The 144,179-nt window shown below is 44.0% G+C and overlaps 1 protein-coding gene across 1 annotated transcript; it reads left to right on the forward strand.

Annotated features, from left to right (window-relative positions):
• Nucleotides 1-3,107: 3,107 nt before the first annotated feature.
• Nucleotides 3,108-112,433, forward strand: LOC126260354 (uncharacterized). Its single transcript, XM_049957680.1, has 6 exons — nucleotides 3,108-3,314; nucleotides 21,723-21,835; nucleotides 45,635-45,830; nucleotides 59,505-59,657; nucleotides 77,028-77,158; nucleotides 112,364-112,433. The coding sequence occupies exons 1-6, from the start codon at nucleotides 3,108-3,110 to the stop codon at nucleotides 112,431-112,433; spliced, it is 870 nt and encodes a 289-aa protein (XP_049813637.1).
• The last annotated feature ends 31,746 nt before the right edge of the window (nucleotides 112,434-144,179 follow it).

Raw genomic sequence — 144,179 nt, forward strand, 5'->3', positions numbered from 1 at the left:
TTCAATGTACTCCTTATCAGAATTAAATTGTGATCAGAGTCTATGTCTACTCCTGCGCATGCTTTACAATCTACTACCTTCTTTAGAAACTTATGTCTGACTATGATGTAATCCAAATGGAATCCTCCAGTGTCTCCGGACTTTTTCAAAGTATACCTCCTCCTCTTGTTATTTTTGAACAGTGTTTTCGCTATCACTAGCTGAAATGTATCTCAGTTCTCAATCAGTCTTTCTCCTCTCTCATTCCTACTACAAAGCCTCTATTCTCCCGTAACTCTTAGAAAAGAATCACGAAATTTTGAGTAATCGACAGCAAATAAATAAAGTTATTTCTAAATTCGGTCGCCAGTCCTGTTGCACAGACCCAGTGCATTAACCAGTTGGTTATCAGAATAGAAAATTATTGTGCAACTTATCTGAACAAACGTGTAGAAACGAAAATGTTTGTACACGAAACCAACAAAAAACACTTCATGAAACAACAAAGAGAAATGTTAGTTATTGTATCAAATTACTGAATGAAATTTAATATAATAATTTGGGAAAAGGTGCAATTAATTGACAGGTAAATTATCAGACGATGAACTACCCTTATTACAAACAAAATTGTATTACGTCTAATGTTTACCGATGAAATACCTTCCCAAATGAAAATTGCAGGCTCCCACTATTTTAAATGATTTAGATGTCTTTACATGAAATGAAAGTAATCAGAATTCAACGCAGCTGCAACGCCGAAATACGAACCACCAAGCAAGCAAGAGAAATCCCTTGTGCAAAATAAATCATGGTGTGAAAAGTTCTAGAAACTTAGTTTAAGTTTGCCAATATTATCGCATTTAAATTATTTTACTATTACTTTCATTTAAATTATAATTATTTGTATTGCCTCTGAGTGTTGTATTGAATATATTGGCTGACTTTTTGAGGCATTATTACTGAATAATTTAGATCATTTTCCAACAAAACAAAACTGGCAGAAATTTTGAAATATATTCTTCCTTTGAAACATTAACGTCCCTCGTTCTATTGCAATAGGAACGGTACAGTATGAGATCCTGGGTAGGTAACAAAGACTAAGGTTAATGACAAGATCAAGGAGCTAGAATTTTACATAACTACTGCTATTACTCCGTTCTCAATAAAATTCAATGGAAGTGCCTTACAAAACTTCTAAGCTAATCTGATGCGACCAGTCTTACGGGTATCCATGATGCTGAGACGACAGCGATGGCGTCTATGACAGCGCTCCATTTGCTCCACTTGTTATACGAACAGTGGTTAATTGCATACGATTTTGGGACAGGATCTTGAACTTACCTGGAGCTTAATTCATCCGCCCACATTCGTTGCTCCCACTGTCTCCCGTATAATAACATTTGGCCTCACACTGACCAGCTTCTCGTCTTGCATGAGGAGCACACATTCAGTTCATGTAGTCGCTATAACACTGAAAGCGCGCACTCTTACGTCACAAAGCGACACCAGAGGCGTTACTCTCTGAAAAATACACACTTAATAGACACTTAACTTCACCTAACATTTCCTTACTGACAGTGATCCAGTGTACTAATAATTTACATAAAATTACAAAGACTGTTAAAATTCGTTTTAAAAGCCGCATATCAATTGCGAAATACATGTTTGTTTCACTCAAAGGTAAAATTTCGAAAGTTATAGAAAAATAATATTTTTATAGTACAAAATTAGATAATATTTGCGAAAATATTGAAAACAGTTACATCCATGTATAGTGCTACATATTCCATGCCCTAATTTCTTATTTATAACGAATCCTACTCCCGCTATACCATTCTCTGTTGCTGTTGACATTACTCTGCACTTATCTGACCAAAAATCCTTATCTTCCTTCTCTTTCACTTCATCGACCGCCACTATATCTAGATTGCGCCTTTACATTTCACTTGCCAGATTTTCTAGCTTCCCTACCACGTTCAGACTTCTGATATTCCACGCCCCAGCTCATAGAATGTTACCCTTTCGAAGGTTATGCAGTATTTTTCTCGTTGTTGCCTCCCTTTTGCGTCTTGCCACGGAGGTCCAAATGCGGGACTAATCCGGAATTTTTTGCCAATGGAGATATCATCATGACCATGAGCGCCCGCGAATATTTATCCATTGGGAAGTGGCGGCAACACTCCAACAATTGTCAGTTTTGACATAAATGATCTGTTCAATTTTGAGATGTTTCATAGCACAAGTGATAAAAATATTATAATTATCTGACGTAATTGTTGTAAGTGGTGACCTTAAAGTATAGTGCTGTAATCTTCTTTTAGAAAACTTTATTTGCCAAGATTATTGTTGTATCCTTCCTTGCTGTCCTGACAAATAAAAAAGTTTTCCAACAGAAGACTACAACAATATAAAAAAAATGTTACATTCCGAGGAAGAAATATTAATCTAGTCGCTTTTAGAAATGTATAAAAGTTTTTGACTGAATAAAGACTCCTTGCTGCAGATTCCAGGGGGAGAAGTGAGGGTAGGCACTCCACTTGCCCTTTCTCTCCCCTCCTAATGCCTATGATCATGACACATTTTGTTTTAGGCGACGTGTCCTGTGAATACACATTGTGAAGCTTTAATGCAGTGGTTTCCACTTCAACTGAGTTCTGCATCCTTACGCCATCGATCATTATTGATTCTTCTGCCTTTTAGAAGGATTTCCCACCACAACGGCGAGAGGAAGCTCTCTTTAACAAGGGCACTAACAGTACGAAAAAGACCCATGCATAAAGCTTTCGGCCATCACAGAATATGATTTTCATTCAAAGTTTAAGCAATGGCTGTAATTGAACCTGGGACTCAGGAAATTTTGATTACTAATCAAAGACAACTTTTTTTTTTTTTTTTTTTTGCTGTAACTGTATAAGCTATAGGCTTGGGAAATAGCGTGAATCTTTTTGAAACATCATGTGTAAGGCAGTATATTGATGATGTAGGATGTAGCCGTTTTCACAACTCCTTAAGTTCTTGCTTGTACCAGACTCTTTCATCAGACTGTGTACATGATCCTTTCATAACGTGGCTCTTGACAGGGAGCGATTTTTGTGCAGGCGAGTGTACAGGTCCGTCGTGGCCTCGATATGACTACGTGCAAGCGCATCCTGTGTTGGTTCTCCTGCTGGCGGGCTCGTTCTGCTTGGTACGGCGTCTATGTGGTGCTGGCGCGGATCAGCGTGGCTGGTGTGGTCGCCTCCCAGCTGGGACTCATGCCGCACGTCTGGGGAGACCTCTACGGCACCTCGCTTTGCGTCTATCTCACACTGGCTGTCCTCAGTGCGTGGTTCAAGGTAAGGTGCCACACGATGGCAACAAGTCTCAACGTGGTCGACTCCCAACTGAGACTCGCGCCACAGTTCTTGGGATACCACTGCAGGAACTCTCTATGCGTTTAACTCTCGTTAGCTGTCCTCAACACATGGTTCAAGGTAAGCACCTACTTGGTGGCGGTATGTCCCAACTTGCTGGGTGTGGTCGCCTACATCTGGGTCTCATGCCTCACGTCTGGAGGAACATCTCGCTCTCCATCTACCTCTCTCTCGATGTCTTCAGCACATTGTTCAAGGTAAGCTGCTGCATGGTGGTTGCCTTTCTCAGCACGGAAACACTGGTTGTTCCACAGCTGGTACTCGTGCAACACATCTGAGGAGACCTTGAGAGCATCTATCTTTCTATCTTTTGCATGCTATCCTCAGTGTATGTTTCATGGTTAGCAGCTATATAATGGAAGTTCGTTTCAATATGGCAGGGTTGGTTGCCCTGCAGCTGGGACTCATGTTGCATGTCTGGGGAGACATCTACATCACCACACTCTGCAGCTACGTTCTGCTCATTGTCCTCAAGTGCATGGTCCTGCGTTAGCAGCTACGTAGTGGTAGTGCATTCCAGAATGGCAAGTGTGATGGCCTTCCAATTAGGACTCATAAAACTCACATGTGAATGCCCCTATAGCATCTTGCCCTGTGTCTCTCTCAAATTCACTGTTCTCAGCATATGTTTCGAGGTAAGCTGCTACATGGTGGCAGCACGGTCTCAGCATGACATGTGTGATGGTCTCCCAGCTGGGGCTCACTTATCTCGTATGGGAAGGTCTCGAGAACACATTGCTTTGCGTCTTTCCAAACTTACTGGCCTTAGCACATGGTTCAAGATAAGGAGCTACATGCTGGCGGCTCATCCCATTATGGCAGGTGTGATAACCTCAACTGGGGTTCATGCCACTTGTGTGAGAAGACCTCTGCAGAGAACACTGACATCGTAGCTATTTTAAGACACTGAGAAGTTTTGTTTATCAATGCGTGAAGATGAATTTTTTGAGGAAATGAACTGTATCATAAACGTATATGAAATGAAACACCATGAATTAAGAACTGTTAAACGCGTTGGTGTAAATTATTCTATCATTTTCAACTTCCTTGCATTGGAAGACATCTGCTGCACAAATTTGTAGCTCGTTATTGCATTTGTGGTTGCTCTACTTGGCACTAACGCTGCTGCAGAAAGTGTGTTCCCTTTCACAAATGCTCTAGGACTGGTGAAAAATATAGCGTGGAAACTGTTGAAGAAGTCCACTAGGACTCATTTTCAGGATACTTCTATTTGAGAATATCAAACTTCTGAATGACACACATATAACAAAAAAGATTTTTCAGAAACTACACATGGCGAAATTCCAATCTAGCTGAAAAGGAGAAATAAGTAACCTAAGTAAATTACATTCTCTGCCCTAGTTAAAGACCTGTAATATACTGTGTTTGCATGTGACAACAGTAAAACAATAAATATTTACTAGATTGGTAATGCAAGACATTTTGATGCTTTTTAGTGCGAATTTTAACAAAAAGGTACGATGACCTACGTAGTTGTTGGGTAAACTGATTTAAAAACAAATCTACTATACAGATATTGCATTAACGAAAGATTTCTTTCAACTAGGAAATCTAGCCACGCTACTATTGTAGATTTGCATGAGAAAACGGGTAAGTAAGATCATTCCTTGTAGCTAACTGGAAACCTCTGATTTATTTCATTATGAGTACTGTAAAAGAAGTAATTCTCTACATAAATCCTGTAAATAACAAGCTCTGTTTTTACTCTACTCTAGACAGTTTCTCCCCAAGCTTTATTCTTTTTATTGGGCTAACTTCATTTACCTCTTACGTATTTTTTTCTAATGTTATGTCGAATATTTGACCTTGTTACTCCAAATGTGTTCTTACTTTTCAATTCCTACTTATTGAAATAATGAATTGTGGTACTTCAAGCTGATAAAATTAAGGTAAAAAAATTGAAATGCTGAAGGGCAAGTAGGAACATTAGTTACGATATGAATGTTTCTATAGGCGAAATTTTGGACACAAGGTAGCGGGTCTTTTTACGCATACAGTTCAAATGGTACAGTTACCCACAAATGATGATACATCTTAAGTTTCTTTTACAAATTATTATATCGTTGCATTCTAAGTTTAACGCACTTTCATATAGTATAAACAGGAGGTGACTGAGTCTCATATACATGGTGGTGTCCCCACCCAGAACTGAGGTAAGTGATGAACAAAGACGAAAAAAAACTTTCTACACGATTTCTGTCTTGTCTATCACTGATAAGAAAGTCTTGCTAGCCATCTGTATCATGGAACTCCAAACCTCGAATCTCAATGCGATAAATCAAAGATTACGTGCACATTCTCTTTCAGATATCTGTCAGCGAAATTAGGCTCAAAGAGGGTAGCGGAAGTGACACACCAATATCGCTGATATACCTCTCCCTCTCTTAGGACATGCTCTGAGCTCAAACTTAATGGATCTTATCGAACAGGAGGACTTCCTCCATGCCAACCATCATGGATTCCGGAAACATCTACCACGTGAACCCCTGCTCATGATTTTCTCACTTGATATCCGAAAAGTCATCGACAATGCTAGTCTAGTTCGAAAACTGCTGCATAAATTTTCAGTCGAATCTAGATAAAATTTAAAAGTGATGCAGAGATTGACACATTGCATTAAATACTCAGAAACGCCAAATTGTGTACTCCACAATACACTCAAAACATAGTATCCTACGACTACAAAATCAATGAGACATCATCAGTCAGGTCTTACAAAATGCAACAATTTGTGAGGATATGATATGGAATCAGAAACGAAATTTTCACTCTACAGCGGAGTGTGCGGTGATATATAATTTCCTGCCATATTAAAACAGTGTGCCAGGCCGCAACTCGAACTCTGGACCTTTGCCTTTTGCAGGAAAGTACTCTACTAACAGAGCTATCCAAGCACGATTCACGACCCCTCCTCACAGCCAGATGTATCCAAGATGGCGGCGATGACGTCATGCAATGTAATGGCATGTAGACTTGGCAACACCGCATGACGTCATCCAAGATGGCAGTCATGATGTCATTCAAGATGGCGGATTTTGACAGGAAGATAGGTCAATTGGGCTACCTCCACTAACCTAACCCCCTCCCCACCGCTCCTCCTCACCCCTAATCCAAGTATGGCGGGAAGTTCAGGACAATGCAACACACCTCACTAATGTAAGGAAATGACGGGAAAATAGGTCAATTGCGCTACATCCACCTATGTAAGTCATTCGACAACCACCTCTTCCTAGGGATTGGCGGGAAGTTTGAATTTTGGAGGAAAGATAGGTCAGTTGGGCTATATCTACTAACCTAAGAAAATGGCAGGAAGAAAAGGGCAGTTGGGCTACCTCCTCTAACCTAAGTCATCTGATCACCTCCTCATCCTAGGAAATGGCGGGAAAAGGACTCAACCTGAACTGGACATAAGTCTTTATTTTGCATGCACTATTTATTTAAACAATTAGAGGCAGTACCACCATCAAGTGTAGTCGCCATGGGGTCCGGAGTCCAACTGACCTAGTACACACTACTGCCAACAGAGGGAGCTGTCATCCATTCTGTGACTAACCCGAGATGGCTGTCTGGAGGGGAAAATGACTCAGCCTGCACTGGGCTGCCAGAGAGAGGAAGGAGTGTACTTTATTTATTTTGGAACAATTTATTTAGGAATGGGTTTTAGATAGTATATTTATCACATTGATACAAAACTCATGCTCTGACAGTCTTGGGATCACGCCACACAGCCTACAGACCTTTAAACTACTCATAAATTAGTGAAATAACACTCTGCAGACAAACAAACGACTCCTAAATTACAGAAATAATTCCAGTACACAGTGCACATACGTGAAAACTCCTCCTAAATAATGCAGTACACTGATATGCAGACACAAAATCGACTCATAAACTGTCCAAATAACGCATAGCACAGTCTACAGACCTGCTCACGAAATAATGAAACATACATGCAAGCAACATGCGCGGCCACCGCCCGCTACCCCCTGTCCACTGGACCACACAGGAGGCTACCACACAGGCTCCCAGAAGTCGGGATGCACCGGCAACTGCCAAGCTACGCACAGGTGCCTGTTCAGGTACCTGAAGCACGAGGTGGCGTCATCGCTTTCATACTTGGCACCTGAGAAATTCCTCTCGAAATATGTGATTACCTAGGCACTGTTGTTGACGTGACCAGACAGGAGCGAAGACCTGTCTGCAGAGTGCAGATGCTCCAAGGGCGCGTGCATGTCAATGCCGCCACGAGCCACCGCCGGACACAGGCCAGCACGAGCCATCGCTTCCACGCCACTGCTGCCTACAGCGAGCAGGTGAAAGTTGGGTCTATTTTCGGGTATACAGTTAGAGTTCTTCAAGTGTTATACTGACGTCACAGAACTCCAAGGCGCACTCAAGCTGATCCAATACCCAATATGCCCCTTGGGCAGCACGTGTGTTTACCATTGCTGACGCGATACCTGTGGATGCTGACGTCAAACAATAGCACAGGGTGCATTGTTCCTAGCGATTCCAACAGGAGATGCGAGCTGTAGCTACCCTTGTGCACGTACCCAGCATGGCTGATGCATCATGTAAAATATTCGTCCTGCTATCAATATATGTATCAGAAGCATCAAACGTTCTCACAGCTAAAAGCCTGTGCACACTCCCAAAAACGCCGTTAATCATAAAAGCATTCTTGTTATTTGGAATGAGAGCATTCTCTAAGCACAGACAGGGGGAAATCAGAACAATTATGCAAACAGAATTCGATGCACTGTCTTACAGAAGAGAAAAAAATGGCCGGAATTTTCGGTATCCTACAGATACAGTTCTGGAGATGTCCTAATGCCACAGTGGCAGAGTGACGGCATCCCCGCCAGAGATGGATGGTCTGCTTCAACTTGTCTTTTTTTCTAATGTTATGTCGAATATTTGACCTTGTTACTCCAAATGTGTTATTACTTTTCAAGTCCTACTTATTGAAATAATGAATTGTGGTACTTCAAGCTGATAAAATTAAGATCAAAAAATTGAAATGCTGAAGGGCAAGTAGGAACATTAGTTACGATATGAATGTTTCTATAGGCGAAATTTTCGACTCAAGGTCGCGGGTCTTTTTACGCATACAGTTCAAATGGTATAGTTACCTACAAATGATGATACATCTTAAGTTTCTTTTACAAATTATTATATCGTTGCATTCTATGTTTAACGCACTTTCATATAGTATAAACAGGAGGTGATTGAGTCTCATATACATGGTGGTGTCCCCACCCAGAACTGAGGTAAGTGATGAACAAAGATGAAAAAAAAATCTTCTACACGATTTCTGTCTTGTCTATCACTGATAAGAAAGTCTTGCTAGCCATCTGTATCATGGAACTCCAAACCTCGAATCTCAATGCGATAAATCAAAGATTACGTGCACATTCTCTTTCAGATATCTGTCAGCGAAATTAGGCTCAAAGAGGGTAGCGGAAGTGACACACCAATATCACTGATATACCTCTCCCTCTCTTAGGACATGCTCTGAGCTCAAACTTAATGGATCTTATCGAACAGGAGGACTTCCTCCATGCCAACCATCATGGATTCCGGAAACATCTACCACGTGAACCCCTGCTCATGATTTTCTCACTTGATATCCGAAAAGTCATCGACAATGCTAGTCTAGTTCGAAAACTGCTGCATAAATTTTCAGTCGAATCTAGATAAAATTTAAAAGTGATGCAGAGATTGACACATTGCATTAAATACTCAGAAACGCCAAATTGTGTACTCCACAATACACTCAAAACATAGTATCCTACGACTACAAAATCAATGAGACATCATCAGTCAGGTCTTACAAAATGCAACAATTTGTGAGGATATGATATGGAATCAGAAACGAAATTTTCACTCTACAGCGGAGTGTGCGGTGATATATAATTTCCTGCCATATTAAAACAGTGTGCCAGGCCGCAACTCGAACTCTGGACCTTTGCCTTTTGCAGGAAAGTACTCTACTAACAGAGCTATCCAAGCACGATTCACGACCCCTCCTCACAGCCAGATGTATCCAAGATGGCGGCGATGACGTCATGCAATGTAATGGCATGTAGACTTGGCAACACCGCATGACGTCATCCAAGATGGCAGTCATGATGTCATTCAAGATGGCGGATTTTGACAGGAAGATAGGTCAATTGGGCTACCTCCACTAACCTAACCCCCTCCCCACCGCTCCTCCTCACCCCTAATCCAAGTATGGCGGGAAGTTCAGGACAATGCAACACACCTCACTAATGTAAGGAAATGGCGGGAAAATAGGTCAATTGCGCTACATCCACCTATGTAAGTCATTCGACAACCACCTCTTCCTAGGGATTGGCGGGAAGTTTGAATTTTGGAGGAAAGATAGGTCAGTTGGGCTATATCTACTAACCTAAGAAAATGGCAGGAAGAAAAGGGCAGTTGGGCTACCTCCTCTAACCTAAGTCATCTGATCACCTCCTCATCCTAGGAAATGGCGGGAAAAGGACTCAACCTGAACTGGACATAAGTCTTTATTTTGCATGCACTATTTATTTAAACAATTAGAGGCAGTACCACCATCAAGTGTAGTCGCCATGGGGTCCAGAGTCCAACTGACCTAGTACACACTACTGCCAACAGAGGGAGCTGTCATCCATTCTGTGACTAACCCGAGATGGCTGTCTGGAGGGGAAAATGACTCAGCCTGCACTGGGCTGCCAGAGAGAGGAAGGAGTGTACTTTATTTATTTTGGAACAATTTATTTAGGAATGGGTTTTAGATAGTATATTTATCACATTGATACAAAACTCATGCTCTGACAGTCTTGGGATCACGCCACACAGCCTACAGACCTTTAAACTACTCATAAATTAGTGAAATAACACTCTGCAGACAAACAAACGACTCCTAAATTACAGAAATAATTCCAGTACACAGTGCACATACGTGAAAACTCCTCCTAAATAATGCAGTACACTGATATGCAGACACAAAATCGACTCATAAACTGTCCAAATAACGCATAGCACAGTCTACAGACCTGCTCACGAAATAATGAAACATACATGCAAGCAACATGCGCGGCCACCGCCCGCTACCCCCTGTCCACTGGACCACACAGGAGGCTACCACACAGGCTCCCAGAAGTCGGGATGCACCGGCAACTGCCAAGCTACGCACAGGTGCCTGTTCAGGTACCTGAAGCACGAGGTGGCGTCATCGCTTTCATACTTGGCACCTGAGAAATTCCTCTCGAAATATGTGATTACCTAGGCACTGTTGTTGACGTGACCAGACAGGAGCGAAGACCTGTCTGCAGAGTGCAGATGCTCCAAGGGCGCGTGCATGTCAATGCCGCCACGAGCCACCGCCGGACACAGGCCAGCACGAGCCATCGCTTCCACGCCACTGCTGCCTACAGCGAGCAGGTGAAAGTTGGGTCTATTTTCGGGTATACAGTTAGAGTTCTTCAAGTGTTATACTGACGTCACAGAACTCCAAGGCGCACTCAAGCTGATCCAATACCCAATATGCCCCTTGGGCAGCACGTGTGTTTACCATTGCTGACGCGATACCTGTGGATGCTGACGTCAAACAATAGCACAGGGTGCATTGTTCCTAGCGATTCCAACAGGAGATGCGAGCTGTAGCTACCCTTGTGCACGTACCCAGCATGGCTGATGCATCATGTAAAATATTCGTCCTGCTATCAATATATGTATCAGAAGCATCAAACGTTCTCACAGCTAAAAGCCTGTGCACACTCCCAAAAACGCCGTTAATCATAAAAGCATTCTTGTTATTTGGAATGAGAGCATTCTCTAAGCACAGACAGGGGGAAATCAGAACAATTATGCAAACAGAATTCGATGCACTGTCTTACAGAAGAGAAAAAAATGGCCGGAATTTTCGGTATCCTACAGATACAGTTCTGGAGATGTCCTAATGCCACAGTGGCAGAGTGACGGCATCCCCGCCAGAGATGGATGGTCTGCTTCAACTTGTCTTTTTTTCTAATGTTATGTCGAATATTTGACCTTGTTACTCCAAATGTGTTATTACTTTTCAAGTCCTACTTATTGAAATAATGAATTGTGGTACTTCAAGCTGATAAAATTAAGATCAAAAAATTGAAATGCTGAAGGGCAAGTAGGAACATTAGTTACGATATGAATGTTTCTATAGGCGAAATTTTCGACACAAGGTCGCGGGTCTTTTTACGCATACAGTTCAAATGGTATAGTTACCTACAAATGATGATACATCTTAAGTTTCTTTTACAAATTATTATATCGTTGCATTCTATGTTTAACGCACTTTCATATAGTATAAACAGGAGGTGATTGAGTCTCATATACATGGTGGTGTCCCCACCCAGAACTGAGGTAAGTGATGAACAAAGATGAAAAAAAACTTTCTACACGATTTCTGTCTTGTCTATCACTGATAAGAAAGTCTTGCTAGCCATCTGTATCATGGAACTCCAAACCTCGAATCTCAATGCGATAAATCAAAGATTACGTGCACATTCTCTTTCAGATATCTGTCAACGAAATTAGGCTCAAAGAGGGTAGCGGAAGTGACACACCAATATCACTGATATACCTCTCCCTCTCTTAGGACATGCTCAGAGCTCAAACTTAATGGAGCTTATCGAACAGGAGGACTTCCTCCATGCCAACCATCATGGATTCCGGAAACATCTACCACGTGAACCCCTGCTCATGATTTTCTCACTTGATATCCGAAAAGTCATCGACAATGCTAGTCTAGTTCGAAAACTGCTGCATAAATTTTCAGTCGAATCTAGATAAAATTTAAAAGTGATGCAGAGATTGACACATTGCATTAAATACTCAGAAACGCCAAATTGTGTACTCCACAATACACTCAAAACATAGTATCCTACGACTACAAAATCAATGAGACATCATCAGTCAGGTCTTACAAAATGCAACAATTTGTGAGGATATGATATGGAATCAGAAACGAAATTTTCACTCTACAGCGGAGTGTGCGGTGATATAGAATTTCCTGCCATATTAAAACAGTGTGCCACGCCGCGACTCGAATTCTGGACCTTTGCCTTTTGCAGGAAAGTGCTCTACTAACAGAGCTACCCAAGCACGATTCACGACCCCTCCTCACAGCCAGATGTATCCAAGATGGCGGCGATGACGTCATGCAGTGTAATGGCATGTAGACTTGGCAACACCGCATGACGTCATCCAAGATGGCAGTCATGATGTCGTTCAAGATGGCGGATTTTGACAGGAAGATAGGTCAATTGGGCTACCTCCACTAACCTAACCCGCTCCCCTCCGCTCCTCCTCACCCCTAATCCAGAGTATGGCGGGAAGTTCAGGACAATGCAACACACCTCTACTAATGTAAGGAAATGGCGGGAAAATAGGTCAATTGCGCTACCTCTACCTATGTAAGTCATTCGACAACCACCTCTTCCTAGGGACTGGCTGGAAGTTTGAATTTTGGAGGAAAGATAGGTCAGTTGGGCTATATCTACTAACCTAAGAAAATGGCAGGAAGAAAAGGGCAGTTGGGCTACCTCCTCTAACCTAAGTCATCTGATCACCTCCTCATCCTAGGAAATGGCGGGAAAAGGACTCAACCTGAACTGGACATAAGTCTTTATTTTGCATGCACTATTTATTTAAACAATTAGAGGCAGTACCACCATCAAGTGTAGTCGCCATGGGGTCCGGAGTCCAACTGACCTAGTACACACTACTGCCAACAGAGGGAGCTGTCATCCATTCTGTGACTAACCCGAGATGGCTGTCTGGAGGGGAAAATGACTAAGCCTGCACTGGGCTGCCAGAGAGAGGAAGGAGTGTACTTTATTTATTTTGGAACAATTTATTTAGGAATGGGTTTTAGATAGTATATTTATCACATTGATACAAAACTCATGCTCTGACAGTCTTGGGGTCACGCCACACAGCCTACAGACCTTTAAACTACTCATAAATTAGTGAAATAACACTCTGCAGACAAACAAACGACTCCTAAATTACAGAAATAATTCCAGTACACAGTGCACATACGTGAAAACTCCTCCTAAATAATGCAGTACACTGATGTGCAGACACAAAATCAACTCATAAACTGTCCAAATAACGCATAGCACAGTCTACAGACCTGCTCACGAAATAATGAAACATACATGCAAGCAACATGCGCGGCCACCGCCCGCTACCCCCTGTCCACTGGACCACACAGGAGGCTACCACACAGGCTCCCAGAAGTTGGGATGCACCGGCAACTGCCAAGCTACGCACAGGTGCCTGTTCAGGTACCTGAAGCACGAGGTGGCGTCATCGCTTTCATACTTGGCACCTGAGAAATTCCTCTCGAAATATGTGATTACCTAGGCACTGTTGTTGACGTGACCAGACAGGAGCGAAGACCTGTCTGCAGAGTGCAGATGCTCCAAGGGCGCGTGCATGTCAATGCCGCCACGAGCCACCGTCGGACACAGGCCAGCACGAGCCATCGCTTCCACGCCACTGCTGCCTACAGCGAGCAGGTGAAAGTTGGGTCTATTTTCGGGTATACAGTTAGAGTTCTTCAAGTGTTATACTGACGTCACAGAACTCCAAGGCGCACTCAAGCTGATCCAATACCCAATATGCCCCTTGGGCAGCACGTGTGTTTACCATTGCTGACGCGATACCTGTGGATGCTGACGTCAAACAATAGCACAGGGTGCATTGTTCCTAGCGATTCCAACAGGAGATGCGAGCTGTAGCTACCCTTGTGCACGTATCCAGCATGGCTGATGCATCATGCAAAATATTCGTCCTGCTATCAATATATGTATCAGAAGCAACAAACGTTCTCACAGCTAAAAGCCTGTGCACACTCCCAAAAACGCCGTTAATCATAAAAGCATTCTTGTTGTTTGGAATGAGAGCATTCTCTAAGCACAGACAGGGGGAAATCAGAACAATTATGCAAACAGAATTCGATGCACTGTCTTACAGAAGAGAAAAAAATGGCCGGAATTTTCGGTATCCTACAGATACAGTTCTGGAGATGTCCTAATGCCACAGTGGCAGAGTGACGGCATCCCCGCCAGAGATGGATGGTCTGCTTCAACTTGTCTTTGAACACCTGCTTTCTCAGAACTTTCCGTACATACCTTGCCTCCATCTTGTTTGAATCAGTTTGTATACGCGCCTATGTCCCGGCACATAGGATGTCTTTTGAATGAATAGAGCATTATAATTGTATTTTGTACAGATCACCATATCGCACCGACAATTAAATCCTGAAAAGTGGCCTATAGATCGTCAAATACAGAAAGACTCTTACTCAATTACACTGCTCTCCCACTGAGGACAGAAGCTTGAATATTAGAGCGCAAAACAGATCTCCAACCCAACAATATATCACTGTGTACTGTGTAGACGAATTTCGTATCCTGCGCCATACAAAATCAGCCCTTTTACATCATTTGTACATATATCGCGAAGACAGACAGCACCGTATACACTCCTCGCAGCACTAGATATTTCCCTGTGAGGTTGGCGGTCAGGTGACCAGAGCGCCCTCAGCAGACCAAAGTCACTCTCAGAACTGTACTACAAATTCGTAATCGTTCCTCCTCGGCAGAAACGCGTTACTGTTTCTGGTCCGGACCTGCTTGCTTGCTTTCTTTTTCTACACCCATCTCCAGACGCTGGGATTACAAGAACACATATATTTTCGCATGATTTGCCATACGTCTTTCACTGTACTTCTCGATATCAACCACACAGCAGTATCCTACCGATCACTCGCGCAACATAATCCGAAGATACAGACTGAAAATTATTTCTCTACAAACCCGAATCTTTAGCTAGGTGGGGCGTCTGCGAAGACATTTACGTGGAAACTCGAAACAAATAGAGAAAACTGATATTTCTGCTTGTGAATACCGATGTCGGTAATGTAGCAGATTCCAAATCATCCCTATAATTTACAAAGTCAACTAAGGTGTTTCTCATGTCTAGAGAACCGTCAACCAGGTCTTCCAAATGCAAGATGCATACACCACAATCGATCTTCTCTCTACGTAATAAAGTGGCGAAATGTGCAGAAGCAGTCAACCGAACAATTTACATGGGAGGCAATAACGGTCCAGCGCAAACACACCTCCATATTCAATCTTCTCAAATTTCCACATGCTCACGAAAGCTATCCAACACATACTAAGTATTAGTTCGCTATTCGGTCGTCTAGAGGACAACACGGTTATGTCATCTACACTCCTATGCTCCAACAGGCTTCTCCATGCAGACACCTTCTACTGTTAATGGGAAACGTGAATCATCCACACACAGGTCACCAGCGCTGCACGCCAAGCATGCACAGGTAGAGTCATCATCCTAAGAAATCGGTCACATGTTTATTTTATCCCTGTACTTACAACAAAATGTCACCATCGCGGTCTATGTTGAACGACATTCGACAATGAGCGAAGTATCAGAAATACACCCAGTTGACAGCTGTGGCTCTGGTAATAAAAATATCAGTACCATTCTTATGACTTGACATACTCTTCCTTTTGCTATCACAGTACTCGACGTCAAATCCACACCTTCCTTACGAATGGACATAGTCATTTCCTTTGCACATGTCAGAACACAAACACATACTTTGTAAGATTGATGCTCAAGGCGAACCTATCACGCACCTCCAACTACTATGTATAATACTACGTTAATAACTAATCGCTGGCGATACGAAATGATACTGACCGAAAATCAACGATGGGTGGACATGTCTCATAAGTTTTTCTTGCGAGTGCTACCACTGTGTCTTAGAACGAGAGGTTTAATCGTCTTACAAACTGGCAGATGTTAAAAAAAACCGATCCCAACAACTATTGTATGTTACTGTCACAAGCGGTCTTGGTTCTACATGTTCACACAAGTATCCATGTTAGAAGCTATATCTGCTTTATAAATCCATGTATGGCATTACCTATGAATCACGTGGTTTTTCCAGACAAATACCGAAACGGTGATCGCCGGAGTGTATATTATCAGACCAGCAGTCCGGTTACACGTAGCCCACGATGCAACCTCGTCGTAAAATCGCTGAATTTTGATAGTGATTCGGCTAAGGAATGTGGTATGAAACCGGTATCTGCAACCCACTCACGCCGCCGCCACTAGATATTTCTCCAGTATTTGTAACGTATTCTGTCTCGATACCGTGCCAGAGATTCTGCAATATGTCCACTGAGTTATAGGCGATGAATGATTGAGAAGGATCACAAATAGTAGTAGATGTTGTGCTGTTTGAGGTCGTAAGAAATGTTCACTAGCTTTTTAGATCTCTAGTGCTACGCTATCCGCTAGAAATGATGCCTATGATTTGGAATCAAGTCGTTACATTCAACCACATACATGCATTGGATCCTATGGAGAAGTCTTTCCATGATTACAGCCACAAGTGAATCATATTTCAGGCACTCTCGTATCTCGAAACGAGTCACCTTTCTCGAACCTATCTGCTACAGTAAAATTTCCGCCTCGTTTTAGGTAGCCCCTAGGCATCCTTCAACTGCCCCTTCAGACTCTGCGCTACCATCCCTGCAGCTTTGCGCACGTGATCCTTCCCATGTAAGTCGGAACTGACAAGGGAACCTCCCCATCGCACCCCCCTCAGATTTAATTATAAGTTGGCACAGTGGATAGGCCTTGAAAAACTGAACACAGATCAATCGAGAAAACAGGAAGAAGTTGTGTGGAACTCTGAAAAATAAGCAAAATATACAAACTGAGTAGTCCATGTGCAACATAGGCAACAATCAAGGTGAGGCGGAGTGTAGGAGCGCCATGGTCCCGTGGTTTGCGTGAGCAGAGACGGAGCGAGAGGTCGTTGGTTCAAGTCCACCCTCGAGCGAAAAGTTTAATTTTTTATTTTCAGTTTATGTCACAAACTCTTATGTTTTCATCACTTTTTTGGGAGTGATTATCACAACCACAAGAAAACCTGAATCGGGCAAGGTAGAAGAATCTTTTTACCCATTCGCCAAGTGTACAAGTTAGGTGGGTCGACAACATATTCCTGTGACGCATATGCCGTCACCAGTGTCGTATAGAATATATCAGACTGTTTTCCTGTGGAGGAATTGGTTGACCTATGACCTTGCAATCAAATGTTGTCGGTTCCCATTGAAGAGGCACGGTTTTGCGGTGCGGTCGCAAAACACAGACACTAAACTTATTACAGTGAACAGAGACGTCAATGAACGAACGGACAGATCATAACTTTACGAAAATAAAGAAAGTAAACTTATCACTCGAGTCAAGACTTGAACCAAGGACCTCTCAGTCCGCAGCTGCTCACGCTAACCACGGGACCACGGCGCTCCTATGCTTACATTATCCTTGATGTTGCCTGTCTTGCGCATGGACTATTCAGTTTGTATATTTTGTTTATTTTTTCATAGTTCCACACTACTTCTTCCTGTTTTCTCGATTGATCTGTGTTCAGTTTTTCAAGGCCTATCCACTGTGCCAATTTATAACTAAATCTGAGGGGGGTGCGATGGGGAGGTTCCCTTGTGAGTAGGGGTCGAAGGAAACTATATCTACCACCTCCTTCCAAAAAACTCGTGCTTCCCACTCTAGAATATTGTTCAAGTGTCTGAGGCCCATTGCAGATTGGATTAACAAGGGGTGTTGAACGTGTGAAAAGAAGGGTAGCATCAATGGTCACAGCTTCTCTAGACTGAAATGATAATTAAATCGAAACCCTTAGCTGCTGACAGATGTTGATATACATCAATGGGGACAGTTGAAAATGTGTGCCCCGACCACGACTCGAACCCGGGATCTCCTGCTTACAAGGCAGACGCTCTATCCATCTGAGCCACCGAGGGCACTTGCACCTTGCACGCTTCTCGTGACACCCACATTCCCAACTGTCCACAACCTATATTCATAGTGCTGCTAATAGATATTTGCCCCTTAACTCATTACTCGCGGCAGACTAAGCTGCTGAGTCCCTGCAGTCGCACTATCCTCTGTGCCCTCGGTGGCTCACATGAATAGAGCGTCTGCAGGAGATCCTGGGTTCGAGTCCTGATTGGAGCATACATTTTTAACTGTCCCCATTGATGTATATCAACACCTGTCAGCAGCTAAGGGTTTCGACTTAATTATCATTTCACTTTATAACTTGTATGTTAGAAGTCCTGACCCTGGCTGTTGAGACACTTGTCCCACAGTGACACAAGGCGGTGAATGGCTGACTCATAAAATTCCCGGGACTGCGATGTTAACCAGAACCGCACGTACAGCTGGACGTCGTCGTCCACACGAGTGCAGGACAGGTTATGCTGACGTTCTTCTTTGAGCAAGATGGCCGCCTTCCGATTCACTTCTACAGCACGCCACAACAGTGAATGCCCAGCGTTACTCGCAAACCTTGACCACACTTCGTCAAGCGATCAAATCAAAACGACCAGGCAATCTCACCCGCGGGGTCGTTCTGCTCCACGACAATGCAAAGCCCCATACGGCCAACACAGTCGCAGCATTCCTGCAGAAATTCAAATGTGAGGTTCTCGGCCACCCACCATACAGTCCGGACCTCTCTCCCTGTGATTACGCCATTTTTGGTCCCCTTAAAAAGGCTCTGAGGGGCAAACGATTCACGTCGGACGACGACGTCCAGCTGTACGTGCAGAACTGGTTAACATCGCAGCCTCGGGAATTTTATGAGACAGCCATTCACCGCCTTGTGTCACAGTGGGACAAGTTTCTCAACAGCCAGGGTCGAGATTTCTAACATACAGGTACTGGTTTCTGTAATTATACCTCCAGCTCGTTTCTTTTTGAACGCCCCTTATATGTCTTATGAGGAGCTGCTCGATAATTTTAGCCCATTATTTTTAACTACCTAAGTACAGTCATTGTGACAGTTGAACCAATGGAAGCACCTTGGAACTCACGAGTGATTCCTTCCGCTGGTTTCATGCTATTTTTTGGAACCACCCTCCGCAATGCTCGACCGTCCATGTCCGTCAATACACGAGGTCTGCCTAGTCTTTATTCAGCTGGTGCTTCGCGATTCCACTTCACGACCACATCAGCAACAGTCGACTTGGGCAGCTTTAGAGGGCTTGAAATGTCCGTGATGGATTTGTTACTCAGGTGACATCCACGTTCGGAGTCACTGAGTTCTCCTGGCCGAGCTATTCCTTTGTTACTGCTTCTCTACTGACAGTACCCCCCGCGTGCTTTTGTACTGGCAGGTCCGCCAGGCGTGACATCTAGTGGTTAATTTTGTATTAGATAGGGACGTCCAGATACGGTTGATCAAATAGTATATCTACGAGGAGATTTCAGTGAGTAATGCAATACTTTTTTCCTGAAAGTGGCGTGGTTTTATTCAGGATTCCAATACAGCAAATTATTCCCAAGTCTTTTGTCTACAAAACCCTGTTATTCAACATAAGCTCCGTTCAACGCGACGGCCTTACGTCACCTTACTGGGGGGAGCCTGTATGCCCACATGGCCCCATCCTATTGGTCGACGTGGGAGCCAAAATTTTGCTGCATCAATTCTCTCACTGTACCTTCTTGTCGGCTTCTGGTTGATTGGTAGTGTTGGACATGCTGTGACCAAGCTTCGTGGGGTCGACCCCTGCCAACTCGCCCCATCCCTATGTACTGCTTACTGCGGGATGCATCCTTCATTGAGCCGTAAACATGGAAGTCGGAAGGTGCGAGATCCAGACTGTAGGGTGGATGAGAAGAACAGTCCAATGAAATTTTGTGAGCTCCTCTCGTTGGCATGGAAAAGGAGAAGTTCGTTTGCATTTTTGTGGCAACGAAGACGGCGAAGTCGTTTCTCCCGTTTCCTGAGGGCAGCTCTATATGCTTGAGGGTTGATCGCTGCACCACGGGAGGACATCATACAGAATAATTCCTTCAGTTCCAGAAGACCGTGGCCATTTCTTTACAGCTGATGGTGCGGCTTTGAACTTTTTCTTCGGAGGAGAGATGGTGTGGCACCACCCCATGAACTGCCGTTTTGTTTCCGGTTCGAAGTGATGAACGCATGTTTACTCGCTTCTATCCGCCCCAATAGCTGAACGGTCAGCGCGTTGGAATGCCAGACACGGGGGCCCGGGTTCAGTTCCCGGCTGGGGAGGGAGATTTTCTCCCCGCAGGGACTGGGTGTTGTGCTGTCCTCATCATCATTTCATCCCCATTGTCGACGCGCAAGTCGCCCAATGTGGCGTCGCACTCAATAAGACTTGCACTTCGCGACCGAACTTCCCGTGTGGGAACTCCCGGCCAACGACGCCATACGCTCATTTCCATTTTACTCGCCCCTGACGATGATCAACAAAAAATTGTCACAACCAGCCTCTTAACGCGCCAGCACTCCGCACGGATGGTCCTTCGTTGCTTTTTATAGTCTTCTGTTAGGCAGCGAGGAAACCAGCGGATACACACATTTGGATACTCCAACTGATGGACGAGTGTGTCAGTAATACCAACAGAAACATCTAGGAGTGCAAAAAGGTTTCTGATTGCGTTTCATCAGTCAGCTCGAATGAGAGTGTCCGCACGTTTCAATGTTCACAGCTCTGTGCGGCCGGCCACCACGCGGGAGATGGACAAGTTTGCGTGACCTCTTTGCGATGATGACAGACGTCTCCACCAACGTCTCACCGTGTTTTTGTTTACCTCCAGGTCTCCGTAGACATTCTGCAAGAGTCTATGAATATCTGCGATGCTTTGGTTATCTGTCAAAAGAAACTCAATGACAGCTCTCTACTTGGAACTCACCTCCGTTACAGAAGCCACTCTGAAGGCTACGTACAGCGCCTATCGGAACTTCATGAAATTGGAGGGGCTGAAACGGGAATATTCCACGATGTCCCAAAAAAATTCCGCATTTTTTCAACCGAAATTTTCCGAGAAAAAAAGTGTAGCTTTACTTATTGAGCACCTCTCGTAGTTAACAATGCACCGTCTATTATGACAGCGCTCCAAGCAGGTAAGATGCTGGAAACATTCTCTTTGCTAAATAGTAGGTGTGCGAATGTGTGGCCGGCCGTTGTGACCGCGCGGTTCTAGGCGCTTCAGTCTGGAACCGCGCGACTGCTACGGTCGCAGGTTCGAATCCTGCCTCGGGCATGGATGTGTGTGATGTCCTTAGGTTAGTCAGGTTTAAGTAGTTCTAAGTTCTAGGGGACTGATGACCTCAGATGTTAAGTCCCACTGTGCTCAGAGCCATTTCAACCATTTTTGCGAATATATGTGTGTTGACAGATGGTGCAATTCTACTTGGCGAGACCCAAAGTGGACGCGCTACTGCGGGAGCTGAGCGGGGAGGTGCTGCTTCACGCGGAGGACCTCAGCGAGGGCACGGAGGATGTCTTCCGGTGCGTCCCGCTGTCCGGCGCTGCGCCTCACCTCCTGCCGAGGAGTTCTTTCAAAGGAATTTCTTCGCTTTTCTTCAAATTTATAACATTTGGAGCTGTGTCGGTAGTAAATTTCCTAAAGCAGAACGACGCAATTCACAAAAAAGTCACACAAAATCGCCTTTGAAGATTAGAAGATTTCCAAATGCTGTTAAGTACGAAACAATTCGAACTAAATGACATAGTCGCTCATAGCTGTGTGACGGGGTCAAATCGTGGATCGGTCTTGGGACCCTCCTACAGAATGCACACGTGGTGATTGAAAGACCTCCACGCTACCGCGCCTATCCCTCGAATTACTTGCGCGATGTATGCCTGCCGCAGTTAGCCCGACTTCTGTAGAGGGTCACTTCTACCACTCTCTCACATTACTTGTAGCTCCTGTCTGGCGCAACGCATGCTACCGCATTGTCCTTGTTTTGCGTTTCCCCTCTCCATTACCTACTACTGCTGTGATACATGATGGAATTTCACGATTGTCACTATCTCCTTCCACGACTGTCCGTTCTTGTCGGCTTCCGATTGGAGACGCTATGGCCAGGTCTCGTGTAGTCGACCCCTGACAATTCCACCCCCCCCCCCACCCCGCCCCACGCCCCTCCCTGTCAGCAAGCCGGAGGCACCGCCCCGCATGCGTTCATCTCCCATCGTCCGCCAACAAGAAACGGTCAGTTTTCCCCATTTACATTTTCTGACGTTTTCTGCTGACTTGCTGTGTTTTTTGGAGATACAGTTTATGCTTGAGTTTTTGTATCAGAGAAGGACGTTTACATGTGGGACGGAGGGTCTGTGTTCGACTCATAGTTGCATTCTGCAGCTTTTTTATTTATATATTTTTACGTAAAGAAAGCGATCAGGAAAAAGAAGTGTCGTAAACATTCAAGCGAAAGGTAGCAGGTTCACATCTATCTAACTCCAATTATCTTTTTTCCATCCTTTGTTTTCTAAGAGATTCTGGGTCTTTGTTATTAATTTAATAAAAGTATTATCGGCAATAGTCCATGCTATTTATTATAAATAATTTATATATGCTGCAATTCTTAACATGACTGCTAGTCTATGTCAGAAAGTAGACGAAAGCCACACACTGGGAAAAAGGTGCGTAGCGTACAAGTCTTGTAATTGTATGCCAGTGGTTCGAATCTCTCCTGCAACAAACTTTTCTCACTTTTATTACAGTTCCATATTCACTAACAAATGGAAATGGAAAATAAGATATACTGAAACTTAACATTTAACAAAAAATTACATCTTTTTATTTTTGGTTACTATATATATTCTCGAGTCAGAAAGATACAAATATACAGTAGCCATACACACATATACACATACAAATTGTATTTATATTACATGTGCCGCTTGGAGTGGCTTGCAGGAGATCATTCTTCGTGCAGGATATAGGGCACAAAGGGCACTGAAACATGTGGCTTGTGGTTTGTCCTTGTCCACAATCACAGGACGTATCTTCTGTTATGAAGCCCCATCTCTTCAGGTTGTCTCTGGATCGTCCAACTCCTGATTGTGATCTGTTTACAGATTTCCACACCAGCCAGATTTCATTGTGTCCAGGTGGTAGTTCTTCAGCTTCTGGCATCCATCCGTGCAGGTGAGGCGTCGACTTCTTCCAAAACTCTCTGGTGAAATGGTGAGCTTCTCGAATTTTCTTTCGCGAGCTCAGCCGTTGCTGTGGTGGATTATGTTCCACTTTCAGTCTCTGCTTGTTGGCAGCCACTGCTCTGCATACCCATGGTGGCGCTATTCCAGCCAGGTAGTAGAGCTTATCAGTTGGGGCAGGTCTTAAGCGACCTGTGATCAACCTGCAGGTTTCGTTGAGAGCATGTCTGGCTTGAGATGACCTGTAGCAGACTGGGGAAGCATATTCGGCAGTAGAAAAGCGCAGTTCCGTTGCAGAAGAGCGAATAGTTTGTGGGTGTGAGCACCACTGCGTCCCCACTAGTTTGCGAATTAGGTTGTTTCGAGTGGAGATTTTCATTCTGGTGTTCTTGCAGCGAGTTTTGAATGTCAGAGTTCTGTCGATAGTGACTCCCAAATATTTAGGGGCGTGGTGATGCTGCAATTGGAGGCCTTACCATTCAACATGTAGCTCACGATTAGCTTCCCTGTTCCTTAAATGAAAGGCAAACACTTGAGTGTTCGAAGGGTTTGGTCTGAGTTAGTTCCGATTGTAGTGGCTTGACAGTGTTATAAGTGCAGTTGTCAGGTTTCTTTCCACTGCTTCAAAGCATGTGCTCTGCGTAGCAGGGGTTAGGTCATTTGCATATAAGAATCTCCTTGTGCCCGGGGTCAATGGCTGGTCGTTGGTATAAATGTTGAATAGAAGTGGAGCCAAGACGCTTCCCTGAGATAGACTATTTCTCTGCACTCTCCAGCTACTGCGTTGTCCTTAGTTACTGATCACATTACAAGAAACTGAAATTGCTACAAAAATACGAAACATAAAGTAGAAAATGAAATACTTTTTGTTTCCAGAGATGGAACGTATTTTTGATTTAGGCTATATAATTTTTTCATTTAACAATAAGACATATCGTATGTCTGTACTAAATTTTAATTTATTTTCGTACAACTAGTAACTAAAAATTAAAAAAATGTAAATTTTATTAAAAATTTTTGATGCAGTGTCACTTAATATTTTCAATTGATAATAAATACAGAATGTAATTGAAAAGGAAGAAAAACGCGGGAACTTGTGAGATTCGTACCGTCGATATCACGTTTCCAAGATTTTCACACTACGCGCTACCAATGAGATTGGAAGAAAGACTTTATGATTACTAGATGTTTACGTTAAGCACTCAGCTACCAGAAAATGCACTCAGCCACCGGCCAAAATATCAATTGTGTCGAAATGTTTTAAAATTAATTTTCTGATCCTGAAAGACAATCTATTTAAAGAATTGTGTAGTACTGCTTTATGTAACTGATACCCAGGCACCAAGCTTAAGATCCTATAAGTATGAAAAAACTGAAGAAGACACAGCAGCGTAAGGTGATCCGTTTAGTTTAGCTCCTTGGCTCACAATCTTGGTTTACTTTGGCTTAATTTAGTTCCAAAGTCTCTCACTGTAATACGGAACGAGTGTCTCAAAATTACAGTGCACTCTCTCATTGTAAGACATGGTTACGTAATGACCATTCTCATGACAATTTCCATACATCCATTTTCTGATCGCAACACGGACAGCAGATGTATATTTATGTGCAGCAATTGTAATACCTAAAGCTATGTATTTTAGTTTTTCCATATTTGCGAGCGGTTTCGATGATACCTTCACTATCTTCAGGGCCCTTTTACAACTCACATTTATTACATATTCAGCGGGAGAACACCGTCATACATCTAGTAAAAGGTCCCAGCCATCGGCGTTCGCGAAACTTTCGTCAGCGGTGTATACAGCTATACCATACAGTAGTTCGTACTTTAATAAGTTCACTCTCTCTTTGTCTCTCTCTCTCTCTCTCTCTCTCTCTCACACACACACACACACACACACACACACACACCATTTCATTATACATTCAGGAATTCTATGAAGTAACAGGAGTTGTCACGCAGACATGATTTCAGTTCGTGTTTTTTTAGTTAATTATTAGTTAAAGTTAATTTTATTATCTGTTAAGTTACTTCTTCACTTCTTTCTGTGCTAGGCTAAGACTGAGTGCTGAATAATTACGTTCTTTCTTCTCCCTTAATCATATTTAAGAATGACACGGTTGTTTTAGAAGCTGTGATTATTCGTTGATAAACTACATAGTGGAGTAAATGTACTGTTTAAAGACCAATTTGGAATGGATTTCATAGTGAACACTATATATTATCCTTATTACTGTTTGCTCGGTGACGACTTACCTCAGTACGGTACCCACATTAGAGAATGAAAAGTGGAAAAGCAAGTCAACGTTTTCATATTTTCATGTAACATAATGTAATATTGTTTGTAATGCAAGAGATGCAGAGTTTTTGCCGGCCGGGGTGGCCGAGCGGTTATAGGCGCTACAGTCTGGAACCGCGCGACCGCTACGGTTGTAGGTTCGAATCCTGCCTCGGGCATGGATGTGTGTGATGTCCTTAGGTTAGTTAGGTTTAAGTAGTTCTAAGTTCTAGGGGACTGATGAGCTTAGAAGTTAAGTCCAATAGTGCCCAGAGCCATTTGAACCATTTTTTGCACAGTTTAGACGTTTAAGAAAATATCTAACGCCTGACTTCAAGTTCCTATCAATATACACACCGAAGAATTTAGAGACGCGCAGGGTAGTGGCGGGTTCCAAGGCGCCTTGTCACGGTTCGCGCGCCTCCTCCCGTCGGTGGTTCGAGTCCGCCCTCGTGCATGGGTGTGTGTGTTGTCCTTAGCGTAAGTTAGTTTAAGTTAGATTAAGTAGTTTGGTCCCATAGTACCTTACCACAAGAATTTAGAATGTTCTGTTTCATTTACTGATTTATACTCAAGTTTCTTTTGTAGTAGTGTGGTTAGGCATTGTGCGCACACAGCTAATAACCGGCAAAATGTCCATACTTTTCTCCAGCACATACATACAATGATATTTTGAATAGCGGAGACAAACTACAGAATGAGATCACTAAAAATGACCAAAACAAACGGAAGATCAGCTGTGGAAGAACCATTCAGTGAATCTTATCTGCTGAGTTGGCAGAAGAGCTTCAGTGCAATGTACGAAGGTGTGCTGAAAAGTAATGCCCCCAAATATGTTAAAACTCTTAAAGTTTTTTAAATAAAAGAAAACATTATTAATATTCTGCATCTATATTCTTCATGTTTACATTTTTATTTCTCAACATAGGCGTCCTGGCGACGCATGCACCCCAAGTAGTGGCCATTTATTGATATTGTCACTGTTGAATGTTTGACAGAGTCACAACATCACCTTTGCTTGCACTGCTTCATCACTATCAAAGTGAAGTCCTCGAAAGTGTCCTATTAGTTTTGGAAACTGATCGATGACAGTGAACTCAAGGCGTCGGATTGTCGGAGATGTCGTAGCGCTCGTGTGTCGTATGGCATTGTCAAGCTGAAGGGAAGGTTACGTTATGTTAACCGGGAACCTAGAAACGACGGAGAGGCTCTGTCCCTGCCGCAGCCGCAGTGGTCCACAATCCCACGACGACTACCGCAGTACACTTCACCCCTCCGCCGCCCCACACCGAACCCCGGTTTATTGTGCGGTTCGGCCCCCGGTGGACCCCCCTTGCAAGGTTCGCAGGAGAGCTTCTGTAAAGTTTGGAAGGTAGGAGACTAGATACTGGCAGAAGTAAAGCTGTGAGGACCGGCCGTGAGTCGTGCTTCAGTAGCTCAGATGGTAGAGCACTTGCCCGCGAAAGGCAAAGGTCCCGAGTTCGAGTCTCGGTCGGGCACACAGTTTTAATTTGAGAACTTGTTTGCGCAGCAATCACCGACATAGCGTAGCTGAGGTGGAATAAGGGGAACCAGCCCGCATTTGCCGAGGCAGATGGAGAACCGCCTAAAAACCATCCACAGACTGGCCGGCTCACCGACCCTCGACACAAATCCGCCGGGCGGATTCGTGCCAGGGACCGGCGCTCCTTCCCGCCCGGAAAGCCGTGCGTTAGACCGCACGGCCAACCGGGCGGGCGTAGGGGAGGTTACTCGGTGTGTGGTCGAATTCTTCGAATTCGAAACTTGATCACAGCACACTGTTTCTCACGCACTCAGTTACGTTACACACCGCCATGTCAGAGACTCTCTAGCGGCAGGCAGCTGCAGATATGTAGGCATGAAGAATAAAGACGTAGAATGTTAATATCGTTTGTTTTATTTAAAATACCTTAATAACTTTCACTTGAAAAATTTGGAGGCATTAGTTTTTAGCGGGACTCATAAAATCGGTAAATGGAACTATGTTGTCTGTTCAGATTTTCATTGAACGAGAAGACAGATAAAATTGAGACCGAAGTGCTACATCATGTATTCCGAAACTACTTCATTAAAAAGAATCACCAGTAGTAGCGACTTATACCGTCGTTTGAAAGCAAAATTTACATATATAAAAACATGTCAGAGTAGAACTAAAAATCCACTCGAATTACTTGACAGAGAAAAGGCCGCAGACACTCCAGCAATGCCCATTACATTTTTGTAAATTAAGTAGGTATATGGAGGAACTGGCCGCTTGTATGCTTCAGCATACCGAATGTCGCTGAAAGAAGTCATGTGACTAGAAAATGGAGCGTATTTGTAGTGCAAGAGATGCAGAGTTTTTGCCGGCCGGGGTGGCCGAGCGGTTCTAGGCGCTACAGTCTGGAACCGCGCGACCGATATGGTCGCAGGTTCGAATCCTGCCGCGGGCATAGATGTGTGCGATGTCCTTAGGCTAGTTAGGTTTAAGTAGTTCTAAGTTCTAGGCGACCGATGACCTCAGAAGCTAAGTCTCATAGTGCTCACAGCCTTTCGAACCATTTGAAAAACTCGCATGTAGGAATCAACTAGGTTTCCGATAAAACCGATCGTGTGAAACCCAACTTGCTCACTTTCGCACTGTTGTCTAGTAAACCAAATTCATGCGGATACGAAAAGACAAGCGACTGGATTGAAGACTTCCTAACTAAAACAACTTAGTGTGCCATTCTCAACAGAGAGGCGTCATGTGAAGCGAAGGTAACATCCAGTGTATCTCAAGAAATATCGTAAGTCCGCTGTTGCAACTCTCCACTTTTTTCTTATATAGTATTTTTAACTGCCCTTAATAGTAAAATTCATTGGCCAGTCATATGACTACCCTCTCAATTGTCCGCTGTTGTTCGCGAATGAATTGATTTAAAAATGTTTTCACCACACTCGTGACTTCCATAGTTCGTCCTTTCTGGATCGCAAGCCGTTTTTTGCTAAGTAAGCTTCTTCTACACTGCTGAAAGTACACTACTGGCCATCAAAATAGCTACACCACGAAGATGACGTGCTACAGACGCGAAATTTAACTGACAGGAAGAAGATGCTGTGATATGCAAATGATTAGCTTTTCAGAGCATTCACACAAGGTTGGCGCCGGTGGCGACACCTACAACGTGCTGACGTGAGGAATGTTTCCAACCGATTTCTCATACACAAACAGCAGTTGACCGGCGTAGCCTGGCGAAACGTTGTTGTGATGCCTCGTGTAAGAGGAGAAATGCGTACCATCGCGTTTCCGACTTTGATAAAGGTCGGATTCTAGCCTATCGCGATTGTGGTTTATCGTATCGCGACATTGCTGCTCGCGTTGGTCGAGTTCCAATGACTGTTAGCAGAATATGGAATCTGTGGGTTCAAGAGGGTAATACGGAACGCCGTGCTGGATCCCAAAGGCCTCGTATCACTAGCAGTCCAGATGACAGGCATCTTACCCGTATGGCTGTAACGGATCGTGCAGCCACGTCTCGATCCCTGAGTCAACAGATGGGGACGTTTGCAAGACAACAACCATCTGCACGAACAGTTCGACGACGTTCGCAGCAGCATGGACTATCAGCTCGGAGACCATGGCTGCGGTTACCCTTGATGCTGCATCACAGACAGGAGCGCCTGAGATAGTGTACTCACCGACGAACCTGGGTGCACGAATGACAAAACGTTATTTTTTCGGATGAATCCAGGTTCTGTTTACAGCATCATGATGGTCGCATCCGTTTTTGGCGACATCGCGGTGAACGCACACTGGAAGCGTGTATTCGTCATCGCCATACCGGCGTATCACCCGGCGTGATGGTACGGGGTGCCATTGGTTACACGTCTCGGTCACCTCTTGTTCGCATTGACGGCACTTTGAACAGTGGACGTTACATTTTAGGTGTGTTACGACCCGTGGCTCTACCCTTCATTCGATCCCTGCTAAACCCTACAGTTCAGCAGGATAATGCACGACCGCATGTTGCAGGTCCTGTACGGGCCTTTCTGGATACAGAAAATGTTCGACTGCTGCCCTGGCCAGCACATTCTCCACATCTCTCACCACTGTAAAAGTCTGGTCAATGGTAGCCGAGCAACTGGCTCGTCACAATACGCCAGTCACTACTCTTGATGAACTGTGGTATCGTGTTGAAGCTGCATGGGCAGCTGTATATGTACACGCCATTCAAGCTCTGTTTGACTCAATGTCCAGGCGTATCAAGGCCGTTATTACGGCCAGAGGTGGATGTTCTGGGTACTGATTTCTCAGGATCTATGCACCCAAATTGCGTGAAAATGTAATCACATGTCAGTTATAGTGTAATATATTTGTCCAATGAATACCCATTTATCATCTGTATTTCTTCTTGGTGTAGCAATTTTTATGGCCAGTAGTGTAGTTTTCATGATACGAGGTCCCCTTGTCTGATTCCTGTATCAAATTAGAAATTCCTGGTAATCTAGCAAATTTTGTTCACGAGAAATGCCTTTGGTACAGTTTTTGTAGAAACTGAGTCAAGAGCCTTCCAGAAATCTATGAATCTTAGGCAAAATAAAATTTATGTTCAATACCCATTGCAAGTGGTCCATGTGTTCCATACACTTATAAAGAAAGCTCGTCCCTTTGCCTGGTTGAATTCGAAAGTTTTTTCCCCTTATCGTACCCTACATTTACTGGATTAAGCCCTGAATATCTTCGCACTGTATCACACAGGATGTGGTACAGCTGATGGCTTCAATGGGGGACATTACGCTCGATGGTCCCCTTGGTGCCAGGAAGGAAGGATTTCATTTTTACTTTTAAGGGCTTCCCCATTCGTCAGCAGTTGTCCTGTATTCCCATTCGCCAGCCTTCACGATCATGGCAGTCTTTCTCTTTCAGATCTTTCTTCCTTATCAGTGTAATTACTCCCGTTTTCCATATTAATCTCGACTGTCCACACATCCTCCTTCCTGGTGACGACCATTCCAGGATTGCTTTTGGCCATAGTCCTTGCTCCATACTCCGTACCCAAGGCTATACCACTGGAGAGCTCTACTCTCAATTTTCTGCACGACTGATTGTTCCATATCCATTGTCAGCCTAAATTACTGATTTCTTCTCTACCCTGTTCTACATATCCTGGCTGCTCTCCATCCATCTCGGCTGCCTGTACTCTGCTTCTTTGCCGCTCCCCCAGGGTCCATCCTTCTGCACCGTATGTAAGTATACTTTCCACTATTGTTTGCAGAATCCTCTTCTTTGTTTCTTTTGATACTTCCTGGCTTTACAGAACTCCATTTAGCATTTTAATTGCTTCTCTTGGCTGCTGGATCCTGCACTCCGCATTGCTTCATACCTTCCCGAGGAATGGACCATCGATCCTAAGTATTTAAACTGCTTTACAGCTTTAATAGTTCCTTATGGCAGCACTATATCCCTTCCATCTCTTCCCACTATCAGATGTTACTGTTTTGATCATATTTATTCTAAGCCTGCCTAGTTCAAGTGCTCCCATTAACTTCTTTTTCATAAATTTGACATCCTCTCTACTTCGTGGTATCAGTACTTGATCATCGGCAAATAGTAATGAGAGTATCACGGTGGAAGGGAATTCCCATACATTCGCAAAACTGATTCCACTGTTCCAATATATACTGCATATATATTTTAAACAGGGTCGGCGACATACTGCAGCCCAATCTAAGTCATTTCGATGTTTGGAGTGTCTCACTCAGCTTTCTCCCTGCTATAACTGCTGCGTACGATTGGTGGTATATTCTACGAATCAGGGATATTTGCTGTGCTTCTACAACTGTATACTCCATCGCTCCGCATGGTGCTGTGATGGGAGCGGAATCATATGCTTTTCTAAATCTACAAATATTAAGTGTGCTCGCTGAGCTATAGAATAAGAGCACTCCGTCTTCAGGCCACAACTGGTCCATCCGACCGCCGTGTCATCCTCAGCTGAGGATGAGGATAGGAGGGACATGTGGTTAGCACACCGCTCTCACGGTCGTTATGATGGTTTTCTGTGATCGGAGCCTTTACTATTCGATTGAGTAGTTCCTCAATTGGCATCACGAGGCTGAGTGCACCCCGAAAAATGACAACAGCGCATGGCGGCCCGGACGGTCACCCTTCCAACTGCCGGCCACGCACGATAGCGCTTAACTGCGGTGATGTGACGGAAAGAGGTGTATCCACTGCGGCAAGGTCGTTGCCCCCTTGTAATGAGCTCAAAAATGGTTCAAATGGCTCTGAGCACTATGGGACTCAACTGCTGAGGTCATTAGTCCCCTAGAACTTAGAACTAGTTAAACCTAACTAACCTAAGGACATCACAAACATCCATGCCCGAGGCAGGATTCGAACCTGCGACCGTAGCGGTCTTGCGGTTCTAGACTGCAGCGCCTTTAACCGCACGGCCACTTTGGCCGGCTCCTTGGAATAAGCCTTCTCACTTATTTGTCTAAGGCTAAACATATCATCCCTACAAGATCATTCAACTGTGAAACCTGCTTGTCCCTCTCGTATCTTTCCCTTGATCTCAGTGTTTTGTGTCGGCTACTGTGGGAGTCAGCACCGACGCAAACAAGGAAGGAGAGAAGTTTCAATAGCCGGTGGCAGGAATCTAAAGTGATATGTTCATAACATTTTCAAATTATTAGAATTCCTTATTTCTAACAAGGGAACCTCCCCATCGCACCCCCCTCAGATTTAGTTATAAGTTAGCACAGTGGATAGGCCTTGAAAAACTAAACACAGATCAACAGAGAAAACAGGAAGAAGTTGTGTGGACCTATGAAAAAATAAGCAAAATATACAAACTGAGTAGTCTGTGTGCAAGATAGGCAACATCAAGGAGAGTGTGAGCTCAGGAACGCCGTGGTCCCGTGGTTAGCGTGAGCAGCTGCGGAATGAGAGGTCCTTGGTTCAAGTCTTCCCTCGGGTGAAAGGTTAATTTTCTTTATTTTTGCAAAGTTATGATCTGTCCCTTCGTTCATTGACGTCTCTGTTCACTGTAATAAGTTTAGTGTCTGTGTTTTGCGACCGCACCGCAAAACTGTGCGATTAGTAGACGAAAGGACGTGCCTCTCCAATGGGAACCGAAAACATTTGGTCGCAAGGTCATAGGTCAACCAATTCCTCCACAGGAAAACACGTCTGATATATTCTATACAACACTGGTGACGGCATGTGCGTCACATGACAGGAATATGTTGTCAACCCACCTAACGTGTACACTTGGCGAATGGGTAAAAAGATTCTTCTACCTTGCCCGATTTAGGTTTTCTTGTGGATGTGATAATCACTCCCAAAAAACTGATGGAAACATAAGCGTTTGTCACATAAACTGAAAAAAGTTAAAATTTTCAGCCAAGGGAAGGCTTGAACCTGGGACCCCTCGCTTCGCAGCGGCTCACGCTAACCACCGGACCACGGCACTCCTGAACATGCTCGTTCCTTGTTGTTGTATCTTTTACACATGGACTACTCAGTTTATTATATTTTGCTTATTTTTTCATAGTTCCACACAACTTCTTGCTGTTTTCTCGATTGATCTGTGTTCAGTTTTACAAGGCCTATCCACTGTGCCAACTTATAACTAAATCTGAGGGGGGTGCGATTGGGAGGTTCCCTTGTAAGAAGGAAAGAAACATAACTTCTCGTTATGATGTGGCTTGAGATGCTTCTTGTGTCTCCTAGGTGCAATTACTATACACGGTATTACTACTCGCTGGTTAAGTCAGCGTTGACAGGGGGCGCTGATCTCTGTCTTCCTAGAGAGTGGAGCTGCCCGCTCCATCCATTGGCGCGGAGTCAGCGCTTTCTTGATGCCGTTTCGCGGCGCTGCGATGGTTGCCGTGCAGTCGATCCTTTAGGACTGCACATATTCTCCAACTAATTTATCAGTATAGCGCTGTAAAGGCTGCTGATAAACGCCATAACACCAATCCCCCTATAATATTTGGGTGCTTCTTGTTTCCTTTTTTATAGATAGCAGTTATGTATGATACACACCAGTGTCTTGGTATTTCCTCTCGCTCACAATCTGATTGAACAATTTACATAGGAGTCTCCCCATCTGAAGGAAGGATGGAAGGTAAAATCGACGATGAGCTCATTAGAGCCACAGCACAAGCCCAGAGGACCACATGATGCCGTTTTATGTTCAACTTTTCTCATGTGCCTGACACTTTGAGCACCACAAGGAAGGCTTGTTTGGGGGGAGACGAAGAAAAGAACTAGCCCAGAAAATATGTCATCCATCTTAAGATAGAAAAACCAACTCATATCATCCATGCCTGCGACAGATGATGTAATCTGGGTTGCCTAACTTCAGGTGCATGAGAAATTTTCCAGGCCACTTTTATTTTGATCAACTGTAGTTCACGCATACTTGCTTTTTTTTGTAACGAAAATGTATGACAGTGTCCAAATCTGCAGCTTCCCGTCTCCGGTGGTAATTACATACACAGTTTAACCGATTAGAGCTCAGCTCCAGCAGCCTGTTTACGAAGTGGACTTGTATTTCGTAGTGTACTGTGGTGTATTTCTGTCAGCGTTATCTATCGGCTGTAAAGTAATCAAGCCACGGGTGCAGGTCTTAGATGGATGCAGAAGGCAAGGAGAAACGAAATGAAACGTCACAGACTGAGGAAGTATGTGATGTTATTTCAGTGGTTACAAAATCTAGAGTAGCCATAACTACAAAGAACTTACCAGTATGAACTCACTTATCGGTACGACATTCCGCTTCCTCTGGCCTGGTTCTCAAGGGTGGTATAAAACCATTGTATCATTTCATGAGAGAAGCTAGTACACAACTGTTGTAACTTACATGGATATGCTGTCTGTTCTTTCGGACATGTCCGAAAGAACAGACACCATTGATGACCTACAGCAGTCTAGAACGAGTCAAATTCATGAGATTATGTATTATTTGCCCACAAACTAAGACATCTAAAGTCTCTCAAAGTGAGAAAGGTGTATAAACAGAACTTTCTATGTAATATCTTTAACACAATTTCGTTTCCGTGCAGAAAGCCGTCTACGAAATTTCAGAACATTTTGCATACACCAAATACTTACGTGATGACAGTGAGTATTATCCAGGATGCTCTCCTCCAACTACAAATTCTGGGAAAGGAGGTGTCTTTCTGCTGGGTACCTGGGGACATCGGTACTGTGGGGAACGAAAGGGCGATCTAGCAGCCAGGGAGGCGTATGGTGATCCTCAGATTTTTCAGTGTGCCATCCCCTCACTGTTGAGGTACACAGTCATGCTTCGATGGGAAGACGAGAGGCTGGAAGTGACCTACAATAACCTTCAGTGTGTGGTGCTTCTGCCGTGCAGATCACCGTGCACCACATTTCATTGTACTGTGCTTTTTTTCGACCAGCGGGCCGCGGCGGACGTGATTCGAGTTTTATAGTTGTGTGAATTGTCCAATATTTTTTCCAAGATTTTAAGGGGATGGTTTTAATGTGTTCACAGGGTGACTGACTGACCCATGTTTTTTGTGTGTGGTCAGTCAGGTACATTCCCTGGGCATTTCTTTTAGCTCTTCTGTAGTTTTACTTGTGTTTCAATCTTCTGTAAAGCACAAAAAAAAAAAATGGTTCAAATGGCTCTGAGCACTATGCGACTTAACTTCTGAGGTCATCAGTCGCCTAGAACTTAGAACTCATTAAACCTAACTAACCTAAGGACATCACACACATCCACGCCCGAGGCAGGATTCGAACCTGCGACCGTTGCGGTCGCTCGGTTCCAGACTGTAGCGCCCAGAACCGCACGGCCACTCCGGCCGTGTAAAGCACATTTTAGTATTTCTCCGTTGTCTCAGCGCGTATGTTAACATTCCACTATATTATCCACATTTGTTTCTTTTATTGTGTGTACGGGCGCTGATAACCTCGTCGTTGGGCTCCCGTAAGTGTCCCCCCCCCCCTCCCGCACCCCCGCACCCACGCACCCACCCATCCACACACACACACACACACACACACACACGACATTTAACAGCTTTTTACAATTATAATTTCCCTTGATGAAGGAACAAAATGTAGGCCTAAACTTGAAAGAGGGTGATAGTAATAAAAATACTGTTGTGCATCAAGTTACTTACTTTTAATTGGGTCTTAATTTCCATAAGCAGAATAAATTTACGCAATTTACGCGATACTAGTAATAAATGGTGGAACATGAGCACGGCCTCACATTCAGAATTTCTTTCATCACAATTACTAAGAATTTTCCATGTGTATTTTGAGGTCCGAAGAGCAATCACACGTTTTATTTACAACAATGGAATTAACAGCTCAGTCCTGGATATACACTCCTGGAAATTGAAATAAGAACACCGTGAATTCATTGTCCCAGGAAGGGGAAACTTTATTGACACATTCCTGGGGTCAGATACATCACATGATCACACTGACAGAACCACAGGCACATAGACACAGGCAACAGAGCATGCACAATGTCGGCACTAGTACAGTGTATATCCACCTTTCGCAGCAATGCAGGCTGCTATTCTCCCATGGAGACGATCGTAGAGATGCTGGATGTAGTCCTGTGGAACGGCTTGCCATGCCATTTCCACCTGGCGCCGCAGTTGGACCAGCGTTCGTGCCGGACGTGCAGACCGCGTGAGACGACGCTTCATCCAGTCCCAAACATGCTCAATGGGGGACAGATCCGGAGATCTTGCTGGCCAGGGTAGTTGACTTACACCTTCTAGAGCACGTTGGGTGGCACGGGATACATGCGGACGTGCATTGTCCTGTTGGAACAGCAAGTTCCCTTGCCGGTCTAGGAATGGTAGAACGATGGGTTCGATGACGGTTTGGATGTACCGTGCACTATTCAGTGTCCCCTCGACGATCACCAGTGGTGTACGGCCAGTGTAGGAGATCGCTCCCCACACCATGATGCCGGGTGTTGGCGCTGTGTGCCTCGGTCGTATGCAGTCCTGATTGTGGCGCTCACCTGCACGGCGCCAAACACGCATACGACCATCATTGGCACCAAGGCAGAAGCGACTCTCATCGCTGAAGACGACACGTCTCCATTCGTCCCTCCATTCACGCCTGTCGCGACACCACTGGAGGCGGGCTGCACGATGTTGGGGCGTGAGCGGAAGACGGCCTAACGGTGTGCGGGACCGTAGCCCAGCTTCATGGAGACGGTTGCGAATGGTCCTCGCCGATACCCCAGGAGCAACAGTGTCCCTAATTTTCTGGGAAGTGGCGGTGCGGTCCCCTACGGCACTGCGTAGGATCCTACGGTCTTGGCGTTCATCCGTGCGTCGCTGCGGTCCGGTCCCAGGTCGACGGGCACGTGCACCTTCCGCCGACCACTGGCGACAACATCGATGTACTGTGGAGACCTCACGCCCCACGTGTTGAGCAATTCGGCGGTACGTCCACCCGGCCTCCCGCATGCCCACTATACGCCCTCGCTCAAAGTCCGTCAACTGCACATACGGTTCACGTCCACGCTGTCGCGGCATGCTACCAGTGTTAAAGACTGCGATGGAGCTCCGTATGCCACGGCAAACTGGCTGACACTGACGGCGGCGGTGCACAAATGCTGCGCAGCTAGCGCCATTCGACGGCCAACACCGCGGTTCCTGGTGTGTCCGTTGTGCCGTGCGTGTGATCATTGCTTGTACAGCCCTCTCGCAGTGTCCGGAGCAAGTATGGTGGGTCTGACACACCGGTGTCAATGTGTTCTGTTTTCCATTTCCAGGAGTGTAGTAACTCACATTTCACATAATGATATATTTAGTATGTTCCATTTTAGCTGGAGCTAAGGTTGTGTTTGTAAAATACTACGAGGGGTGTTCAATAAGTAATGCAACATATTTTTTTCGGTACCTTTCTAATTGAAAAAATGCAGAATTTCTAGTGGGAATCGAGGAATATTCCCGCTTCAGTTCCTGTAGTAATATACACTACTGGCCATTAAAATTGCTACACCACGAAGATGACGTGCTACAGACACGAAATTTAACCTACTGGTAGAAGATGCTGTGATTAGCTTTTCAGAGCATTCACATAAGGTTGGCGCCGGTGGCGACACCTACAACGTGCTGACATGAGGAAAGTTGCCAACCAATTTCTCATACACAAACAGCAGTTGAGCGGCGTTGCCTGGTGAAACGTTGTTCTGATGCCTCGTGTAAGGAGCAGAAATGCGTACCATTGCGTTTCCGACTTTGATAAAGGTCGGATTCTAGCCTATCGCGATTGCGGTTTATCGTATCGCGACATTGCTGCTCGCGTTGGTCGAGATCCAATGACTGTTAGCAGAATATGGAATCGGTGGGTTCAGGAGGGTAATACGGAACGCCGTGCTGGATCCCAACGGCCTCGTATCACTAGCAGTCGAGATGACAGATATCTTATCCGCATGGCTGTAACGTCTCGATCCCTGAGTCAAAAGGTGGGGACGTTTGCAAGACAACAACCATCTGCACGAACAGTTCGACGACGTTTGCAGCAGCATGGACTATCAGCTAGGAGACCATGGCTGCGGTTACCCTTGATGCTGCATCACAGACAGGAGCGCCTGCGATGGTGTACTCAACGACGAACCTGGGCGCACGAATGGCAAACCTTCATTTTTTCGGATGAATTCAGGTTCTGTTTACAGCATCATGATGGTCGCATCCGAGTTTGGCAACATAGCGGTGAACGCACATTGGAAGCGTGTATTCGTCATCGCCATACTGGCGTATCACCCGGCGTGATGGTATGGGGTGCGACTGGTTACACGTCTCGGTCACCTTGTTCGCATTGACGGCACTTTGAACAGTGGACGGAACATTTAAGATGTGTTACGACCCGTCACTCTACCCTTCATTCGATCCCTGCGAAACCCTACATTTTAGCAGGACCGCATGTTGCAGGTCCTGTACGGGCCTTTCTGGATACAGAAAATGTTCGACTGCTGCCCTGGCCAGATCTCTCACCAACTGAAAACGTCTGGTCAATGGTGGCCGAGCAACTGGCTCGTCACAATACGCCAGTCACTACTCCTGATGAACTGTGGTATCGTGTTGAAGCTGCATCGGCAGGTGTAGCTGTACACGCTATCAAAAAATTTTCAAATGTGTGTGAAATCGTATGGGAATTAACTGATAAGGTCTTCAGTACCTACGCTTACACACTACTTAACCTAAATTATCCTAAGGACAAACACACACACCCATGCCCGAGGGAGGATTCGAACCTCCGCCGGGACCAGCCTTACAGTACACGCCATCCAAGCTCTGTTTGATTCAATGCCCAGGCGTATCAAGGCCGTTATTACGGCCAGAGATAGTTGTTCTGGGTACTGATTTCTCAGGATCTATGCATCCAAATTGCGTGAAAATGTAATCACATGTCAGTTCTAGTATAATATATTTGTCCAATGAATGAATACTCGTTTATCATTTGCGTTTCTTCTTGGTGTAGCAATTATAATGGCCATTAGTGTAGATTTCAGACAGGTGGTGTCGCTATACGTAGCCTTCAAATTGATGTCTGTAACGGAGGTGAGCTCCAAGTGGAGAGCTGAGTTTCTTTTGGTGGAAAACGAGAGTATCTTAGATATTCATAGGCGATCACAGACTGTCTAGGGAGACATGGCAGTGAACAAACCCACAGTCAGTGGGGCGAGGTGTTGTCATCATACCAACGAAGTCGCACAAACCTGTCCGACCTCCTGCGTACTGGCCGGCCGCAAACAGCTGTGACTCCTGCAGAGCTGGACTGTGCGGACACTCTCGTTCGAGGTGATCGACGGATCACAATCAGACTCCTCGCTACTCAACTGGATGTCTCTATTGGTCGCGCCGAGACTCTTCCATCAGCTGGGGTACTCAAAAGTTTGTGCTCGCTGGGTTCCTCGCCACCTAACAAAACACCATAACGAGCAACGATGGACCATCTGTGCTGAACTGCTTGCGGGTTATGAAGCTGAGCGTGATAATTTTTTGTTAGACATTGTCACAGGTAGTGAAAAATACTTTCATCACTTTGAACCGGAAACAAAACAGCAGTCCATGGAGTGGCGCGACACCACCTCTCCTCCGAAGAAAAAGTTCAAAGCTGCACTCTGAGCTGGTCAAGACATGGTGACGGTTGAAAAATGGTTCAAATGGCTCTAAGTACTATGGGGCTTTACATCTGAGGTCATCAGTCCCCTACACTTAGAACTACCTAAACCTAACTAACCTAAGGACATCACACACATCCATGCCCGAGGCAGGATTCGAACCTGCGACTGTCGCAGCAGCGTGGTTTCGGACTGAAACGCCTAGAACCTCTTGACCACAGCGGCCGGTCATGGCGACGGTCTGGTATTATGTTTGATGTCCTCTACCATGACGCAACGAAGTACTCTAAAGCGTATAGTGCTACCCTCAGGAAATTAAGAAAACAACTTCAGCGCGTTCATCGCCACAAAAAGCCAACGAACTTCTCCTTCCCCATGACAACGTAAGGCCTCACACAAGGCTGCACACCCAAGAGGGGTTACAAAACTTCATTGGGCTGTTCTTCCTCATCCACATTACGGCGCGGATCTCGCGCCTTCCGACTTCCATCTGTTTGGCCCAATGAAGGATGCACTCAGCGGGAAGCTGTACGTGGATGATGATGCGATAAGAGGTTGGTTCCAACGTCGATCAGCAGACTGGTATCATGCGGGCATGCAAACCCTGATAGTAAGATGGTGTAAGGCTGTCGCGCTGAACGGAGATTATTTTGAACAATAAGGTCGCGCTGAACGGAGATTATTTTGAACAATAGGATTTTGTAGCTAAAAGACTGAGGAATAACATGTTGTATTGGAATCCTGAATAAAATCAACCTGCTTTCAGAAAAAAGTAAAATTTCACTCACCACATAAAATTGTGATAAGGTCGCAGGTTGTATGATGAGTTTCGAAAGCAGTTTCTCATCTTCAGGTAAAATGTACATAAATCTTTAAAATAATGTAATTCTTTAACAGTGTGAACAAACATTAAAATTCTCAGAGTAAATAGCCTCTGTCTTACTTTACATTCAGTGTTCTAATATGTTATGGTGGCTCCACTGCTTCTTCTCATCTTGTTTCTTTCTGCTTGTTGTATTGTCCCCTCAATTGACGCAACAGTCTTGTATCTCTTGCCATGCTATCAGCTTAAAAAACAGTTACCTTGTGACATTACTATTGTATATTTTATGCCTCTATTTAGTGGTTAGTCCGCAGCTCGTGGTCTCGCGGTCGCGTTCTCGCTTCCCGAGCACGGGGTCCCGTGTTCGATTCCCGGCGGGGTCAGGGATTTTCCCCTGACTCGAGATGACTGGGTGTATGTGTTGTACTCATCATTTCATCATCATTCATGAATGTGGCGAGTTTGGACTGAGCAAACGTTAGGAATTTGTACGGGCACTGATAACCGCGCATTTGAGCGTCCCACAAACGAAACATCATCATCATTTAGTGGTTATTTTATTGAGATTACAGTATGTGAGAGCTTGAGAGGAAGGCTCGCGCTTTCTCTTGGAAAGAACACTCCCAGTGTGGTTTCAGGGTCCTGTTGTAAGTAGAAAGCAGTCCGTGAATTTCATTAGGAGAGACGATCCTCCCAGAGAGACATACAGTTTCTGAGGAAGTGAGCCTGCGTCATGCTTCGTTCTTTTGTGGGCAGAGCTGGTGCCTGACCTAGCTGAGGGCAGGGGACGCAATTCCACCACTATAGATCTCAGGGAATAAAGGAGTGTGATATTTTGCCTTTTCTGCATGAACATCAAAGGTTAAGACGTTGTGGGACCACCTGGTCAGTGTGAGAAACAGTTTCTTTCGCTCCAAAATTTTGGTAATGCAAACGAATTGAGTAGCCCTGTCACTGTGACTGGCATAAAGAGGCCGACCAATCGGGGGGACAGTACAGTGTTTCTTAAGATGCGTTCTGTACAGCAAGAGTGGGAAGTTCCTGTTGTGTTCCCATCTTTTTTCATGGAATAAGCGATATTCGTGTCCATGTCAAAGCCGATGTGTGGTGCTAATGGGTGCACACTCTGCTGATTTTGAAGGAATTTAAGTTTCACAACGTGCGGTAGTGCGATTTATTCTCTGTGCAGCTAGCTACTTAATTGTTCTGGTATGCAACTTTAGTCTTCCATCTGATTATAATTTGTGATTTTGTCTCCTCAACATTGAATTCGTGAGTTGTCCATACAGTGATAAGCTCTTGCGTTTTCCCCATGCAGTTTTCCATATAATTTAGTACCTCCCCACAATGTTAGCGTCCTTCTTTGTAAATTCAATGAAGATATTTAGAAAACATTGTTTTGTGTTAACTACTTGTTTACCCAGTCCAACAATTAGAGGAAATTAAAGCCTGGCGTCCTCACACTTCATGTACATTACAAGATGCTTTAAACTATCTTACAATTTTTCCAGGGTCAGGCGATCCTTACACACCTAAGCTTGTTATTCTCAGTGTGCTGGTGTTATGGTGCACGGTAGCCGAACTCTACGATCACTCTTTTATTATTCAGTGAAGGTAGCGTGCACTGCACTTGCTAGTCTTGTCTGTCTATTGACCAGCGAAAGTTGTGTCGGTTTTGGTCGAGGATTATCAGTTTGCTGTGCAGTGTTTCATGACTATTTGGCTAACGACCTTGCAGTATTCAGACGTAATAACCAACAACATTTTGTAAGAACGTCGTAGCATAATGCAAATCGGAGTCACTGCACGCGCAAAAAGCTCACAAACTTTCACTTTTATCTCTTCGTGGACTGTGCTTGTTATATCCTCCAGAGTCGAGAGGGAGTTTATTGTACACATCCTAGCATAGCTTCTGCAGAAAATATTCGAGCCAGTTATGGCTTGGCCATTTTAAATATTCTCTCCCTTACTATTATGCAGAAATATTTCCAGTTCATAAAGTAAGTTCAGTTTCTTCCCTTTTTGCAGTGTAACGTCAAGATTTTGATCCATTTCGCTTAGTGAATGGCTAGTGTCATGAAGATGGTTGGCTATCGATGACACATCGCAGTTGTTCAGTTTTATTTTGAAATTATACGTCGTACTTTTTTTTTTTTTTTTGAGAGGAGGGAATAATAAACTCCTTCACGGCCTGGGACAGTATAACAAGCAGAAATGCAGTCCAGGAACAAATAAAGGTGACAGGCGTATAAACGTGTAGTTCAGTCGCCACCAACAGATGGTAATTGATATCCCATAAGCCATCGATCGAGTTAAACGAACATGTATATGGGATTCATATTTTTATACCGCTGTCACAATAACAGCAATCCGCCCAGTGAACAGGTGACTGGTGCCAACATAACATTTCCCAGGAATCACGCCGCACACACTCGTTGTGTCAGCAGATGAAAGAAGAAAATACGCCGGAAGGCCGGCCGAAGTGGCCGTGCGGTTAAAGGCGCTGCAGTCTGGAACCGCAAGACCGCTACGGTCGCAGGTTCGAATCCTGCCTCGGGCATGGATGTTTGTGATGTCCTTAGGTTAGTTAGGTTTAACTAGTTCTAAGTTCTAGGGGACTAATGACCTCAGCAGTTGAGTCCCATAGTGCTCAGAGCCATTTGAACCATTTTGAACCATTTGAACGCCGGAAGAAACTAGTGCGTGGGTTCAGCGTTGCCAGCAGGAGATTAGGAGGACTTGATGAAAGGTAAGATAGAGACTGTTTACGCCGACTGTTTTGCTGTTCTTTTAGGCCATTAAAGTATTAACCCTTTTTTTTCTGAAGATGAGTCTGTTCTGGAATTGCGTCATGTGACGTGTAAACTTATCATGAACTTTATTTGGCTAAGGCAAATTTTACTATTGTACTAATGATATCTTGCCTAGAGATGCTCCTCAATTGGAACCAGTTGACTGACAGAGAAAATTAATCCGAAAACGAATATACGGGTTTCAGTAGCTCGTTTCAGTAGCTCCTCATCGATCGCATATTTGGGCATCGCTACTACAGTTATAGTTGAATTCTTTTATCTTGGCGGCTCGGGCATGCCCGCCCAGACGCGGGAGATTGCTGCGTTGCCAGTTGCAAACGACGCACGCGCCAAGAGAAGCAGCGCCATAGTATAGTATAGTTCGCAAACTTAACGTTTGGGGGGAGCGCGCAGTTTATGAAGTAAAGCCTCCATGGCCGCATTAACCCTTTCGCTGCTACAGAGACGTGCTCCCTGCAGTCCGCGCTGTGCGCGATTTTGTCACTGCACTGCTCGCCTGTGCTCACACATGGTGTTCCGACTGCTTTGACAAACTTATCATTCGATTTCACAAAAACTATTTGGCCCAAAAATTTGATTTTTACACATCTTCTTGACTGATACCTTCCCCCCATAAATGACTTAATTTTGTTTCGATGTTCAACGCAGTTATTGGGCAGCATTAAATGTAGTAAACCATTGCACGAAATTTTGAAGAGTTTGCAGAGGTAGAAGTCCATAGCGTATACTTTTTGTATGGTCGATTTTAGTTGCCTCAATGTTGAGAATGAAATGTGGACAAGATACCTAAATTTCATTTAAAATTTACTGTATAACAATATCTCATTTAATTTAAGTACCAGATAGGTGTCGTATGTAATATTGAGAAATATTCCGTCTTTCGCGACTGTAATAAAAGGTTTTATTTATACCAGAGTCATTTCGCTTTTTTCTGAAAAGTTCTGATTAAAACAAAATCGGCGAAGTACACAAAACTGAATTGTGGACGTAATAAAACATAGAAACTAAAATATATTGTCAGTGAGGCGCAGCAAATACTTGCCAAAACATAGATCAGTTGACGAAAACATTGAATATGATGATATTGCCAAAGCAGCAAAGCAAAGAATTGCTTCAGACAATCAAGTAGCTCGGCAACGTACGAGCCGAAATCCTGCTCTAGATAATACTTTTAATATACTGTGGAAGAGAAGATATACAAACAAAACATATAACATGAATATTGTATGTTTGCTTTTTCATTGTTTTTAATTGCTGTGAAAAGAAATATTAGAGGACAAAATTAGAAAAACCGAAAACTTATTATGATTAAAATGAAGAGACAAAGCACTAGAAATTTCAAAAAATTACATTCAAACGAATAAAATTCATGAAGTAAGACACTTCGATATTGTTATATTAAGCACCGAACAAGGTTTGAACTCAAAACTTTTCATGTAGCAACTGAACACCTTAAGCGTTACGCTAATGCAGCTCCTCATTCAAACGAATTCCTGGAGGACTTTAAAACATCACGCAAAATACCGACAAATGCTGTTGGTATGACTATGAATTATTCACGTTTCGTCGAAGTACAATAGAAAATAAACAATTACCACTGTTCTTTATTGCGAAAAAGCGGTTCGTGAGAATGATACCAACACCTTTCCTTGCTATCGCCTGAATTAGGAGGCTTATTGCTTGTTTGGTTAATTAATTAATAGAATATGAAGCAATTGGTATAAAGAATGCTTTTTCAAAACTTTCTATAAAAGAAGGTCTGCTATCAAGACATTGCTTTTGTTCAATTACTTTATTTATGACTGAACGTTTCTAAAACTGAAGACACACGTCCATGTTCTGCACCGCAGTCAAGCTCTGGCAACGTCGTTCTCTGTTCATTGGCTGACTGTGTTTTGTGACGTCAGATGCGCAGAACGAACCTAAACTCGGCCGCCGTACTAATGACGCGCACTATAGTAAACCTGCACTGAAGACTCTTAGACAACAGCGTAGACATGTTGAAGTGGTACGCAGAACAGATCGCAGTACCTGACTAACTGCGCTCCACAGATGACTTTGTTAGCATCCAGCCATGTGACCCGCAGCACGATGTCGCGTTCCAGGCGGTTCCAGAAGCGGTCGGGCATGTTCCGGCGGGCGTTCCTGGTGGTGGGCCACCTCACCATCCTGTCGTGGGCCGCAAAGCCGTTCCTGGACCGCCTGCTGGGCTCGGGTGGGCCGCTGTCTCTGCCGCAGGACGCCTGGTATCCTTTCGACACGACGCGCAGCCCGTACTACGAAATCGCCTACCTGCACCAGGCGAGTATTTTCATTGTCTTTCCGAGTGTCTACGATGCTCTTGCTGTCGAAGACTCGACATTTTGCATGCAATTACCAATCAACTACGCCCCATATTTGGGAGGTGGGGCAGCAGTTTTGTTGTTAGACACAAGTTGAACAGCTAGTTAAATAATAACACTTTTGTTACGTCCGGCCTGGAAATTAACTTGTGTAGAGATGGATACATTATAACATTCAATTTGAGAAGATACGAGTGTGAGTCAAATGAAAACCTTAAATTTGTAATAAAAAATCGAAATTTCGCGCCGTTATCCTGTAAGTTGGTAAGCGTGCCACAAACAGCGTGCAGAATGGCCTGTAGGTGGCAGCATGGTGCAGATGCATACATACCGTCGCAGTATCAGTATAAAGATGGCCGCCCCACTTGCGACTTGCACCAGGGAAGAACAGCGTACTGTTATTCGGTTTTTGCATAGTGAAGGTGTGAAGCATATTGAAATTCATCGACGAATGAATGTTCAGTACGGTGATGCATGTTTGTCACAGCAGCAAGTCTACGAATGGAGTAGGAAGTTCGCAAATGGTGTGACTTCAGTGGAAGATGCTCCTCGTCCAGGTCAGGCACAACGAGTTGCGACTCCACAGGACATTGCAGCAATTGAAGCCATAGTGAAGGAAAACCGCCGAGTGATACTGAATGACATTGCAGCATGTTTACAGATTAGTCAGTAGTCAGTACACCACATTGTGCATGATGTGCTCCAGTTTCCACAAAGAGTCTGCAAGATGGGTGCCACGGCAGCTGACTCCTGAAATGAGAGAACGACGTGTTGATGCTTGTGAAGAACTTTTTTGGCACTTTGAATGAGAAGGTGATGGCTTCCTTGCAAGAATCGTCACTGGGGACGAAACCTGGGTTCACTTCCACCAACCACATCCTCATCCACCATACTCACCAGACTTTGCCCCAAGTGATTTCCATATGTTTGGACCACTCAAAGACGAAATGGGAAGAAAGAAGTTCCGTTCTGATGAAGAGGTACGCCACGAGGTGCATGAGTGGTTGCGCGGACTACCAAAATAATTTTTTTCTAACGGAATTTATGCACTTTGTAAGCGCTGGAGGGCTTGCATTGAGCGTGGGGGAGATTATGTTGAAAAGTGATACAGCTTTGTACCACTCCTGTCAATAAATAATATTTAAAAAATATTTAAGGTTTTCATTTGAGTCACCCTCATAATTTATGTTACTCACGTTTCTTCTTCTTGCACTCAGACCTACGATTTTTAACTCTTTATTGTTACTTCCTTTTCTTCCAGTATTCCCTCATTGTTTCACTATTCTTCTTTTTCATGCCTTCAGACGACTTCATGCCAGTTTTCACTTCTCTCCTGCTTTGGAATCCTTCCAGTTGTAAAATATTTTCCATAAAGATCTCTCTCTTATACTTCCTCCTACCGGACGTTATTCCATTTCATGTCTTTCCTAACCTCTTAAACTCAGGTGGCTGTTAATTTCCTTTCCCTAATATACCTGAAATTCTGCTTGGTGAGTTTGTTGCCACCCTTTCTGTAAATATGTCCAAAAACAGTAATTATCCTCTTCCTTATTTTTTCTGATATGACTTCTATGTTTTGATAAATTTAACTGCTACTTCTTAGTTTCCAAAATTATTCTGTGGACCTAATATTTGCCCTATAATTCTTCCAGTTTCTAATTTATGAAGACAAGACTAAGCATTCTTTAACATGTAGGTATTCTGGTCTCTCTTCTGTCTTTAAACCGTTTAGATAAGTCCTTTTTTAACTTTTCTATTTGGCCAGTGTGTATTATTAAATATTCTGGAGCACTTTTTATATTTGTAATAAATTTTGTTTTCTCCGCAGAGATTTTTAACCCTGTCATGTTGTCTGTCTCGTCAAGACGACTGACTCGCACTGCTGTACTTGTCAAGCCTTTAGAAAGTGTGGCAAAATCATCCACAACTGTTAGGCAATTTATTGCAATACCTTTGTTCTCTCCCCCTAGCACGGGTGACGATGTTTTCATTCCTTCAGTTTTCCACTCTCCACTACGCACTTGAAGAGGAGTGGACATAAACCACCATCTTGCCGAATATCTGTATTTATTTTGTTAGGCCGAGATTTCTCACCCATAGATTTTGCTTTTGAGTTTGTGTCTGACAGAGTCTGACGAGTTAGGTTTACCAACTTGGTTTTGACTCAAAATCTACAGATTACTTTACACACAGTTTATTTAACAACAGAGATCAAACTTTTTTAAAACCGATAAATGTTACAACTAGCCTTTCAAGTTTATTAATCTGTAACGAATTACCGATTTCAGATTGAAAATCTATTTTCAGCAGCATCTTCCCTTTCTAAATGCACCTTGATATTCATCCAATTGACGATCAAGTGTAGGTTGTATTCTGTTAAGTTGTTTAGAATATCTTACAAACAGTTGGTGAAAGTGATGTATCTCTATAACTGTGAACATATTACTTGTTACTCCTTTGGTGCCATCAGTGTATTCGGACAACTCTTTTTTCCTCTGGGATTTTTTTCTGCTTTCCAAACTTCTTCGGAGGTTATTTATAGGGCATCTACGGTTTCTGATGCAGATGATTTCATAAGCTTAGTTTCCCCACTATCTTCTATTTTTCCTAGAGTTTTTATTATTCCTTGTCCTGTTACGTAGTTGAGTGGTCAGTTGGGTTGAGAGCCATGTGGGGGACGCAGGTTCGATTCCGGTACTGCCAAAGATTTTTCTTTGGTGGGAGGAATGGTACTGGTTGCATTACTTTTTTCTTAATATCTTCAGCACTAGGTGGTGAACTAACTTGTAGGATTTCTGAAATCTACGGAAATTCTAATTTATGGTTTGGCTCTGGGCGTTTCAAAACATGTTTATGTTTATTAATTATAAAATTTTGTATCTGAGCGCACCATTTGAGTAATTAACAAGTAAAAGGATTAGCTGCAAAAGTTTTTAACTTCATAATGTTTATCTGTTTTGGACCATGTGTAAATGAATTACAGCTACCCTATAAAAAGTTACTGTCTGACAGTTGACATATTTCCATCACAATTACGATTAAAAGTGGAGACAGTATTATAGTCATTATGTTAATGAAAATTTCTGAGTTGCTTACCTGGTATTAGATACCACTTTGAGACAAATGATACATTAGTGTACAGACTTTTACTGGAGTGGCTACCAGAGGTGAATGCAGGGTGGGGAGGGAGGGGTTATGAGGTTACAGCCTCCCCCTCCCCCCTCCCCCAGAATTACACCTGATTATTCTAAACTTTTAAAAATTCTCGCTAATGAAGGTAATCTGATATGCAATACACTGCCGAAAGAAAGTTATTACATCTGGAAAGATGGCATCGATTTTGTTCCAGCGAGGGCATGTTCCAACTGGGGGATAGTTGTTGTACTGGTAATGGTTTCAACGTCGTCCACCAGCAGATAGAATAGTGGCATAGTTATCAGAGCGTCATCTGTGTCTACCCTTCAATAGGGAATGCTCACAGCCAGAAGGCTCGGTGCGGTGCAAAGGTGTGGAGCAAGTAAGCAACCATGCCGCAGAGACATATTCGTGCTTCCTACAGCCAACTGAGCGAGTTTGAAAGGGGGTCAAATTGTGGCCTTCTCGGTGGTGGGCTGGTCCTTTCGGAGAACTAACCCACGAGTTGGACGCGCTGCGTCAATTCTGCACCAGTGCTGGTATCAGTGATCACTTGAACATTCTCACACCCTTAGATGAAGTTCTGGATGTCCACGCAGTACAGACACCCGCAAGGATCGTCGTATTGAAAGGGTAGCACTGGCAGGTTGAACAGCTACCACAGCACAAATAAGTGTCAACATGAACGGTTGTGAACCAGAACGAAACTTTCACCGTGTGGTGGAGTGTATGCTGATATGAAACTCACCTGGCAGATTAAAACTATGTGCTGGACAGAGACTCGAATTCTGGATCTTTTGCCTTTCGCAGGCAAGTGCTCTGCCGACTGGGCTACCGAAGCACTTCTCACGACCCCCCCCCCCCCCCGCAGCTTAATTCCGCCAGTACCTCGTCTCCTACCTTCCAAACTTCACAGAAGCTCTCCTTTGAAACTTGTAAGAATAGCACTCCTGAAAGAAAGGATATTGCAGAGACATTTCTTAGCCACGCCTGAAGGATGTTTCCAGAATGAAATTTTCACTACGCAGCGGAATGTGCGCTGATATGGAAGACAGGACACGAGGTACTGGCGGAAGTAAATTGAGAAGGTGGGTTGCGAGTCACGTATGGGTAGCTCAGTCGGTAGAGCACTTGCCCATAAAAGGTCACGAGTTCGAGTCTTAGCCCAGCACAGAGTTTTAATCTGTCAGGAATGTTGTGAACCAGTTATTAACAGTGGGACTACGGGCACGCACACCTCTAGCCTGTCTTCCACTAACGCCACAGCATCGATTGCACGGCACGACTGGTGCCGTCAGAGGATCAACTGTAAGTGGGAATGGCGGACCGTGGTCTTCAGCGATGAAAGCAGATTCTGCCTGCACGCAAGTGATGGTCGTTTGTGTGTCTGACGTAGACCTGGTGAGCGCTCTCGTAAAGTGCATTCGTCCAAGACACTGTCCCCACCCCACGCCTTATGTTTTGGGGTGCAATAAATTACAATTGTCGTTCACCTTTGATGTTTCTGGAGGGAACACTAACCAGCGCTCGGTATGTGCAGACTGTTGTTAGACCCTTTCTTTTGCCGTTCTTGCAACAGGAAGCTGATGTGTTGTGCCAACAGGATAACGTTTGCCCACACACTGCCCATCAAACTCAAATTGCTCTGCAAAACGTGCGGCAACTTCTCTGTCCAGCAAGATTTTTGGACTTATCTCCAATCGAGTACATGTGGGGTATGATGGGATGTGCATCTCGTCAGTCAACAACTTGTGCAGAACTACGTGTACAGGTTGGACAGGTGTGAAATGGCATATCCCGGGACAATATTCGCCATCTGCACGATCAACTGCGTGTCAGTCAGTACCTGCATTGTGGCCCATAGACGATACACCACATATTAATGTGAGTATTTCAGCATGCGTACCTCAGAACCACTTGTGCAATTGATCTATAAATGAAATGAATTTCAATAATAAATCTTGAGTGAAATGGAAACTTGTAAAAGGATGTACTAATTTTTCCCGGCAGAGTAGATTAACAAAACACCTCCTTCTATAGAGAATTTGGAGATACAAAATTTCTGTGAGGTCACCCTGCCCCCCTATACAAAAGTCCTGGATTTGGCTCTTGTAGTGATCAGTCTGTAGAATGTGTCGGCTATTGTGTGATGTGTATGCTGCGTCCCAGAGACTAGCAGCCTCTGGAACCTGTGCTGGGCAATTAAGTGTGCATGCATGCGTTCTGTGTCTATTAGCAATATGACTTTGGCTGGCGATCATTACTTACACCTGTGACAAAGGTCTCTAGTAGCCTTCCAGCAGATGTTTAAGTGCCTCGCAACACTCCAAGCAGCGAAGTCTTTTACGATAGGATGATCTCTCGCCTAGCACCCTGCACAAAACTCATATTCTTTGCTTCTTCATGCGAATTATTTGTTAGGAACCTTCATTACTGTTTTTAATGCTGTCCTTCTCTATGCTAAAATATATATTTGCCAAAAATATTTATTTCTGATTTCTGTAACATTCAATATCTTATTTACTATGTACACTACTGGCCATTAAAATTGCTACACCAAGAAGAAATGCACATGATAAACGGGTATTCATTGGACAAATATATTATACTAGAACTGACATGTGATTACATTTTCAAGCAGTTTGGGTGCATAGATCCTGAGAAATCAGTACCCAGAACATCCACCTATGACCGTAATAACGGCCTTCATACGCCTGGGCATTCAGTCAAACAGGGCTTGGATGGCGTGTACAGCTTCAACACGATACCACAGTTCATCAAGAGTAGTGACTGGCGTATTGTGACGAGCCAGTTGCTCGGCCACCATTGACCAGACGTTTTCAGTCGGCGAGAGATCTGGAGAATGTGCTGGCCAGGGCAGCAGTCGAACATTTTCTGTATACAGAAAGGCCCGTACAGGACCTGCAACATGCGGTCGTGCATTATCCTGCTGAAATGTAGGGTTTCGCAGGGATCGAATGAAGGGTAGAGCCACGGGTCGTAACATATATGAAACGTAACGTCCACTGTTCAGAGTGCCGTCAATGCGAACAAGAGGCGACCGAGACGTGTAACCAATGGCACCCCATACCATCACGTTGGGTAATGCGCCAGTATGACGATGACGAATACACGCTTCCAATGTGTGTTCACCGCGATGTCGCCAAACACGGATGCGACCACCATGATGCTGTAAACAGAACCTGGATTCATCCGAAAAAATGACGTTTTGACATTCGTGCACCCAGGTTCGTCGTTCAGTACACCATCGCAGGCGCTCCTCTCTGTGATGCAGCGTCAAGGGTAACCGCAGCCACGGTCTCCGAGCTGATAGTCCATGCTGCTGCAAACGTCGTCGAACTGTTCGTGCAGATGGTTGTTGTCTTGCAAACGTCCCCATCTGTTGACTCAGGGATCGAGACGTGGCTGCACGATCCGTTACAACCACGCGGATGAGATGCCTGTCATCTCGACTGCTAGTGATACGAGGCCGTTGGGATCCAGCACAGCGTTCCGTATTACCCTCCTGAACCCACCGATTCCATATTCTGATAACAGTCATTAGATCTCGACCAACGCGAGCAGCAATGTCGCGATACGATAAACCGCAATCGCGATAGGCTACAATCCGACATTTATCAAAGTCGGAAACGTGATGGTACGCATTTCTCCTCCTTACACGAGGCATCACAACAACGTTTCACCAGGCAACGCCGGTCAACTGTTGTTTGTGTATGAGAAATCGGTAGGAAACTTTCCTCATGTCAGCACGTTGTAGGTGTCGCCACTGGCGCCAACCTTGTGTAAATGCTCTGAAAAGCTAATCATTTGCATATCACAGCATCTTCTTCCTGTCGGTTAAATTTCGCGTCTGTAGCACGTCATCTTCGTGGTGTAACAATTTTAATGGCCGGTAGTGTAGTTAACATACATGAAACAAAATTAAATCTTTAATTTCACAAACAGTATCAAAAATTCACAAAGGAGCATATAAAAGTTAAAAAAGAAAACAAACGTAGAATAAAGTGTCATGATTATACGCATGTGAGACAAATATCTACAAGAAATGTGAAGACAGTTATATGCTAATACGATGATCAAGACAGGACTACGACAAGCAGGTCCAAATGGTTGTAGGTAACTATAGTTACATAGAGATGAAGGGGAATACACATGATAGATCTTACACAGGACAGACTAGTGAGGACAGCTTCATCAAAACAGTCTTCGGACTGAAGATTATAACAACAACATGATCACACTTTTCCATGGGCCAAAATCTATGTACAATTAAATCAAAATAATGAGATTTTATTCATACTTCTTTCGGTACGGTTTCTCCGCAGATATTTTATAAATCGAACGAAAAGGTATCAATGCGCTAAAAAAAACGGAAAGAAAGGACAAAGACGCGTAATAAAACCAATAAACAATATCACTGGTCTTTATTGTGGAATTGTAAGAATAAGTTTCTGATACCGTTCTTTCACTGCTACCAGCGTATACAAATGCCTTTTTGCACTCAAAAGGGCTTTTTGCACTATTTACTCACTTAAATTGTTTATCAGAACAAAGTGGCAACGATAAATACGATAAATGATGAATGGGTAGCTTTGAGAGATGAAATAGTGAAAGGTGAAGAGGTTGAATTAAGCAAAAGAAACAAGACCCAAAAGAAAGAATCCTGGGTTTACGTTTCAGCAAGATAATGCCCGTCCGCAGACGGCGAGAATTCCGCTGCTTGTCTTCGTGCTTTCCAAACACTATCTTGTCCAGCAAGATCGCCGGATCTCCCCCCAATTAAGAAGATGTGGAGCATTATGGGCAGGGCCCTACAACCGTCTCGGGATTTTGACGATCTACTCGGCAGTTGGACAGAATTCGGCACGATATCTCGCTGGAGGACGTACAACTTTGTCAGTCAATGCCAAGCCGAATAACTGGTCGCATAAGGCAGGAGGTGAAACAACGAGTTGTAGACTTGCTCAATTTGTGAAGCTCTTTCTCTTGAATAAATCACCCAATTTATCTGAGACTGTAATCTCTCATTAGACTATACATCTATCGATTTCCGTCCCATTCGGATAATTCCGTCGTCGTGCGTCGCTTTTTTTGTCTTAAGAGTGCATTTTATTCCGTTTGCAACCTCAGTATGGAGTGTGCAAATTCTTCCTGAGGAAAACAATCTAGACCTCCTGGACAGTTTTAAAGTAAATGAACTTGTCTTTTAAACGGGAATTACACTACAGATCAATCCGTTCCATCTGTACATGCGCAGGGGCGCTTTCAACTGAAACGACGAACGGTCTCGAAAACAGGTCGAAATCTTACGTAAGATTGACTATGTCCTGAAAACGTTTAGAAAACTGTCCTTGTAATTCTTTTAAGGCCACAATGATTTCTTCAAAACTCGAGTCTCCTTTTGACGACAGTGAGCATTTTGTAATTTCCACAAGACGTTTTTCTTGTTAAATGCATCCCTATCAAATTAGAAAAAAATTTTTCATTTTTGGACCTATCAAATTAGAAATATGTTTTATGCCATCTGAGGCTTTCCCAGCGCATACGATGCTTCCAAAGTTCTCGTGTGTACTGCCAGATGAATTCATCTAAGGTCTACGATATTTTGGCGAACAACCATTCCGCCATCATCAGGTGGAACTGATGGAAACCTGATGATGGCGGAGCAGCTGTTCGCCGAAATGTCGGGGACCTTCGGCGACTTCATCCGGCACCTATAACCTTGGAATAGAAATATGTTGTTTCTCACCTTGCAGAGTCTTACTGTCTGCAGTATGCAATCAAATCCAAATAAAACGTAAGGTGCGCAATCCAGTTCATTCCATCTTCCCTTCTTACTTCCTAAAGTCAACTGGAAAAATCGATCCATGCGTAGCCCTTGAGTTAACCAATGTAGTTTGCAGTAGTATGTAAAGTCTCCACACTCTTCGTTCAGTTCCATCGAAAATCCTTTAACTAACAGTGTAATAATACGTGCGACTTCAGAAAATTTACCATTCGTACTACCTGTTTTATCACATGAAAATTTAGCAAAAGTACTTGTTGATGTACAGAACAATGAATCACATCTGTCGATATGTGTAATACTTCTCCTTTTAATCTCCAATTAAGTATTCAGATTCTTCCTGCATGATGTTTGAATGTCGTTCCATAGCAAATTTGCAGTATCCATCGATTATGCGACTACATAATATATATTGAGAATTTCTCCTTTCTTTCATTCCCTTTAACTTGTGACAATAGAGCGCTAGGCTGATTCTTTTTGTGCAAACAGCCACTGGACCTACGAATTTCCATTATACAACGAACAAACAGGGGAGGGCAACCAGCGCTGACACCACCATTCTTCTGAGCTGAAGAGTGTCATGCTGACCGCAGCATGCCACATCGCAATACTAAACGAAATGTCGCGTTGCTACTGAGTACTTGCGGGGAGTACCGAGCAAAGCCGAGGCAGGCCGAGCCTCGGCTCTCACACTGCCCGCACCTCGTGCTCGGCTGAAGTTTCGCACACCTTTTCCGACCCTACTCTATGTGTTGTTTCGAAATTTTCTGAGGTATAAATACAAAAACGTGTTTGATTTGTAAGATGGCAAGAACTATGCCCCTTACATGAAGTCAGTAAAGATCACCTAACTCGCGTTCAGCGAACAGTAGGGCTGAAAAAAATGACTGACAAGGCACAATGCATCTTGTAGAGGGTATAGTATGGACGTATTGGAATAATTAATGTCGGGTGATGGTTTTAAAGTAATTCACACGACATGAAAACTTTGTGGAAATGCGTCGATTTACTGGAGGCTAGTTTATCCTAGGGCAGTATTCAGAATTGACCATGGCCGGCGGGGGAGCGGAGAAGGGAACCGACAATAGGCAGCTTAGGGTGGCTCAAACTCTGAGAAAGCGGTAGTGGGGTGCGGCCTCCAGCTGCCTTAAGATGAGTGACAGTGAGTGGGTGGTTGATCCCATGCTTGTGTACCGGGAAGCAGACAGAGAACTTGTATGCCTGATGATAAATGTCCACCGTCCCGTTTTCAGTGAAACATTCGAGAAAGCCACGCAAAGCTATAGTGGAGCGGTCAATAGAGGTCAAAATATGCGTGTTTGTGACTATAGCAACTTCACGCTGAATTCACGGTCCACAGAGTCTGAAGTAAATCAGGTGAAGAGCGACAGAATGAAATGTGCTGGCCTCCGATGGGAACGTAGGACCAAGGAATTTCAAGTACTCTCCTGGGAGTCAGAATTCCGGAAAAATTGGTGCTTGTGCAGACACTAACCTTGACGGGTGGCTTGGGAGGATCTAGATAGCAGAAGTTGAGAGGAAGGGAAATTTTGTGGCAATTTGTTCACTTCTCAGAGCAGGCATTGGTCGGCGCTGGTAAGCGATGCATAATTAATGCGACTTGCGCTGCAATTGGCGTAAGTGATTTTGCTGGAGGGGAAACCGAGGCAAAGAGTGGACTGGGAGAAGTCTCCATAGTGGTCTTCTGTTCCCAGCTTGCCTAGAGTGCGGACATGGCGTTCTTTACTCAGCTTGCCTGAGAAAGAGTGAGCATCTCTGCAGTTTAGGACTTAGCACATGGAACGATTGAGCTTGGAGATAGAAGTTTTGGTTCAGCTATGTACTGAGCAAGATAGCTAGGAGTGAGTAGACGAGCGCAGCCTTGCAGCACCACGAGGTCGGCCGACGTCCACACAACGACGCCGCTCCGCTACGCTGTATTCGGTGATATTGCGCCCGCTCCGGCCACTGAATAAATTGTTGGATCATGTCGGCAAAATTTCCATGAGGGTTTCATGGGCCGTGTATTGTAGAATTCTTCTCGCACTTCGCATTACGCCTGGGTCAGTCAATAGGAATTAATTTTAAGTTATCATGCTTTACTCCACGCAAACGCAATTTATTACCACTGCCTGGTAGGAGAGTCTTGTAATGTGATGACTGAAGGTCGGCAGTAAAAATAAATTTGGCTAATCGACTGCATCTGTTTTCAATCAAGTAGTTGAAATCCCAAGTCACTTTATTAATTAATTTTATGTTCAACATTTGCATCTGGTGTTCAAAAGCTGTATATAACATCAATGTGCACCCCTTTTTAATTAAAAGGGATCAATTCTGAATCAATTAATGTCAACACTGCCACCGCAGTTCAATCAGGAGTCACAGGGCCTTATTACTTTCTTTGCGTTATCCGACATTGCGGCAGTTTTGCACTCTCTGTTGATCTGTTAGTCAATTATCTGGGGTGAACACACACCAAAACCAGATAAGTGACGGGTGGGGAGTTACAGATTATGGTTTAGTAAAGACAACGAACATTAAAAAAATTATTTCTATTATCACTCTTTGGGTAAACTGTTTGCCTGTCAGCTAATTAACATATAACATGAACAACAAGGTTCCAAGTAGACTTCCCTCGGCCTCAATTGAAGTTCTTCCTCTTTCAGGATGCATCTTCCTTACCGACAAATCCATAGTCAATTCATAAATTTCGTTTGACACCCCATAGGGCCGTAATTCTGTTAGTAAGCTTCGGTCTGGTTTTGAGTTGACAATTCTAATATCACTACGTGGGAGTAGCGGGTAGCATTCATCTCACGCTAGGTGAGGAGAGCCCTATGTCATAGTGACGTAACGTAATGTGATCGTGAGGTAAATAAACCTAAATTGACTTCATGAGTACGTACATCAATCTTTGCGGTTGCACCACAGAGGTTGCACGATAATGCTTAGTTGAAGTCGCGGAGCAGAGGTATAGGATCCCTGTTCGGGCGCAACCACTTTAGCCGCAGTGTGAATGAATTAGGTCCTGCGACTCTGCCATGCTGTTAGTAAAACAACTACGTTGCGCGACAAAATGCCCACCAGACTGCCATTCTCCCATCGGCCTACAGTGCATCTAGTGAGCATTTTGGCGCGCAGTGTAGCTGTTTTACTAAAGGCATGGCACAGTCGCAGGACCTATTTCATTTACATTATGGCTAAACTTCCATTGATCGCCCGGCAGCCATCGGTTTTTAAATGGTTTTCGCATTCGGAGTCCTTGTCACTGCCGTAAGTCAAAACTGGTATTACACACTGTCACATACCCTTTCCACGTACGATGGACGCTTCAATTTTGACTTTGCGTAGTTTACCATAAACAATCTATGTAAATTTTACTCTTAATAAGACACTGCAGTGCCTGTGTTGATAAGAAGAATGTTAAGAAGAATGAAAAATATGAAATGTATTCACAGTTGCGAATACAAACAACCATCAGCTGTATAAGGGAATGACGAATGACAGTGGCGATCTGTGTCGGACCGGGGCTCGGATATCCCGCTTTATGCCAGGGGTAGCCTTAACCGCTCTGATTATCCGCTAACGACGCACGGCCAGACCGACAGTTTCCATATGTCGTCGTTCCTGCGTCACAGCCTGTACTCGCACACACAATATGGAACTTCCGTACTGGGGAGGACATTATAATTGAACATCGCTGCCTGGTATCTGGGGATAAATACGATACTGCAGTGAGTATGTTGTCAAGAAGAATGATGCCATTTTCGTTTGGAAATACAACCATGAATGACGACATATGAAAGTTTGTGTTGGGCCGTGACTTGTGCACAGATAGCCAAAGCAGTGAAGGCGACCACTCATCTAAAGCGGGAAATACGGGTTCGAATTCCAGTCCGGCACAAATTTTCACTGTCGTCATTACCTTGTACAGCTGATGTTTGTTGGTATACGCAACTGCGAATACATTACAAGCATTTTACTCTTAGCTGGCCGAAGTAGCCGCGCGGTTCTAGGCGCTGCAGTCTCGAACCGTGAGACCGCTACGGTCGCAGGTTCGAATCCTGCCTCGGGCATGGATGTGTATGATGTCCTTAGGTTAGTTAGGTTTATCTAGTTCTAAGTTCTAGGGGACTAATGACCTCAGAAGTTGAGTCCCATAGTGATCAGAGCCATTTGAACCATTTTACTCTTAAGTTAATTTCTTTTGCTGTCTATTCTGGTTAGCAGTTCTTATGGATGAGTAAATTCTTTTAGCAGCTATGTTCCTGATGTGGAATATCGACAAGTAAATCACTGCTCTCTTAGTACATGTTCAACCACTGAAGGAATATTTTCAGTCAATAAAATTCGAGCAAAGTAAAATTTTTTGGAATGTGAGAAGACAACGCAATAGAAATAGATTTTCATAAAACAGGTGACATATAGATGGAAGCTTTGTGGCGGGCATTGGTTATTATCGCGAAAAGCCTCGAGTGTACCATTTGCTACACCATGCAGGTGGGGAAGTAGATTTCCGACTGTGGCAGCTATGGAAGTGAATGAACAGAACAGTATGAAAATGGATACAACCATGGATATCTACATCCGCGCAGGCCTCTGCTTATCTCGTTCAGGGTAACAGTTTCAGAAAGGCTAGTATGGACTAGGATAGAGGAATGAACCAGTAAGTGAACTGTGGTGCCTCGGCAGGTACTGTCGCTGTACGTGGCCGCGACGTGCGTGGTGACAGTGGACGTGTTCTTCACGACGCTCGTCATGTACCTCGCGGCGCAGCTGCAGGTCCTTAACCTGCACCTGCAGGCCATGGACTGCCGACCCCGTTTGACAGCAGCCACCGACGACGTAAGTCGCTTCTGCACGCTAGGCCGCTGCATGCGCTTGCCCCATCCAGATGACGTTTGACCGGTTGCTGCTTGCTGCGTTGTCAGAGAGAGAGAGAGAGAGAGAGTTTGTGCGTACGAGGTCTATGAGAAAAGTAATGAGACTGGCAACACTGCAACCGATCTGGCAACGCTGTGTTGCTCTACAGACCAGTGTGTTCATTCCTTACAGATACTCAGTCAGAGTTTCAGCTCCGTACAGTCATCACCTTATTTATGAGAGCGCCATCAGTGAGGCTGTGTTTTTGTTTTGTGTTACGAGAATGGAACAGCGGAATTTATAGCAACGTTATGCAATCAAGTTTTGTGTTAAATTTGGAGAATCCGTGAGTGTGAACTTTGAAAACTTGAAACAGGTCCACGGGGAAAATTACTTGTCATGAACACAAGTTTTTCCCTTGCACAAATCATTTTTGGAAGTTCGAGAACACATTGGAGATGAACCTCGCTCAGAGAGATCTTCAACTTAAAAAGCCGACGAAAACGTCGAATGTGTGCGTGATCTTGTGAGGTCAGACTCATATTTACCAATAAGGATGATGGGTGACCCGCTAAACTTTAGCACTTTCACCGTACATGAAATTTTGACCGACGTTTTGCACATGCAAAAGGTTAGTGCTAAAATTGTGCCGTAAAACCTCACAACTGAGCAGAAGGACACACGAAGAAATGTGTGCGTTGATCTTCTTCAGACTATTGCCAGTTACCACGAATGGCTCAGTCGTGTGTTCACAGGTGATGAATCTTGGATCTTTTAGTACGATCCTGAGACAAATCAGCAGAGTGAGGAGTGGCACATTGAGAGGTCTCCTCGACCAAAAAAAGATGGAATGCACAAATTAAAGATCGAAACAATACTGATTTACTTTTTTGATAGTAGGGGTGTCTCACATACAGAATTTGTTCCTCCAGGACATGCTGATATTCTTGTGTTTTAGAAAGAGGTCCTTCAAAGGCTCCCGAAAAGGGTGAACTGGGTAAGTCCGGACATTGCATACAGTGGAATCTGCGTCACGACAACGCACCATAACACACAGCCACTTCCATCACCTAATTTTTGACCTCAAAAGGCATTCCTGTTTTTCCTCAGCGCCCTGTTCACGTGGTCTGAGTCCTTGCGACATTTTTCTCTTTCCAGAAATTGAAAAAGTCTTAAAAGGACTTTGTTTTGGGACACTGGAGAACATTACAAAGAATGTGACCGACATGTTAAAGGCGCTACCTGTTGAAGCTTTTCAGCGCTGCTAACAAGACTGGGAACGACGACTCTGTCAGTGTACAGCTGCCGAAGGGAACTACTTTGAAGGGGACAATATTGTTCTTTGAAAAAAAAAAATAAAAAGTTGGTTAATAAAAAATCAGTCTCATTATTTTTCTCACACACTTCGTAAGCCATAAAAGCTGCAGTGTGCACAGGCTAGATGCTCATCCTCAGCGCCTCTCATTGCGCTGTGACACAAAAACCACAACATCTTTTTTTTTTTTTTTTAAAAAAAAGGAATTTGGCTTACGTATATTGAACCATACTACCAACAGCTTTGTATAAATATAAAATATTACATACAGAGAAATCATCATATAAATGGTTTTAACGACAATTAAAATTATTTTTTCAGATTACACATAGCTTTAATAATTATAGTTACGGAATCTCAACGTGTCAATTACAGACAAAATAGAATATAAAAAAGAGAACTCCGCTGAGATTGAGAAGTATAAACTTGAAACTCTGAGTGTTTATGCATCCACAGACAGAACACCAAATTTCATATGTACACGTTAACATCTCGTATGAAACAAAAATAGGGCTTTATTCCAATAGAACTACTGACAGCCTTGGGAGAGCCAGTCCTGACAAAACTCTACCATCTAGTGAGCAAGATGTATGAGGCAGGCGAAATACCCTCAGACTTCAAGAAGAATAGAATAATTCCAATCCCAAAGAAAGCAGGTGTTGACAGATGTGAAATTTCCGAACTATCAGTTTAATAAGTCACAGCTGCAAAATACTAATTCTTTACAGACGAATGGAAAAACTGACAGAAGCCGACCTCGGGGAAGATCAGTTTGGATTCCGTAGAAATGTTGGAACGTGTGAGGCAATACTGACCTTACGACTTATCTTAGAAGAGAGATTAAGGAAAGGCAAACCTACGTTTCTAGCATTTGTAGACATAGGGAAAGCTTTTGAAAATGTTGATTAGAATACTCTCTTTCAAATTATGAAGGTGGCAAGGGTAAAATACAGGGAGCGAAAGGCTATTTACAATTTGTACAGAAAGCAGATGCAGTTATAAGAGTCGAGAGGTATGAAAGGGAAGCAGTGGTTGGGAAGGGAATGAGACAGGGTTGTAGCCTATCCCCGATGTTATTCAATCTGTATATTGAGCAAGCAATAAAGGAAACGAAAGAAAAGTTCGGAGTAGGTATTAAAATCCATGGAGAAGAAATTAAATCTTCGAGGTTCACCGATGACATTGTAATTCTGTCAGAGACAGCAAAGGACTTAGAAGAGCAGTTGAACAGAATGGACAGTGTCTTGAAAGGAGGGTATAAGATGAACATTAACAAAAGCAAAATGAGGATAATGGAATGTAGTCGAATTAAGTCGGGTGATGCTGAGGGAATTAGATTAGGAAATGAGACACTTAAAGTAGTAAAGGAGTTTTGCTATTTAGGGAGTAAAATAACTAATGATGGTCGAAGTAGAGAGGATATAAAATGTAGACTGGCAATGGCAAGGAAAGCGTTTCTCAAGAAGAGAAATTTGTTAACATCAAGTATAGATTTAAGTGTCAGGAAGTCATTTCTGAAAGTATTTGTATGGAGTGTAGCCATGTATGGAAGTGAAACATGGACGATAACTAGTTTGGACAAGAAGAGAATAGAAGCTTTCGAAATGTGGTGCTACAGAAGAATGCTGAAGATAAGATGGGTAGATCACGTAACTAATGAGGCGGTATTGAATAGGATTGGGGAGAAGAGAAGTTTGTGGCACAACTTGACTAGAAGAAGGGATCGGTTGGTAGGACATGTTTTGAGGCATCAAGGGATCACAAATTTAGCATTGGAGTGCAGCGTGGAGGGTAAAAATCGTAGAGGGAGACCAAGAGATGAATACACTAAGCAGATTCAGAAGGATGTAGGTTGCAGCAGGTACTGGGAGATGAAGAAGCTTGCACAGGATAGAGCAGCATGGAGAGCTGCATCAAACCAGTCTCAGGACTGAAGACCACAACAACAACATATTTGAGGAGCAATACTTGGAAGGGGCATCTTTAATTTCGCAAGATTTACCAGTAAACGGTTTTCCTGTGCTTCGAAGAAACTGCATTTAAACAACAAGTCATTTACATCTCCTTCTTTCTTCTGACAGTCGCAGGAATGTTTATACTTGATTCAGGCAGAGTGTAAGACAGGGCTGATCACTCTCTCCTGTCTTGTACAATGGAACCATTCATAGGGCAATAGTTGAAGTTAGAGAGAAGCTGAGAGACATAGGAGGAATTAAAATTCATGGAAAGAAAATACACATGCTGAGATTTGCTGACGATACCGCAGTGTTCAGTGAAGATGCAGAACAACTAGAAGCGATGTGGCCCAGGCGGAAATCACCCTCACCTCTCCAAATAATACGAAAATTAATAAAGGTAAAACAAAAATCTTAGCGGCGAACAGACAAAACATCGTTGCTCAACGCTCGCTCAAACATACAGCATCGTAGACAACTATCTTAGAAGGAACTTCATAAAGACGTTTGTTTGGAGTGTGCTGCTGTACAGAAGTGAAACATGGACACTTCGAGAACCAGAAAAACATAAAATAACAGCCTTCGAGATGTGGTGCTACCGCAGAATGCTCAAGATTTCCTCGATAGACAAAATATGAACCGAAGAGGTTCTCCACGGAATGGAGGAAGAGAAGCCTTGTCTCTTGAAGCTAATTTTGCACAGAAGGGATGCATGGGTCGGTCATCTGCTGAGGCATGATGGTATCATTAGAGGTGTCGTTGAAGGGACAGTAGAAGAGACAAATACAAGAGGCAGAACGAGTCTAGAATACAAGAACCAGATCATGGAGGATACAGCTGCACAACCTATACCAGTCTCAAGAGGTAGGTCGAAGACAGAAATGAACGACGAACTGCTGCTAACGAACCTAATGGTTGAAGGCCTAAGAAGAAGAAGACGCTTATCCAATATAATTGGGACAGAACTGAACTATGGTTGGTACACACATTCATACCAGGGAAGATATCAGCGTCCTGCTCGCCTGAAATTTTCGAAACCAGAGGGAGCTACAAATTGGTAGCTGGATCGCTGCGTAGACCGCCTTTAGGGCAGATTGAAAGGCGCCAATTCCTGTCAATTTTTCCTTGGTCAGTTTCCGCTTCCTTAACTTGAAATTGGAGGATGGCAGACTGCCGTTCATTGCAGGACCAGAAACAATGACCTCCTCCGTCCGAATAGGACTCGTTCTTCTCCCATCTCTTTGTGAAAATGCAAACACCTCCCTTACAGAAGTCAGTACGAAAAGCCTTTTGGTGACCTCGGGAATCAAAGTGACAATCCATCCTCTACAAAAAAAGATCGTTGATGGAAAAGTGTGTAAGTACGATGGTGTAAACTGGGTGAATGAGGGGAAATGAAATACAATTTTGAAGCTACAGGAGTGTGCTTCGAGATGGGAAACGTGTCGGTTGTGGAATGGAACCTGTCTTGAAGAAAATGGACACTGTTACGTATTTATTCATCACGTTCCCTGGGTCAACGTAAGCCAAAGCTACTTGGCCAGGGAACAAGTCAGTAGATAGTTTATAGAACGCTGATCAGAAAATTTGTAAACGAAAGATGCTAAAGAATTAGTAAAGCGTGAAAAATAAAAAGTAGGTGACCATACGAATAAATAACACATTACGGAGAAAATTTCACAACTACTGCGATGAGCTCCAGTCCAAAATAAACGGAACGTGACGTAAGGAAACCTATCAACATAGATTTGAAGAAATGATTTTTTGTTATGCTGGAAGGCCACTGAAAATTAAATCTGCTTAATGACACACACCTTTCTGTACAACGATTAAAAGAAGTGTTATGCAAACGTGAATATTTTTCTCGTCTAGTGTTCACTGAACGAATGTGTAGTGTCGGCAGACTTGCCAACACTACGTACACTAATTGAAAGAGGCGGCCAAGATGCACGCGCTAACTCACGAAGGATGGAGGGAGGTCTGAAACAGGATACGTAATGAATGTTATAAAGAAAAGTACGTAGCTCCTTGAATACTTAACTTTTAATACATCCTTGTATACATCGTTCTTGATGAGACATCTGGAGATTGTGGCGATACAAGTGAGACTCTTTAGATACAAGCTATCTAAGGCTAATGGCGCCTTGCTAGGTCGTAGACATGGACTTAGCTGAAGGCTATTCTAACTGTCTCTCGGCAATTGAGAGAAAGGCTTCGTCAGTGTAGTCGCTAGCAACGTCGTCGTACAACTGGGGCGAGTGCTAGTAAGTCTCTCGAGACCTGCCGTGTGGTGGCGCTCGATCTGCGATCACTGCCAGTGGCGACACGCGGGTCCGACATGTACTAATGGACCGCGGCCGATTTAAGCTACCACCTAGCAAGTGTGGTGTCTGGCGGTGACACTACAGAATGTTTCACCATTTTTCTGTTTTGGTCTCCTTTTGACGGAAGATTGGTTTGATGCGGCTCTTCATGCTACTCTATCCTGTGCAAGCCTCTTCATCTTCGAATAACTGGCGCAACGTATCCTTCCGAACCTGCTTACTGTCTTCATCTCTTGGTCCCCTTTACAATTTTTACTCCCCAAACTTCACTCTAATATTACGCTGACAATACCTTGATGTCTCAGATTGTGTTCTATCAACCGATTCCTTCTTTTAGTCAAGTTCTGCGACAAATTTTTTGTCTCAGTGTGGGTTACATATAGTTGTCACTGCTAACAGACATGCAACACAGCGTGAAATAACCGCAGAAATCTATGTGGGACGTACGACGAACGTACACGTTAGGACAGTACAGCGAAATTTGGCGTTAATGGGCTATGGCAGCAGACGAACATAGCGAGTGCCTTTGCTAAGAGCACTGCATCACCTGCAGCGCCTCTCTTGGGCTCGTGACCATATCGGTTGGACCCTAGAAGACTGGAAAACCGTGGCCTGTACACATCATGACCGATTTCAGTTTGTAAGAGCTCATGGAAGGGTTCGAGTGTGGCGCAGACCCCCGAAGCCATGGCCCCAAGTTTTCGAGACACTCTGCAGCCTGGTGGTGGCTCCATAATGGTGTGGCCTGTGTTGCATGGAATGGACTTCGTCCTCTGGTCCAACTGAACTGATCATTGACTGGAAATGGTTATGTTCGGCTACTTGGAGAACATTTACAGCTATTCAACGATGGAAATTTTATGGATGACAATGCACCGTGTCACCGGACCACAATTGTCTGCGATTAGTTTGAAGAACTTTCTGGACAATTCGAGCGAATGATTTGGCCACCCAGAGCGCCCGACATGAATCCCGTCGAACAATTGTGGGACATAATCGAGAAGTCAGTTGGTGCTAAAATCCTGCAACGACAACACTTTCGCAAATATGGACAGTTATAGAGGCAATATTTCTGAAAGGGACTTCACCGACTTGTTGAGTTCATGCCGTGTCGAGATTAGCACACTGGACTCGCATTCGGGAGGACGACGGTTGAATCCCGCGTCCGGCCATCCTGGTTTAGGTTTTCCGTGATTTCCCTAAATCGCTCCAGGCAAATGCCGGGATGGTTCCTTTGAAAGGGCACGGCCGACTTCCTTCCCCGTCCTTCCCTAATCCCATGAGACCGATGACCTCGCTGTCTGGTCTCTTTCCCCAAACAAACCAACCCAACCCCATGTCGAGATGCAGCACTACTCCGGGAAAAATGAGGTTCGAAACGATATTAGGAGGTATCATATGACTATTGTCACCTCAGTGTACTTACCGTAATATTTAATTACAGCAACTTTCATAGCATCATGGCACTATCCATATATACAACACTTTTCCTACTCGTAGTCCGGGCGGGGACTACTCAAGAGGACGTCGTTATCAGGAGAAAGAAAACTGGCATTCTACGGATCGGAGCGTGGAATGTCAGATCCCTTAATCGGGCAGGTAGGTTAGAAAATTTAAAAAGGGAAATGGATAGGTTAAAGTTAGATATAGTGGGAATTAGTGAAGTTCAGTGGCAGGAGGAACAAGACTTTTGGTCAGGTGATTACAGGGTTATAAATACAAAATCAAATAGGGGTAATGCAGGAGTAGGTTTAATAATGAATAAAAAAATAGGAGTGCGGGTTAGCTACTACAAACAGCATAGTGAACGCATTATTGTGGCCAAGATAGACACAAAGCCCATGCCTACTACAGTAGTACAAGTTTATATGCCAACTAGCTCTGCAGATGATGAAGAAATTGATGAAATGTATGACGAGATAAAAGCAATTATTCAGGTAGTGAAGGGAGACGAAAATTTAATAGTCATGGGTGACTGGAATTCGTCAGTAGGAAAAGGGACAGAAGGAAACATAGTAGGTGAATATGGATTTGGGGGAAGAAATGAAAGAGGAAGCCGCCTTGTAGAATTTTGCACAGAGCATAACTTAATCATAGCTAACACTTGGTTCAAGAATCATAAAAGAAGGTTGTATACCTGGAAGAATCCTGGAGATACTAAAAGGTATCAGATAGATTATATAACGGTAAGACAGAGATTTAGGAACCAGGTTTTAAATTGTAAGACATTTCCAGGGCAGATGTGGATTCTGACCACAATCTATTGGTTATGAACTGCAGATTGAAACTGAAGAAACTGCAAAAAGGTGGGAATTTAAGGAGATGGGACCTGAATAAACTGACTAAACCAGAGGTTTCAGGGAGAGCATAAGGGAACAATTGACAGCAATGGGGGAAAGAAGTACAGTAGAAGAAGAATGGGTAGCTCTGAGGGATGAAGTAGTGAAGGTAGCAGAGGATCAAGTAGGTAAAAAGACGAGGGCTAGTAGAAATCTATGGGTAACAGAAGAAATATTCAATTTAATTGATGAAAGGAGAAAATATAAAAATGCAGTAAATGAAGCAGGCAAAAAGGAATACAAACGTCTCAAAAATGAGATCGCCAGGAAGTGCAAAATGGCTAAGCAGGCATGGCTAGAGGACAAATGTAAGGATGTAGAGGCTTGTCTCACTTGGGGTAAGATAGATACTGCCTACAGGAAAATTAAAGAGACCTTTGGAGAGAAGAGAACCACTTGTTGAATATCAAGAGCTCAGATGGCAACCCAGTTCTAAGCAAAGAAGGGAAGGCAGAAAGGTGGAAGGAGTATATAGAGGGTTTATACAAGGTCGATGTACTTGAGGACAATATTATGGAAATGGAAGAGGATGTAGATGAAGATGAAATGGGAGATAAGATACTGCGTGAAGAGTTTGACAGAGCACTGAAAGACCTGAGTCGAAACAAGGCCCCGGGAGTAGACAACATTCCATTAGAACTACTGATGGCCTTGGGAGAGCCAGTCATGACAAAACTCTACCATCTGGTGAGCAAGATGTATGAGACAGGCGAAATACCCACAGACTTCAAGAAGAATATAATAATTCCTATCCCAAAGAAAGCAGGTGTTGACAGATGTGAAAATTACCGAACTATCAGTTTAATAAGTCACAGCTGCAAAATACTAACGCGAATTCTTTACAGACGAATGGAAAAACTGGTAGAAGCGGACCTCGGGGAAGATCAGTTTGGATTCCGTAGAAATGTTGGAACACGTGAGGCAATATTAACCTTACGACTTATCTTAGAAGAAAGATTAAGGAAAGGCAAACCTACGTTTCTAGCATTTGTAGACATAGGGAAAGCTTTTGACAACGTTAACTGGAATACTCTCTTTCAAATTCTGAAGGTGGCAGGGGTAAAATACAAGGAGCGAAAGGCTATTTACAATTTGTACAGAAACCAGATGGCAGTTATAAGAGTCGAGGGGCATGAAAGGGAAGCAGTGGTTGGGAAAGGAGTGAGACAGGGATGTAGCCTCTCCCCTATGTTATTCAATCTGTATATTGAGCAAGCAGTAAAGGAAACAAAAGAAAAATTCGGAGTAGGTATTAAAATTCATGGAGAAGAAGTAAAAACTTTGAGGTTCGCCGATGACATTGTAATTCTGTCAGAGACAGCAAAGGACTTAGAAGAGCAGTTGAACGGAATGGACAGTGTCTTGAAAGGAGGATATAAGATGAACATTAACAAAAGCAAAACGAGGATAATGGAATGTAGTCAAATTAAATCGGGTGATGCTGAGGGGATTAGATTAGGAAATGAGACACTTAAAGTAGTAAAGGAGTTTTGCTGTTTAGGGAGTAAAATAACTGATGATGGTCGAAGTAGAGAGGATATAAAATGTAGACTGGCAATGGCAAGGTAATCGTTTCTGAAGAAGAGAAATTTGTTAACATCGAGTATAGATTTAAGTGTCAGGAAGTCGTTTCTGAAAGTATTTGTATGGAGTGTAGCCATGTATGGAAGTGAAACATGGACGATAACCAGTTTGGACAAGAAGAGAATAGAAGCTTTCGAAATGTGGTGCTACAGAAGAATGCTGAAGATAAGGTGGGTAGATCTCGTAACTAATGAGGAGGTATTGAATAGGATTGGGGAGAAGAGAAGTTTGTGGCACAACTTGACTAGAAGAAGGGATCGGTTGGTAGGACATGTTTTGAGGCATCAAGGGATCACAAATTTAGCACTGGAGGGCAACGTGGAGGGTAAAAATCGTAGAGGGAGACCAAGATATCAATACACTAAGCAGATTCAGAAGGATGTAGGTTGCAGTAGGTACTGGGAGATGAAGAAGCTTGCACAGGATAGAGTAGCATGGAGAGCTGCATCAAACCAGTATCAGGACTGAGGACCACAACAACAACAACAACAGTTAATAGTTGTGTTAAATACAATATAAACTGCTCACTGAAGTGGGATTGAGCTGCACGTCTACACACTACCGAAGCACAAGACGAAAGTTTTGTCACGGAAGCTACAAGCTTGCCAACAGAAAAAAGAAATAACGCATAGATGATAAACTGGAAATATCGATTGTTGATTTGTTAACGAAATACTTTGAAAGATACGGAAATGTTAGAATAAATCAATAAATATAACTTCAGGAAACACGAGGAGAAACATTATCAAGTGCGTCAAATGCGTGAGATGGGCCAAATACGGGAAAATCCGAAAAATACGGAAGACCTGCCGAAAATACGGGCGGCAGGAGAAATTGTGGGTGAAATATGGGAGATCCCATTAAATTTCGCAGACGTGGAAACTCTGGGTACACGTCTTTGACAACAACTATTGCTATCAATTGAAGACAAAGTCTGTATAAGAGCCCGCGATCATTTTATTTATAGCACTTTTATTATTACAAGTCCGTCTTGATCACATAGATTTCTTTTCACTTTATGATCTTAGGAGAGAATATTTTGTGATTATTTATTTTTTGTTTTATACTTTTTATACTGGCATTCGTAAAATGGTTCAAATGGCTCTGAGCACTATGGGACTCAACTGCTGTGGTCATAAGTCCCCTAGAACTTAGAACTACTTAAACCTAACTAACCTAAGGACAGCACACAACACCCAGCCATCACGAGGCAGAGAAAATCCCTGACCCCGCCGGGAATCGAACCCGGGAACCCGGGCGTGGGAAGCGAGAACGCTACCGCACGACCGCGAGATGCGGGCATTCGTAAAAGTTGTATGTTACCTAACCAGGCTAAAGGCTGTATTGTATATTATTTGTACTTTTTATGGATTTCAAGTATGGGTCAAATTTCACATATAGTATATCAGTATGTGATTTTATGACAGCCGCTCGTTTAGCCGAGGGGGATTAATTTTTAACTAAAGACAATGCATCCCGCATTTTAATCTTTATATTGGCGACACTGATTTACTATGTACTCTGATAAAGTGCCCTCTGCTGGTTTAGGTTTCTGTATAAATAATGACGCAATCTGAGTATTAGCACGCACATGTTTAACTTGACGATGCTCTATATCAGAATATTTTAACGGTATGTATGACTGCCATATGTGGCTGTAAATATTTTATATTTCATGCATCACTAAGATTTGTATAGATTTAATCTTAATTAATTGAACCTGGTCGCTTCCACAATATTTATACTTACAACAGATCTGAAGATGGCGATAAACCGAAACCGGTCATAAAGTGTAAAGAAATCTATGTGATCAAGACGGACTTGTGAAAATAAAAGTGCTAATAACTATTGTATCATGTGCAAAGAGCAATAATTTGAATCATCAGTTGTGTTTAGTGGCAGATCGTTGATTACATCAAGGAAAGCAATGCCGGCGCCCCCCCCCCCCCCCCCGAACAGAAATCAAATCCCATGAAACATTAAACATGAAACATCATGGGATTAGCAGTAAAGCTCAACAATGATTCACTTCATATCTGGAAAACAGAAAGAAGAAGGTAGTCCTTCAGTGTCAAAAACAGGTTGAATCAGAAAGGTTTCCTGCGAAGTGAGAGGTGCCAAGGCTTTCTGTTTGGGGAGTGGGGGGGGGGCGTTGCATTAATTGATTTATATCAACGACCTTGCATTGAACACGACACATTATTCAATTTTTTTCTTTGCATATGATACAGTTTTTACTGTGAAAGACAGATGTATTGCGTGGTTCACACCATCAAGTGCTTCTGTGAAACTAAAGAAAATGCCTGATGTCCTCATCCTCTCGTTGAGCCTTGCTAGTTCCTTTCACACAAAAGAATAAGTAGCATTTCCTGAGGACACACCTTTGCTGGAACCAAACTGCAAGTCTGACAGCAAATTGCGTGCACTAGATGTGTCACAACTCTCAGAGTTTTCTCAAAAACTTTCTGAAACACTAGTTACAAAGAAATTGGCCAGTAATTGTCTATATTATCTCTGCCTGCCTTTTAATAAAGTGCCTTCCCTAACGAGTATTTCTATCAGTAAGAAAACTGAGGTGACTACAGATGTTATAATTATATTGAGCATTTAACTTCATGATCCTACTTCATATATCTTCAAATGCGGAATAGCAGCTTGTGATACACTCTAAGACAAAAAAAAAAAAAAAAAAAAAAAACGGCGCATCACATATGATTTATCCGAACTGAACGGAAATCAGTAGATGTGTGTACATGTACGGACAAATAAATCATTACAGTTTCAGAAGAATTGAATGGTTTATTCAATAGGAGGAGCTTCACAAATTGAGCAAGTCCATAACGTGTTGGTCCACCTCTGGCCCTTATGCAAGTAATTATTCGGCCTGTCATTGATTGATGGAGTTATTATATTATTGTGCCAAATTCTGTCCAATTGGCGCGATGGATTGTCAAAAACCGAACTGGTTGGAAGGCTCTACCCATAACGCCCGTAATTCTCCACACGTTCTCAGCTGGGGAGCGATCCGGCAACCTTGCTGGCCAAGGTAGGGTTTGGCAAGCATGAAGACAAGCAGTATAAATTCTCACTTTGTGCGGGCGGGCGTTATCTTGCTGAAATGTAAGCACAAGATGGCTTGCTATGAATGGCAACAAAACGGCACGTAGAATATGGCCGACGTACCGCTGTGCTTTGAAGGTGCCGCGGATGAGAATCACAGGGGTCTTCTACATCTACATCTACATGGTTACTCTGCAATTCACAGTTAAGTGCCTGGCAGAGGCTTCATCGAACCATTTTCATACTACTTCTCTACCATTCCACTCTCGAATGGCGCTTGGGAAAAAGGAACACCTAAATCCATTCGAGCTCTGATATCTCTTATTTTATTATGATGATCATTTCTTCCTACGTAGATGGGCGTCAACAAAATATTTTCGCGTTCGGAAGAGAAAGTTGGTGATTGAAATTTCGTAAATAGATCTCGCCGCAAAGAAGACCGCCTTTGTTTCAGTGACTGCCACCCCAACTCGCGTATCATATCCGTGACACTCTCACCCCTATTGCGTGATAACACGAAACGAGCTGCCCTTCTTTGCACTTTTTCGATGTCCTCCGTCAATCCTATCTGGTAAGGAGCCCACACCGCGCAGCAATATTCCAGCAGAGGACGGACAAGTGTAATGTAGGCTGTCTCTTTAGAGGGTTTGTCGCATCTGCTAAGTGTTCTGCCAACAAAGCGCAGTCTTTGTTTCGCCTTCCCCACAATATTATCTATGTGGTATTTCCAATTTAAGTTGCTCGTAATTGTAATTCCTAGGTATTTAGTCGAAATGACATATGTGCGATTTATCGTATGTCCAAAATCTATCGGATTCCTTTTAGTACCCATGTGGATGACCTCGCACTTTTCTTTGTTTAGAGCCAAATGCCACTTTTCGCGCCATACAGAAATTCTCCCTAGATCATTTTGTAATTGGAATTGATCGTCTGATGATTTTACTAGACGGTAAATTACAGCGTCATCTGCACACAGTCTAAGGTGGCTGCTCAGATTATCACCTAGATCATTTATGTAAATCAGGAGCAGCAGAGGGCCTAAGACACTATCTTGCGGAACGCCAGATATCACTTCTGTTCTATTCGATGATTTACCGTCTATCGCTACGAACTGTGACCTCTCTGAGAGGAAATCACGAATCCAGTCACACAACTGAGACGAAACTCCATATGAACGCAATTTGATTAATAGTCGCTTGTGAGACACGGTATCGAAAGCCTTCTGGATCTGAGATCATTTGTCGACAGCACTCATTACTTCATGGAATAAAGAGCTAGCTGCTTTGCACAAGAACGATATTTTCTGAATCCGTGTTGGTCATGTATCAATAAGTCATTTTCTTCAAGGTGATTCATAAAGTTCGAGTACAGTATATGCTCCAAAATCCTACTGCAAATTGAGGTCAGTGATATGGGTCTGCAATTCAATGCGTTACTCTTATTTCCTTTCTCGAATATTGGTGTGACCTGTGCTACTTTTCAGTCTTCAGGGACATTTCGTCAAGTGAGCGATTGTATATGTTTGCTAAGAAAGGCGCTACTGTGTCTGCATACTCTGAAAGGAACCTGATTGGTATACCATCTGGACCGGAAGACTTGCCTTTCTTAAGTGATTTGAGTTTTTTCGCAACACCTAAGATATATACTTTTATGTCACTCATGCTAGTAGCTGTTCTGGTTTCGAATTCTGAAATATTCACTTCGTCTTCTTTCGTGAAGGAATTTCGGAAAACTGTATTTAGTAACACCGCTTTAGTGGCACCATCGGTAACATTTCCATGGCTATCGCGCGGTGATGGTATTGACTGCTTTTTGCCACTGGTGTACTTTACATACGAGCAGAATCTCTTTGTACTTATATGGGTATGGGATGGGACACTACGAATGTAGTGTGTGGACATACAAGGTGAGAATGTGGATCTCACGGGAGGCGTGCGTGAAATAGTCCCTGCAGTGGCACTATCCTCTGTGCCCTCGTTGGCTCAGATGGATAGAGCGCCTGCCATGTAAGCAGGAGATTCCGGGTTCGTGTCCCGGTCGGGGCACACATGTTCACCTGTTCCCGTTGACATATATCAACGCCCGTCAGCAGCTGGAGGTATATAATTCTAATTTCAAGAATATCTTTGGGTTTTCTACTGTAATGTTTGATTGTGGAAACTATTAAAAGCATCTCGCATTGACGTCCGCACTAAATTTCAAGCTTCCGTGAAACTTAGCCAGTATTGGGGATTTTGCGTTCTTCTGAATTTGGCATGCTTTTTTTTCGTTGCTTCTGCAGCAGTGTTCTGACGTGTTTGGTATACCATGGTGGATCAGTCCCGTCCCTTATTAACTTACGCGGTATGAATCTATCTATTGCTGTCGATATTGTATCTTTGAGTTTGAGCCATATCTGGTCTACACTTACATAATTAGCTTGGATGGAATGAAGACTCTCTCTTAGGAATACATCAAGCGAATTTTTATCTACTGTTTTAAATAGATATATTTTGCGTTTATTTTTGGTGGTTTTGGTTGATACGGTTTTGAAAAAAAAAGGTGTATGAAATCTTATGGGACTTAACTGCTTAGGCCATCAGTCCCTAAGCTTACACACTACTTAACCTAAATTATCCTAAGGACGAACACATACACCCATGCCCGAGGGAGGACTCGAACCTCCGCCGTGACCAGCCGCACAGTCCATGACTGCAGCCCCCCCAGACCGCTCGGCTAATCCCGCGCGGCTATGGTTTTGAGCCTCGCTACAATGACCTTGTGTTCGCTAATCCCTGTATCCGTCATGACGCGCTCTATTAGATCAGGATTATTTGTGGCCAAGAGGTCAAGTGTGTTTTCGCAACCATTCACAATTCGTGTGGGCTCATGAACTAATTGTTCAAAGTAATTCTTAGAGAAAGCATTTAGTACAATTTCGGAAGATGTTTTCTGCGTACCACCGGCTTTGAACATGTGTTTTCGCCAACAAATCGAGGGTAGATTGAAGTCTCCACCAATTATAACTGTATGAGTGGCGTGCTTATTTGTAATGAGATTCAAGTTTTCTTTGAAGCGTGCAGATATTGCATCTTCTGAGTCGGTAGAAGGAGGCAATTATTATTTTGGTACGGCTGTTTAGTATAACCTCTACCCGTAGTAATTCGCAGGAACTATCTATTTCAACTTCACTACAAGATAAACTACTACCAACAGACACAAACACACCACCACCTACTTTATTTAATCTATCCTTTCTGAACACGGTTTGCGCCTCTGTACAAATTTCGGCAGAATTTATCTCCGGCCTTAGCCAGCTTTCTGTTCCTATAACAATTTCAGCTACAGTGCTTTCTATCAGCGCTTGAAGCTCTGGTACTTTTCCAACACAACTACGACAATTTACTGTGAAAAGAAATGGCGCCCCACACCAACACTCCTGGTTGTCGTGCCCTATGGCGGACGACAGTCAGATTGGTATGCCACAACTGTCCAGGGTGCCTCCAGACACATCTTCTGCCTGGAATCTCATTGACTGAAGTAGAATTGTCTTCAGTGATGGGTCCCGCTTCGAAATGAGCCCCGATGATTAGCGAAGAGAAAGAAATAATTGTGTCGGAACACCAGCTCTAAAGAGTTTATTTTTTATTTGTTTATTGCTATACACTTTTCAAGCTGCATAATGTGCTTTACATAGTTGTATTCGTATAATGTGTTGTAACTGTTTAAATACAGGTTGTGTTCGTTAACACATAATTGCGTAGTTACTTACTGACACAGGTAAAGACGTTTTTGAATTAAAAAACAAAAATCCCTGTCAGAAACTGTTTACTTTGCGTTATGTAGCAGTATGTTCTCCGAAACTAGATACTGATGTCACCGATTACCTTATTACCGTCTGGTGAGCATGTCCCACGGTTGCGGGGCAGTAGAGCCTGTAATGCAGCGGATATGAAACAACTGATTGATGATGTAAATTTTATATTCTACAAAACATAATCGATAGTAAAGCTTGTTATCTCTAAAATTTAATTCATTACGGGAGAAATAGCATCATACTAGAGATTGTATATTGGTATAACTTGTTTCGCGTCAAACTAATTGGTAGTTACTCTTATTTATTTTATTTATTTATTTATGCATTTATTTTACCTGGCAAGATTAGGGCCTTCAGGCCCTCTCTTACACCTAACCAGGCATACTCAGATTCAACAAATTTCAGTTTCTACAGAACATTAAGGACATATTACATGTTATACAGTATTAATGTTAAGAAAAAAAATAGAGATTATAAACGTAGTACAATGATAATTATAACAATCAAAAATTAATTATAACAATCAAGAATAATAATAATAGTAATAATAATAATAATAATGACTATGTATATGAAAGTAAACATATTTTTCTTTTATGAATGTCAGTCCTATTGCTAGTTGGGAATTTTCTCGTTATATTCTTGCAGCTTGTGAGTTATTCTCATCAAGCAGAGACATAAGACGATAGAATGGGGTGAAAGAGATATAGAAGAGGTAGATAGGTTAGAGGAAGAGAAATAGAATGGTAAAATTCGAAGCTATGATGGAGAGGAGAAAGAAAGAGATGAGAGGGGCCCAACAATGGTGGCTATACCGTCCCTAATATGTAAGTCTTGAGTTCACTCTTGAATGTTGAGTGGTTCCGGATAAGACGCAGATCACAGGGGACGTTGTGGAAACATAACCACATCAAATTATTAATGGTATAAACATCGCCGAACCTTGTGCACTGACCGCACTTTTCGTTTTTGATACCAGACGATGGACGCCTGCAACAACCCAGTCGTCGCCAAGAAGTCAGAGGAAGCAGACGAACTTCCGTCAGCTAACCCTCGCGACGCCCACGCGCAGTTGGTTCGAAATGTGCTGCACCACCAGGTTATCATAAGGTACGTCAGCACAGCAGCACATTCAGATATACTTTTTGGTTTGTCAGCGGTTGTCGCTGAACATCTTACTTTACTTTTGACTGATTATAAGACGTACACTGCCTTACAAAAAAGTGAAGCACCCAGATGACGTGGTCAGATGCCACTGTAACTTCGTACACATACACACCATCAGCAGGTATGTAAATGATTAGGGTTCCAATTCTGTGTGATAGGTAGAACGGCCACCAGAGTGCATTAGTGTTGTTCGTGTTTACTGTTGTTACCGAGCTTTAGGATGTGTAAGAGGCATGAACAGCATCAGATGCTGAATGAACACTGTGATGGACAGGTAGACCAAACAGTGAGGTCATCGGTCCCATCGGATTAGGGAAGCAGGGGGAAGGACGTCGGCCGTGCCATTCCACAGGAACCATCCCGGATTTACATTAAGTGATTTAGAGAAATCACGGAAAAACTAAATCAGGATGGCCGAACATGGGTTTGAACCGTCCTCCTCCTGTATGCCAGTGTGCCAACCACTGCGCCATCTCGCTCTGTCCACCTACTCATCGGAGACAGCGTTATCCGCTGACAGAGTTTGGAAGGGTCCTGTTGTGGGCCTTCATTTGGCTGGTTGATTGAATAGTTCAGTATCATGAATTATTGAGCAGTCGGACGTGAAGCTGGACCGATGTTGAACAGCATGAGAACGTAAGGGCAAGCACATTCATCGTCAAAATCCGGTCGACTATGTCTGACCACACCAAGCGAGGCGGTGTTGTGGGTAGCACACTGGAATCGCGGTCGGGGGGACGACAGTTCACATCCACGTCCAACCATCCAGATTTAGGTTTTCCGTTAATTCCCCGAATCACTCCAGGCAAATTCCAGGTTGGTTCCTTTGAAAGGATACGACCAATTTCCTTCTCTATTCTTGAAACAGACCGAGCTTGTGCTCCGTCTATAATGACCTCGATGTCGACGGGATGTAAACGCTAATCTTTCTTTCTTCATTATGTCTAACCACCATAAGGGAGAATCGCCATATTCTGCACCGAGCACACTGTAACCCCTCCACATCTGCGCCTGCCATTCTGTGTAATCAGCACCATTGGTCGGAGACTAGCAGCAGGTGGACTGTGGAAAAACACTCATATTCAGAAAAGAAAATACCGTGAACGACTAGAGATAGGACTTTCATATTCACAGGACAAGTACATTAGTATTTTCTGCAGAAATGTTACCATTTCAGTCATCTCGGTTCAGCATGTGCCCTGTTGCATACAGGCACAGGGTATAAGGCGCAAATGGCGTCCTGTGGTATAGCCATCCATGTTGCATTCACCTGTTTCCAAAGTTCACCTGTGGTGGTTGCCATTGGCTCACAGTGCTGCACCCATTGTTTCACCATATCCCACAGATTTTCGATTGGCGACAAGTATGGAGATCTGCCTGGCCAGGGGAAAAGGCTGACGTCCTGTGACACCAAGAAGGCACGTGTTCGTGCAGCAACATGTGATCGTGCAGTGTCTTGCTGAAAAATGGCGTCTGGGGTGTTGTGCAGAAAGGGTATAATTGTGGGTCGCAGGATGTCATTCACGTAGGTCTCACTGTTCACAGTCCCCTGGACATGCACCAGATGTGATTTGTGGTTCTACCCAGTAGCACCCCACACCATAACGCCTTGGATTTCCGCTCCCCCTTCTGTGGCGAAACAAAATGCAGCCATAATTTTCAAACAAACAGAATCTAAATTCGTCTGAAAACAGTATCTGATGCCATTCCTGTCCCCAGTGACGCTGTTCCACGCACAATTGCCGTTTAGCATGTTCCTGCACGTTCTTCGAAGGTAGTTGGAGAAAAGGACGAAGCGCACGTAACTCATGGCATAATAAACGGCGATGGCCTGTCACCTCTGATAGTATACGATGTGGGAACGAAGTATTTCGCGACATGTAAAACATCCTCGGTTTTCTTGCCGCGTCAATTCGGGATAAAATCTCAAGCTTTCGACGATATCCTCCATCGTCATCGTCAGGAGCAACTGACTGTCTTCACTGCTGCTGTGGTAGCCTTTTTTATAGCCCGTGGGCGGCTTCTGATTGGTCAGCTTGTGTTTGGTCGGCGATTACGTAATGCTGTCGCAGACGATGTCACTGTGTGCGCCGGTGGCGCAACCACTTCCGTTGGAACGTAAACCTTGGAAGGAACGTCTCTGCTGCCTCTCTGCATCAAGCGCTCGTTTCCATGCACAGCTCAGATGGTTTCCGCTATCGCGGTTAAAGTTCTTTTGGCTCATTCTTATTTCAACAGCCTCGTTAGTAACAGAATCCCAGTACGTGGAGGCATGGGACAGAATTTTTGTTTCATCGTACAATATGTTATGTTTGTTCGTGAGGCTGCGCTCCGCAATTGTCGATTTCTTCAGTCCTGTATTTTTAATATGGTGTTGGTGTTCTGCTCAGCGGTCGAAAACGGTACGAATGGTCTGACCTATATAACTGCTTCCACACCCACAGGGGATATTATAAAATCCAGCGACCCTGAGGCCGAGATTGTCCTTATCAGGGCGCATCATCTCCTTAATTTTCTTAGGAGGACGAAAAATCGGTCTTATACCCCGTCTACGAAGGACTCTTCCTATTTTGCTGGAAATCGCGCCACAAAAAGGAAGAACCGCAATGGGTGTTTCAACGTGTGAGTGTGCAGCATTTTCACGTTTCCTTTTTTCGGAGAACGCTGCCTTTATATCGCGTGCACCATATACATTCTTTTGGAACACGTACTTCAGATGGTTAATCTCGGACCTTAAGTGGTCCTCGTCAGAAACAGTTTTTGCTCTATACACCAACGTGTTCAAAACGGCTCTCTTCTGAGCAGGATGATGGAAACTGTGCATTCAGGTAAAAATCGGTATCCGTCGGCTTACGGTATACAGAGTGGCCAAGAAGCCCGTCCGCCTGTCGTTGTAGTAAAACGTCTAAGAAAGGCAGTCTCCCTTCCTTCTCCATCTCGACAGTGGACTGGATGTTCGAATGTATGCTGTTCATGTGTTCCATGAATTGTTCGAAAGTTTCTGCGCCGTGTGGCCAGATCATAAATGTATCGTCAACATAACGATAAAATAAGGATGGACGGAGGGGATTTGAATTTAATGCAGTTAGCCAGTGATGGAGACAACGGAGAGCCCATCGCCATACCGTCCGTCATTTCATAAAATTTGTTACCATACAAGAAGTTGGTGGTCGTCATCACAAGCCGGAACAACTTTATAGTTTCAGGAGGAAAAAGATTCGCCAGCATTCTCAAAGTGTCCTCCACCGGAACTTTTGTGAACAGCGATACCACATCCAGACTGACTAAAATGTCATTTGGACCAACTCTAATCTGTTTGATTTTCTCAGTGAACATCTGGGAGTTTTTGATGTGATGTTCACACCGGCCGGCTATAGGAGTCATCAACTTTGTTAGATATTTTGCCAGCTTGTAAGTAAGAGAGCCAACTGCACTGACAATAGGTCTCATAGGAACATTATCCTTGTGGATCTTCGGTAGTCCGCACAACCTGGGCGGTCTAGGAGCTCGGACTCTGAGATTTTTTTGTAACATCGTCTGGCAGCCCGCAATTCTTCAGTAACTTCATGGTTTTTCTGCTGTACGCCAAAGTTAGGTCCCGTTTAAGACATTTATACGTACTGTCCTCCAACAGTAATGTCACTTTACTATGATATTCGGTAGTATTAAGCACCACAGTGGCATTTCCTTTGTCAACTGGTAATATGGCAAGATCTTCATCCTTTCCAGCAAAATAGGAAGAGTCCTGCGATTTTTCGTCCTCCTAAGAAAATTAAGGAGATGATGCGCCCTGTTAAGGACTATCTCGGCCTCAGGGTCCCTGGAGTTTATAATATCCCCTGTGGGTGTGGAAGCAGTTATATAGGTCAGAACATTCGTACCGTTTTCGACCGCTGAGCAGAACAGAATACAGAACTGAAGAAATCGGCAATTGCGGAGCGCAGCCTGACGAACAAACATAACATATTGTTCGATGAAACAAAAATTCTGTCCCATGCCTCCACGTACTGGGATTCTGTTACTAACGAGGCTGTTGAAATAAGAATGAGCCAAAAGAACTTTAATCGCGATAGCGGAAACCATCTGAGCTGTGCATGGAAACGAGCGCTTGATGCAGAGAAGCAGCAGAGACGTTCCTTCCAAGGTTTACGTTCCAACGGAAGTGGTTGCGCCACCGGCGCACACAGTGACATCGTCTGCGACAGCATTACGTAATTGCCGACCAATCACAAGCTGACCAATCAGAAGCCGCACACGGGCTATAAAAAAGGCTACCACAGCAGCAGTGAAGACAGTCAGTTGCTCCTGACGATGACGATGGAGGATATCGTCGAAAGCTTGAGATTTTATCCCGAATTGAAGCGGCAAGACAACTGAGAATGTTTTACATATAGTGTACGATGTGTTACACTGCTCCACTGTTGCGCCAGAGCTGAGGAGGACGCGGATCTATCCTGCAATGCCTTTCCGATGAGGTGTCGGTCTTCTTGGTGGGGTAGTCTGGCTGGTGTGAACTGACCCGTCTTGTCGTGCTCTGCGGCCTTCCATGAACCATTCTGCACGCACCCATTGCACTGCTGAAACACTTTATCCCACAGCAATTTCCTGGGTAAATGCATCACTCTCCCTCATGCCAAAAATGTGTCCTGTTTCAAATTCACTGATTTGGCGGTAGGGGTGGCGCATCCGTCTACGAGACATCGTGCATGTCTGTTCAAGTGACACTCATCCATTACCTTCTGTTTACAGAGACAACGAGAGCTACAGGCACATTTTAGCGCTAGGTGGTATCACGCCGCTATATTGATGTTGACCTTGAATCCATGGGCTGACATGTTTCAAATGCTAATCATTTCTGCAGAACATATTAATGTGCATGTCCTGTGAATATAAGCATCCTGTCTCTGGTCGTTCAAGGTGTTCTGCTTTTTTACCATGTGGACATATACGCCCTCCCAGTAAGTTAGCATAAGGCCATCACATTGAACGGAGATTATGTTGAAAAATAGGATTGTCTAGCCAAAAGAGTGGGGAATAATATGGTGTAATGAAATCCTGAATAAAACCAACATGATTTCAGAAAAAAGTGTAGCATTGAAAAAATGTTCTCGGGTTTCCAACCGCGTCAATTGCTTAAAACTACACGAGCTTTCGGCCAAGCACTCCTTGTCCATTGTCAAATGTTATGACTGCCAGCGGGCTGTTGGTGCGCCCTTATATACGCTAGCTGCCGGCTATGACGTCACTGGTGCTCGTGACATTGCCATATATGGGCATGTTTTGAGTCGGCGTTCGATGTGCCCACTTCAACCGCGAGATCGCTGGATCCCACGCAGCGCTGAGCTGCAAGCCACTGTCTTTATTCAGGGTGTCTGCGGTAATTTTTATTTCAATTCTGTCCCAGAAGCCGTTAGCGCGAGGCACGACAGAGTTATCGTCAAATTCCATGTGGTGACCGTTTTATAACGCATGCTCAGCTAACGCAGAGTTCTCTGGATAGCGTAGGCGATAATACCTCTCATGTTCTTTCCTGCGTTGTTCCATAGTGCGCACTGTTTGTCCGATGTACGACTGGCCACACTCACAAGGTAGTTCGTAGACTCCAGGTGTTCTGAGACCTACTGCGTCTTTAACTGGTCCCAGTAATTGACAGATTTTCGTTGGAGGCCTCAAGATTGATTTGATCTTGTGTCTTATCAATAGGCGGCTTATCAGAACTTCTTAAGCGATCTTCAGTGGAAGACTGGAAAAGAAAGACAGCAGGAAAAGAAACTTGCTTTGCTACCATCCTGTGGCTCTGTGTCGGGAAAGATAAGCCGCATTCATACAAGTGTAGCATTACTTATTGAACAACCCTCGTACATACTTGGATATGCAGTTAGTTACCATTTCAGCGTAACTGTACAATGTGGTCTATTATGCATATATGGAAAGAGTAAGCAGCTGGTTTCTCATTAAGAAATCGCATTCGGGTGTCGGTTATTTGTGAGGAGATTGTGTTAGGCCTCGGCTAAAAAGGAGAAACGCGTCGGACTTCTACAGCGGCAGGTCCGTGCTCTATCGATTACTTTTGCGTCGTACTACTGCTCACGTTGGACCGAATCCCATGACTGTCATATGAATATTGAATTGATGGGGTCAGTATGCCATACTCAACGCATTGCAGCATCTCATCGGCCACATGACTCATGCCCGAGAGGATCGATATATTGTGGACTCGCCAGCAGCGGTAGCAGAAGCAGCAGGTGTCTGATACACGTGCTTCTACAAAGAAGTGAACTATACTTGTGTGTTTGACTGTGCAGACTAGTGATTGGCAAATTACTCTAAGTTTTTGTTTTTGCGTAAATCTTGGTGCATGTCCTTGTGTAAGGGGATTCCCAGTGTAATTTTCCCACCGCCAGAAGCTCCACGTCATACCACTAACTTTAAATCTCGTGCTGATCCCCGGCAAATAGTTTAAACCAGTGCATTCTAGTTTGCACACTTATATCGTGCAGTAGCGTTTGGGTAAGCCGAATTTTTAGTCACAGGTGAGTGTAGTTACATCCACTTTATAAGAGAAATTTATTTCTGTTTAAGAGCTGGCCGTCTCAGGGTATAGTGACAAATCCCCAGGGCAGTTTTTAGTGTTTCTTTATTCTCCTCATTATACACTCCTGGAAATGGAAAAAAGAACACATTGACACCGGTGTGTCAGACCCACCATACTTGCTCCGGACACTGCGAGAGGGCTGTACAAGCAATGATCACACGCACGGCACAGCGGACACACCAGGAACCGCGGTGTTGGCCGTCGAATGGCGCTAGCTGCGCAGCATTTGTGCACCGCCGCCGTCAGTGTCAGCCAGTTTGCCGTGGTATACGGAGCTCCATCGCAGTCTTTAACACTGGTAGCATGCCGCGACAGCGTGGACGTGAACCGTATGTGCAGTTGACGGACTTTGAGCGAGGGCGTATAGTGGGCATGCGGGAGGCCGGGTGGACGTACCGCCGAATTGCTCAACACGTGGGGCGTGAGGTCTCCACAGTACATCGATGTTGTCGCCAGTGGTCGGCGGAAGGTGCACGTGCCCGTCGACCTGGGACCGGACCGCAGCGACGCACGGATGCACGCCAAGACCGTAGGATCCTACGCAGTGCCGTAGGGGACCGCACCGCCACTTCCCAGCAAATTAGGGACACTGTTGCTCCTGGGGTATCGGCGAGGACCATTCGCAACCGTCTCCATGAAGCTGGGCTACGGTCCCGCACACCCTTAGGCCGTCTTCCGCTCACGCCCCAACATCGTGCAGCCCGCCTCCAGTGGTGTCGCGACAGGCGTGAATGGAGGGACGAATGGAGACGTGTCGTCTTCAGCGATGAGAGTCGCTTCTGCCTTGGTGCCAATGATGGTCGTATGCGTGTTTGGCGCCGTGCAGGTGAGCGCCACAATCAGGACTGCATACGACCGAGGCACACAGGGCCAACACCCGGCATCATGGTGTGGGGAGCGATCTCCTACACTGGCCGTACACCACTGGTGATCGTCGAGGGGACACTGAATAGTGCACGGTACATCCAAACCGTCATCGAACCCATCGTTCTACCATTCCTAGACCGGCAAGGGAACTTGCTGTTCCAACAGGACAATGCACGTCCGCATGTATCCCGTGCCACCCAACGTGCTGTAGAAGGTGTAAGTCAACTATCCTGGCCAGCAAGATCTCCGGATCTGTCCCCCATTGAGCATGTTTGGGACTGGATGAAGCGTCGTCTCACGCGGTCTGCACGTCCAGCACGAACGCTGGTCCAACTGAGGCGCCAGGTGGAAATGGCATGGCAAGCCGTTCCACAGGACTACATCCAGCATATCTACGATCGTCTCCATGGGAGAATAGCAGCCTGCATTGCCGCGAAAGGTGGATATACACTGTACTAGTGCCGACATTGTGCATGCTCTGTTGCCTGTGTCTATGTGCCTGTGGTTCTGTCAGTGTGATCATGTGATGTATCTGACCCCAGGAATGTGTCAATAAAGTTTCCCCTTCCTGGGACAATGAATTCACGGTGTTCTTATTTCAATTTCCAGGAGTGTATTTCGCGTACATTTCAAACTCAGTAGCACCATTTGAGATCTCATATCTATTTTTTACACACTGCGATATGGCTAGGGACATTGCTTGTTGTGAGCAGACACAAGCAGAATTGGCTGCCGTCCGTAAACAGCTGTAAACTGCGTTGACTATCGTCGACATGCTTCTGGCTAATGGTCAAATTTGCGGCGACACTGGGGCGCTAGTGACGAGACCTGCGATACCTTTCGTACCGTTGGAATCTGCACCGTGAATTTACTTTCATAACTTTTTCTTAAGAATTTACGTTATTTACTAGCGATTCATCTAGAATATTAACACATTTAATCACACTATGTGAGCGTGGAAGTAGTTGCCAGGGAGTAACTGATGAAATCATAATCAAATTACTTTTAACAAATGGGAATTTTATTCATAAAAGCGTTTTTTTTAAAGAAACAGACTTAAAATTATAAGCAGAAAGAACCCTCTAAATATCAAGTTACAATTTATTCAGAGGCAGAAAGAAACAAATTTTTGAGTGTATGAGCTTTCGGGCTGAGAACCTTGCCGCTCCCTTTTGACAAGGCCGTAGTCACGACCGCTCACAACAACTTCTGAAAGACTACCCTGGTGCAAATCTGCAACACACCAGATTACTTTAAACTAAAAGTTTTAACAATTCACACAAGCACACAAACTATGCACCCCGTAGGAGGGATAAAAATGGTACAAAACACTAAAATTAAAATGGCTCTGAGCACTGTGGGACTCAACTGCTGTGGTCATGAGTCCCCTAGAACTTAGAACTACTTAAACCTAACTAACCTAAGGACATCACACACACCCATGCCCGAGGCAGGATTCGAACCTGCGACCGTAGCAGCAGCGCGGCTCCGGACTGGAGCGCCTAGAACCGCACGGTCACCGCGGCCGGCACTAAAATTAAAAGATTAACTTGCCACCGAATGTGCAACTTGATTTTAACCTCTAAGAAAGTCTTACGGTGAAAGGGTGGCAACTTTATATACTAAAGTGATCAGTTAAATAAAATCCCATGAAATACAATCTTATATAAAATTCTACAGCGTTGGCCAAACAAGTTACGATGCTCTACAGTACACTTATACCGCCTCTCAAGATGAGAGGCAAGATCGAAACATGTTTCAGGAATTAGGCCGTTACACTCCAAGCAATAAATTTGTTAACACACTAAATCCGGCAATCATGACAGAGGCAGCTCCGAACGACAGACAGACACTAACTGCCTAACAAATTCGGACGAGAGACAGACGAGCAAGCTGGGGACGAGAGACTGACCAAGAAAACAAGTAGAATTTAACAAGAGTAAATCACACAACATATCACAATCACTTAACTTCTGATAAACTGCGATTTCTCGAGAAGACCTGGCGCAGCACCCTCAAATCGCTCTCTCGAACCGTCCGCTGCCAGCCGCTTCAACGGACGCAGGAAGGCGCTCCGATCTCCCGTCTTTCCTGGTCCGCACCAAACGACCGACTGCCCGCTGCTCCGTCCGAGACTGATGCTCCGTTGCGACTGCACTGTTAGTGCGCCTCCCACTCACTTCCAGACACACGACGGCGGAAATACTGGATCGGACCCAACCACGCAGAGGAAACACGCCCACTGGCAAAACGACATCCCTGCACCAGGGAAGGACATAGTCAAGCTCCACAAGATGGTAACTGAAGGGGCCCAGAAGCGCTCGGAGAACCAGTTACACCACGGCGTCACAGCTCGCACCGGCCAGACTTTGTCGTGGGTTGACTCCTGTTGCTCTCGTGTCGACCGCGAAGCCACTATCCCTCGCTATGCGGCGCGGCCCACTGGACTCACGTGGCGACCTCACATGCGCCGACGCTCAAGACGGACAAGTCATCTTCTGTCTCAGTGCGCGACCGACCAACCGATCGATCCAACCGGCTTTAAAGGTTGATCCGAAAGACAGACATACTAGCACTCCGAACGACAGACACTAACTGGCTAACAAATGCGGACGAGAGACAAACTAGGGAACTGGGGACGAGAGACTGACCCAGACTGACTTGGCTGACCAACAGATCGACTGGCGAGCTCATAGCGCCCCTTAAATGCACGTGAAAAAGCAACCTTTCCCCTTTCCTACCAGAGGGAGACACCAAAGCTGCGATTGCCACAGCGGCGCCACCGACAGAAACGGAGGGCGACTGCTTCACACTACGCGCTGCGGCGCGGACAGCAATTTTTACCACGGCTCAGAATCCCCTGGTGACCCGGGTGCCGCTGCATCTTCTGATGCGCAACATCTGACTGGTCCATCCTCATTCGAGAGTGGGTGGCACACAGTGGTGGGTTGAGTGTCTCTGGGCGGAAGGCGAAAGAGGAAGCAGGTCGCGCGGCTGGTTACCTGCGCCTTACAAGGGAACCTCCCCATCGCACCCCCCTCAGATTTAGTTATAAGTTGGCCCTGTGGATAGGCCTTGAAAAACTGTACACAGATCAATCGAGAAAACAGGAAGAAGTTGTGTGGAACTATAAAGAAATAAGCAAAATATACAAACTGAGTAGTTCACTCGCAAGATATGCAACATCAAGGACAATGTGACCTCACGAGCGCCGTGGTCCTGTGGTTAGCGTGAGGAGCTGGGGAACGAGAGGTCATGGGTTCAAGTCTTCCCTCGAGTGAAAAATTTAGTTTTTTTATTTTCGCAAAGTTATGATCTGTCTGTTCGTTCATTGACGTCTCTGTTCACTGTAATAAGTTTAGTGTCTGTGTTTTGCGACCGCACCGCAAAACCGTGCGACTAGTAGACGAAAGGACGTGCCTCTCCAATGGGAACCGAAAACATCTGATCGGAAGGTCATAGGTCAACCGATTCCTCCACAGGAAAACACGTCTGATATATTCTATACGACACTGGTGATGGCATGTGCGTCACATGACAGGAATATGTTGTTGACCCACCTAACTTGTACACTTGGCGAATGGGTAAAACAATTCTTATACCTTGCCCGATTTAGATTTTCTTGTGGATGTAATAATCACTCCCAAAAAAGTGATGAAAACATAAGAGTTTGTCATATAAACTGCAACAAATGAATGCAACAGTTTCACAGTCGCACAATTTTCCCTGTCCTCTGTCAAAACATATGTTTTTCATACAACGTCCCCATACTACGGCGCAGTTACCTCGCATCGGACGAACAGATAATAATTGTCTGAAAATAAAAAATTAAACTTTTCACTCGAGGGGAGACTTGAACCAAGGACCTCTCGTTCCCCAGCTCCTCACGCTAACCACGGGACCACGACGCTCTGTGCTTCGGATTCCCCTAGATGTTGCCTATGTTGCGCATGCACTACTCAGTTTGTATATTTTGCTTATTTTTTTCATAGTTCCACGCAACTTCTTCCTGTTTTCTCGATTGATCTGTGTTAAGTTTTTCAAGGCCTATCCACTGTGCCAACTTATAACTAAATCTGAGGGGGGTGCGATGGGTAGGTTCCCTTGTTAGAAACAGGCACGATGTGCTACCCAGTGTTGCTCATAACTCTGAGACAGCACTGGATGCGTCTCCTGTTGGGCCAGCGGCAGATTTTCTTAGTCAATGTGGAGAAATTCAGAGGGTGGGTACGCTTGTCATTGAGATCTTCAATGTTAGGTGGGTGATGGAGCCCCACGGGGAAATAGCATGCAACGCGGGAAAGAATTCTAGTGTGCACTCGGTATGTTGGCAGGCGGATCTCGTCCGTGATGTGAAGGAGGCCCTGCCGGCGGCTATCGAGCGCACTGGATGCAACCTGCTTCATACAGTGGCACATGTGGCACATGAATGACGCCTGTCGCTTGGGTTCTGAGGGCATCCTCGGTGTCTTTCGTCGGACGGCTGATTTGGTGAAGGCAACTAGCATCGTACAAGACATACAGGCTAAGTTGTCTCTAGCATCGCACCCAGGTTTAGGACTGGGCAAACGATACTCGTTTTCGAACGGGCTCGAGAGTTCTCGATACGCAGCAGCGTTCGATACATTATCGAGCTTGTTCGAACAATAACGTAACATTTGACGCACGCATCGCCAGTATGAGGCATACGCACGAGACTACGAACTAGCAACAATAAGCTACGGTTCTACATACATTTGACAATTTCATGAGACAGCAGAGGAAACAGCGTTAAATCCTACCACGGCAAAAACGCCTGCTGTATTTGACCAAATTTCCGGGTTCTCAAACGGTATGTATGGCTACATAAACATTTACACCGACTTTCAAGTAAAGGCAATGCACAAAGACGAAAATGTTGTCCTCCAAAAATATTGTTTGACTGAACCCCGTATAACATTTTATTTGACTATGAAAGGCAGTAATGATTTACCGAGTACTTTTCAAATGAGCAGTTCAATACCTGTTCAGATATTAGAACTTTACCAGATTATTATCGAAATTACGAGAGAGCACATTCCGGGAAGAGATGGGCAACATATTACTACCGCCCACATATATCTCGCGTAATGATCACAACGAAAAGATCCGAGAAATTAGAGCAAATACGGAGACTTACAAGCAGTCGTTCTTCCCACGCACAATTCGTGAATGGAACAGGGAAGGGGGGATCAGATAGTGGTACAATAAGTACCCTCCGCCACACACCGTAAGGTGGCTCGCGGAGTATAGATGTAGATGTAGATGTAATCAGTTTGAAAACAAGACGGCATCATTCAGATGAAACAAATAACTAACCAAGAATTAAATCCAGAACATTGACACTTAACTTCAACCAGATTAATTCACAATCGGAATCCGTGATAACCTCGCTAGATTTTATCGAATTCTTTACTGCAATAAACACGCCGCCGTCATTGGCTACTACCCTATCCCGACGATAAATATTCCAGTCTGAACTTAGGATTTCGTTGTCATTAACGTCCGGTTCCAACCAAGTTTCTGTTCCTAATACTATCTGTGCATTTTAGCCTTCATTAAGCGATTCTAATTCTGGAACCTTTTCTTGTATGCTAACTAAAATTATATTAACCTTTACTATCGCTGATCTGCGACGACGGGCATTCTCTGAGAACATTGTAGCTAACTGATCAGGCAAATTATCTTTGATCCCAAGGAATTGTTCGTCTAACCTAAAAAAATCCCCATGTGCACCCCACACGTACTCCGCTACCCTAGTAGCCGCTTTCTGCGTGTGATGCGCGCCTGGTCTATTAAGGGAAACTCTATAATTCTGCACCGATAACGGAGATCGAGAAATTCACATCTGATACGGTCGCAGAGTCATCTGGGCCTCCGGTTTAGACCTTCCACTCTGCTCCAAACCGGAGCACCGCGATCAACCCTGGGTAGGGCTGTGTTTGAACACGTATGGAACTGCTCGAACAGTTCACGCCACTGTTCAGAAAATCTCGCGTTCTGTTCGATCTTTTGATCGGCCTGCGGTGTGGCAACTTTTGTTTGTATTCTCACAACGACCTTGCTTGACGTTTTTAATGCACTGTGGGTTTTAGCAATAAAAATAACTGTGAAACACGGACTGAAATATGTTGTAGGGTGCAGGTCACTCGTAACAACGGCCACTAGTAAATAAACAGAAGGTTTCAGTCATGACTGTGTAATTCTCGAGCTCTCGCTCGTCCCGCCATCTAGTGATTTTATACAATATGAGGTCATGGTTTATATATTTTAACAATGTTGTTTTCCTTCTCCAGACAATTTTTTATGCTGTTGGTAGAACCTATATTTTTAGAAAGTCACATTTGACCTTACCATATGAGCATTCTACACTCCTGGAAATTGAAATAAGAACACCGTGAATTCATTGTCACAGGAAGGGGAAACTTTATTGACACATTCCTGGGGTCAGATACATCACATGATCACACTGACAGAACCACAGGCACATAGACACAGGCAACAGAGCATGCACAATGTCGGCACTAGTACAGTGTATATCCACCTTTCGCAGCAATGCAGGCTGCTATTCTCCCATGGAGACGATCGTAGAGATGCTGGATGTAGTCCTGTGGAACGGCTTGCCATGCCATTTCCACCTGGCGCCTCAGTTGGACCAGCGTTCGTGCTGGACGTGCAGACCGCGTGAGACGACGCTTCATCCAGTCCCAAACATGCTCAATGGGGGACAGATCCGGAGATCTTGCTGGCCAGGGTAGTTGACTTACACCTTCTAGAGCACGTTGGGTGGCACGGGATACATGCGGACGTGCATTGTCCTGTTGGAACAGCAAGTTCCCTTGCCGGTCTAGGAATGGTAGAACGATGGGTTCGATGACGGTTTGGATGTACCGTGCACTATTCAGTGTCCCCTCGACGATCACCAGTGGTGTACGGCCAGTGTAGGAGATCGCTCCCCACACCATGATGCCGGGTGTTGGCCCTGTGTGCCTCGGTCGTATGCAGTCCTGATTGTGGCGCTCACCTGCACGGCGCCAAACACGCATACGACCATCATTGGCACCAAGGCAGAAGCGACTCTCATCGCTGAAGACGACACGTCTCCATTCGTCCCTCCATTCACGCCTGTCGCGACACCACTGGAGGCGGGCTGCACGATGTTGGGGCGTGAGCGGAAGACGGCCTAACGGTGTGCGGGACCGTAGCCCAGCTTCATGGAGACGGTTGCGAATGGTCCTCGCCGATAGCCCAGGAGCAACAGTGTCCCTAATTTGCTGGGAAGTGGCGGTGCGGTCCCCTACGGCACTGCTTAGGATCCTACGGTCTTGGCGTGCATCCGTGCGTCGCTGCGGTCCGGTCCCAGGTCGACGGGCACGTGCACCTTCCGCCGACCACTGGCGACAACATCGATGTACTGTGGAGACCTCACGCCCCACGTGTTGAGCAATTCGGCGGTACGTCCACCCGGCCTCCCGCATGCCCACTATACGCCCTCGCTCAAAGTCCGTCAACTGCACATACGGTTCACGTCCACGCTGTCGCGGCATGCTACCAGTGTTAAAGACTGCGATGGAGCTCCGTATGCCACGGCAAACTGGCTGACACTGACGGCGGCGGTGCACAAATGCTGCGCAGCTAGCGCCATTCGACGGCCAACACCGCGGTTCCTGGTGTGTCCGCTGTGCCGTGCGTGTGATCATTGCTTGTACAGCCCTCTCGCAGTGTCCGGAGCAAGTATGGTGGGTCTGACACACCGGTGTCAATGTGTTCTTTTTTCCATTTCCAGGAGTGTATTTTATTACCATTATTGGCTTGTAGTGTATTACTACGTTACTGTAAACCTTCACAAGGTAGGCTTTCGCCTGTTTCTCTTCTATTGCGAATAATTTTGCATATGACCTAATGTCGTTCTTGTTTTAAGGTACACATGTAGTCCATCGGCATTGTTCCGTATTCATGCACTTGGCCCATTCTTTCCTGGGTGTAATTTTGTGCGTTTGACTCCATATTTCATAAGATGATTATTTACCCATACTTCAGTAAGTGTTAAATTTTATATTTCATCTACGGGAGCTAGTACACTCTTTAGTTGCCATCCCCTCCCTCCTAAACAATTTAGGACCTATAACCTTTATGTTGTACGGTTAAAAAATAGTTACGTGCTTTTGTTGTTTTAGAATTTTTGTATATGACCACTATATCTGTACTGGGTTTTGTAATTCTCCTAGATTGTCTGAAAATGCCTTTCAATACAGGCGAAACGCGTCGTCGCAAATTAAGAACTAATAACTCTGTCTTTATTGCAACCACGACTGAATTCTCTCTATAACATTACCACGGTTGCTGTACCAGTGCCACAGAGTTTGGGAAAGGAATGGAATGACTTAGGTGTTTCTGGATGATTTTAGTTTCAGTGTAACGCCTTTCAGTTTATTTTTCAAGTTATAGCTACTAACTATTACGTCAATGGCGGTGGCCACTATGTAAATGTAAATATCGTGTGACATTGTTGGCTCGAATGTCACCAAGGGAGCCGCAGGTTTTAACGTCCCCATACGACGGACGGATCGCCACCAACAGTTTCACAAGCCCTCACTGCGAAGTGGTTTGGATTTTAATCCAGAACATTGCTGCAAAGACTAGTGATTAGGAACTTTCGTCACCACCTCTTTCCCCTTGCCGGTAAAATATTGGCTGTGAAAATGTAATCCATCACCAAGATACGAAACCACTTACCCCAGAGTTGAGCGTCACCGCACAGGCGTGCGTTAGCGGGCTCGGTTACGGAAGCGGGTGAGCATGAGGCTCTCGTTAGGAAAGAGGGCACCACGGTTGCAGGGATACCGCTTGCGGGGAGATGGTTGACGGCCAGGACCAGACAGATAATGGCAACCTAACAAGTCTGCAGGGTTCCCTCAGCCTAGTTATTTTAGAAATTATGCGTCTAGCATGGCAATAGGAAATAATGCCAACTGCGGAAGTTCGAGTTTCCCATGTTGGAACAGAGTCGTAAGGTAAGACGCAGCTGAATCACTTGGCCTCTGCAGCAGCTAACAAGTCTGGCAGTTAGTGTCCACCACAAAGGACCTCGTACCTGGCGCCATGTTGGTCAGAGTCTTCTGCCGAGAGATTGTGCCATCAAATATAGATCGTGACATTTACCGTTCGCGGGACGCAAATTATCTTCATAGGTTATGCAGTCGGGCACTCTAGGTAACAAGCGGTCATGTTCCTCTGTCTTTATTCATTGCTCTCTCTTTCTCTCTCTCTCTCTCTCTCTCTCTCTCTCTCCTTCCCTCACCCTCTCTCTCTCTCTCTCTATCTCTCTCTATCTCTCTCTCTCTCTCTCTTCGTCGACACAATGGTGCTTTTCCGTCAGAAGATATTCATTTTGTAACTCTTGTAGACTGGTTTATTTGCTAACCTATGAAAACTCATGATAAACAGAGTCTTTTGGCTTAAGTTGTTATTTGGTTCACAATGTATTTTCAGTTATCAAGACACATTTCTGTTCTTCTTGTTACTATTACTGTGGTGGTTCCCTCCCAGTTCACCCACATCCCCATGATTAATACTGATCAATAAATGTAACGGTTCACTACTTGATACACGCGTTAGATTGGGAACATTATGACGCTTTCGAGATTAACGTGAACGGCGTTTGCTTGGGTCCCACTTGTTAGATGAATCATCATCATCAGTTATCTGCTATACTAGCAGGTCCTTTGCCTCTCCATTTTCTGCGATCCTTTGCTTCCTTCTTAAGGGTGCTGTATGTTGTACCGTCCATCATGTCATCCAGTATCTGGAATCTCCTCCTTCCTCGCTTCCTTTTCCCTTCTATATAACCTTCTAAAACTGTTTTTATCAGTCCGTCATTCTTTCTTAATATATGCCCAATCCAATTTCTTTTTCTTCTCTTTATTACATTTAGTAACTGTCTTTTCTCTCCCACTCTTCTCAGTACCACTTCCTTTTTTACTCTGTCCATCCAGCTTATTCTTTCCATCCTCCACCATGTCCAGATCTCAAAAGCCTCCAGTCTTTCTCTGTCTTTCTTCCTCATAGTCCATGTTTCAGCGCCACATAGAAGAACCCTCCATACAAGACCTTTTATGAGCCTCTTCCTGAGTTCTCTGTCCAGACCGCTGCAGAAGATTCTCCTTTTCTTATAAAACGCCTCTTTTGCCATTGCTATCCTTGTTTTAATTTCTGTGGTGCACTTCCAAGATACTTAAAATTTTGCACCTGTTCTAGTATTTCTCCATTCAGCATAATTTTTATTTCCTTATTTCCTCCTAGTGCCAATACTTTTGTTTTATTTGTGTTAATTTTCATTCCATATTTTTTCCGTTAGTTTCAATGGTGTCCACCAAATCCTGTAAGTCTTTTTCCCCTGTGGCTAGAAGGACCATGTCATCAGCAAACCTCAAACACCCTACTCTTCTTCCTCCAATTTCTACTCCTTTCTCATCTAATGAGCATTTGTCAATCATATTTTCCAAGTAGACATTGAAAAGATTAGGTGATAGACAGCATCCTTGTCTTACTCCATTTCCTAGTCCGATACAGTTTGTACTTTCTCCTCTCACTATAACTGAGGCTTTTTGATTATGATATAATGAATTTACAAGTCTTCTGGCTTTCCAGTCCACTCTCTTTTCCCCCATTATAGTCGCCAGCTTGTCCCAAACCACACTGTCAAATGCCTTTTCTAGATCGATGAAGCACATATATAGGTCTCTTGCTTTTTGAATAAACCTTTCTCCCAAGATTCGTAAGAGCCCTATTGCATCTCTGGTGCCCGTGTTCCGTCTAAAGCCAAACTGCTCCTCGCCAAGATTCTCCTCCATTATTTTTCAAGTCTTATAGTAATTATTCTTAACATCACTATGGCTGCAAGTGAAATGAGGCTGATTGCTCGCTGCATTTCTTGGTTCCTTGTTTTTTCGGTAATGGAATCATTACTGTTGTCAGAAAGTCCTCAGGCCATTCACCACTGTCATATATTTTATTACATAACCTCAATATTTCTCTTATTCCATCTTGGTTCAAGCATTTTAATATTTCTCCCGGTATCGTATCTGTACCTACCGCTTTGCCATTTTTCGTTGCAGCTATGGTAGACTTTACTTCTTCCATTATGATGGTTGGTCCTTTCTCGTCATCACTTACACTGTTGTGTGATTCAAGTTCAGAGTTTCTCGTTTGCTATTTGTGTCATATAGCTCTTTTACATATTCTTCCCATCTCTGGAGGACATCGTCACGATCTTTGTACACTACCTCTTCGTCTTTACCCAAAATTTCCATAGTAGCACTTCCTGCTCTGTTTTGTTAGATGAATGGCGGGTATGTTAGAAGTGCTGAAGGAGGAGGAGATTAGTGTTTAACGTCCCATCGGTAAAACGTCGTTAGAGACGGAGCACATACTCGGATTAGGGAAGGATGGGGAGGGAAATCGGCTGTGCACTTTCAAAGGAACCATCCCGGCATTTGCCTGAAGCGATTTAGGGAAATCACAGAAAGCCTAAATCAGGACGGCCGGGCGCGGTTTTGGACCGTCATCCTGCCAAATGCGAGTCCGGAGTGCTAACCACTGCGCCACCTCGCTCGGTGTTAGAAGTACTGTCAAAGCTTAATAGCCAGGTCGTTGCTTTTCGACAAAGAGAAGCCATCGGACTTCGCTTTCTCCTTTGCCCCACCTCTACCAATAGATCACTGTACTCTAACAGTGCTTGAATCTTCTGCTCCAATGAGCAACGCCCAAGTCTCATGACACAGTGCATCTCTATTCAGCCAGGTGAACAGTCGCAACTGACACCATATAACCATGCCAATACCAACCGACCTCTTGTAACATTCTACTACCCTTGTTAGGGTGCCTCATCTTTCACCATAATAAATGCATTTTGACTGATTACCGAGACTACGTTCAGCGTGGTGTTGGAGACAACTACACAAACAAACAATCCAAGTATCAAAAATATATTTATTAGAACACTCAAACCAAACACAGAACTCTGCTATAAATGAACACAAATAATTTCATACAACAAGTGATTTCCAATAGTTAAGTCCGTAATTTGACACTGCAATCCTAGTCTGATTGTTCCCCTCACAAGTACGTATGTACGTCGCTGTATTCCGTGATGTCTTCCTGGAGGTCCACTGCACTGCCGGTGGTACCGCTAATTAATGACTGCTGCAGCAGGCAGCTCGATGGCTTCTTGGTGAGGACTGCAATGGTGAACTTCTTTGAACTCACTGTAATCACTGTGGGCTGAGCGAATACTAACACGAGAGTCCAGGAGGCGCTGATTATACACTACTGGACATTAAAATTGCTACATCACAAATAAGACGTGCTACAGACGCGAAATTTAACCGACAGCAAGAAGATACTGTGATATGCAAATGATTAGCTTTTCAGAGCATTCACACAAGGCTGGCACCGGTGGCGAAACCTACAACGTGCGGACCTGAGGAAAGTTTCCAACCGATTTCTCATACACAAACAGCAGTTGACCGGCGTTGCCTGGTAAAACGTTGTTGTGATGCCTCGTGTAAGGAGGAGAAATGCGTACCATCACGTTTCCGACTTTGATAAAGGTCGGATTCTAGCCTATCGCGATTGCGGTTTATCGTATCGCGACATTGCTGCTCGCGTTGGTCGAGATCCAATGACTGTTAGCAGAATATGGAATCGGTGGGTTCAGGAGGGTAATACGGAACGCCGTGCAGGATCCTAACGGCCTCGTATCACTAGTAGTCGAGATGACAGGCATCCTATCCGCATAGCTGTAACGGATCGTGCAGCCACGTCTGGGCCCCTGAGTCAACAGTTGGGGACGTTTGCAAGACAACAACCATCTACACGAACAGCTCGACGACGTTAGCAGCAGCATGGACTATCAGCTCGGAGACCATGGCTGCGGTTACCCTTGACGCTGCATCACAGACAGGGGCGCCTGCGATCGTGTACTCAACGACGAACCTGGGTGCACAAATGGCAAAACGTCATTTTTTCGGGTGAATCCATGTTCTTTTTACAGCATCATGATGGTCGCATCCGTGTTTGGCGACATCGCGGTAAACGCACATTGGAAGCGTGTATTCGTCATCGCCATACTGGCATATCTCCCGGCGTGATGGTATGGGGCGCCATTGGTTACTCGTCTCGGTCACCTCTTGTTCGCACTGACGGCACTTTGAACAGTGGACGTTAGATTTCAGGTGTGTTACGACCCGTGGCTCTGCCCTTCATTCGATCCCTGCGAAATCCTACATTTCAGCAGGATAATGCACGACCGCACGTTGCAGGTCCTGTACAGACCTTTCTGGATACAGAAAATGTTCGTCTGCTGCTCTGGCCAGCACATTCTCCAGATCCCTCACCAATTGAAAACGTCTGGTCAATGGTGGCCGAGCAACTGGCTCGTCACAATACGCCAGTCAGTACTCTTGATGAACTGTGGTATCGTGTTGAAGCTGCATGGGCAACTGTACCTGTACACGCCATCCAAGCTCTGTTTGACTCAATGCCCAGGGGTATCAAGGCCGTTATTACGGCCAGAGGTGGTTGTTGTGGATACTGATTTCTCAGGATCTATGCATCCAAATTGCGTGAAAATGTAATCACATGTCAGTTCTAGTATAATATATTTGTCCAATGAATACCCGTTTATGATCTGAATTTCTTCTTGGTGTAGCAATTTTAATGTACAGTAGTGTAGCTGCCAGCCACGATGACAGTCTGCCTGCTCATTTGCTCTTTGCCCAACGAGACGTCATCCGGCAGATGATTCGCATCTATGGAAAGCATGGCAATGTACAGGCTAGTTACAAATAGCTTTCGCTACTTGGGCCAGTGTAAAGGGAAAACTATTTACCTTATGGGTACCCGACTATATAGCTACGGCAACGTATGATTGAAACGCAAACATCAGTGTGCATTACAGATGCAGACAGTCAACGTGGGTCTGGACATGGTGAGCAGGGCTTTAATCATAATGCTGTTTCATCAAAACAACAGCACTAGCGCTGCTGCTCTTAGCGAGTATCGACGCATTAAAGGCGTACGAAGAGGTCCTCTCTCCACACTGGGGTTGAGGAACATGATTAGGAAGTTTCAGTCAACTGGCCATTTGGGAATTGCTCCTGGCGGCGGCCAATTGCGCAATGAATTGTTGAAGAAGTAACTGTTGCCATGGCTGAGAATGCTGGAAGCAATGTGTGATATCCAAGCAGTGGATGGGCTGTGTCACGGCAACTGAACATTCCATGGGCCACTGTTCGAAAATTGTTGCAAACAATTGTGAAATGGTATATCTACAAACTTCACACTCCTGGCTGTGGGGTTACCTGAAGGACAGGTTTTATCACAACCTGCACACAATGGAAGATGAAGATGAGCAGAATGAGTCAGGTAACCGACATCCCACCTGAGCTGTTATAGCAATCTATTGTGCCGTTCCAGGCTGTTGTGGATGCAAATGGTCGTCACATTGAGCAGCGTTTGTAACCTGAAATGTAAACATGATACGCAATTTACAAATGTTAGACTCTAGTGTTGTTGTTGTTGTGGTCTTCAGTCCTGAGACTGGTTTGATGCAGCTCTCCATGCTACTCTATCCTGTGCGAGCTTCTTCATCTCCCAGTACCTACTGCAACCTACATCCTTCTGAATCTTCTTAGTGTATTCATCTCTTGGTCTCCCTCTACGATTTTTACCCTTCAAGTTGCCCTCCAATACTAAATTTGTGATTCCTTGATGCCTCAGAACATGTCCTACCAACCGGTCCCTTCTTCTTGTCAAGTTATGCCACAAACTCCTCTTCTCCCCAATTCTATTCAATATCTCCTCATTAGTTATGTGATCCACCCATCTAATCTTCAGCATTCTTCTGTAGCACCACATTTCGAAAGCTTCTATTCTCTTCTTGTCCAAACTATTTATCGTCCATGTTTCACTTCCATACATGGCTACACTCCATACGAATACTTTCAGAAACGACTTCCTGACGCTTAAATCTATACTCGATGTTAACAAATTCCTCTTCTTCAGAAACGCTTTCCTTGCTATTGCCAGTCTACATTTTATATTCTCTCTACTTCGACCATCATCAGGTATTTTCCTCCCCAAATAGCAAAACTCCTTTACTACTTTAAGTGTCTCATTTCCTAATCTAATACCCCCAGCATCACCCGACTTAATTCGACTACATTCCATTATCCTCTTTTTGCTTTTGTTGATGTTCATCTTATATCCTCCCTTCAAGACACTGTCCATTCCGTTCAACTGCTCTTCCAAGTCCTTTGCTGTCTCTGACAGAATTACAATGTTATCGGCGAACCTCAAAGTTTTTACTTCTTCTCCATGGATTTTAATACCTACTCCGAATTTTCCTTTTGTTTCCTTTACTGCTCGCTCAATATACAGATTGAATAACATCGGGGAGACGCTACAACCCTGTCTCACTCCCCTCCCAACCGCTGCTTCCCTTTCATTCCCATCGGCTCTTATAACTGCCATCTGGTTTCTGTACAAATTGTAAATAGCCTTTCGCTCCCTGTATTTTACCCCTGCCACTTTTAGAATTTTAGACTCTAATATGGAAATTAAAATGTGTTTCTATCGACGGTTTAGTTGTTATTCTTTTCCGCATGTCCTTACAAAAGTTTCCACGAAGTTTAGTTGTCCTTCGATCACTCGGTTTTCACGGGGGTCCTCTCAAATAGCGGAAGTTTAATTACAGCCGCCTTGTAGGCCCATCGGCTGCGGCACCTTCTTGAAGCGGCGGTCGCTTTCAGTCTTGCCGAACGGTCACGCCTGCAGTTTATGCAATCGGTGACACTGCGCAATTCAACGGGATGTCGTTAGGTGGTCGCCAGAGGATGTAACAGATTTTTATGATGAAAGGTATGCATATTTTATCTCTTTGATGTAATCATAAATCGCACCTTTTGATACTTATACTTTTCTGTAGTATGTAGTACTACCATGCAGTTGTGTAACTATACTTCTAAACGTATCTGCTAGACTCTTCTGGAGAGGTAAGTCATCCATTTGACTTTTGGGAAGACTCAAAATTAATTCGCTGAATGTGAATTCTTTGACATCAGCTGTATTAGGAATAGAGCTACTGCCCAATAGTGACATATGAAAATCTTTGCCCAGACAGGGACTTGAACCCAGTGTGGTGGTGCCGAGCGGATACACCTCTACGTTGTCAGGATGGTGTTGTGGAACCTGTACAGAGTCTTTATGCGCAATATTTTTTTTTGGGTCATCGGTCTTCTGGTTGGTCTGATGCAGCCCGCCACCAATTCCTCTGCTGTGCTAGCCTCTTCATCTCAGAGTAACACTTCCGTCTTCCTCTACAGTTTTTGCCCACTACAGCTCCCTCTAGTACCACGGAAGTCATTCCCTCATGTCTTAGCAGATGTCCTATCATCTTGTCCCTTCTCCGTATCAGTTCTTTTCCACACATTCCTTTCCTCTCCGATTCTGTCCAGAACCTCCTCATTCCTTATCTTATCAGTCCACCTAATTTTCGACATTCGTCAGTAGCACCACATCTCAAATGGTTCGATTCTCTACTGTTCCGATTTTCCCACAGTCCATGTTTCACTACCATATAATGGTGTACTCAAGAAGTATGTTCTCAGAAATTTCTTCCTCAAATTAAGGCCTGTGTTTGATACTAGTGGACTCCTCTTGACCAGCAGGAATGCCCTTCTTACCATTGCTCGTCTGCTTTTGATGTCCTCCTTGCTCCGTCCGCCATTGGTTATTTTACTGCCAAGGTAGCAGAGTTCCTTTACTTCATCTACTTCGTGACCACTATCATGATGTGAAATTTCTAGCTGTTCTTATTTCTGCTACTACTCTTTACTTTCGTCCTTCTTCAATTTACTCTCAGTCCATATTCTGTACTCATTATATTGCTCATACCATTCAGCAGATAATTTAATTCTTCTTCACTTTCACTCAGAATAGCAATGCCATCAGCGAATCGTATCATTGATATCCTTTCTCCCTGAATTTTAAATCCTCTCCTGAAACTTTCTTTTATTTCCATAATTGCTTCTTCGATGTACAGATTGAACAGTAGTGGCGAAAGACTTCATCCATGCCTTACACCCTTTTTAATCTGAGCACTTTGTTCTTCGTCCTCCACTCTTATTATTCCCTCTTGGTTCTTGTACATATTGTGTATTACCCGTCTCTCCCTATAGCTTACCCGTATATTTCTCAGAACTTCGTACATCTTGCACCATTTTACATTGTCGAACTCTTTTTCCAGGTCTACAGATCCTATGAACGGGTCTTGAGTTTGCTTTAGTCTTGTTTCAATTATCAACGGCAACGTCACAATTGCCTCTCTTGTACCTTTACCTTTTCTAAAGCCAAACTGGTCGTCATCTAGCATATCCTCAATTTTCTTTTCCGTTCTTCTGTGTATTATTCTTGTCAGCAAATTGGATGAATGAGCTCTTAAGCTGATTGTGCGATAATTCTCGCACTTGTCAGCTCTTAGTCTTCGGAATGGTGTGGATGGTGTTTTTCCGAAAGTCAGTTGATACGTCGCCAGATTCACATTATACACACCAACGTGAATAGTCGTTTTGTTGCCATTTCTCCCAATGATTTTAGAAATTCTGATGGAATGTTATCCATCCCTTCTGCCTTATTTGATCTTAGTCCTCCAAAGCTCTTTTAAATTCTGATTCTAATACTGGATCCGCTGTCTCTTGTAAATCGGGCCGGCCGGAGTGGCCGTGCGGTTCTAGGCGCTACAGTCTGGAGCCGGGCGACCGCTACGGTCGCAGGTTCGAATCCTGCCTCGGGCATGTGTGATGTCCTTAGGTTAGTTAGGTTTAATTAGTTCTAAGTTCTAGGCGACTGATGACCTCAGAAGTTAAGTCGCATAGTGCTCAGAGCCATTTGAACGTTCTTTTTTTTTTTTTTAATCGGCTTCTGTTTCTTCTTCTATCACATCAGACAAATCTTCCCCTTCATAGAGGCTCTCTGCATTTAACAGTGCAATTCGCGCTGCACTCTTAATGTTACTATCCTTGCTTTTAATGTCAGCGAACGTTGTTTTTGACTTTCCCCTATGCTGAGTCTGTGCTTTCTGCAATCATTTCATTTCGATTTCTTCACATTTTTCATGCAGCCATCTCGTCTTAGCGTACCTGCATATCCTATTTATTTCATTCCTCTGCGACCCGTATTTATGTGTTCCTGAGTTTCCCGTAACATCTGTGATGGCCCTTTTTAGAGATATCCATTCCTCTTCAATTGTACTGCCTACTGAGCTATTCCATATTGTCGTATCTATAGCCTCAGAGAACTTGAAGCGTATCTCGTCATTCTTTAGTACTTCCGCATCCCACTTCTTTGCATATTGATTCTTCCTGACTAATCTCTTGAACTTCAGCCAACTCTCCATCATTACTATATTGTGATCTGAGTCTATATCTGCTCCTGGGTACGCCTTACAATCCTGTATCTGATTTCGGAATCTCTGTCTGACCAATGTGTAATCCTCCGGCCTCCTCTTGTGATTCTTGAACGGAGTATTCGTTATTACTAGGTGAAACTGAGAACTCAATTAGTCTTTCTCCTCTCTCATTCCTTGTCCAAAGCCCATATTCTTCTGTAACCTTTTCTTCCTCTTGGTCCCCTACAACTGCATTCCAGTCCGCCATGACTATTAGATTTTCATCTCCCTTTACGTACTATATTACCCTTTCAGTATCCTCATATTCTTTCTCTGTCTCTTCATCTTCAGCTTGCGACGTCGGCATGTATAAATGGACTATCTTTGTCGGTTTTGGTTTGCTATCGATTCTGATAAGAACAGCCGTATCACTGAAATCTTCGCAGTACCACACTCTTTGCCCTACCTTACTATTCATAACGAAACATACTCCCGTTATACCATTTTCTGTTGCTGTTGATATTATCCTGTACTCATCTGATCAGAAATTTCAAATACAGGCTACATGACCTATGGTCACACGTTATGAATCTTTAATGCAGTGCTTTCCATTGTGTACCGCATCCTCATGCCGTTGATCATTGTTGATTCTTCAGCCTTTAGGGGCAGTTTCCCACTCCTAGGACAAGGGAGTGCCTTGAACGTCTGCCCACTCCTCCGCCCTCTTTGACAAGGCCGTTGGCAGACTGAGGGTGATTTCTTATGCTGGAAGTCTAGACCATGGGTTCCTCAACATTTGTTAGCAAGTTAATACTTATTCATTCGTATTTACAGTATTGTGTCTTCTCGTCAGCCTCGAATGCTGACGTGTGCCAGTGACACACTGAAATTCTGATGACTCCTGTTGTTGATTTGGCTGGCAAGACTTGCTGTTCCAGCCAAAGTCTAGGAGGCTGACGTCTGCAGTCTGCTGGCGAAACCGTAGTGTGAGAGGAGCTGCAGGCACTTTCACGTCTCAGTGTGGGGACACTGGGACCTGAAAGTGCCTGCAACTGTGATCAGGAACAAAGGCACCGGATGGCCCTCTCACCCAGCAGTGATGATCACGCTAGTGCGATAGGCAGCGTGAGATGTACTGGTGTTGGAACACCCTCAGTCTCCCCATCAGCAAATGGTAGGTGGCCTATTTGGAGTCAAATGTGTGGCACGTTACGGTTAATTGGAGGCTGTCATCTCGGGAACGGCAAGCAGCGCGTTCACGAGAAATGCTGGAACATATAAAACACAGATAGAACTATACCACAACAATCACTGAATTCATTGCTTTGATACAAACGCTATTGTGGTAATGACCAACGGAATTCAGAGCTGGATAACCACAGTACTTATGGAGATGAGAGGGAGGCAATGAAGTGACGCTCTGTTCATTATGAGCAAATGTGGCCTGCTTCTTTACCATCGGTCAGCGCTCCTCCTTTCATTGCTTGTTTGACAATTTGTTGAACGCTCTTAACTGCACTGTCAAGTATGTGGTAGGCATTATTTCTTCCGAGGTACAGCTTGTTGCTCCATGTAACAACACATCTCTGTCTCTCTCTTTCTCAGTCTGTCTCTCAGTGGACATGTCGCTGCCCGTGTAACTTGTGCCTGGCAACTGGCGCCAATGTAGCAACGTGTGCTCGTGTCCACGATCGACTTACAGTGTTCATTGTTTCTTTCTGCTGCATAGCTATGTCACCACCTCTGCCTGGTATTGCCTGTGGCAGTGCTAGCAAGGACTTCAGAAAAAAAATTATGTCTTCCCATTTTCTACTCTATCGTGTTATACCACATTTCCTGGGAAATTTTGTAGACCTGCATGTAAGTACTTACAAGATGTTTACAGTTATTTGAGAATACAACGCACACACTTCAGCTTGAAGTGTTGTCAGAGCATAATGCAAAATAACTGTAATAGCTTTGACTACACGCACCACCTGATGTTAGTGATACCTACCATACTCTTAATTTTTGAACTTCTTTTTATTTTTGATAGGATCACATTTTATGATACATTCGTAATCGGATTTGGCATATACTGCTCATCTTCACACACTACAATAGGAAAAAAGAGAAAATATTTTACTAACTCTACTTGGGAGTTAAGCAAAGGAAAACTGAAATCTATGTGGTTCATAGCAGATGGTCATAGACGGCATTTGATAAACAAAATTTTCGTTACATTTGTTGTCAAACTAAACTTAGGAACAAAAATTCTGGAAGTTGTAGAGTGCCTACTCTTCACACTTAGATGTGCACATCCTCTAGACAACAAATTTTGAAATGTAAAACTAAATTGTATCCAAGTCACAATAAAACTTCTGAGAGTGATTCGTTATACATAAATATTTAGTGTCGATAAGGTAGTAAGTCCATATAAAATCAGGATAAAAGGTTTATAATAAAAGGAAGGTAGGAGCAATCCGACTACAACACATATTTACGACGGCTGATAGCGCTGAACTTTGGGTTGCTAATTGTTTACTTCATTGGCAATAAAGCCCATTTCACACGATCGACTTGATGGTCAAAAACGACTAATCGTTGTGAGTGTGTGTCACAGGCTTGCGTGTAAATATGCCGCCAAAGACTCCACGAATGGGACAGTGATGTCAGCCATGAACTGACAGTACCGAGTGTGGAGTTGTAAAATCTCGAGTGCGCTACAGGCTACATATGCGTAGGATCAGGGGCCTGCGGTATCACCTGCTGAAATCGGAAGTAAAGCTGTTCTCGCCGAGCTCACTCAATTTATAGCAATTGATTTGGTGCTTTTGCGTCTTCTTAATACTGTATTTATTTTTTTGTTTATTTCGTTCTCCTGACAAACTGCAAACGCCCAAGCAATACCCTACCATATATTTGCAGAGAAGAGTTCTTGAAAATATGTCTGCACAAGGGCAAGTGGTTTTTCATTGTACCACCGACGTGAGATACGAGTATTATTGGAACTGTCGCGACTGGAAGTGGCTTGGTCGGTTAACAGTATTAACGGGATTACTCGGTAACTTTCAGTTAGACTACGACAAAAGGCCAATCCTTTGCCGTCATATCCTTCTCAAGGGTGTTCACTCTACTGTAAATAATACAGATGGAGGCCATGCATTCGCAATGTCGCCATATTCTTGCATGAGGAACACATACTTGTATGAGGAACACAGATACGTGTAGAAATTTTACGTTTCCTTGTGGAAGGACAGCGTTCTACCAACAGAGTAATATACGAGCGGCGTTCAACAAGTAATGCAAAACATTTTTTTTCTCGGCCAGTTTCCGTTGAAAAAATGCGGTATTTTTTGGGGAACGTCGTGGAATTATCGCTTCAGCCGCTATAGTTTCATGAAGTACAGATAGGTGCCAGCGCTAATGTAGCCTTCAAAATGGCGTTTGTAACAGAGATGCAGTCCAAGCAGAGAGCAGTCATTAAGTTTCTTTTGGCAGAGGACCAGGGCATTTCAGATATTCATAGGCCCTTGCAGAATGTCTACAGAGACATGGCAGTGAACAAAAGTATGGTCGGCCTGTCAGCATCGCAATAAGGTCGGGAAAACTTGTGTGACCACCCACGTGCCGGCTGGCGTACACAGCTGTGACACTTGCGATGTTGGAACATGTGGACGCCCTCATTTGAGATGATCAACGGATTACAATTAAACACCTCGCTGCACCACTGTTGGTACTGCTGACACACTCCTCCAACAGTTGGGGTACTCAATGGTGTGCCCCCACAGGGCTACTCGCCACCTGAAAGAAGATCATAAGGAGCAACAGAGGACCCTCCTTGCGCGCCACCAGACTGATCGTGACAATTTTTTATCGAATATCGTCACAGGCGAAGAATCATGGGTTTCTCATTTCGAACCACAAATAAAATGCCAATTCATGGTGTGGCGCCACACCATTCCTCCCCTGAAGAAAAAGTTCCAAGCCCAACCATCAGCCGGTGAAGCCATAGGGACTCTGAAGGTGTTATTCTGTTTGATGTTCTCCATAATGGTGTAATGGTCAACTCTATAGTGTATTGTGCTACCCTCATGAAACTGAAGAAACAACTTCATTGTGTTCGTCGCCACAGAATTGCAAATTAACTTTTCCTCCTCCACGACAACGCAAGACCTCACGTGAGTCTGCGCACCAGAGAGGAGCTCACAAAACCTCATTGGACTTCCTCATCCACTCTACAGCCCGGATCCCGCACTTTTCGACTCTCGTCTGTTTGATCCGGCCCGCCGCTGTGGCCGAGCGGTTCTGGGCACTCTAGTCCGGAACCGCGCTGCTGCTACGGTCACAGGTTCGAATCCTGCCTCGGGCATGCATGTCCTTAGGTTAGTTAGGTTTAAATAGTTCTAAGTCTAGGGGACTGATGACCTCAGATGTTAAGTCTCATAGAGCATTGATCTGACGAAGGATGCACTCCACTGGGAGCAGTTAAGTGGGTGATGGGAAAGTTGTTGATGCCACAAGACGTCGGTTCCGACGTCGACCCATAGAGAGCGGACATACGGGCTCTCCCAGTAAGATGCACTGAACGGAGATTATGTTGGAAAATATAGTTTTGTAGTCAAAAGAGTGTGGAATAATATGATGCACTGGAATCGTGAATAAAACCAACCCGCTCTCTGAAAAAAATATGTAGCATTACGTATTGAATGTCTGTCATATCTTCTACTTCATACACACACTGATCATTTGCACGTTCAAATAAAATGTGACATAAGGGCACTGAACCCCTCTCACCCATTTCAGTGAAAACACGAAAAACATTCTTGAATCGGTTACTCTGCGGTTAGCAAATCGTCTGTCCGTATTATCTTCAAGCAGCATCGAGTCCATTAAAGATCCCTTACACGTATACCATATCGGCACAGGCCAACAAATTACGATCGAAATCATGGTTGAAATATTCAGTTGTGTAAACTCAAGCACAACTTCAGAAGTTGAACTTCTAAAGAATAAAAACAGTCGATGAAAAAGCCCAAAGTAACTGGAGTGTCAGCATGTGAAATGAAAACTTATATCACCAGCTGTTCCTCTGCAATCAATGAATGGTTCAAATGGCTCTGAGCACTATGGGACTTAACATCTGAGGTCATCAGTCCCCTAGAACTTAGAACTACTTAAACCTAACTAACCTAAGGACATCACACACATCCATGCCCGAGGCAGGATTCGAACCTGCGACCGTAGCGATCGCGCGATTCCGGACTGAAGCACCTAGAACCGCTCGGCCACTCCGGCCGTCTCCTATCAATGAAAACTGGCGCATATTATACGGAATGTTTTATTAGTATAAGTGCATACTATCACCTCCTAAAATTTTTACTGTTTCTCCTGAAACACCCTACATGTTTTCTCGATCATCAATCATTCCGTCTAGGGAGGGGAAAAAAATATCGTCACACGCAGAAAGCTGATTAACTGGCACCCACGGAAAATTGACTTTTACCATTTGTACCAGTATACTTGTATACTCAATATTTCCCTGCATTGCTATGTGATGATGTTATTTATAAGTTTGATATAATCTAATAGTTATCGAGTAACATAATGGGGAATCACCTTATTATTTTCCCAGGTCCGTGAGGATTATGGAAGAAGCAATGGGACCATGTGTTTTCGTGCAGTTTCTTTTCAACGTGATAGTAATGTGCATCTACGCCTTCGTATTGGCCGGGGTAAGTCGAGAAAAGCATCATTGTACAATAGATTATAGGATATTGAAACTTTTGCACATGCTTACTTTTCCGGGTTAGTGATAAATGTAAGTGATTTGATAGTGTTAAAACGATGTGAATTTATTCGTCATTTTGTTTAAGGTTCGCAATATGAACGTAGGAAGCCTCGCGATATGTTTAACAAACCTAATTTCCACTTGCGTCGAGAACTTCGGCTACTGCTGGTTTGGGAATGAAGTAATGTCACAGGTGGGTTCTGTTTTATTTATTTATCAATCTTCAGACAATAAATATTATATAGATGTTATCCAAATGTAAATGCAAATTCATCCCAAAAATTACATATCTAAGAGATACCACTCAAAAGTTCCCAAAATTTGTATGACTTACGCATATAAACAATAACACAACGAAACACTTCTAGGAGCAGCGTAATACATTTTTCGTGCGTCAGTATGCCTAGCGGCTTCGACCTAAGGCACTATTCCATTGTAACGTTTGCTAGTGTTTGCGATTTTGTAATGACTGACTTGGGAGAATAGTGTTGCTGCATCCAGTTCTCTTTTGAACTTGGTAAAACAGCCGCTGGAACCCACAAAATGTTAGTGCAAGTATTCGTTAATGACGTTTTTGGACATACGCAAACGTATGACTGGTTTAAACGCTTTGAAAATGGCCGGACATTTGTTGATGATATTGATGAATGTTCAGAACGACTTTCTACCGGAATTACAACAGAAAATATCAGTGCTGTTCGGAAAGCGATTGTGAAAGATCGTAGACATACCATCTATGAAATCTGGTGATGTCATAGGGCGACTAAGGAAGAATGTGAGCAGGAGACGTCCGGAGAAGTGGCGCAGGAATCACTGGGTCCTTAACCACGACAGTGTGGAGCCAGGGGCGAAGTTGGTTAATGTGTTTGCGGATCCTACATTGAACTTGGAGAAGAATTTCCACTATGGACCAGCCAGGACACAGACGACTGATGTCGCAACCATCGGACGCTTTACTCTCGTAAATAGTGTTCCCAAAAGTCCTCGTGCAGCCTATAACGATGGGGATGAGCCGCAGACGGTGGATCGTTGTGGGCGACTGGTTTCACTATCGATAGTTTTGTTCTCTCAGTGTGAGCATGTAGTTTTTCCGCTGGACTCTCCCCTTCTTGAGGAGTGGTCCTGTATGACGCGAGGAACAGTGTGAGCACATTGTCTATGTTGTATTTTTGCTGTAGCTTTGCAGTTTGTGATTTTAAATGTGCGTACAAAATGTTAAGTCCTGACGTTAGAAGCAGAATGAAAAGCAGCAGTCCACACATGTTGAATGCCCTTGGTCTCACAAAACTGTTGGAAATCCCTAGAGGCAGCCCGACTACAATTGTCCATGACGACCATAGTTGGGAGACCCCAGTGGAAGAAATTCGGGCCAGAGTTTGCAAAGTCTCGGTTGTAGTTATTGACTGACACAAAAGACACAAGGAAACATGTTATAGGCAGCCTCAAAAATGAGCTACTTTCTGTCCCCAGGAATGACTCTGAAAATTCCAAATGAATTTTGGACCATGACTTTGTTGGCTGAGACCACAAGAAGTACTTACGCACAGGAGCTATTTGGTTTTGTTGGCACAGTCACCAGTGGGCGTGAGTGCACTCAATATCTTTGTCGTTGCCTCGCCGGTATGTGTGTTCTCTGACCAATAGTTTCGTCAAGTCTACAATCCAGTGTATCAAGTCCAGGACTTCTGGAGTGATTACAGTTGTTTTTCCGCTGTCCCTCTGTAGGAGGACCCCCCCCCCCCCCTTAAATGGTGGGTGGAGGGACAACCGGTTCGCAGTGGTGGAGAGCTCGCGGTGGTGGGAACAGTATGCCACATCTGGATTGCTGATTACTTACATGGTTCACCCGAAATCGACTTGGCAATAGATTTGGCGTGAATCGGAAACTATGTGAACAATTCTGTAAATCTGAAATCCGTATAGAAACAGCCCTATGGCGCCGTGTCAAACCTTGAGCCCTGATATGCCGAAGGGTGGGAGAGTACATCCGCGTTTGTGTGTTGTGAAATGATCGGTACCGAATTTTATATGTACACTCCTGGAAATGGAAAAAAGAACACATTGACACCGGTGTGTCAGACCCACCATACTTGCTCCGGACACTGCGAGAGGGCTGTACAAGCAATGATCACACGCACGGCACAGCGGACACACCAGGAACCGCGGTGTTGGCCGTCGAATGGCGCTAGCTGCGCAGCATTTGTGCACCGCCGCCGTCAGTGTCAGCCAGTTTGCCGTGGCATACGGAGCTCCATCGCAGTCTTTAACACTGGTAGCATGCCGCGACAGCGTGGACGTGAACCGTATGTGCAGTTGACGGACTTTGAGCGAGGGCGTATAGTGGGCATGCGGGAGGCCGGGTGGACGTACCGCCGAATTGCTCAACACGTGGGGCGTGAGGTCTCCACAGTACATCGATGTTGTCGCCAGTGGTCGGCGGAAGGTGCACGTGCCCGTCGACCTGGGACCGGACCGCAGCGACGCACGGATGCACGCCAAGACCGTAGGATCCTACGCAGTGCCGTAGGGGTCCGCACCGCCACTTCCCAGCAAATTAGGGACACTGTTGCTCCTGGGGTATCGGCGAGGACCATTCGCAACCGTCTCCATGAAGCTGGGCTACGGTCCCGCACACCGTTAGGCCGTCTTCCGCTCACGCCCCAACATCGTGCAGCCCGCCTCCAGTGGTGTCGCGACAGGCGTGAATGGAGGGACGAATGGAGACGTGTCGTCTTCAGCGATGAGAGTCGCTTCTGCCTTGGTGCCAATGATGGTCGTATGCGTGTTTGGCGCCGTGCAGGTGAGCGCCACAATCAGGACTGCATACGACCGAGGCACACAGGGCCAACACCCGGCATCATGGTGTGGGGAGCGATCTCCTACACTGGCCGTACACCACTGGTGATCGTCGAGGGGACACTGAATAGTGCACGGTACATCCAAACCGTCATCGAACCCATCGTTCTACCATTCCTAGACCGGCAAGGGAACTTGCTGTTCCAACAGGACAATGCACGTCCGCATGTATCCCGTGCCACCCAACGTGCTCTAGAAGGTGTAAGTCAACTACCCTGGCCAGCAAGATCTCCGGATCTGTCCCCCATTGAGCATGTTTGGGACTGGATGAAGCGTCGTCTCACGCGGTCTGCACGTCCAGCACGAACGCTGGTCCAACTGAGGCGCCAGGTGGAAATGGCATGGCAAGCCGTTCCACAGGACTACATCCAGCATCTCTACGATCGTCTCCATGGGAGAATAGCAGCCTGCATTGCTGCGAAAGGTGGATATACACTGTACTAGTGCCGACATTGTGCATGCTCTGTTGCCTGTGTCTATGTGCCTGTGGTTCTGTCAGTGTGATCATGTGATGTATCTGACCCCAGGAATGTGTCAATAAAGTTTCCCCTTCCTGGGACAATGAATTCACGGTGTTCTTATTTCAATTTCCAGGAGTGTATATGTAGACTCAGTGTTGGAGGCGTCGTGCCGTTTTCTAAGGGATACCTACGCTCGAATTTAAAGCGGGCAGCAACAGTTTGTGATCAGTCAAGAGTACATACTGTTGGCCGTAGATATAACCACGAAATTTCTTGGCAGCAAAAATTACTCTTCCTCAATCTGGCCGTAACTGCACTGCACCTGCATCATAGTTTTGACGCCAAGGCGATGGTGTATTCTACCTCGTTTATGTTGCGGGATAGAACTGCTCTAATAGTAAGCCCGTAATACGACGTATCTGTCGCTCCTATGAGCAATATTTGTGGTTTATAAGCTATCAGACAAGCAGATTGAAGGAGGGCCTGCTTATGGTCTGGAAGGGTTTTTGGCATGTAGGTGACGAATGCCGCTTAACGTCTTTCTTCGGGTGCTGGAATGGCTCCACAATGGCTGAGAAATGTGGAATAAATTTCTGGTAACGGATGAGTTGTCCTTGGACTGACTTCAATTACTTGTGCCAGTGGGTGTTGGCAACTTTTTTTATGGCTTCCCCATGTCGAGATGTTGGGCAGATCCCTGAAGTGCTAAATTTGTGTCCCAGGTATTCGACCTGTTAGAGAAAGAGAAGCATTTTTCTTTGTTGTATTTGAGGCTAGCCTGTCTCCAAATTTTTCGAAATATCTCTTAGCTATCACACAATGGCCATAAGTACTTTGCTGTTCCTGCAAACTCCTGGCTCAGTTGTTTCAGGTAGCATTGGAATACGGTGGGTGCATTTGAAACCCCAAATGGCAAGCGATTCATCTAGTGGCAATTACAGGTAAGCCTCACAGAGGTTCATTTTCGCAAAAATCGTATCGTCTACCTGTTTAGACATAATGTCTTCCATCATAGGGATAGGTTACGTATCCAGGACTGCCTGGGCATTCACAGTTGACTTAAAATCAGCACAAATCAGTAGGGATCTGTCCACTTTTTCATCCAAGACGATTGGAGTGGCCCACAAACTATTAGCTATTGGCAAGAGGATCTCTTCACCATGTAGCTGTTGGAGTTCTAAACATAATACTGTCCCTTAAGGCAAATGGAACGTTCTTTGCTTTGAAAACTTGGGACTCACAGACGGTAGTATGTGATGTTGGCCTCGTTGTTGCAAACACAAGTTGTCTGGGCATTACAAATGAAGACGTATTGTGTACTGAGCCGGCCGCGGTAGTCTAGCGGTTCTAGGCGCTCAGTCCGGAACCGCGCGACTGCTACGGTCGCAGGTTCGAATCCTGCCTCGGGCATGGATGTGTGTGATGTCCTTAGGTTAGTTAGGTTTAAGTAGTTCTAAGTTATAGGGGACTGATGACCACAGATGTTGAGTCCCATAGTGCTCAGAGCCATTTGAACAATTTGAACCATTGTGTACTGAGCTCGGGGAGATACGTGCTAAACAAGAAGATCCTTATGAGCTTGGTGAAGTCTTTCACCTCAAGGCCCCGTTTGTCAAAAAGACCCAGCCCCAGAATGCTAATGGTCCTGTTTGTCTGAACAACCAATAATTTGGCCGCTAAACTTGACCCTTTATAGCGGACGGTAGGACTGAATTGGCCCATCACTGCAATGCCGTTATTGCTGTAACTCTTCATTTGCTTCGGAAAAAGCCAACGTGTTTGTGACCAAAGCCACTGGTCTGTGAGCAAGTTGATGATCATTGTGGAGGAGCCCGTATCTATCTGGAACATTTCTAGTGTTAACGTGTGGGTCGAAGGGGACAATACTGCATGAACTTGGAGCACGTCCGGGCCTACATCTTGAATGTCTTTCTCACTATTTAAGTTCATGTCCAGAATGCGCATGCTGTCTACATTAATTTTGTTTTCAGAGACTCAGCCTTGTGGCCTGACTTTCTAATTAACATACATATCACGTTTTTGAAGTGACACTGCGTCTTTGATGAGTAATTAGCACATCGTGGAGGGACGTCTACCTAAAGTCTCCTAAGGGTGAGTGACTGATTCGTTATGAGCTAAATCCATAGAATGGCAGGAAGCAACCTGCTTCCTGCAATATGATCAAGAGGAGTCTTGCAGAGGCGCTGATGACCACATAATTTGATCGAATGCTCGAATGAGAGGGAAACATGCTGCCAATAAGAACATCGTTTGGTGAATGCACAAGGGTCATGTCGCGCACCAAGGAATCTGCATACGATTGTTTAGACTTAAAATTTACAAGTTGGAACCTATAGTCTTAGTAAGACCGTGTAATGTGCTATCCAATCGCGATAGCTTTGACCATTCATTTTGCGACAACTAAAGAACATGTGGCAAGCAACGGCCGCTTGGATCTGGAGTCGATATAGTCCGCCGATTTAGTCTTGAATTGCTAATAAGTCAGGTCATGGAATTTCATCTCAGGATTTAACTGTTGGAACAGTCAGTAAACCTCAGCAATAGAGTAAGTTAATAAAAATGGCCGTTTATGGGTAACTTCTGTGATGTACTGGATGATACAATGCTACTCCAGGCATGCCATGTAGTTCTCCTAACATCCCTCTTTCTTGCCGACAGCGAGAAGAGCGGTCGCATTGGCCACATACTTTTAACCACAGCGTCATCCGTGAGAGGCAATGGAACACTTCGGGCTTTGTGGTGATGCTGACCATCTTCCGCCAACAGTAGGACCTATGGTGCTGTAGATTAGATTAGACTGGATTAGGTTAATACTTGTTCCATATGTCATGAATACGACACTTCGTAATGATGTGGAATGTATCAGCTTAACAAAATGTTTCTTTACATGCCCTAATTCAAGTTTTATAATTTTTTTTACTTGTAAAATTACTAATTTATATCTAAAAATTCATCTGTTGACTAGAAGGAGCTGTCATTCAGAAATTCTTTTGATTTGTTTTTAAATGTTGATTGGCTATTTGTCAGATGTTTCATGCTATTTGGTAAGCGACGAAAGATTTTTATGGCAGCATAATTCACTCCTTTCTGTGCCAAAGATAAAGTTATCCCAAAAGTAGTGAAGATCAGGCTTTCTCCTTGTGTTGTAGCCATGTACATTGGTATTGCTTTTGAATTGGGATGCATATTTTGCAGCCATAACAGTACTATGGTGGACATGTCTGCACTGGATGTGGCTATACTAAAATGAGAACGACGTATTAGTACAATGGCCAATGGGCACGAAAATGCTAAAGAGTGTCTTGGTAAGTATCAACTACACTGGGAATGTCAGTAAGTTCTGAATTTTTAGAACCTCATCGCCATTAACTTTTGCAAGTTTGTGGTAAGTTCCTATGGTACCAAACTGCTGAGGTCATCGGTCACTAGACTTACACACTACTTAATCTAACTTAAAGTAACTGACACTAAGGATAACAGACACACACACATGCCCGAGGGAGGACTCGAACCTCGGACGGGGAGAGCCGCGCGAACCGTGTCAAGCCGCCATAGATCGTGCGGCTACCCCGCGCGACGCCATTAACTGTGAACGAGTCTGCACATTCTGTAACAATATTCCCAGCCCATACATGTTATAAAAATTGATGTATGTTTGTGTGTGGGTGTGCATATTTCAGATCTCCTCCTAAACCAGTGGACCCTTTTCAAGTAAACTTACTGTAAGGCAACAATCACTGTGGGGGTAAGAACTACCTACCTATGAAAGGGAGGGGGTTTAAAAAGAAGCCTAGCCTGCGACGTGTGAATTCTCAGACTTTATACAGAAAGTACGAGGTGTGGCTAGAAAAAAACCGGACTAGTACTGGTGAAACAATAAAACGAATGCAATAAGGCTGAAAGTCGCGTGGCCTGTCACGTGACTCTCGCTCCGCCTACTGCTCGAGTTTCATCTGCCTCCTGCACTCAGTCTGCCCGTGGCGTCTGTTTTAAGTAGTTGACGTTTTGTCTGTGCGTCGGAAAATGTTGAGTGTACAGAAAGAACAGCGTGTTAACATCAAATTTTGTTTCAAACTAGGAAAATCTGCAAGTGAAACGTTTGTAATGTTACAACAAGTGTACGGCGATGATTGTTTATCGCGAACACAAGTGTTTGAGTGGTTTAAACGATTTAAAGATGGCCGCGAAGACACCAGTGATGACACTCGCACTGGCAGACCATTGTCAGCAAAAACTGATGCAAACATTGAAAAAATCGGTAAACTTGTTCGACAAGATCGCCGTTTAACAATCAGAGCAGTGTCTGAGTTAACAGGAGTTGACAAGGAAAGTGTCGAACAAGTTTACCGATTTTTTCAATGTTTGCATCAGTTTTTGCTGACAATGGTCTGCCAGTGCGAGTGTCATCACTGGTGTCTTCGCGGCCATCTTTAAATCGTTTAAACCACTCAAACACTTGTGTTCGCGATAAACAATCATCGCCGTACACTTGTTGTAACATTACAAACGTTTCACTTGCAGATTTTCCTAGTTTGAAACAAAATTTGATGTTAACACGCTGTTCTTTCTGTACACTCAACATTTTCCGACGCACAGACAAAACGTCAACTACTTAAAACAGACGCCACGGGCAGACTGAGTGCAGGAGGCAGATGAAACTCGAGCAGTAGGCGGAGCGAGAGTCACGTGACAGGCCACGCGACTTTCAGCCTTATTGCATTCGTTTTATTGTTTCACCAGTACTAGTCCGGTTTTTTTCTAGCCTCACCTCGTATCTGAAAATGAGAGCACTTACCGACTTGCAAAAAACTTTAAATATAATTTCAAAGGTTTAAGAATTTTTTGATTGCTGACAGACCCTACTATACTGATGAAAGGAAAAAAGTTTATCGCTTACTACTTTTCCGCTAGTCATGCAGTAAAAGTACCACGTGAGACATTATTACTTCTTTACTATTTACTGTATTGGCGTCATATTTTGCAGACAGTATGCAGATATTCCGCTGAATGTACCTAAAAAATTATATCATTGTACGACACATAGTTCAGGAGATTTGATGTCAGAAACATTAAGCGCAAGGCCAGACACTGCGTTGTATGGGCATGGATGCACAACTACACATAAATACCTGGACAACGCCAAGCTTCTATTGTAGTTAGTGATGCAATAAAACGTTTTCTTCCGACAACACATAAAATGAAAAGATTCACAAAACAATGTCCTTTGTGGTGCACCGTAATTAATTTTGACGTCATATGGCTCAAATGGCTCTGAGCACTATGGGACTCAACTGCTGAGGTTATTAGTCCCCTAGAACTTAGAACTAGTTAAACCTAACTAACCTAAGGACATCACAAACATCCATGCCCGAGGCAGGATTCGAACCTGCGACCGTAGCGGTCTTGCGGTTCCAGACTGCAGCGCCTTGAACCGCACGGCCACTTCGGCCGGCTTGACGTCATACAAATAATAGTCTTCCTGATTTGAATGTATATGAGGAATAATGGTCTCTGACATGATTAATTCGTTGGCAGAGAACACCAACACTTGGAGTTTTTTTAAATAAGTCTGGTCGATTTTAATCACTGCCGTCAGTTAACTGAAACAATACTATGTAAAGTCGGACGCCTGCCACTGACTTTAGTTAATCGGCCGCTACGGTCGCAGGTTCGAATCCTGCCTCGGACATGGATGTGTGTGATGTCCTTAGGTTAGTTAGCTTTAAGTAGTTCTACGTTCTAGGGGACTGATGACCTTACAAGGGAACCTCCCCATCGCACCCCCCTCAGATTTAGTTATAAATTGACACAGTGGATAGGCCTTGAAAAACTGAACACAGATCAATCGAGAAAACAGGAAGAAGTTGTGTAGAACTATGAAAAAATAAACAAAATATACAAACTGAGTAGTCCAAGTGTAATATATCCAACATCTAGGACTATATAACACGAAGAGCGCCGTGGTCTCGTGGTTAGAATGAGCAATTGCGAAACGAGAGGTCCTTGGTTCGAGTCCTCCCTCGAGCAAAAATTTTACTTTATTTTCGCAAAGTTACGATCTGACCGTTCATTCATTGACATCTCTGTTCACTGTAATAAGTTTAGTGTCTGTGTTTTGCGACCGCACCACAAAACCGTGCGATTAGTAGACGAAAGGACGTGCCTCTCCAATAGGAACCGAAAACATTTGATCGCAAATTCATAGGTCAACCGATTCCTCCACAGGAAAACACGTCTGAAATATTCTATACGACACTGGTGACGGCATGTGCGTCACATTACAGGAATATGTTGTCGACCCACCTAACTTGCACACTTGGCGAATGGGTAAAAAGATTCTTCTACCTTGCCCGATTTAGGTTTTCTTGTGGATGTGATAATCACTCCCAAAAAAGTGATGAAAACATTGAGTTTGTCGCATAAACGGCAACAAATGAATGCAACCGTTTCACAGTCGCACAGTTTTCCCTGTGCTCTGTCAAAACAAACGTTTTTAACGTTTTCAAGTTTTTCCGTGTGTAGACCGTCAAATCCTGCATGTGTCCAAGCAAATCTGAACATGTCCTGGAATTTTGGAGAGCAAAGTTGATCATGTCTGAGTGCATGAACTTTGATAATTGTCTGAAAATAAAAAATTAAAACTTTTCACTCGAGGGAGGGTTGAACCAGGGACCTTCCGTTCTTTTTTTTTTAAACGTATATAGACTTTTATTTACAAAATAACAATTTCGTTTTACAAATACAGTTTAAATTTTACTTGTAAGGACGAGACAATCCATTCTTTGCTTTTATTTTTCTGTTACTGTACTGTCCAGGTAATTATTTCATTTGGTGTTTTTTTTAAATATTTTTTTCGAGAGTCTGTTAGAGTTTTTTAGTTGTTTCTTGCACCGTTTATTGTTGTAGTTTAGCAATTTAGCTTTTCTGAGTCTTTGTACGCTACATTTGTACGTATGGCAGAGTGAATTTGGAATAAGCATTGATTGTACGATCTAGTTATTTACAGAGAATAATTAGTATATAAGAAAAAAAAGAAAAGTTATTCTATGTTATTTTACTTATTACTTGTTATGGTATTATTTTGTAGATATTTTGAGTTGTGGATGTGCTCTATTCATTTTAAAATAATGTTAGGTTATTACTATTTTCTTATTAAATCTTGTGTTAGAAAACAAGGGGCAGGCATTTTACGTTGGGTCTTGAAAACGAGACCTTAGTGGGACATGCACTAGGCATGAAATCAGTTTGATAGAAATATTAACGAGTGTATCAGTTGTCAGCTCTTGTTTGATGAGTTAAGTGGTATCCCAAGGGGAAACACTCATGAAGAACTATCTTAACATATTAAACAATCCATGACAAAAGAAAAAGGACATTACTATTTTAGCGAATAATTAAACCTATTGTTTTCGATTGAGCAAAGAGCAATACACTAGGAAGCATTATATAGTGCAATTTTAGAGCTAGTTTATTATAGGTGGTGCGTGAGAGTAAGGAAGACTGAAAGGAGGAAACTATTTGTGGTGGAAAGACAGACTTCTATAGGCATGTGAGTCACTAGTTTGTTGTACTGATAGACCTGTAATAGTTTTGTGGTACTCACAGTTACGCACACCTCTGGATTGCACACGATGGAAGGTAGAAAACAAAAAAAGCACAAAAAAAACACAAAAGACAAAGGGTCACTCGGAGCTATGGTTATATTGACACTATATTGGAAACTTTTACGTGTTCAATCACTTTTCACTGTTACATTTTAAAAAAAAGAAACACTTTAGCACTTTAACACACGTCTCACTGTTGGTGCTTTTGGGATGTGGGAGGACATCTGCGACTGCGACAAGGGCGTGGGGAGTTTGTGGCGGTGGGTGGCGGCGGCGGCGGCGACGGCGACGGCAACGGCGGTGGCGGTGGCGGATACGTCACGTGGCGGCAGACAGGGAGTCCCTGAAGGCGGCGGTCAGCGGAATCTCCAGGAAGTTGTGGAAAGTCTGACGATATGTAGCGCGTTGTTTTGCTCTCTTGTGCTCTTCCCACAAGTCCGCGAGGAACTGCACGCTGTCTGACTGCTTTTTGGCAATGACTGCGTGTGCAGTCATGGCGAGTATCCACATCGTGGCCGTTCGTTTTGGCCTAGGGAACGGTTTCGCGTCAGGGACGGTGAGAGCCGTGACTTGGATGTTTCTTGGGTCGCTTCTGTTCATGTGGGCTATTATCTTCTTGCTTGTCTCCCATATGTTGCTGGTTGCCCTGCATAGGAAACGGTGCTCTACAGTGTCCTTTTCGTTGCACGTTTCACAATTGGGCGATTCTTTTATCCGGATTCGCGCCAGTCTCTCGTTGGTCTGTACGGTGTTGTGCACTACTTTGTACCACGTAGATCTGGCGTGCTCCGGTATTGCTTTTTCGGAGATATTTCTCCAGACGACTGGCCAGTCGTGGTCTGGAGATTTTATCTCGATTCTTGTTCTGTGTGTTTGCCCTCTTAGTGCGCCGTTGATGTTTTTCGCCGTCCTTAGCTGCGGGTTTGTTACGGTGGGCAGTGCGTAACTTTTATCGAGGATCAGTTGCCTGATGTGTCGCATTTTAAACGGTATGTGACTGGTGTCTACCGGCGCTTCTTCTGATCGTGGCCTGTAGATGTTTATTAGGCAGGCCGTGAGGCTGTCTTTGTTTTTGCCCTCCATTTGGATTGCTCTGTGGAGCAGCAGCGCAGCACACTTTGTCCTGACGTCCACCAGCCCCAGCCCTCCTTCCTCCTTCTTCAGTGAGCACGTCGCCTGCGATACTTTGAATATTTCCCGTCTCCACAGCAGGTAGTAGACGGCTCCTTGTATCGCTCGAGCGATTTCTGTTGGTGCACTCAATATCTGTGCCACGTACCAGGCTTTCGACAGGATCGTTGTGTTGATCAATTCTGCTTTTTGTCCTAATGTTAGATGTCTACTCGAGTGAGTCCTGGCGAGCCCTCGTATTGTATGTAGGGTTGTTCGCCAGTTCTGTGTCGCCATCTTTAGTGGGCATCTTTGGATGAGTATCCCTAGTGTTTTGTGGGTCTCGGTTACTCGATACCACTCCCTGTTGACGGTCAGACTTCCGTTGCCAATGGGGAGCAGCACGGTTTTTCTGGGATTGACCCTTGCTCCCGATGCGTTTTGAAATGTTTTGATTATCGGTTCTATTTCGTCTATCTCCTGCTCGTTGTTGACAAAGATTCCCACATCGTCGGCGTAGGCCATGCATGTGACCTTCTGCTGCCCGATTTGGTAACCGTGCAGGCTTGCAGCCAGTTTACGTAGCAGTGGATCAAGCGCTGCCGCGAAGAGGGCCATGGACAACGGGCAGCCTTGCCTTACTGACTTGCCTAGTTTTAACCTTTTTGTTGTCCATCCATTTACGGTTATTATCGATGTGGCGTTCTTTAGAAAGTTTCTTATAATGTCGGTGAATTTTTGTCCGAATCCGAGTTTGGTTAACGTTTGCAGGAGATATCGGTGGCCGATCCTGTCGAAAGCCTTGTGGAAGTCAACAGAAATTATTGCTGCGGTCGTTCTGCTGGTGGCGGCGTGCGCAGTTACGTCTCTGTATGCGCAGGCGGCGTCGAATATGCTCCCGCCGAGCACTGCACACGTTTGCCACGGGCTGATCGCCTTCATTAACGCAGTCTTGATGTTATTTGCGAGGCATTTCGCGGCAATCTTGTAATCTGCATTCAGCAAAGTTATGGGCCTGAACTCTTCGATGTGTTTCGCTGCCTGTGTTTTTGGGAGAAGGATTACCGTCCCTTCCAGAAAGGAGGCCGGTACTGCTGTCCCGTTTAGGATTTCGTTCACCATTTCTGTCAGATGTCTTCCTACTTGGTCCCAGAGCTGGCTGTAGAATTCCTTGGGGATGCCGTCGGCTCCTGGTGCTCTGCCGTTTGCGCTGACTTTGAGGATGGCTCTCACCTCATCCTCCGTCACGTTTTCGGTCAGTAGCGCCCGATCTTGATTGGTCAAGAGCCGACGTGTCTCCAGCAGGATGTATGCCGTTTCGGCAACGTCCGTCTCTTCGCTTCCGAAGAGCTTTTCGAAGTGGTTTTCCACGTAGTCCACAATTTCCCGCTTTGTGGACAGCTTGTTTCCGTCCTTATCGAGGAGTTCGGAGATAACCTTGCTGTTTGCCCTTTGCCTTTCCCTGACTAAGTGGTGCAGTGTGGCAGGCTCATCCTCGATGACGCCGAGCGTTTGACTGCGAGCGATGACGCCTTCCATTCGCCTCCGTTTCATGTTGAGCAGACGTGCTTTTAATCTTCTCACGCGCGTCAGGTACTGTAGGTCGTCAGCAGGGGCGTTAAGTGCGTCCTTAAGACAGAGTGCGTAGAAGTCTGCTGTGCTTTTCTTCCAGTATGCTTTTTCCGCGCTGTATCTGATCAGTGCTCTTCTGATCGCTGGCTTGGCAAGTTCTGTCCACCACTCTATAGTGGAGTTGTATGCGTGACGTCTTTCTGAGCATTTCCCTACTGTGTCGGAGATTTCCGACCGTAGTTTCTCGTCTTTGAGGTGTTTGACGTTTAGTTTCCATCTCGCCTTTTGTCCAGCGGTCTTTCTTTTCGGCAGGTGGATTTTGGTTTCGTATGCGCAGTGATCAGAGAAAATCACTGGGCAGACCTCTACGTGCGATACAGAGGCGGCCAACTCTCTGCTCACGTACACCCTGTCTAATCTGCTTTTCCCCCTGTTGTAATGAAAGGTGAACTCTGTGTTCTCTTTGTTGAGCAGACGCCACGAGTCGTCAAGTTTTAGACGCCTTATGAGCTCTTGCAGCTCCATGCATAGATTCGGTACCGGGATCTGATCTGGTGCAGCTACGCAGTTAAAATCTCCTCCTAGCACAATGTTGGTGTCATTGTGCGGGAGGAGTTCGCAAATGCGTTCGTTGAAATATTGTCCTCTCGCCCTCTTCTTTTCTGACCCCGACGGTGCGTATATGTTTATGAACACCGTTCCTGATATTTCTACTGCGATCCCGCTTCCATCTACCATCAGTTTTGGCTCCCCTGTCTCTATTTCTTCTCTTATCATAATCGCTGTCCCTCGTCGGGTTTCGGGGTCTATGTTACTGATAACTTTGTATCCGGGTACCTCTTCTATTTGTGTCGTTACCACCTCCTGCAAGAGAACTACGTCTGCGGTTCTATGCTGCAAGAATTCTGATAGGGCGTCTAATTTAACTGAAGAGCTCATTCTATTGACATTGCATGAGATGATCGTGTGCGTTGTTTTACTGTGCATTTAGAACGAGGGTCGTCGGGTGCTTTGCTGGGGCGGGTCGGGTGTGTGCTGTGGCCGGTCAGGCCTTAGGACGACGTCCTCGGGTTTGCGGGTGTGCGTTACGGTTTTTGCGGGTGGTGCGTCTGATGATTCTCCATCAGATGTCTCCATCCGTTCTGCGTTATCGTGGTTCCTCCTGGCGCCTTTCCTTTTCGGTTTTGTCGGCTTTTGCCGCTCTGTGTTGGTGTCCTTCCTCTCGTCGTCCGACTCTTTGAGTATGCGCGCAATTTTGTTAACAGATTTCTTGATGTTGGCCTCGCGCATTTCACTAAACGTTTGTGGCGTGTTGCTGCTGGGTCTGGCCGTCTGGCTGGCCACAGCTGCTTCCTGGACGGGGGCGTCGACCTCCGCTACCTTCTGCCGTCGGACTGCTGGGGAGGGGGCGGGGGCTGCGGCCACCTCGCACTCCATTGTGCCTTCGCCCTCCGAGTCGGAGCTGAGCTGGCGTTTCTCTCCCGCGCTACCTGCGCTGGCCACGGCCGGGGCCGGGACGGCGGCAGGGGGTGGGGGAGCCGCTGGGCTTTCCGTGGCGGCGGCTGTCGGGGCTGCCGCTTCCGCTGTCGCTTCTGTGGCTGCTACGGCTACGACCGGCTCTTCGTTTAAACGTGGCGCTTCTCCAGCTACAGCTCCGGCGTAGTTGCCGGTAATGTTCTGCTGCTCGGCATTCGTATTCGGTTGCCGTGGCAGTTGCGCCGGTCGTTTGTTTCTTGGGCAGTTTGCGCGCATATGCTCTGTGGAGTTGCATATGGAGCACGTCTGGGGCTGGCCATTGTACTGCACCACTCCCCTGTGCCCTCCAATCATCACGAATGATGGCACGTGTTTCTTTAATACCATCGTCACAGCCCTGACGCCCGAGTCGACCTTGTATCTGTGTCCCGTTCCCCAGAACTCGCGGTTCACCGACAGAACTTCTCCGTACAGCCTGATACATCGTGCAACTTCCTCGTCCGGCACTTCGAAAGGCAGATTGTAAACCTTCAAGTGCCTCACACCGTAGCCAGCGTACGAGATCTTTACGTCACTCACGGCACCGTCCCTGTGCGTGAATTTCCGTATACCACCGTGGGTGGTCACCAAGGTTTCACATCGTACGAGTGTTTTTAATTTAATGAAAAGACTGTATACTGTGAAGTCCAGCATCAGTCCCTCAAGTTCATCCTCCTCTATCCTCAGTTCACTAAACATCCAATCCTCAATTTCAAAGGACGTTGGCCTAACGAATTCCCGGTCAAATTGCAACTGCAGCGTCGTATTAGATCGGTTGTAAGTAGTCATTTTGACTCACCAAATCGTTGGAGCTCACGTTAAGGCGACGAAACAGCTACGGCTGGCGCGGCGCGGCGCGGCGCGGGAGCCAGCAGGCGGCGCGGCGCGGGAGCCAGCAGGCGGCGGGCGCGGGCGCGGCGCGGTAGAATGTCGGGCGGCGACGGCTCGGCGGCCGGTAATCCTCGGCTACCTGGGACGCACAATAGCGAGCGGAACACGTGTTGCCAGGCGTAGCTGCTCACGGTAACCACGGGACCACGGTGCTCCTCAGTTAACAGGTACCTTTTGTGACATATCTTGCACACGGACTACTCAGTTTGTATATTTTGCTTATTTTTTTCATAGTTCCATACAACTTCTTCCTGTTTTCTCGATTGATCTGTGTTCAGTTTTTCATGGCCTATCCCTGTGCCAACTTATAACTAAATCTGAGGGGGGTGCGATGGGGAGGTTCCCTTGTTAGAAGTTAAGTCCCGTAGTGCTCAGAGCCATTTGAACCAAGTTAATCGGCAAGCTCACAGTATTCAAGTCAGCCAGTGTATATGGTACCAATCCTGGAGCACAGAGCTCTCGTGGAGGGCTGCTTTGGTGAACATCCGTAGTTGGTGCTGCAACTGGAACTCTGGGTGGGTGGGGTGGGGGTAGGAATGGTGGGGGAGGAACCGTATGTTGTGGTCGGCCATAATGTTTACACACAATCCTGCCTATGTAGAATCGCCGATGGGGGCCGGATCTTCGGCTACCCGCCGGTCACGTCTGTGTTGCTGGTACATGGATTTGTCCAGTACAGCACACAATTCTGAACATTTAAAGCAAGACACTAATCTTCCCACCGTTTTTTTAATCTTATCAAACACTGAATGTGTACGAGGTGTGTGAGTAAAGTAATGAGACTGACAGCACTGTGAGTGATCTGGGAACGCTGTGTTGTTCTGCTTGTGTAGAGTGATGTGTTCATCCCTTCCAGATGCTAAGTCCGAGTTTCAGCTCCGTACAACCATCATGTGATTTTTGAGAGCGCCATCAGTGAAGTAGCGTTTTCGTTGTGTGTTACGAATATGGAACAGCGGAATTTAGAGCAACATTATGCCATCAGGTTTTGTGTTAAACTTGGAGAATCTGCAAGTGTGACGTTTGAAAAGTTGAAACAGGCTATTGGGAACATTTGTTACCAAGAGCACAAGTTTTGCCCTGGCATAAATCATTTTTGGAAGGTCGATAACACGTTGAAGATGAACTTAGCTTGAAGGTTCAACTTCAAAAATCGACGAAAACGTCGAAGGGGTGCGTGCTCTTGTGAGATCAGACCAACGTTTGACAACAAGGATGATCGGTGACCGGTTAAACACTATCACCGTCCATTAAGTTTTAACTGAAGTTTTGCACATGTGAAAGGTTTTCACCAAAAGGGTGCCGAAAAACCTCACAACAGAGCAGAAGGACAATCTGGAGAGGACTACCAATGACCTCAAATGGTTCAGTCGTGTGTGACGAATCCTGGATTTTTTAGTACGATCCCGAGACAAAGCAGTAAAGAGAGGAGTGACACACTGAGACATCTCCTCGAACGAAAAAAGTTCGAATGAGCGAATCAAAGATCAAAACAATGCTGATTCGCTTTTTTCACAGTAGGGCAGCGTGCATTCAGAATTTGATCTTTCAGGACAAACTGTCAACCAAGTGTTTTACAAAGCTGTCCTTGAAAGGCTCAGGAGAAGGGTGAATTGAGTGAAACTGGACACAGTAGACAAGTGGATACTGCATCATGACAATATCCAATGTCACATGACCACATCCATCACGGAATTTTTTTACCTCAAAAGGCATACCTGTTGTTCACAGCTCCCCTATTCACCTGATCTCATTCTCTGTTAGATTTTTCTTTCCCGAAATTAAAAAAAAATCTTAAAAGGACGTAATTTTGCGACTCGGGAAAACATTGAAAAGAATATGATCAACATGTTGAAGGCCCTACATTTGAAGCGTTTCAGCGCTGCTACCTAAACAGTGAACGACGACTCCGGCGGTGCATAGCTGCCGAAGGGAACTGCATTGAAGCGGACAATATCGTGGTTCGGGAAAAAAAAAAAAAAAAAAAAAATCTGGTAGGTACTTTTCTCACAACCTTCGTATTTCTACAAACATTTCCAGATAGTACTTAATTATAGTTTATTGCATAATTTGTAAAATGTTTGAAATTATTATTAATGTTGTCTGCTGGGTCATTAATACAGAACATGAACAGCTAGGGTCCCAGTGCACTTCTCCTGGACACGCCTGAAGTTACTGCTATTTGTGTCAGTTACTTTGCATCCAAGAAAACGTACTATGTCGCCTCTAACTGGCAATACTATATGTAATCATAAATTTTGTTTGATAGTCCTTTTGATCATACGAAGGTAATCCCAAAAGTAAGGTCTCCTATATTTTTTATAAGTACAGAACTCTGTGTGGCAGTTGGTCACACTGTTATGGAGAGTGCTTGACGCGCTGTGAGTAAACATGCGCAGGCCGCGCTGACGCGCTCAGTCTTGGCTTGGCAGCCGTTGAGAACGGAGCTCCCGTTGGATGTTGAACGCCAAGTGGGCATTGCGCGCAGTTATTCGGTTTTTGAACGCAAAGGGCAGTGCGCCGATTGAAATCCATCGCTAATTGACGGAAGTGTATGGTGAGTCGTGCATGGATGTCAAGAATGTTCGTAAGTGGTGTAAAGAGTTTGCAGCTGGTCGGAACGAAATTCGCGACGAACAAAGGAGCGGGAGACCGTCAATTTCTGAGGAGACAGTGTTGAAGGTTGAGCCACTGGGACCACAGTTAACGCTGACAGGTGCTGTGAGACTCTGAAAAAACTCAAACGGGCAATTCAGAACCAGAGAAGAGGAATGTTGAGCAAGGGCGTACACGTTCTCCATGACAACGTTCGCCCACACATCGCTCGGCAAACCGTTGCTCTCCTGCCACAGTTTCAGTGGAACATAAGTACCCACCTACCCTATAGTCCTGACTTAGCGCCCAGTGACTATCAACTGTTCCCTAGGTTAAAAGAACATGTGGCCGGAAAGCGATTCAGCTCTGATGGTGAGGTGAAAGAAGAGGTTCATAACTTTCTGAACAGCGTGGCGGCGAGATGGTATGACATAGACATACAAAAACTGTCCCAGCGTCTACAAAAATGCATCGACAGAAACGTTGATTATGTCGAAAAATAGCTAAACATTCAAGCTGCAAACTGATGTAAACCATTGTAGAAATAAACAGGTCTATGTACTTATAAAAAATAGGAGACCTTATTTTTGGGATTACCTCGTACATTAGATTACAAGTATTGCTGTTATCTTGAGTCAAATGCTTTTGGGAGGTCAAGAAACACTGTATCCTCCTGACTGCATTGATCCTTGTATTGTGAGGAAGTCATATGACTGAAGCTCATTGATTTCCTCATGAGCTATGTTTTTTGAAACCACAGTATTTGGTATGGAGGAGGTCATCCTTTTCGACATACCTCATTACGTTTGAGATTAGTGTATTTTATACGATTCTAAAACAGCTGGACGTCCAGCTAAACTTGGGAGATCCCATCACGTTTCACGAAACCGAAGATTGTTACTTTCATCACAAATAAAAACAGTGGTTGCCTGGTAGCGCCACACTAAATGAAGTGTGAGGCTAAAGTGTTTACATGTGGTGGTGTGCTACAGAGCGAGCAGCTGGCCTTCTCGGCGTACAGCAGCGGTTGGGTGGGCAGCAGCAGCCACTACCAGAAGTCCCTGATGGTACTGACGATGCGAGCCCAGCGCCCGCTGTGCCTCACCGTGGGTAGCCTCTACACACTCTCCAGGGAGACTTTCCTCACGGTAAGCCCAAAGCTGCCCGCACCTGACAGAGCATTAGCCACCCTCAGGGTGCACCACACTAATACTGTGTCACACCACCTCATGTCTTGATAATGGTCTCACTTCCACGAGAAGTCAATCTACAATTTTGTTCAGGTATGCCATGTCCATCTGAAGCCACTCATTGACTATTAGGTCCTCTAGAGCTGCCAAATTGAGGGGATGCTGAAGGCTAAGTTTCACATGCTGATCCAGAAATAGCTAGACACTGTCTATCTGGTGAAGGTCGTGTGATTTCACCATCCAGTCGTGTTGCGAAATGGTGCTCGAGGGGTCGTCAAGCCAGGATATACGTGGGGAGCACTGTGAATGCAACTACTGTCATTCTGGAAGATGGGAGAGTTTGTAGCATACCAGCATAGCATACATATGGCCAACACTTGGTTAGCGATATCTCTATATATAAAAGGCAATGTCCCGACTGACTCACACGTTCACTGACTCATCATCGCCCAAACCAAACTGCTGAGGATATGAACTTGAAATTTGCATATGGTGTTGATCTTATACTGTAGGCATAGTTTAAGAAAGGATGTTTCGATATTCCACCCATAAGAGAGTGAAATAGGGGATGAAAGGTTTTTTGAAAATATGTCGCTATTAAGGAAATTTTGAAGATAAACCAGCGAAAATTGCTACTTGGTTTCTCGATCAGAAATAAAGAAACAAATGTTTCACCATTTCTATGAATTTAACAACCCCCATGGGGGTGGAAAGAGGGTGAAAGTTCTTTTGAAAATAAATCGTTATTAAAGGACCATAAGGCATTTTTAAAGCTACATTATGAAAATTAGTATTTGATTTATCACTTACAAATAAAAAATACATGTTTCAATGATTTTGGAAATTCAATCCCTAAGGAGTGAAATGTTGTTGTTGTTGTTGTGGTCTTCAGTCCTGAGACTGGTTTGATGCAGCTCTCCATGCTACTCTATCCTGTGCAAGCTTCTTCATCTCCCAGTACCTACTGCAACCTACATCCTTCTGAATCTGCTTAGTGTATTCATCTCTTGGTCTCCCTCTACGATTTTTACCCTCCAAGTTGCCCTCCAATGCTAAATTTGTGATCCCTTGATGCCTCAAAACATGTCCTTCCAACCGATCCCTTCTTCTAGTCAAGTTGTGCCACAAACTTCTCTTCTCCCCAATCCTATTCAATACCTCCTCATTAGTTACGTGATCTACCCACTTTATCTTCAGCATTCTTCTGTAGCACCACATTTCGAAAGCTTCTATTCTCTTCTTGTCCAAACTAGTTATCGTCCATGTCTCACTTCCATACAAATACTTTCAGAAACGACTTCCTGACACCTAAATCTATACTCGATGTTAACAAATTTCTCTTCTTGAGAAACGCTTTCCTTGCCATTGCCAGTCTACATTTTATATCCTCTCTACTTCGACCATCATCAGTTATTTTACTCCCTAAATAGCGAAACTCCTTTACTACTTTAAGTGTCTCATTTCCTAGTCTAATTCCCTCAGCATCACCCGACTTAATTTGACTACATTCCATTATCCTCGTTTTGCTTTTGTTGATGTTCATCTTATATCCTCCCTTCAAGACACTGTCCATTCCCTTCAACTGCTCTTCCAAGTCCTTTGCTGTCTCTGACAGAATTACAATGTCATCGGCGAACCTCAAAGTTTTTACTTCTTCTCCATGAATTTTAATACCTACTCCGAATTTTTCTTTTGTTTCCTTTACTGCTTGCTCAATATACAGATTGAATAACATCGGGGAGAGGCTACAACCCTGTCTCACTCCTTTCCCAACCACTGCTTCCCTTTCATGCCCCTCGACTCTTATAACTGCCATCTGGTTTCTGTACAAATTGTAAATAGCCTTTCGCTCCCTGTATTTTACCCCTGCCACCTTCAGAATTTGAAAGAGAGTATTCCAGTCAACATTGTCAAAAGCTTTCTCTAAGTCTACAAATGCTAGAAACGTAGGTTTGCCTTTTCTTAATCTTTCTTGCAAGATAAGTCGTAAGATCAGTATTGCCTCACGTGTTCCAACATTTCTACGGAATCCAAACTGATCTTCCCCGAGGTCGGCTTCTACCAGTTTTTCCATTCGTCTGTAAAGAATTCGCGTTAGTATTTTGCAGCTGTGACTTATTAAACTGATAGTTCGGTAATTTTCACATCTGTCAACACCTGCTTTCTTTGGGATTGGAATTATTATATTCTTCTTGAAGTCTGTGGGTATTTCGCCTGCCTCATACATCGTGCTCACCAGATGGTAGAGTTTTGTCATGACTGGCTCTCCCGAGGCCATCAGTAGTTCTAATGGAATGTTGTCTACTCCCGGGGCCTTGTTTCGACTCAGGTCTTTCAGTGCTCTGTCAAACTCTTCACGCAGTATCTTATCTCCCATTTCGTCTTCATCTACATCCTCTTCCATTTCCATAATATTGTCCTCAAGTACATCTCCCTTGTATAAACCCTCTATATACTCCTTCCACCTTTCTGCCTTCCCTTCTTTGCTTAGAACTGGGTTGCCATCTGAGCTCTTGATATTCATACAAGTGGTTCTCTTATCTACAAAGGTCTCTTTAATTTTCCTGTAGGCAGTATCTATCTTACCCCTAGTGAGACAAGCCCCTACATCCTTACATTTGTCCTCTAGCCATCCCTGCTTAGCCATTTTGCACTTCCTGTCGATTTCATTTTTGAGACGTTTGTATTCCTTTTTGCCTGCTTCATTTACTGCATTTTTATATTTTCTCCTTTCATCAATTAAATTCAATATTTCTTCTGTTACCCAAGGATTTCTATTAGCCCTCGTCTTTTTACCTACTTGATCGTCTGCTGCCTTCACCACTTCATCCCTCAGAGCTACCCATTCTTCTTCTACTGTATTTCTTTCCCCCATTCCTGTCAATTGTTCCCTTATGCTCTCCCTTAAACTCTCTACAACCTCTGGTTCTTTCAGTTTATCCAGGTCCCATCTCCTTAAATTCCCACCTTTTTGCAGTTTCTTCAGTTTCAATCTGCAGTTCATAACCAATAGATTGTGGTCAGAATCCACATCTGCCCCAGGAAATGTCTTACAATTTAAAACCTGGTTCTTAAATCTCTGTCTTACCATTATATAATCTATCTGAAATCTGTTAGTATCTCCAGGCTTCTTCCATGTATACAGCCTCCTTTCATGATTCTTGAACCAAGTGTTAGCTATGATTAAGTTATGCTCTGTGCAAAATTCTACAAGGCGGCTTCCTCTTTCATTCCTTCCCCCCAATCCATATTCACCTACTATGTTTCCTTCTCTCCCTTTTCCTACTGACGAATTCCAGTCACCCATGACTATTAAATTTTCGTTTCCCTTCACTACCTGAATAATTTCTTTTATCTCGTCATACATTTCATCAATTTCTTCATCATCTGCAGAGCTAGTTGGCATATAAACTTGTACTACTGTAGTAGGCATGGGCTTTGTGTCTATCTTGGCCACAATAATGCGTTCACTATGCTGTTTTTAGTAGCTAACCCGCACTCCTATTTTTTTTATTCATTATTAAACCTACTCCTGCATTACCCCTATTTGATTTTGTATTTATAACCCTGTAATCACCTGACCAAAAGTCTTGTTCCTCCTGCCACCGAACTTCACTAATTCCCGCTATATCTAACTTTAACCTATCCATTTCCCTTTTTAAATTTTCTAACCTACCTGCCCGATTAAGTGATCTGACATTCCACGCTCCGATCCGTAGAACGCCAGTTTTCTTTCTCCTGATAACGACGTCCTCTTGAGTAGTGTCCGCCCGGAGATCCGAATGGGGGACTATTTTACCTCCGGAATATTTTACCCAAGAGGACGCCATCATCATTTAATCATACAGTAGAGCTGCATGTACTCGGGAAAAATTACGGCTGTAGTTTCCCCTTGCTTTCAGCCGTTCGCAGTACCAGCACAGCAAGGCCGTTTTGGTTAATGTTACAAGGCCAGATCAGTCAATCATCCAGACTGTTGCCCCTGCAACTACTGAAAAGGCTGCTGCCCCTCTTCAGGAACCACATGTTTGTCTGGCCTCTCAACAGATACCCCTCCGTTGTGGTTGCACCTACGGTACGGCCATCTGTATCGCTGAGGCACGCAAGCCTCCCCACCAACATTCAGTAGCTTTAAAACTACTTTTGTAATGAAATATTTTCATAAAGTATTTCAGGAGTGAAATAAGGACTGAAATACTTTATGAAAATATTTCATTACAAAAGTAGTTTTAAAGCTACTGAATGTAGCCTGTTGGCTGTAAATAAAAATACGTGTTTCAGTGTTTTGAAAATTCGACCCTTATGGGGTAGAAATAGGGGATGAAAGTTTTTATGGAAATATTTCATTATGCGAGCCTTTTAGAAGCTAAATAAATAAAAATTTATATTTGGCTTCTCTGTTAGAAATAAAAAAAATCGCATTACACTGTTTTTGGAAATTCAACCCCTTAGGAGGTGAAATAGTGGTGATATATTTTCTGAATATATTTCGTTGTGAAAGTATTTCTAAAGCCAAATTTTTTAAAACTGGTATTTGGTGTCTCAGTTAGAAATGAAAACAGTACAAATTTCGCTGTTTAGAAAGAGCATGCGGTGGTGTACCTCTCGCACCCTCTCGCAAACTGTGTCACTGCCCAGGGCAGCAGATTTTTGGGGGCGCCAAAATATTAAATATTAAATTTTAATGTGATCCAAACGGATATATTAAACAAGTCAATGAAAGTTTTGCATAAATGAAAAAGTGTGAGAAGCACACATCATTCGTAAAATCTAGCATCCTGGGATTTATCGCGAAACAAGTGACAAATGAAGCACTGAAGTTGATCACCTTGGGTGCTTAAAAATTTCCATGCCCTATTTCACCTCCTTATGGGTCGATTTTCTGTCACGTTCCCACGTCGTCCTGGCATTGACTTTAGCAGTGTGTTTAAGGAAAAAGAACAAGAAAACAAGACTCTGGTCCAGGGAATGGCTGAAAGTGAGAGATTTGCCCTTGAATGTCTGCTAAAGGGAATATTACCCACAGAACCCAATGATTACACCAAATTTCTTCGAATGTATAATATTTTTTTAAAAAACTTGTTAAGGCCCTCCTAAATGAGCAAATTTGTCTGTCGAGTTCGCTCTTATCCAGCCGCGGATGTGTCAAACAAACTTTTACACGTACCAAATTGGTGCAAATGGCTCTAAGCACTATGGGACTTAACATCTGAGGTCATCAGTCATCAGGACATCACACACATCCATGCCCGAGGCAAGATTCGAACCTGCGACCGTAGTAGCAGCGCGGTTCCGTACAGAAGCGCCTAGAACCGCTCGGCCACAGCGGCCGGCGTGCACGTACCGAGAAAGCTTATCAGTTTAACCTTACTTTTGAAGCAGAGGCTTTTCGCATGTGCTATATTTTAGCACTAGTGGGGATGGCTACAAATGTAGATAAAGCATTTTTAGTAGCATGGAAAGCTGCGTGAAACCACTCTTTGGACTGAAGACCACAAAAACAACAACACTGACTCTGGCACTGCGTTTAAAGAAGACGAAAACAAGACGCTGGTCCGATTTCAAATGAGAGATAAATATACAACTGAAAACCTGTTAATAGAAATGTTACATTCAGAAACTGATGACTACATCAACTTTTAGTGGATGGACAGTGAAACGTTCAATAACTTGTTTAGCGCTACTTCGCCTTCGCATTGAACAAGAAGACACAAGTATGCGAAAATTTATTCTCTTCTAGTTACTCCTTGACTGACAGTTCATTAAAATATCACGACGTAGGAACATATAGCCCACATCATCCATGGAAGAAACGGAGAACTTCGATTTCTTTTATTTCATTCCCCTTCCGCTTTTAAGTGATTGTAGGTGTAAAATATTGATTTTGTTCATAACCTTTTCATGCGTAATATCTTATATATGGCTATACCTCTACCACTTTGGCAATTGTCAGTGCTATTTTGTTTTTATACTTGACTGTAGTTTCCATGGTTATGGAAACTCACAATATAATGAGATAAATTGTAAGAAAACAATTTTTCACCAAACGTATGTGGTTAAACATAGTCACAAATAACGTCCGGCATCTTCTCTAGCTTTCCGTCAATTAAAATTTCTGGCAAACACGTCAAACACGATCCATGCTTGTCAAACATGTCAAACAGACCGCACATGGTCAAATATTTGGTAAGCAGAGTTAAGTTTGACAAAATGTTTGATCATTTACAGGGGGTTGTTAAGGGTCCCATGACCGCCTGGTACAGTTCTTGACTATATACAACCCGCCAATGCGACCAGTGAGCCCTTTTAAGGGGACTGACTAATATTTTTACCAGTGAGCTTACTATCTGCACCGCTTCCATTTAATGAAAACTGCAAGACTATGCTTGGTAGACTCAATTTTCGTACCATATTGTTGTTAGTGTGTTATAAGGAGCCATTTCATCTTTCCCTGTCAACGCAAGCATCCAGCAGGTACGTATGCTATTGTTTATTCACATCATGCCTGCTCCGCAATAGTTGCAATGATAAAAAAAAACATTACTTTGGACGATGACATTTGTAAATAAAACACAGAAGTGTATATGATTTGATGTACAGTAATGGAGAGTCCTTTTGAATGAAAACGGCATGCAGCTTGGCACAAAGAAGACAGAGATGACGACCAATGGGGTCCTGCTATGAAAAGAAATGGCACCCCAGACCATCAGTCATGGCTGTCACAGACACGTCTTCGGCCTGAGAGCTCATTGACTGGAAAAGAATTATCTTCAGCGATGAGTTCCGCGTTGAAATGAGGCCCCATGACCAGCACAAAAGTGTCTGGAGATGCCCCAAACGATGGTGAATACCAAACTGACTATCACCTGCCATGCCGGGCGTTATGGGCGAGCGGTTCTAGGCGCTTCATTCCGGAACTGCGCTGCTGCTACTGTCGCAGGTTCGAATCCTGCCTCAGGCATGGATGTGTGTGATATCCTAAGGTTAGTTAGGTTTAAGTAGTTCTAAGTCTAGCGGACTGATGACCTCAGATGTTAAGTCCAATAGTGCTCAGGGTCATTTGAACCATTTGAACCCCACCGACAGAAAAGCAGTACTACGCTATAGTCATACAAACATTCTTTTGGCAAAGTCAGATTATGACAAAAGTGAAGCAGAACAGTTTGCAAACAATCAAACGTATTAGTCAGACACTATATTGTGGCAGTCGCCTGCCAGTGTAAACAAAGGAGGGCACGGCAGTGGAGGGGAGAAGAGAAGTGAGAGGGCACATGCCCCGCCTCCCTCTCGCAGGGCAGGCAGCCTACACCCGTGTTTTGCCTTTCAGTGAAAGTAAATGTGAAGCTTCGTGACAGTGAATGCCGAAACCAGTGAAGATATCTGTCGCTACATAGTGCATTACAGTTATCAGAAATGATATACAGTGTCTCACAAAAGTATTCAGCCATCAGTGTTATGTTTTATTTTTACTTCATTATATACAGCCATCACAATTACAGGAGTAGTCTCAGCACAAAATGGTATAGGACTGTATAATAAATAACAGAACAGCATTTTCTTATTTGCAGACTTAACGTAAACAACATAAACAATAATACATAAAGAAACTTGCCCACTATCACAGCCACAAAAGTTTTCAGGCGGCAAGTATAACAACCACAACCTTGTACCTTTCAGTACCCTGTATACAGTTCTTTTTGCTTAATCAATTGTTCTAAGCGTTTAGGCATGCTGTGAACGAGCTTTCGTGTATAATCAGGACTTATTTGTTGCCATTCTTCCAGTATTCGTTCCTTTGAAGTTTGTTTTGATGTCACTGGCGTTTGTCGTACTTTTTGCTTCAATTCACTCCAAAGTTTTTCTATTGGGTTCAAGTCTGGACTCTGAGGATGGGTATCCAAAACCTTAGGGCAATTATACAGCGTCCATAGTCTCACAATATCCGCTTTATGCTTCGGATCATTGTCTTGATACAGAATGAACATCTTTGAAAGCGCACAACTTGTAGCACTTTGCGGTACATTCTCTTTTAGGATGTTCAGATACAAACACAGTACCTTCACTGAATGCTAATTCACCTGCCCCAGATGACGACATGGAAGCCCGAATCATGACACCTCCACCATCGTGTTTAGCTGTGGGTTGCAGGTGCTTCAGTTGAAATCGTGGTTTTCTCCAAGTCATAGGTCTTCCGTTTGAGGAGAACATCTGCACTTGAAAAAAAAATTACTTCGTCCCACCAACTGACACTTTTATTTACATGCTGCTTCGCGAAGTCCATTCGTTTCTTTCTATTCTTCCCATTTATCATAGGATTCTTCCTGCTTACTCGACTATTATAGCCCTCTCGTCTAATAATTCGTCAGAGTCTTTCAGGGTGCACACCCTTTCCATATTCCAGCTGCACTGCGGCAGCAATTTTCGTTGCCGACAGCCTTGGATTTGTTTTAATTTTTCTTATTACTCTGGTTTCTTCTCGTCTAGTCAGCTTCTTTGGTCGCTCTGTTTTTGGTTTATCTTCAATTCCATCTTCTCTGATGAAGCTTCGTATGTCACCTACAGTACTCGTACTGATTTGTAACAGTGCGGCAATCTGTCTTTTGGAATTTCCTTTAGCGTGATGGAAAATAACAAGTTGTCTCTTTTCAAATGACGTATTGTTCCCTTTCTGCCCCATCGTACTGTGCACCATGCATGTTAACAACACGGAAACGCAGCACAGAATGTGGCACTGATACATGGAGAGCTGAACTGGCTGCTTCTGTCATAGGACTGTTTTACTGCTTTAGATGGTATGTCGAATCTTTGTGGCAGTTTCCTCTTCATCGTCAGTTGAGGTGGCTTATTTGGGATGTCAAACAGTGTGGATACTGCATTCCACACGAGTTTATTATTGTCTGCGTTCATGAACTGGTTTTGTTCGAAATGTAGTGAACAAAACCTAATATTATTATACAGTTAAACTGGATCTTCTTTCATAAGGCCTTCTCGTCTGCTATTAACTAGCCATTTTCTGCTCCTAAAACGAAACATTAATCATTAATACACATGTAGTTTGCAAGTGAATCCTGACGATACAGTTTGGTAACATGATGGTATATACCTCTAAGGATCCTTAGGAAACTTAAAAAAAGACAGCTGTGGTGTCTTCTTCCTGTTGTTGCTGCAATTTATTGCGCTACAAACGCTCCCGCTTGTAAAAACCATTGTAGAAATCAAAATAAACAACCCGCTATTCGCTTTCACGATCGCGCGTAGCTCACAGTTTAAGTTACTGGCCGCATGGAGCGCTGCTGGCGCGGTAGGCAACAAATTACAAAATCGAGGCGAAGTGTCGCGACTGTTATGTTAGACTGTGGCACAACTCAAAGTAAAACAAAGCGGAGAATACACGAGGCATTGGGTAATGGTTGGCAGTGCTGTAAAAACGGTGGGACAGGCCCGACCTCTAACTTCAGCAACCATAGACCAAAACAATCCCCACCTAAAACTGTCGCTGTCAGGGTAGCCGAGAGGTTCTAGGCGCTAAAGTCTGGAACCGCGCGAGCGCTACGGTCGCAGGTTCGAATCCTGCCTCAGGCATGGATGTGTGTGATGTCCTTAGGTTAGTCAGGTTTAAGTAGTTCTAGCGGACTGATGACCTCAGAAGTTAAGTCCCATAGTGCTCAGAGCCATTTTGAACCTAAAACTGCCACAGTACAGTGTCCGAGCAATATGTTACAGTGCTGTCATATGCAACATTGCTGCGGCTGAAAAGACGTAGGACGGCGCCACAATCTCATGACATAATATATGGCCTATCGTCAGTCATAATAGACGAAGGTCTAATATAACATAGACAGTTCCCAGTCTTCTCACAATAACCCAACACAACACACTCAGTTGTCTTTGTGAGAGCTTTTAGATTAGATTAATACTTATTCCATAGATCATGAATGCGACACTTCATAATGATGTGGAACGTGTCAGGTTAATAAAAGGTGTCAGTACAAGATATTACATTACACAAAATATTACATGACACTTTATACAAATATATGGGTGGGGGGAGGGGGGGAAATTACCCATTTACTATAACCAAAAATTCATCTAATGAGTCGAAGGAGTTTCCATTCAGAAATACTTTTAATTTCCTTTTAAATGCTGTATGGCTATCTGTCAGACTTTTGATGCTATTAGGTAAGTGACCAAAGACTTTTATGGCAGCATAATTTACCCCCTTCTGAGCCAAAGTTAGATTTAACCTTGAGTAGTGAAGATCTCCTTTCTCCTAGTGTTGTAGAAATATTTTACCTTGGCATTGGCCCGAACTGCAAAAGATTCAGTTTGTTGTCAGTTTCATACAAGGTGATGCGCGGTTGTGGGCAGCCGAAGAGGCAAATCATTGTCGAAAGTATGAAGAATTTAAACAGGCCATCCTAGAGAAATGTTGGTCGCAGGGAACTCATGAAAGACTAAAATTGGAAGTTTTTGAGCGATAGCCATTTAACGTAAAAGAAGGTGGCCAACACCGGTATTTCGAAAGAAACTTGAACAAGACGAGATACTGGAGAAGTGCAATACCACATGTCGATGTTTTGAGAATATTAAAGAGTCGTTTGCCGCATAAGATTCATAAGAAACTGGTAACTGTGCCCAAACTATGACCTGCAATGCTTTCTCACGGTTGTGGATTCCACTGACCTCATTTATGAGAGTAGTCAAAATTAAAATGATTGTAATTGAAACCAGTTGGGTCCCCTGAAAAATGAAGGATTTAATAAACGTGGTAATGACAACAATAGCAGAAATCAGTACAGCAACGTGCAGTGCCGTTAGCATCCACACACACTGTCACAGGGATATAACGGTAATGGAGGGTTCGGAAATCGTCAAAGTGTCGTTTTCCAAGAGAGAAATAATAGAAATTACAATTCTGCCAACCGTGGTTCACCATCAACAAATAACCATAATGGTTGGAATAGCTGACGCAGTCCCGAAAATAATAGACAACAAGGATATACAAACAAATAACAATTATGGTTCAAATGGCTCTGAGCACTATGCGACTTAACTTCTGAGGTCATCAGTCGCCTAGAACTTAGAACTAATTATACCTAACTAACCTAAGGACATCACACACATCCATGCCCGTGGCAGGATTCGAACCTGCGACTGTAGCGGTAACAGTTGTGGAAACAACAGCAATGGGAGCAGCAGAAACGAAAATCAGCAAAACATCGCCGCTATTAATGCATGGAATAGAACGTGGCAAAATAACAGTCATGTTGTAAACACTGCAGAAGTGACAGCAACCCGTCTTCCCAGACAGTAAAGGACAATCGGTCGGCATTGACCCCCGCAGCCAACCGAAAACTGATGTGGGACATGACGCTGCTCGCAATTATTTCTTAGGTATGACAAAGGAACTGATACATGAGATGACCTAGACACAGATAAGACAAATGATATAAAAGGAATAAACGAAGTAGAATCGATGGTTAATGTCAAGATAGAAAGAATATATGTAAGTGTGAAACTAGACACAGGGGCAGCTACGAATCTTGTTTTGTACAGCTTGTTCAATGAAATAAAAGGGAAACTAAACCTACCTATTTTACCAGTACAGAATTGCCATATTTTAACAGCTATATAGCAAACAGGGCAAAAGGCTTCAAATTACAAACCAGTATCCCAATAACTTCCAGTGGAACCACAATTACTTGTACATTCCTAATGGTAGAAAAACTAATAGTTAACTGTCTGCTAGGAATGGATTTTTCGAGAAACACCAAGTAAAAGTTGCCCTAGGCAATGGAAATTGTTATCTTTACTCAGGCAATAATGTAATTTCAGTTGACTTAATGAAAATGAAGTCTTGTGTGAATAATCAGTTAGCAGATAAAGTGAATACCCATCTTATGTATTTAAATCTGTTATGTGAATGAGCAATGTAATGAACAGGTCACAGAGGAAACGACAGTTTTACAACCTGTTCAGAGTAAGGTAGAAGAACTGGATAGCTTATCAGCTGTACAGAAACAAGAACTAGGCACATTGTTGTTGCAATATTTGCATCTCTTTGAAAAGAAACTAGGAGTAATTGAAGTATATGTCTATCATATGGAAGTATACAACCATGAAACTTTCTGTCATACATCATATGCAATTCCTTGGACAAAGAAAGGAGATCAAATGTATGATTAACCAGAATGTTACGGAACCATCTCACTCACCATATTACAGCCCCACCTTAGTGGTGGCCAAACCTGATGTAACTGTACAACTCATTTTGGATGCAATGAAAATTAACAAAATCAAAGTACCTGTAAGAACCAAACCAGAAAACCTAGAGGAGTAACTAGTAAAATTGCATGGAGTAAAATTTCTTATGACAGTAGATCGAAAAGAATCATACTGGCAAATCTTGTTGCACCCAGATAGTCGACAAGATACAGCATTTGTCTGTAATGGTAGAAGTTATTAATTTTGCGTTTTACCATTCACACTTGCTGTAAGTGCTGGAGTGTTTATTGCAGCTTGGCGGTAAGGTGCTAGACCCTGAATTATTGAGTCAAGTTACAATCTATGAGCATTGAATGAAATGAGTATTGAAATATGTAATAGCCTTATATGATATGTTTTCTAAGTATGTGCACATGTATACCACTAAAACTCCAACAGTGTGGCTACAATCAAGTGAATCATGGGAGACTATTTTGTGAGAGTGGGTAAACCAAAAGCTATTCTGACTGATAATGCATTAATTTCACAAGTGTGAAATGGAAAGAATTTATCAATTCATATAATATAAAACATATTCACGTATCGAAATTTCATCCCAAGGCCAGCCCAATAGAACAGGCATTTCATGAGTTTAACATGTTTATCAGAATGTAAACACCACACAGAATGTATAGACCATACAGGCACACTAAGTGGATTTAATAGTAAATAATTTGTCACACTCATCAACAGGTTTTACACCATTCGAATTAACGTATGATGACTTGGCTAAGCTCTTACTTAAATTTTCTAAGAAAGAGATACTGTTAGAAGGAAAGGTTAGGCAAGCATTAGTAATGCTTGCAGCAAAGGCACAACCTAGGAAAAACAATATGATAAAAGAATAAGTCACACAGCTGCTTTTATGTTGGAAAGGCAGTGCTACTGCACATGCATCCTCAATCTACCAAACACAAAAAGCTTAACAAACGTGGTAGTAGTTCACACAGGACCATACATTGTACACAGAATACCACACTCAGGATGCTATTTGTTGATCAACCCAAAAACAGGGGAAATACATGGATTATATCCACATAAAGATATCAAAGAATTTATACAATAAACAAAAGAGGTCAGTGCAGCTCAGCCATTTCCAAACCTACTACCCAACAGAAAATACAGAACTCTATTATATGCAAAACCAAAACAAAAGCAGTCAATGCACCTCAACCACTTTAGCACCTACCGCCCTTATGGAAAGTACAACAATCTATAATTCTTGCAGAAATCTGGATCTGGTGATACAGAATGAAATCACTTCTAGGATGTGACACATTACACATTTTTCACCTGACTACATGCAAAATATCCATGTTACTTTTGACACAAATTGGAGACTCTCATAATGAATGTCAGATTAGGTCTAATCCAAGACAAGTACAAAGAATCTTTGAAATCTATTATGAAAATTTTGTTACCGTATTTTGAGTGAAATGACAATATAAAAACTGTATGCTAAATACATTTTTGGAAACAGTGAATATGAACTATAACAATAAAGTCTGGCAGCCTGCACTTGGCACAGCATGAAGGGAGGAGTTGACCGAGTTGCGGGTGGTAAACATTCCCTACCTCTCCTCTTCTCACTTTTGACATAGTCTGCTGTGACCAGATCCGCACATGAGCACTGCACCCAACACACTAGTGGGCCGCTTAATAAACAATGATTTACTGTAAGAGATGTAGCATGTTCTTCAAACATTAAATAGTGAAAGTGACAAAATGAGACTTAATTGTTCAAAGGTGATACTATGAATAAGCCACATTAAGTAAATGCTGACACATACGTAAGGCCAAATGATAGGAAATTCGAACAAGTGAAGTAGCAATTTTTCTATGTTACATATACAACTAGTTACAGGAACAAAGAATACATCTGATAACCCATATCACTAGCCAGTATATTAACCTTGAGAATAAACATGAATAATGAGTATTGTTACTGCACACTATGTATTTTATACACAGACATTTCCAGTATGAAGTATTTTATCTAATGATATGTCTATTTTGCCATGTCATTACATGATAAACTTCAAAACCAACTTCACACATATGACCAGTTGTAGATGTAGGACTATGTACAAGAAGTAGGGTATATCAGGGTAGGAAGCTATACAGAAAAGATATTATTTGCACAGAAAAGTAATAAATAAAACAGATGTTAATAAGTAAGCTACAAAGAGGAGCAGGCTAATGAATATAGTGATAGTACTAAAATTAAATGTGATTTATTACACTATGTACAGTTACAGCAAGAAAGAACTATGCTATGTATATAAAACTAGAACCAATTGGCTATGACGATTGTACAGTACTTTATTATACTGAAAGCTACCTCCACATTATAGTGAGTACAAAAAACTAATATACTGTACAGGAAAGTATAAAAAAGGAAAAGAAAATTAAGAAGAAAATGAAATTAGGTACACATGATTAAAATGGCAAAAACTTTGTATAGCTAGTAACTACAAGCCTCAAGGTTAGCTAAGGCTCATTACAGCAAATAAGTGTTATTTACACAAACACCGTGCAGCCAGTAAACCATTGCCAAAGAGGAAGTATGAAATATTGATAAAAATATAATCTAGGATGTATGAAGACAAAACATTATTAGCAAAAATATTAAATGTGTGCATTTGTGTGAATGAACACACTGGCTGACCTACAGGCTGTTATGAATTATTAAGAAGTTATATAGCAATAAGAATTTTGTAGGAAATGATGCAAAATAGCATGTCCCACTTGGCAGATAGATTGAACTGGAGGTGGAAGATACCAAATAAAAGCCCCTCCCCCATTAGTTTATAAGTTATGACTGCAAGTGAATTTATGCGAAGGGGGATAAGTATAACTATATTCAATACTTTGAAACATCTAAACATGAGTGTAGCTCTACCAGCTGAAGAGTAATAAAGAGTGCAGTAGATCTCACAGTAACTTAACCTGTGTGTTAAGTGATTACATAAACCTTTGAGAGCTATGTCTGATGACATACATACAGGGTTATGCAAGCTACATCTGAGGGTAAATTCACACTTATGTCCATATTGTTCAAACAGTAACACAAAATTAGCGCTGTAGAAATACTTGAACACTATATTCAAACACAGACTTACCAGTAAACCTGAACATAAAATGCAATGAAAACATGTCTACATATATATCAATTTGTAGTAAGTAT

Source organism: Schistocerca nitens, chromosome 5 (genome assembly GCF_023898315.1).
Source record: "Schistocerca nitens isolate TAMUIC-IGC-003100 chromosome 5, iqSchNite1.1, whole genome shotgun sequence".
NCBI lineage: Eukaryota > Metazoa > Arthropoda > Insecta > Orthoptera > Acrididae > Schistocerca > Schistocerca nitens.

What these genes read in the sequence shown, in the direction of transcription:
- LOC126260354 (XM_049957680.1), top strand. Translation starts at nt 3,108, where the DNA reads ATGACTACGTGCAAGCGCATCCTGTGTTGGTTCTCCTGCTGGCGGGCT. An exon ending in AAATCGCCTACCTGCACCAG is followed by an intron (nt 45,831 to 59,504) that starts GCGAGTATTTTC and finishes GTGCCTCGGCAG; the next exon opens with GTACTGTCGCTGTACGTGGC. An exon ending in CACCACCAGGTTATCATAAG is followed by an intron (nt 77,159 to 112,363) that starts GTACGTCAGCAC and finishes TTCAATTTCCAG; the next exon opens with GAGTGTATATGTAGACTCAG.